Source organism: Lathamus discolor, chromosome 23 (assembly GCF_037157495.1).
Source record: "Lathamus discolor isolate bLatDis1 chromosome 23, bLatDis1.hap1, whole genome shotgun sequence".
Taxonomy (NCBI): domain Eukaryota; kingdom Metazoa; phylum Chordata; class Aves; order Psittaciformes; family Psittacidae; genus Lathamus; species Lathamus discolor.
The window spans coordinates 2,265,216-2,402,490 of NC_088906.1; the positions used below are offsets into that span (position 1 = coordinate 2,265,216).

Here is a 137,275-nt window from a genome sequence, read left to right on the forward strand (position 1 = left end):
ACCGGAACAGGGGAAGTTCAGGTTAGATCTAAGGCAGAAGCTCTTCCCTGTGAGGGTGCTGAGGCGCTGGCACAGGGTGCCCAGAGAAGCTGTGGCTGCCCCATCCCTGGCAGTGCTCAAGGCCAGGTTGAATGGGACTTGGAGCAACCTGCTCTAGCGGAAGGATGATCTTAAGGTCCTTTCCAACCCATTCTATGATTCTATGTCCCCATCAGTAAACCTACAATGCCCAAATGCATAGGGCCAGGAGGGAAACTGAGGCATAAGAGCCCACATTCCTTTTTGCCAGCCCATCTTCTGCAAGATGCTACCAAACGTCTCCAGGAGGTGATTTGGATGGGTTATGCCTCTGTCCATGGGTCCTTGCTCATTTACATGGGTGGCTGGGGTGTCCTGGGTCCCTGAATCCTGCAGCATCCCCTTGCTCCCCCATGGCTGGAAAACCTCACGAAATCCTCTTCATTGTGCGGGTTTTATTGCACAATAAAAAGGTGTGGACCTTCCAGTCCAGCCTGGCAGAGGAGGGAGAAGAAGATAAATAACAGAGTCCCGTAAATCATGAGAGATTAATGGAGAGAGCCGAGGTAAAGCAAATAAGAGCACGTGCAGGAGCGCAGCGCCACGGCAGAGTCGCTGTGTCCTTCAGGGAAGGGTGGATGAGGCTGTTGGTGATGGGATGCTGTTGGCAATAGGAAGCCGTTGGAGGTGGGATGCTGGTGGTGATGGGATGCCATTGGTAATGGGATGCCATCCAGTGCTGCTTAAGCACTGACTGCTCTGTACCTCAGTTTCCCTTCCCCACCTCCATACCTATGGGATGCTCCGGGGGCTCTTCCTGCTTCCTCATCTCCCACTGCCACACACCAGCTCCCCATTCCCATCCATCCCTCTGCATCCCCTGGAGCCCAGATGCCATTTGGCTCCTTCAAAGCCCCAAATCCAGCTCCAGAGGCAAACCCCTGGTAACCTGGATGCTCTGACTACTGAGCCGTGCTCCCCCATGTGCTGAAAGATTTATCCCTGGGTAGTTGGCTGAGTTTCTAATGAGAGCCAAGACGGATGCTCCACTCACCAGTTAATAGGCTGGGGCTTGGATTAGTCACACTAACTGGCATCAATGCACTGATTTTCTTTTTATTGCACATTATAACTCATGCTCTGGGGAGGCGAGATAGAGAGAAACCTCGTGACACTGGGAAGATACAGCTCCAGAGGGCTATTCCACACTCACCGCCAAGGATTTGCTATGGGTGGATGGAAGGGATAGCTCAATGCCCCAGACCGGGACCCTCTCGACCCTTGGGAAGGGGGATACAGGGATAAGGAGGCGGTGGGCGGGATGCTGGGTTTGAGCATCCCATTTGGGATGCTGTACAGCGACTGCACCATGCTCTTCACCTCCTGGGGAGGAAGGATGCGGCACCGCATTCCTGCTGATGGAGCCCTCATTGCATCTCCTGCATCTTCTCCTTTTGGGTTTTGGTGTTGCGCCAAATGTTTAGAGGCTGGGGGGACCCTCCATCATCTCCCACCCTTGGGAGCAGCAGGATCCAGGTGACCATGGAGCTAGGACAAGCCCTGGACCACAAATCAATGGCACTGGACATGCTGGGATGAAGCTCAACGGGTGCCCGTTACATCAGTGCACCCCAGCACCCATCCATCTCCAGCTCACGGCTGGAAATCCCAGTTCTGCAAGGCTGGAGTCGCTCTGGCAGCCAGGCAGGAGCAGGCAGCAGCTCCACACGCTCTTGCTAAGCTGTTATCTCCCCATCTAGTGACCACAGCACGCATAGCAAGCCGCACGATGCTGCAGATTTTTTTGGGGATGCTCCCAAATTATTTAGGAGCTGAATAAACACTGGACGGAACAAAAGCTCCTGGAAAACACCCTTCCCAAAAACCAAAACCATTTGGGTTTGGAGGTGCTTGGAGATGCCACTCGTGCAAAGCCACCCAAAACCCAAGAGCGTGTGTATGGGGCGGGGGGACTCCCATCCCTTGCATGTCCCCCAAACTGGGGACACCAGGAGCACCCCGAGCCATTCCCCCCCCACCCCGGGGAGGCTTTGAGCACGAGGCTGCTCCAACCGCAGCCGCCGCGAGGTTTTTCCTTTGCTTTTCCCACTCGGCAGCTGGTTGTGATTTATGGCTCTCGCCTAAACGCTGCCACGTGGCCGAGCTCCCATGGGCGCCCGCCCCGAGCCCCCGGAATCCCGCTGGAGGCCGATGGGATGAGCAAGGGGGATTTGGGGGCCGATTTGTTGGGTTTGGGTGGTTTTCTGGCGCCGTGCACGGGGCTTTTTTTGGCTTGAAAAGGCAAATAAGAGGGAAAAAAAAAAAAAAAGAGAAAGGCGAAATATGCGCTTGCATTGCCAGGATTGCTTCCGTCTGGAGGGTGCAGCGGGGCTGGGAATGGGCTGGGCACCCTGGGTTTAGGTTCTTTCACCCCAATTTTTCCCCTTTTAAAGTGCTATGGGGATTGCGGGAGTGTTGTTTTTTTCTCCGACCTGATTCATTCCAACCCACAACGGTGATGCTTGGGCCTGGCTTCACCATCGCCCATCCCATCATAGGGCATCAGGACACTTATTTCCCCCCCCCCCCCCCCCCCCGAAAACCAATCCTTGACTCTGTCTCCAGACAAACCCCATCCTCCCCCTTCCCTCTCTGACCTCATGGGATGTTTCAAGCTTTCCACCCCAAGACACAAAGGCTCCAGCTCTTCCCATACACAACGCAGCTACCCATGCCGGTGATTCACGAATCCCTTCTTTATTCCAGACATTTCCATAACTTTCCCAACCTTTCCAGAGGCAAAACGCGGCCGATAATTGTGTTCATGCAAATTCGAGCCAATTAAACCGAGATAGAGGAAGGCGAGACGGACTTTCCACCGAGCGAAACCTGTTCGCGTTTCATCAGGGCAGTAATTACAGGTTAACACGGGGGTGATTGCGCGGTCGCTGCTCGGGTGCACGTTTGGCTCCTGGCAGGTTTGGTTTCCTCCTTTTTAAAGGCTTCTCTTGGTTTTCATGCTAAAAGCAAAGCCAAGGGACTTCCTCTGCCTGGCCTATGCGAGGGGGCTCCATCCCGCCTGGAAACGGGAAGGAGATGGAAGAAGGATCCAACCCCGCTTGGGGCAGGCAGGGAAATTTGGGGCTGGTTTTGTCAGGAATGCTGAAATCCTCGCGGGAGCGAGGAAGGGGGTAATTGCTCTGCAGAACCTCTGGAGCCTCGCAGAGCCCCAAAGGGAGGCAGAACCTCCCCGACGCATCCGTAAACTCCGCATGCAGGGAACAAGCCACAACAGGCTCCAGCCGCCCAGGCTCCAGCCGCCCGCTGCGCCTGGCTCCGCTCGGGATGGAGCACAAGGAGAAACGTGTTCTCCCCACATGTTTTCCTCGATTTTTTTCTCTTCCCCTTTGGCATCCCCATGTCATTCTGGCAAAGAATCACCCGGTGGAGCTCGCGGAGAGGTTGGTGCAAAGTGGGTGCAGGAACGGGGTGAGGTCTTTGCTTGGTTTTGCTTGGATGGTTGGGTGCTCCTGCAGTGTGAAAGCAAAGCCAAGGTGGGGATGTCCAGTGGTGCAAGAGCATATCCAAGGTGGGGATGTTCAATGATGCAAAAGCAAAGCCAAGGTGGGCACGTCCAGTGGTGCAAAAGCAAAGGCAACGTGAGGATGCTCCCCTGGTGCAAGAGCAAGGCCAAGCTAAGGAGGATCCTAAGTGCAAATGCAAAACCAAGGCTGGGAGGTTCCTCCAGTGCAAAAATCAAGTTGAGGTGGGCTTGCTCGTGCAGTGCAAGAGCCAAATCAAGGTGGGGATGTTCCTGTGGTGCAAAACCAAGATAGAGATGGGGCACAAGCAAAACCCAGGTGAGGATGTTTCCCCATACAAAAGCAAACCCAGAAAGGTCCCACACCAGCTCTGTGGTCCCTCTGCACCCCCAACCCTGCACAAATTCCCCCAAGCACCCACATTTCCACACAGGGACTCATCCCGTGCGCCCGTTTTCCCTCATCCCGCCTGCTTTGGAAGGGGGACAAAGGAGCCCAACCCGCTGCAGAGCCCAAAACGCCGGCGAAGCAACAAGCTGGGACAAGCAGAGCCCAGACAGGAGGTGGCTGCCCAGAAAATGCACCCTGGAGAGGTAAAACCCTCTTGGATTATGCAAACCTTCAGACGCCGCCTTTGCCATCGAACGCCCTTCCAAAGCCCGCTCCCTCCTTGCCTGCAGCGAGCTGTTTCCCTTTTGATCAGCAAATAAAATAGAGTTAGTCAGGGCTTTTTTGGTTTTCCTGCCTTTTTGGGTTTTTTTTTTCCACTGTCAGCACAGACCAAAAGGGGGATTTCAATCGTTTTTCTTTTCTATTTCCACCTTTTCTGGGCTTTTCTCCACCCAGAATCACCGGGTCCTGGATCCGTGGTGATGCTTCTCGGCCAACAGCAGAGGATTTTGCAGGATTTGGCCTTTTGGAGAGCACTTACAGCAGCATTTGACCAAGCTGCAACGTACTATCAGTTGGGATTGCCTCCCCCGGGGGGCTCACTGCCTTCTGCTTGGCTTCTCTAGTGTCTAATACGAGGTTGTGCCCTCTGCAGAGGACATTGGTGCCGCGTCTCCCCTTTTCCCAGCTGCCTCATTGAGGGTAATTTAGAGGTTTTCTCCCTGAATTGGCCACGTTCAGCTCGATTTTGACAAGAGGATTAAGAAATAAGAGCTGGGAGAGGGGAATGGGGGGGGATCAGGAGCATCCCAGGGCGCTGTGAGGGTGCCATGGGCTGTGCGATGCTCGGTGCTGCGAGCAAGGACACGCAGGGCTGCGGATGCGCGGACACAACGCTCCCCCTGTCGAAGGCGGGCTGGAAAACCGAGATCCATTCACGCTGCCGCAGAGCCGGGGCTGCCTCTTCCAGCCGGGATAAAACAGGGATGGGGAGGGATGCGAGTCCCAGGGGAATGGGTGTCCTACAGCTCCCATTTCTCCCCCCCACTTCCCCTTATCTCCAAGAAGAAGCCTCATTGCCTGTTGAATCCATATTCTCCACGATGCTGGAGAAGAGCATCTTGTTTCCTCCTTGGATTTATTTACCTGCAGCTCCCCAGACTGATGGAAGCGCCCTGGGCTAACAGCTCCTTTCTCCCCGTGCAGCTATTTATAGACAAGGATATTTATAAACAAGCCAGAAATGCTCCAAACGGATCGAACATCCCATAAAAAGAAGGAGATTTGCAAGGTGGACACAGCCAGGCTGGAGGGGGGGGGGGGGAAGCCCACCGAGGCCTGAAGCATCACGAAGCATCCCCAAGCCATGGAGCATTGGGAAGCATTGGGAGATAGGGGTTTGCTCCTTCCCCACCCCCCCCCCCCCCCCCCGGAATCTGGCTTTTCAGGCTAGAAAATGTTGGTTTTCCACCCAAAAATGCCCATAAAGGTCTCAGTGGCTCTTAGATATGGGTGTCCTGCAGGGTGGCTACTGAAAGCAGAGTGGTGGCCACCGAAAGGTCCCTTTGTTTCATCTTCCCATCCCTAAAAAAGCAAGTTTCATCCCAAACGACACCACAGGAAGAGCAGGAAAAGGAGCACAAAATGGAAAATGGGGCAATTCTCAGGGATTTTGAGTCATTCGTGACCAGGGGGGTGGGAAAGGGGTGCTTTGGATATCAGGAATGTCTGCCCAAGCTTGGTACCAACTGGATGGATGCGGATGGGTTTCTGCGTTGATTAACCCCCCTCAATTAAATCAGGTGCACAAAACCCCACCTATTTCCATAAAATGGGGCAAAAAACGTGGATCTAGGGAAAACAATTGCCATGGAGGAGCATTGTGAGGAGCCTGGAGCCCATCTTTGGCTGGGCAGGAGCCATCTGAGGATTTCAGACCAGAAACCTCCCCCTAAAAGCCCCTCTTTTATTTTTCTCATCTCATTTTAATGTTATTAACGGGATATTTTCCCCAAAAGCAGCGGATTTTCAAGCGGAATGAGCCAACGCTGGTGTTCTCAAGGGGCAGATAAAGCAAGCGGTGGGGAAGGAGCAGCGCCTGACCTTTCCAAAGACAATTAGAATCCTGATGGAAACGGTGGTTTAAGGGGAAGAATCCAAGCTTTGCATAGCAAAAAATCATCAAATCAGGGCTTTTGAATCCCAAGGAGGGTGTTTTTTAGGAACGACGCTGGTTTATGGGGAAATAAGTGGGATTCGGGCTGTGTTTGCACCTGATGATGGCAATTGGGCACAGCGAAAATCCCCCCAGTGGTTTTGGGGAGGTGATAACAGGTTTGAAGGGGAAAAGGGGGGGTGTGGGGAGAGAGAATTTAATCCTTGTTGCTTTTTATCCCCCCTCCTTCGCTATCCCTGCAGCCTTGCTGTGGTTTATAGAGCATCTCTGCGGTGCTCATTACCAGCGGCTCTGGTCTTTTGGACTATTTTAACTTTCTTTTTGATTTTATTATGGGATTTTATGACCTTTTTTTTTTTTTTTGTTCTTTTTTTCCCCCTTTTTTCCTAGGTAATACCAAAAAAAAAAAAAAAAAAAGAAAAAAAAAAGCGCACCTCCCGCAGCCCCTTTGCCTGGAGGGATCCGAGATAAAATACGGAACAATTTGTCAGTTACAACAGGAAATAAAAATGATCTATTAGAGGGACAGAGCCAACCTCCACCCCGCTCCCATCGGCAAAGCTTTCACCTCCTCTTGTCGCAAGGAGCAGAAATGCCGGCTCAAAAGCACAAGAAAGGTGGAGGAAAGATGCTTTGGGGTGGATGGTTGGGATTTGGGGTGATTTTTCCATGATGGGCAATGGAAAGCTGGTTGCAATGGGGATTTTTAAGCGTAGGAAAAGAAGGTGAACAAGTGGAGCTGGATCCTGAGAGGCTTCAAAAGAGGTGAAATGCAGGATCCCAAAATGTCTAGGAATTCTCTTTCCATCAATTTCAATAGAAATGGAATCAATTTCCATTGTTCTCAATAGAAAATGTAGATTTTTTTGGGGGTAAAAATGCACCGCAAGGGTCAAAACTGCTGTAACCAGAGCTGGACCTGCAGACAACTGCTCTTAAGTGTTCACCTTGAGGTTGGAAGTGGCCAGATTTGGGATTTCTTCACCAAAAATGAGTCTTTCCCTGCAGGAAACGAAACATCCATGTTAAAAAGTGAGATGTAGGTAAAAAAATGGTTGGAAAATGATGGGGAAAAAGCTATTTTGCCATCATCCTCTTGGTGTTTTTTAATCTTGGCATCTTTTGGGGAGTGCTGCTGCAGGAGATGCTGGAGACGAGTTGGTGTAAGGGAAGAAGGTTGTTTTATTGGGGGATGAAAATGGAGCATCCCATTGTGGAGGAGGGAGGATCTCAGTGGAAAGCCCCGATCCTTGGCAATGGAGCTGGGAATCCTGCCCCAAACCCGTCTTGCCTCCTCCAGGCCTCACCCACGCCTTGGGATCACCCATAGGAGAGGGTGGGTTGGGGGAAAGATGCCTCTTGAGGAGCTGCTGCATCCTGGTTTGGGCAAAACGGGGTTAAATCCAAAGCTTCAGGAGGAATTGGGGTGTCTCAGCCCTCACCTCCTTGTCACACATCCCATGGGGCCTGGCTGGGGTGTAGGGGCTGCTCCAGGAGCATTTTGGCCAAGCAGCCATGAAGAAACTCTTCTCTGCTGCATTTTGGGCTGTTTCTAACGCAAATGAATCCTACTGGGTATTTGCTTGGGAAGGAGAGACGTGAATTTGCGGGTGGAGGTGGCTGCATCCCTCAGCATCCCAATCCTTAAACCCAAGGTGAAATCCTGACCACAGTGTTTCACGCCGCCGTGTTCCTGTTGTTCCCTGTCTCCGTTTTCCCTGCAAAGCTGTGGGAAAAGGGGGGAAAAAAAAAAAGGCAGAATTCCCCGTTTTGGGAAAGCGGCGCGGACAAAGGACTGCAGCGCCCGCGTGGAACAAAGCCCTGACAGGAGGCAGATGCCTCCCGAGGAGCTGCCGGTACTAAATCACGGCCGTGCCGGTGCTTTTCCGGATCCCCGGAGCTGGAAGCACAAGGGGACATCTGGGAATGCCACGGCTCGGTGTCACCCCCCTGCAAAGCACCCCGGGGTGTGTGTGTGTGGGGGGGGGTTGTGGTGTCGCTCACCCCAGGGTGGGGTTTGGTCCCTGTCCCGCTATCACTGGGGATGGAGGGATTAATACAGGTGCTGGTGTCCAGGGCTGGCCTGTCCGGCCCCCTTCTCAGCCCCTCTGCTGGCCAGTTCGGGTCACTGAACATGCAGGAAACTGGTTGGAAACGGGGCTGGGGCAAATCCGTTGGGATAAGGATGGGGCTGAGAGGCTCAAACCCATCAGGATAAGGATGGGGGGACTGGGAGGTTCAGCCCCATTGGGGTAAGGATGGGGGGGACAAGGACTGTCTGACAGGAAAGACAGGTGGAGGGGAAGGATGGAGAAGTGGATAGAAAGGACAGAGGGGTGAATAGGAAGGATAGACAGGAAAGATCAATAAATGAATGGAAAGGACAGACAGATGGCTGCGTGGGCTGGATGGATGGAGAGGATGGATGGAGGGAAGGAACAAGCAGACAGATGAAAAGGATAGAAGGACAGGAAGGATAAATAGGATAAATAGACAGGAAGGATAGAAAGGATGGATAGAAAGGATGGATGGATGGATGGATGGATGGATAGATAGATAGATAGATAGATAGATAGATAGATGGATAGATAGATGGATAGATAGATAGGAAGGGGAAATGGATGGGTAGGAAGGACAGATGGATAGAAGAGACAGACAGATGGATCAAATGGATGGACATGGTCAGGAAGGATGGGGGATACAGGGATATGAAGGCTGTATAGACAAGGACAGAGAGAAAGGAGAGAAAGGGTAGGTAGATGGGTAGGTAGACAAACAGGCATACAGGCAGACAGGAAAGAGACATAGGCAGTAAGGACAGATGGACAGGAAGGACAGATGGACAGAAGGATTTCTCTCTCCCTGGGCACCTCCTTGGACATCTCCTTCCACCTCAGCACCCCTCTCCTTCACCTTGGCCTCCACTGCTCCCACGCCAGCCTGGCTACAGCACCTCAACCCCCTCACATGTCCCCGCTGCCCTTGTCCTCATCCCTGTCCCCATCCCAATCCCTGTCCCCATCCTGTCCACATTGTGTCCCCATCCCCTTTCCTGTGCCCTATCCCCATCCCTGTTCCCATCCTTGTCCCCATCCTGTCCCCATTCTAGCCCCATCCCTGTCCTCATCCTGTCCCCATCCCCATCTCATTCATCCTGTTCCCACTGTGTCTCCATCGTGTCCCCGTCTCTGTCTTCATCCCCCTTATCATATCCCCATCCCCGTCTCACTCCCCATCCCCAACTTGTCCCCACTGTATCCCTATCCCTGTTTCATTCCCCATCCACATCCTATCCCCATCCTGTCCCCATCCTGTCCCCCTCCCTGTCCCCTGGCCTGGCACTCACTAACGTGGTGGGGGGGCCGCTCTGCCCCCTGCCACCTTCCCCCCCCGCAGCCCTTCTCCTGCCTTCGCCTGTTTCATTCTCTGCTCGGGTTTCGCGGCGCGGCGCCTGCATACAAATGACACCTTTTCCCCCCAAACGGAGGAGCGGAGAGGGGGGTTTTTTGGCTGTTGCCATGGAAACCTTCCCTCGGCTGCTCTTCAACTTCCCGAGCATCCCTGGCCAACGTGGCGGCCGTTCAGCTGGAAAGTGGTCCCTGTGGTCCCCCCCCGCAAGGACTCGCAGGGGACAAGACGAGGACGTGCGATGCACAGGGGATGGACAGGGACCAGGGTCCCCAACGACCTTGGGTGTCCCCCACACTGCGGGTGTAGAAACGGGGCTCCGGGTGGAGCGGATCCTCGCAGCATCCCTGCAGGATGAACCCCTTCCCCACAAGGAAGAGTGAGATGGCTGTGGGCAACGCTCCCTATTTCACCTGGTTTTCACCCCAAAATGGGTCTCTCCGGCCATTTTGCAGCTCTGCTCACGTTGGCTTTACAACCTGCCTGTGTTATCCGAATTCCTGATGTTTGGCACTATAAAAGCAGCCATGGAGCCGGTAGTACCAGGGGGAGCTTCGGTTTTATGGGGTTTGGGGTTCAGGCAGCGCCTCATGGCCTCGATGTTATCAGGGGTTTAGGGAGCTCTTTCCAACCCCCAAATCCAGCTCCCAACCCCGACGTAGCTTCGAGGGGCCATTCCCAGCCCCACTATCCAGCTCCTGACCACCTCCGGGTGGGCAAACAGGGAGGGATGGAGGGAGCCGGGGGTCCTCCCCTGGGTTTGCACATAGGGAAACTGAGGCACGGGAGGGCAGGAGGTGCTGGAGGGGCTGCAGGTCTCCCTGTGGAAGAGCTGGTGGCTGAGTACGTGTCCCCCCTCTCCCCCCTCCGCAGCCGCCCTGCCTCTGCCTGCCCCGGCATTGATTTAATGGGCTGTAATGGGAATAAAAATGAAGCCGTTTTAATGGGTTTCCTTCGCTTTTAAATATTCATTTTCCAGCCGCTTCGCCGGCTCCTTTTTCACCTCCTTTTGTTGCCGGCGCTGGTGGAACGAATCCCATTTCCCACCGGCGGCTTTCACAGGCAGCACCGGGGTGGCCGCAGCACCCAGGACCCCACCGCTCCCCCCAAAACCCTCCCATAACGGGGGGGCAAAGCCTCTGCCCTGGCTTTGGGGTATCCCAGTTTGAACCAGGGGCTGGGTGTGTGTGTGTGTGTGTGTGTCAGAGTGTGGCCACGCTGAAACCCCCTGACCCAACCTCAGCCTTCCCCTCCCCCCCCATAACTTTTACCCTTTTTCTCGGCTTTTTTCAACCAAATTTGGGGGAGAGGGAGTAAAAAATGCAGAGTTCATGGATTTGGCTAAATTTTGGGGTAGAAGGTTGGGGATTAGGCAAAGAGCCGGAGTGAGCCTGTAGGGAACAGCCAGGCCAGCACAACCTTTATTAGACACCAGAGAGTCCACCGCAGATGGGTGCTGGGGGGGGGGGGGGGGGGGCTGTTGTGCTATGCTTGGGGTCTCTGGGGGTTTGGGGGGTGGGAGGACGTTGGGGAGCCCCACTGAGCCCTCGGTCCCCCGTGGACTTCCCCCTATGGGGGGTGACAGCTCCGGCTGGTCCCATGGGTGGGGGGCGGGCGCGTCGCTGCGTTCCTGGGCGAGCCCGGAGGGGGGAGCAAGTGTCCCGAGAATGGGAATTGCGGGATCTTTCTGCCCCCTCCCCACTCAAGGTACAGACCCGAGCCCGGGCTTCCAGAGACCTGGAATCTTGGGTGCCATCACAGCACCCCGGGTCCCACAGTGCATCCCAGCCTGTGATGCAGCTCCATCCCGTGACCCGCTGCACTGGGATGTGGTTCTTCCCAGGTTGGAATGCTGCACCCCACTCTGTCGCATCCCAACCTGCATCACCCCATCCCATCCCATGGCTTTCCATATGTCCCGTCCCATCACCTATTTTCCCACTCCGTGATCCATCACCCCACCCTACCTACAACCACCCCATTCCATGGCTCCAAACCCATCCCAAACCCCACCTCTCTGTCCCATCACTTCATCCCACAACCATTCCATCCCATGACCCACAACCCCACCACAAGACCCACCACTTCATCCCGTGACCGACCACCCTCTCCCATGTCCTACCACCTCCTCCTGTATCCCACCCCCCCATCCCTGAGCTCATCAACTCCCATCTTCTCCCCACTCATCCCATTGCTTGGGATGAGGCTCCAGAGAGGAGATAACAAGAAGAATATCCGGGTTTAGGTGGAAATCCCAAAGGAGAAGGGGAAAACACGGGAATGGTGGGAGAAGAGGAAGCCCTTGGAGGCGGGCGCTGCTCCTCTGCAGTGCTGCTCGTGTCAAAGCTTCCCGAGGAGAACAAAGGAACAGCAGAAAATATTGGGAGAAAAGACTCGGGATTGATCCATGGCCTCCCCCTCAGCCAGGCTTTTGTTGCAGGTTCCGGCGGGGGGGGCAGGGGGATAGAGGTTTGTGCCTATAAATCACTGCTCTTCACTCAGCTGCTGTAATTGAGGGCCTTAATGAAGCTGCTCCTGTGTCAGCATCCTAATACCTGGTTGTGGGCAATCCATGGCACCCAAAACTGGGATACTGGGATGTAGGCATCTAAAACTGGGATGCTTGGGACATGGGTACCCTATAGCACCTAAAACTGGGGTGCTGGGCCATGGGAATCCCATGGCATCTAAACCCAGGGTACCAGGCTGTGGGCAAGCCCCCAAAACCAGGATCCAGAGACATGGGCATCCTGTGGCATCCAAAACTGGGACACTGGGATATGGGCACCCCATGGCACAGAGATGTGTGCACACACTCACATGCACACGCTCACACATGTATGTAAGCATGTGTCGGGGTGGGGGGCTGTCCACTTATTCCCACCTCCTCTCAGCTCTCCTGGCCTTGCGTGCACAGGATCCAGCAGGATCAGAGTGAGGAGCTGGGGCTGGGTTGACCCAGAAGCCTTCTTAGGGCTGGTCCAGGTGTGTGTGTGTGGCATCATTGGCTTACTAAGAGAACTGATGACATCGCAGATGCAAGCAGTGATGTCACAGGTGCAAGCAGTGACATCACCTCTTCCATCCCAGTGGCTGCAGCTCTGGACCAGACATCTCGGTGAGGGGCATTTGCTGCCTGGGGGGCATTGGCAGAAGGGGAAAGGGCTGATCTACCCCTGGCTCTGCAGCACCACGGACCCACCAACCCATCATACGTTCCCACATGCAGCAGGTAAAGACATGGCCCCGGGTCCAAGGCACTGTCACTTGACCCCAGACATGGCCCCAGGTCCTAGATACTGTCTCCAGCCCGAGGCACATCCCTAGGGAGGAGATGCTGGGGAGCAGGAAAGGGGGAAAGCAACAGGAAGGAGTTGAGGATGACATGGAAAAGCCAAGCCTCCTCATTTCAAACACCAAAACCCCTCCAGAAAGCAGCATCATCATGCCAGCACAACATTATACGTGCCACTAGAGAATCCCCACGGGCTCAGTTGGGTTCTACCAACCCTTGTCTTCTAAAGCAAGCCCCAAGCCCCCAATAAATCGTTGTCCTTTGCCTGTGGCGCATCCCATGGCTCCAGCATCCCGCCCGGACAGAGACGGTATCGCTAATCCTGCCGTGCTGTCGGAGTAAATCTCGCAGCTCTCCTGGCATCAGCGAGACCCCAATAAATATCTCCATTTCCTGCTGTCCTGCAGGGGAGATCTGATCAGCTTTTAAATGTCAAATGTAAAGGAAAGTTTGTCATAAAAGAGCATATAAAAAGGAAAAATAGAAAATAGGAAATACCCCATGGAAGTGGAGGAGCCGGCGCGGAGCACGAAGCATCCGAAGGTGCTGAGGGATGGTCGGATACCCCATTCCCATCAGTGTGGGTTGGGAGGATGGGATACCCAAACCCCTTACACCCCAAAATTACACCCCGTGTTCCGGATGAGAGGCGCTGGGGGCCCAGTGGTGGGGTTAAGGGTGCTCTTGCAGCAGGGGTTGCTCAGCACCCAAAATCCCAGTGGATAAATTGAGGTGCAGCATCACCAGGGAGGCCAAAAATCCCTGAATCCCCCCCAAAACTCCCCCCTCCATCCCTGTTTTTCCTCACCCGCCGCCGATCCCCTTCCATTTAATGCCTCCCATGACGCCATCCCCATTTGGGCTCTTCTGAATCATCTCGTTTCATGGACTAATTAAGCAATAAGAGCCACCCGGGCCGGGATTTATGGAGCTGTATTTCACATGGAGGTGTGCGATGGCACCGTGTGGCCGCCAGCGCTTCCCCGTGGCCACCGCAGCACCCTCTGTGTGGGGCTGTGGCACCCAAGGGTCCCACTGACACCCAAGGGTCGTGGGGGCCACCCTACGGGTCCTGGTTTCCAACCCAGGGGTTCTGGTTGCCATACCTGGGGGTCCCAGCTGCCAACTTGGCATCCTGGCTGCCACCATAGAGGTCCTCATTGCCACTATGGAAGTCCTGGTTGCCACCCTGAGGGTCCTGGTTGCCCCCAAGGGGGTCCTGGCTGCCATTGTCTTGTTGTGGGTGCAATGGTGACCCCCATAATCCAGCTGTGGATGTGATAAAGCCCCCCAGGATCCAGCTGCGGGTGTAAAACTGACCCCCATCATCACTGGGAGCCAGCTGTGGACCCCACGATCCAGCTGTGCAGGGGGACCGGGGCCGATGCTCACAAGCAGGGGGGTGCGCGGTTGTACCCCCCGGGTCCTCCCCACCCTTCCACCCCCGACGCCAGGGGGGTTCTGTCGGCGCAGCCGGGCCCCATCCCGGTCCTATCCCGGTCCCTATCCCGGTCCTATCCAGGTCCCCATCCCGGTCCCCATCCCGGTCCCATCCCGGTCCCTATCCCGGTCCTATCCAGGTCCCCATCCCGGTCCCCATCCCGGTCCCATCCCGGTCCCTATCCCGGTCCTATCCAGGTCCCCATCCCGGTCCCTATCCCGGTCCCATCCCGGTCCCTATCCCGGTCCTATCCCGGTCCCTATCCCGGTCCCTATCCCGGTCCTATCCCGGTCCCTATCCCGGTCCCCATCCCGGTCCCTATCCCGGTCCTATCCCGGTCCTATCCCGGTCCCATCCCGGTGTTTCGGGGTCTATTCGAGCCTGGTCCCTCTCCCGCTGCCGCCTCATTAGGATGCAGCGCGGGCGGCGACTGCGCCAGCGCCGGGATCGGGAGCGGAGACAGTGACCGGGAGCGGGGACAGGGATCGGGACGGGAACAGGGACCGGTAACCCCCACTCAGGGGCACCCGTTCCCCCTTGTCCCCCCCCATCCCCGCCCGCCCCATCCCCCTGAACCCCCTCGTGAGCCCCCCATCTGCTCCACTGCCCCCCCCCCCCCCCACCATCCACCCCCTTTCCCCACCGCGCACCCCACAGCAGCCCCCCTGACCCCAGAGACACCCCCCCCACACCATTCACACGCGTGTGTCCCCCTTGAAATTCCCCATCACCCCCCCAATACCCCCTCCATCACCTCCCCATTCATTCCCCCCCCCCCCCCAGCCCCCCTTTCAATCCTCAGCATCCCCCAATCCCCCCCCATTCCCCACCCCTCCCTCAGTTTCCCCACCCAGCACCAACCCCCCTCTCACTCCAACTCTCCCCCCCCCCAAAGTGGGACTCCCCCAAAACACCCCCCCCCCCAAAACCCCCAATCCCCCCCCCCCCGTACGGCGGCCGCCGTCACGCCGCGGCGGCTTCGCACCCCCCGCTATTAATCGCAAGGTCAAAGCCATTACGGTGAGATTAAAACCATCAGAGCCCATGCGGGGGGTGAAGAGGAGAAGGGGGGGGGGGGGGGGAGATGAGCGTGTGCCCCCCCCATCTCCGCGCACATAGAACATTGCTTTTTAATTTAAGCCGTTAAGGTCAGTGGCAGCGAATGGAGCCGCCGCTTCCATCAGGGAATAAAAGGGAATAAAAAGTGGGGAAAGGAGGAAAAATAAAGGAGAAAGGGGAGGAAACGGGGGTGGTGGTCGAGGTTTGGGGGGGGGGGGGAGTTTAAGGGGGTAAAAGGGGGTTTGGGGTGATGGGGCAGGTTGAGGGGTGCGGGTAAGTGCCTTGCACACGTGCACACGCGTGTGTGTCCGTGTAAAGCCTGTGCGTGCATCCTAAGTGCACACATACAGGCACACAGGCGTGCTCACAGCCGTGTGCACCCCCGTGCACACACATGTACACACACATGCACGCGCATGCACCCCGATGTGCGCGCACACACATGTACACAAGCATGTACACACACATGCACACACATGTACACAAGCATGTACACACACATGCACACACATGTACACACACATGCACACGCACGCACCCCAATGCGCGCGCACACACATGCACACAAGCGTGTACACACACATGCACACACGCGCACCCCAATGCGCGCGCACACACATGCACACAAGCGTGTACACACACATGCACACACGCGCACCCCAATGTGCGCCCACACACATGTACACAAGCGTGTACACACACATGCACACACATGCACCCCGATGTGCGTGCACACACATGTATACAAGCGTGTACACACACATGCACACACACGCACCCCAATGTGCGCGCACATACATGCACACAGGCGTGCTCACAGCCATGGGCATGTACAACCCACATCCATGCGTGTGCACACTCACACAACCGTGCACATACACTGACATCCATGCGCACACGCGCCCCTCGGTCCCGTCCCATCCCATTCCCCCCCCCCTTCAGCCCCGTCTCCTCGTTATTGATTTTCCTTTAATGAAAGTTAATTATCGCGATGATTTAATTAATGGTGGCTCCCGCATTAAGGCCGCTCGTAAATCCGCTGCCTGACAGCGCGGCCCCGCACCCACCCGCTCACAACCCCCCCCTCCGTGGGCAAGGGGAGGTTCCGCTGTGCTCCAGCACCCACCGGGGGTCCCCCCCAGCACCCTGGGGTGACACGGTGCCCCCCTCAGCTTCACACACACGCTTCTTGCACACACATGTGCAGACGCTCTCATGCTCAAGCATAGGGACCGCAGCCACGCACATGCCACTGTGCACACGCCTGTGCAACAGGTACACACATGTGGGAATGCACACGCGTCACATGTACACACATGGACACGCATGTATGTACGTATGTGTGCATGTATGTACGTATGTGTGCCTGTATGTACATGCGTGTATGCTCACGTGTGAGCAAGTGTGTTTACATGTGTGTGTGCACACGTGCGCACACACACGTGCACAGGCATATACACACACTAGCATGCGCACGTGCACACGCATAAACGTGTGTGCCCACACGTGTGCACACACACATGTAGACACACTTGCTCACACGTGAGCACACACGTATGTACATACATGCGCACGTACGTACATACATGCGCACGTACGTACATACATGCGCACGTACGTACATACAGGCGCACATACGTACATACATGCACACGTACGTACATACAGGCACACGTACGTACATACATGCACACGTACGTACATACATGCACACGTACATACATACATGCACACGTACGTACATACAGGCACACGTACGTACATACATGCGCACATACGTACATACATGCACACGTACGTACATACATGCACACGTACGTACATACATGCACACACGTGCCCCTCCAATAGAGCCCGCAGCGCCCCTCTTGGCCGCCAGAGGGCGCAGTGCATGCCCCCCCCCCCCCCCCCCCCTTTGGCGCTATCCCCCCGCCTCCCAGCAGAGGGCGCACCGCCCGCGGCTCCTCCACCTCCCATCCGACAGGCGGCGCGGCGTGGCGAACTACGCTGCGAGCGGCTTCTCAGTGATACTTCCGGGCTGCTTTTCCGGTCGCGCTTGCGCACTCGCTGCCTCCGCGACCTGCCCGCCGCCGGTGCGCCAGGTGAGGGCCGCGGCCGGGCCCGGGGGGAGCCCCTCGGTGGGGACACGGGGAGAGGGGACCCGCGGGTGGGCACGGGGATAGGGACCCCCCCCCCCCATCCCCGGGCCTTGGGGGGGGGACAGGGCCGCGCCACCCCCCCCCCAATGGGGGTCTGGTTGGGGCTGGGGCATCCCCTCGCACACTGCCTTGCGGGGAGCGCCCCGAGCAGGGGCGGGCCTGTTTTGGGGTGCCCACCCCTGCTTTGGAATGGATGCTCCCCCTTTTGGGGTGACCCGGCCCTATTTTAGGGTGCACACCCCCCCATTTTGGGCGACTAGCCGCTATTTTGGGGTAATAACCCCTTGTTTTGGGGTGATCTTCTCTTCTGGAGTGTCGTCCCCCCCGTTTTGGTGTGAGAACCCCCTGTTTTAGTCCTCCTCCCTCGTTTTGGGTTGACAGCCCCCTGTTTTGGGGTGGACACCCCCTGTTTTGGGGTGGACACCCCCTGTTTTGGGTTGCCCCCTCATTTGGGATGGCCGCCCCCTGCTTTAAGCTCCCCCCTGGTTTGGGGGACCATCCCCTCACTCTACCTTTTGGGGTGCCCCCCCCCCCCCCCCATGCTCTGTCTTCTCCAGCCCCCATGTGCCCTGCAAGGGCTGGGGGTCCCCAGGCCATCCCCCCCTCCCCTACCCCGTGGGTGCCTCAGGCTGCACCATTCTCTGCCTCAGATGGGGACCAGGGGCCTTCTGGTGCCCCCCCAGGACAGGTGAACCCCCCCCCCAACCCTGAACCCCAAATTCCTGTCCCCCAAAGTGGTGGCGCTGAGCCCCAGGAGCTGTCACTTGAGTGACCAAGGCATGTCCTGCCCTGCATGGCTCATGTCCCCTATGTCCCCATGTCCCCTGCCTGTGCCAGCACCCATGAGGCCAGGTCCCATGTACAGCAGCTCCTCACACCCCATGTCTGTGTCTCTTCCAGCCGTCCCCTCCACGCACGTGTCCCTCCGTCCCTCACCATGTACGCCTGTGCAAAGTTCCTCTGCACTCCTGCACTAGTGAGTAGTGACAAACCCTCCTTCACTCTCCCTTCTTTAGGTGGGGGGAGAGGGGGGTATGTGTGATGTGTGACCCCCTTAGGGACAGGAGGTAAGGTGTGGGGACACTTCTTGCTGGTTTAGGGCCACCCTGGAAGGTGAATGGAGCAGCGCTCTGGTTAAAGACCATTTGTCATCACTCCAGGGTTACTAATTACCCACGTGGACGTGGATGCGGTGCTGGGAGTTAAGCACCTTTGGGTGCTGGCCCCAGTGGCACACAGGACCCATACACCTGCTGTGGAGCATCCTTGTGGTGGTGGGCACCAGTTCAGGCTCTCCCATCTGGGTGCTGCTGGCTCATGGGGCTGAGCATATTTGGGGGGAGGACAGCAGAGGTGACAGCAGTGGCCTCAGAGGACTCTTGGGTGCTGAGGAGGATGGGGTGGGACGTCCCACCCCAGTCTGATGGTGAATGTGCCTTGCAGGTGAGGAGGAGCCCACGGGTGCTGTGCCAGCCCCTCTCTGCCTCTGTGCTGAGCAGCCCTGAGGCCCGGACGGAGCAGGTAATGTGGTCAGCTTGGACTGGGGGACAGTGGGGAGCCACAGGGGTGCTGAGCACCAGCCTTGGGAGGGGTGTGGGGTGGAAATTGAGGCTGGGGTGAGGTTAATCCTCGCCACCCACTTGCCCACCTTCCTGTCACATCCCCAGGCACCGGCGGGCACCCACCGGGCCATCCAGACGAGCGCAGCCCACCGGGACATCGACACGGCCGCCAAGTTCATCGGTGCCGGCGCTGCCACGGTGGGGGTGGCCGGTTCCGGCGCTGGCATCGGCACCGTCTTTGGCAGCCTCATCATTGGCTATGCCAGGTCAGGGTGGGGAACCGGGGTGTGAATGGGGGGCTCAGGGCTGGGTGTGCTTTGCTGACCTGCCTCTCCTCCTCCTCTCCCCACAGGAACCCCTCGCTCAAACAGCAGCTCTTCTCTTATGCCATCTTGGGCTTCGCCCTCTCCGAGGCCATGGGGCTCTTCTGCCTCATGGTGGCCTTCCTTATCCTCTTTGCCATGTGATGGAGATGGTGACGGTGACAGTGGCAGAGCCCTGCTGTGCCCGGTGCCCTGGCAGGGGAGACCCCCGACCCTGGCCTTGCAGCAGGTGGGAGGGGAATAAAGACGGTTTGATAACGGGACCCAGCTCCTCGTGTCTCTTTGGCTTCTCCTGTGTCACTTGGCCATGGTTGGCATGGGCAGACCACGCTGTGGGGAGGTGGCAGTGTTCCCGGAGGGCACACAAAGTGCCTGCAGCCACCCTGAACCCCAAGGGGACAGGGACATCATTGACCCTCAGGGACAGTGGGGAGCTGCTGGGACCGCGACCTGGGCTGTCACCTCCCCTCGTCCCTGCCCAGGGGCACCACCCGCTGGGGGACACCTCACCCGGGCCCTGGGTTCCGGGGTGCCCCGGTGCCGGGGTGTCCCCGGCTCGCTGTGCCCGCTGCAAGGCGGGTCCCGTCTGTCGGAGGCGTGGTTAGCCCCGCCCCTTAGTGGTGAAGCCCCGCCCCATTTGCATCGAGGCTCCGCCCCCGAGCCCCCCTTATTGGTCCGGCACTGTCACCTCCCCTCTGGTCTCGCGAGAGTCTCGCTCTGTGGGGAGGGGCGGTGAGGAAGGGGGGGGGCCCCAGCGCGAAGAGGCAGGCAGCGCGAGGCCCCGGCGGCGGCGCGGCCCGGCCCGGCGCTCACCTCAGGTAACCGGCGGGGCACCGGGCTCGGTGGGGCCGCCCCGGGACGGGGATGGCGGCGGCAGTGGAACTCCCGGGGGCCGGTGGAGGAGCCGCGGGCGGCCCTTCCCCCCCACAACTCTCCCCGAGTTTTGGTGAGGCGGCAGCTCTGCCTTGCCCTTCCCCTTCGTTGATTGACAGCTCCCTCCAGCCAATCGGCTCGCTGCCAGGCCTGGAGTGAGGAGCGCCGCAGCCAATAGCGGCTGAGGGGGCGCCGCGATGGGGCAAGCCCCGCCCCTAGTGGGAGGGGCTGCTGGAGGCAGCGAGGGGCCCGGGCGGTGCCGGAGGGGGGGAACCGGAGGCCCCGGGGCGGGGGGGAGAATGCGGAAAATGGGGGGGTTTCCGGGGCTGGGGGTGGAGGTGTGGGGGGATCAGCGGGATATGGGGTGTCTGGAGTGGGGGGGGGCAGGAGGGAAGGGGGCTGGCGGGGGTCTCTGTGGTGGGGGGCTTGGGGGGCAGTGCCGGGGGATATGAGAGGGCTGGAGGGGTGCAAATAAGGGGGGCATTGACTGGGGGGGGGGGGGGTCTTGTATGGAATTCTGGGGGTGAACCCTGCAGAGGTATTGGGGGTCTGTGGATGGGGAGGGACTTGAGGGGTGAGAGAGCTCTGGAAGATGAGAGAGAACTGAGGGGGGGCTCTGGAGGTTGCAGGTAATGGGACACCCCTCGGTGTGCAGGTCCTGGGGGACCCGGAAGAGACGTGGGGTGTCCTGAAGGGGTGATAGATATGGAGACCTAAGGGTTAGAGGAGCCTTGGGGTGGATCCTGTTGGGGACCCCCTGAGGAGCAGGGGAGACCCCTTTAATTGGGCTCTGCCCTCCTGGGTGAGGAGGGGTTTGGGTTCAGTGACTCTTTTGGGGCAGGTGGGGGAGGATCCAGGCCTATGTGTGCGGGCTCCCAGTGGCAAGCAGCTGTAGAGAGGTTGTAGGGTGAGCTGGGGGTGTAGACAGGGTGTAGAGAGGTTGTAGGGTGAGGTGGGGGTGTAGACAGGGTGTAGAGAGGTTGTAGGGTGAGGTGGGGGTGTAGACAGGGTGTAGAGAGGTTGTAAGGTGTAGGCTGGGGCCTGGCTGTGGGTCTGCAGGGTGTTGGGGTGGGGGACTCTCAGCAGGTCACTGACTCCTGTGGTACTGTTCAGTAAGATGCAAACAGCAGGAATCGGAGTATGAAGTAGTTGCTTTCCTAGTGCAAATCAATGGTTACTGGGGTACTTGGAGAACTCAGACTTCTCAGAGCTTGCTGGAGTGATGAGGTTTCACCATGCATTTGCTCACCTGCTGCTGGCACAGTGAAATCTGCCTCTCGGTAGCTCCAGCTCTGTGAGTGCAGCTGGATCACAGCTCAAAGCTGGGTTGTGCCTACTGCCAGAAGTGCTGGTTTGGAGTCCCTCAGCTAAGGCAAAGAGATCAGCTGGTTCAGGTGTGTGCTGAAGTGTGTGTGACAACAAAACCTCCTTGTTCTGCTCTGCTTTGCCTATTTGCTGCCTCTTTACTGAGCCCCATCATTACCTTTCCTTCTGAAGTTATCACTTTTTCCCCGGCTCAGGTCCCTCTAAAGCCAACATTTCAGGTTAGCATTGAAAAGTACGACAGGAAAGTGTCCCTAACGCTTCATTGGGCTTCCCAGTTTATTTTGCCTCACTTGTGCTTATGGGGCAGGAACTTTCTTCCACCTGGAGTGGTCTGAAGGACTTGGCTGGTTCTTTGCAAACTGCTTTTAAAACAGTGATGCCTAAAGCGGAGTTGGTTCTGGAGAGGAATGCAGCAGTTCTCAACCACGAGCTTTGTTGGATGCTTTTGGATTGGGGGTTTTCTCAGCAGAGCCTAAGAATAACTTCGCTGTTTGAATGTGGAGGAGAAGCTTGTGGGAGGTGGATTGAGCAGCCAGATTCCCGTTTGGAAAGCAAGGAGGGTTAACATCCTTACTCCTCATTTCCTTAAAGTAAGAGATCATGTTCACCTTTGGTGACAGGAGTGGGGTTGTGACTGTTGCCAACTACAGTCCCTCTGTGGGCTGGGCTTCTTGTTTGCTCTTGGTGTTAAAAACTAACAGCAAAGGTGTGGGGTCAGGGAGGAAGCAGTGTGTTGGGAATCAGCTTGGGAGGCTTGTAGGGATTCCTGGGCTTCTCTCAGTGTGTTCTTTCTGCTCCTAGAAGCTGCTTGGGAAGTGAGAAGTGGGAGGCTATTTTAGTACCCGATAGACCTCACTGCTTTGAGAGCTTGAATGCCGCCATGAGTTGCCTTAGATACCTGCCAGTGCTTTGGTTCTACCTAAGTGTGGGACGTTCAACACTTCCTCTGCTTTTTGGTACTTGCCTGTCAACTAACTGTAAAACATCATCATGGCCACCTCAGTTACTGCTTAGCCAAGCCAGGCCTCCAGTTATTTTAATCTTTCCTTGTAAATCAATCCCTCCAGCTGCTTCACTGGATTTTCCTGAATGCCTTCCAATTTGCCAATATCCTTCTGATACCCAAGAGCTTGGAGCTGGCTGTGCTTTGCAGCAGGACTTCCCCTCCCTGCTCTCCGTCTGCTCGGATTAGGAGGAGGAAAAGCTTTACACAAACTTGGTGAACACATTCAACCTCCCACTTGCCATTTGTCTTTTGCTGTAGCTTAACTCTTCCCTGTTGAGGGGGACTTCTAACATTAATCTCTGTTTATTGCTTCCATTTCTGTTGCCCAAGGTTCCTTAGTTCCCACTTTTCTCCGGCAGTTCCCACCGTGTGTATTTTGTGCTCTGATTTCTTTCCCTCTCTTTGTGATTTATGGAGGTGTCAGGTGAAAACGAACTTGCTCTTGAGCCTTGCTGAGCCCACCTTGCTATGTTGTGAGTGGTGTTACTCATTTTAAGGTGGTTGCTGGTTCCTAGTCTGGCCTAACTTGGAAGCGCTGTTCTCAAAGGGAGTTTTTGGATGTGGCATTGGGCTGGCAGAAGATTCCCCTCTCCCGTTTGGAAAGATAGGGAAGTTTGAGAGAGGAAGTGGATGGGTGATGGTTGGGAGGAAGAAACCAGATCCTCCTTCTGTGCTCTTTGGGCTGGTTTCATGTAGTGAGGCAGCCAGGAGGAACTGGCACATCCTTACCCGGAACCAGCTGCTGCCTCTTAATAATGGAACCATTTTAAACTGGTTTAGTAAAAGGCTCAGTTGTGGCAGCCTCATCGTTCTGGGGTTTGTAGCATGTGGTAGCAGAGGATCTCTGGGATGGGTTTGGTTCTGGACTCACATTCTGCTGCATCATGTGTGGGGCTTTCTCACATTCTGTTTGGGTTTTTTTATCCTTATCTTATCCCCTTCTTAGGGCCTTTTTTGACTTTCCCTTCTTTCTTCAACATTCCCAGCACCAAGAATTGAGGCCAGATCCCCAGGATTGCTCTTCCCTCATTTAGCAGCCAACTACGAGGCGTTTTGAGAGGAAGTGTTGGGAGAAGATAGACCTGGGGACCTGTTGCTTCCTGGAACTTCATTAAATATTTCCCCCCACCTTTTAATCTAGTTTCTCGGTTTTGGTTTCAAGGAAGTTGTAATACAGAGGGCGAACGCTGTGTAGGCTGAGCAAGGATGTAAGCCAGGGGCTGGGTTTCCCTGGGGAGCTGGAAAAGGCCTTTGTTTTGTGCAGAGGTGTGTAGGAAGCTGCCTATAAAGACTGAAACAAAAGCACATTTGTAGCCTGGCTTCCTTTGGAATGTAAACCTGAGGGTTTAATCAGCCTTTGCATCACAATAACTGTCACATCTTTCTGTCTGGCTGATGAATTCCTACATAGGAATTCCTGGTGAGTTCCGCTTGAAGTCACAGAATCCCAGACTGGTTTGTGTTGAAGGGAGCTTAAAGCTCATCCAGTTTCAACCCCCTGCCATGGGCATGAACGCGTCCCACTAGAGCAGGTTACTCCAAGCCCCTGTGTCCAACCTGGCCTTGAGCACTGCCAGGGATGGGGCAGCCACAGCTTCTCCATTCAGCCTATTCCAGTGTCCCACCACCCTCATAAGGAAGAACTTCTGCCTAAAAGCTCATCTCAGTCTCCCCTCTGGCAGGTTAAAGCCATTCTCCTTGTCCTGTCCCTTTAGACCCTTGTCCAAAGCCCCTCTCCAGGTTTCTTATAGCCCCCTTAGACACTGGAGCTGCTCTAAGGTCTCCCCTTAAGGAGCCTTCTCCAGGCTGAACACCCCCAGCTCTCAGCCTGTCTTCATAGTGTTTAGCAAATCTTTTGATTCTGCTCCGTCTCTGCTTCTTTGAATCCAAAAAGTCAGGATTTAACCAGCATGTGGCCTTAATTCTGTCAGCAGAAGCACTGGGACAGGAGCCTGAGGCTATCTCCATGTCCTCAGCCCTCCTCCAAGCCGTGCACACACAGGTGGATAAGCTGCAGGACCTATGGAGCACAGCAATGCTGAAGGACACCAGGATTTCCTTATTTACAGCCCTTGGAGGTGCTGGTGTCCACAGAGGTTCCTCTCCAAGCCAGTGGTTAATGTTCACGCACTCGGGTTTGTTCTCCCTCCTCAGAGCTGGTATTTACGGCGTGTTTTGCTGCAATTAGTCTTGGCTCGTGGGAGTTTGGCTTAATTCCTTCTCTGCAGTTCAATTTCACAATCTTCCAAGAGGCTTCTTGCCTTTTTCTTCCCCACACACACCTGGTGGGGCACGTGCTGCTGCACAAGTCAGGCCTTCAGTAGCCTTTGTAGGGCTTTGTTTGACATTTGCTTTTGAAACGTGATGAATTCAGCGCCTAAACCAGCTCCAGCACAGTGCGGTTTCACCCAGGAGGAACCGGATTTTAATGCAGGTTAATGCTTTAGCAGAGTGGGATTTTTCTGGCTTGCACCTCTTCCCTCTTAAGTTCTTTGCCAGTGAGAGGCCAAGTTGGCTGGGGTGGATTTCCCTACCTCCACATCACCCTTTTGCTGCTGTAGGTGAGCAGGAGCTGCTGGGCCATACTGGGACAAGCACAGATCTGAGCTCCCGGGCAACAGCAGCCACGTATCGAAGTTCCTTGCTGAAAGCAATGCATTTTACACCTCAGAGCAGCTTCCAGTGTCTGAAGGGGGCTACAACGATGGTGGAGAGGGACCTGCATGAAGGACTGGAGCGATAGGAAAAGGGGTGATGGGTTCACACTGAAACAAGGGAAGTTCCGGTTGGAGATAAGAAATTCTTCCCTGTGAGGGTGCTGAGGCGCTAGCACAGGGTGCCCAGAGAAGCTGTGGCTGCCCCATCCCTGGCAGTGTTCAAGGCCAGGTTGGATGGGGCTCAGAGCAGCCTGCTCTAGTGGAAGGTGTCCCTGCCTGTGGCAGGGGGTTGGAGCTGGATGAGCTTAAGGTCCTTTGGAACCCAAAGCATTCCATGACTTGGCTCCTGGGGAGCAGCATGGGGATTGGAATCGATTGCTGCTCTTGCAGGAGCTTTCGCATGGGGAGCCTGCAGCAGTCTGGAATGCTGCTCCCATGTCCCACCCTGGTGTGAGGGAAGAAAGCAGCGGTAGAGATGCGGTGCCAGCCTTTGCAAGCTGGTTCATGAATAAACAAAGCTCCTCTGCCAGCAACGGGCCGTGCTACCCACTGCTGCTCTGCAGAGCTCTGAGCTCTCTTTGTGAGCCCCAGCCACTGAAAATCCACTGCAAGAGGAGCTCTGCAAAGACATTTCCTTCCCATTCTCCCATAGGGAAAGGATGTTTCAACTCCTTAAGGATGAAATACAAGTTGGTTGTGGGGCAGTGCCACAGGGTTCCCCGAGAAGCTGTGGCTGCTCCATCCCTGGCAGTGTTCAAAGCCAGGTTGGACAGGGCTTGGAGCAAGCTGCTCTAGTGGAAGGTGTCCCTGCTTTAAGGCCCCTTCCAACCCAGACCACTCTGGGATTCTGTGCCTGGAGTTCCAGAGAGAATAAAGCTGCAGAGTTCCCTTTTCCCTGCCCTTTGGGGATGTGCTGCTGTTAGCAGAGCTCTTGCACAGCTTTTTGTGTGCTTTAGGAATGTTTTCGGCCCTGGTCGGTAGAGATCTTGCTCTGGATGCCATTGTTACTGTGTAAAATAATAAGAATAATCATTAAAAGCAGTTTTTCAGACTTCAGTGTATTAAAGACTTGGCTAAATGCACTTGGCAGGGAATAAGCAATGCCCAGAGGAGTGTATTTCTACCTGTTAAAGTGACTGTACCGAGCTGTCTTATGCCCTTTAACTGTTTCCAAAGTGAGTAAAGCAGGCTTGGAGGAGAACCCAGCTTTTGGGGTTTTGTGCCAAAAAGCCCTTGTTGGTGCTGAGTGTGCTATGAGGAAGGGAACAAATGTTCAGCTCACGAAGCAGTTAATGCTTGCCATCATTTAAAGCAGGCAGTGTTTAAAATAGACCTGTTTCTGGTCGTGTCCAGGGCTGAAGATGCTGGAAAATCCTTCAGAGCTCTGAAAGGGAGGTTGAACTGCAGCTGCAGAAGTTGAAGGAGGTTGTGTGCAGGGAGGGAAAGCTTTGCCAATTGAATCCTGCAGTGAAATGTGGAGTTTTCCTTTACCTTTTGCTGTTCTCATTGCAGTGGGATCTGAAGGGAGGCTCTGGCAGCCCCAGCTCCTTCTGCTCTTTAAGTGGTAGGAATAGTGCCTTTACTTCTGTGTTCGAAGTGTTGATAAAGCCGAGCTGGATGAGGAGATGAGAACCAAAGGCACGTTGTCACCAGGGCTGACAGCACCTGGGTGCCAGGGCTCAAGGAATTAACTGTTGGCTCCTGAAAACTGAAAGCAGAGTAGAGCATCCCCCAGCACAGGGAAGATTTACTGTATAGAAACAGGGCTGAGGAAGTTTATCTATAACCTCAATGGGATTAGAAGTTTCTACATGGCAGAGACACTGCTACAAACCTGGAGAGTTTATATAAAAGTAAGCGTTACTCATCCAAATCCACGCTCTGACCCAGCCACGTGCACAGTGAACATGACAAAATGTGATTGTTTGAGGCTTTTGGAGCATGAGCCTGTGCGTGTTGGCAGAGCTTTAGTGAGTAAGTATGTTTTCATGGAATCCCAGACTGGTTTGTGTTGGAAGGGACCTTAAAGCTCATCCAGTTCCAACCCCCTGCCATGGGCAGGGATACCGTCCACTAGTCCAAGTTGGGCCAAGCCCCATTCATGTGGATGTTCTTCACATTTCTACCCCACATTGCTTTCTTTTCCTTTGCTTTTGGGAAAGCTCCATCTTTTCAATGCACACAGAGTGCCTGTGTGTATGATCCACCTTTAGGCTGCTGTATCCTTCATCTGTGCGAGATTTCAGGTTGAATTATGTCAGTTATCCAGGAAATCATTGCTGTGTTCAGTGCTAAACCACAATCATTCCAAGGCGGAATGCAGCTTGAGTTAAACAACTCACAATAATGTCCCACATTTCTAGACATTGCTTAGATTTGGAATATTTCTTGCTCCCTTCTGATTTTAGGGCTCACATATCAAGTAATGACACCGTAAAACGTGTGTGCCTTGGAATGCTAAATAAATAGAAATGGCCAAATAGGATGTAAATAATAACAAGGTGGGACAAAATATTTCTACTTTATGGGCATGCACACGTACAGGAGCTTCAGGTCTTACTGGCTCCTCTCCCTCTGGTGCTATTTTGGTTACTTTAATTCATTGGTAAGAGCTTTATCCATAGGTAGTCGCTTACAGAAGAGTCTCTTCTGTGCTGAACTCTACACAGCCTTGACTTTGCTCTTCCCCTCACACCCCATTGTGGGGAAAATATGCCTAAGCTTGACTTGGGTTCTTCTGTTTTCAGCAAGTTTTTACCCCTCGCTTTCATTGGAACAAGGGCTCTGAAGAGGCTGAATGATTCCAGGCAATGGGGCTCTGGTTTCTAGGGCATTTCTGAGCTAAAATAGTGCATTCTCTATGGCTTGTCATGGCTCTCATTATCTCTCCTCAGGAAGAGGCAGTGAGTCTCTTAGGCTTTTCCTTCCTTCCTTAAACTTGAATTATTCCTCTCTCCTGTAGCAGCTCTCTTGCAATATGTTGGCCCCGCTGTGAAGAAGCACAGAGCTGAAGATGTATCACCACTAATGAAAGAGTGACCCAAGAGCTGTAGTGCCAAGATCCAGAGGCTGCCTGCGTGTGTCTTGGAGTGTCTCTTTGCTCTGTGTTGTGCTGCAGACTCAAACCTGCTGGAAACAGTTCTGGAAGCATTTCCTACCCAGTGATCTCTGCTTGGAGCCTCTGTGGGCTGCAAGGGTTTGGTTGGTTGTGGGTTAAAAGAGGAGAAAAAAGCTTTTTGCTTGGGGCTGCTCCATCTAAGTGCTATTCTGTCTCTGTCAGGGTCTTGCAGGTTGGTCTCACCTTGTCCCTTAGTGTAAATACCTTAGAGACATCTGTAGAGCCCATCTTTCCTTCCCAGAAGCTAAGAGAGGAAGAACTTCGGCATATGAGGGATTGGGTGATGATTTAGAGATGGTCTTTCTCCATCTTCTTGCCTGGGGAAGTTGCTGACTTGCTGGTTTATGTTGGATTGTGTCTCATGTGCATCAAAGGCTTCACAACCTTTTGGATGGATGCCTTTTCCTAGCAGAAATCTGATACTTGGCACCTAAGGAGAAACCTTGCCTGTGTTAAAGCATGTTTTGCCAAGCTACGGCTGCTTCGGTGGTGTTTGGCACAGGTAACTTGAAGGAGGTATTTGGAGAGCAGCAGCTACTTCTCTCTCAGGAATCTGGCTATGAAAGGAGGAGCAGGAGGATGTGTACCGGTAGGGCAATGAGATCTGGCCTTCTCCCACCCTAAAACCCCATGAAGTGCTCACAAGGCACCTGAATAGTGTCCCTCAGGTCAATGTCCCTGAGCAGAAGGAGCTTCTGAAGATGGTTCTGCATTGTTGAAGCTACTTGTGCTTGGTCTTGCTTGTTCTTTCTTCTGTTCTGCGCAGATGTCTCAGGTTAGATATAAAGAAGAAGTTCTTTACTGTGAGGGTGCTGAGGTGCTGGCACAGGGTGCCCAGAGAAGTGGTGAATGCTCCATCCCTGGCAGTGTTCAAGGCCAGGTTGGGTAGAGCCTTGAGTGACATGGTCTATGATCATCCCTCTCCATGGCAGGGGGTTGGAACTGGATGATCTCAAGATCCTTTCCAACCCAAACCATTCTGTGATTCCATTTTCCTTCTTTCTGTGCTGCCTGTGATGTAGAGGCAGTCCCGTGGCTCAGCTGGGGCCCAGCTGTGCTGAGATGACATGAGACTCTTCAACACCTTGCTCTGAAGTCCAAGCAGGAGGCCAGATCTGATCTGGAGGCTGGCCAGCGCGAGGAGGCTCTCGGACAATGGAGCTTCTATGATGGTTTTTATCCTCCTCATGGCATTTTTTGTTATGGTAACAGTCAGCTCCTTACTGTTTATAAGAGGCTTATAAACAGTGGAAGTCGTGTGGTTGGGAGGACTGGTGGGAGCTGGGCTGGGAGAAGCCTTCTGCTGGCTGGAGCTCTTAGGCAAGGGGGGTTGTTGCTCTCACTCCAGGGGAAAAGCTTTTCTGGCCTCACTGAAGTCACTCATAGCTGATGTGCTGCTTTGGGGCCAGGTTTTAAGGCCCTCGCAAGGGAGAATGAGGGTGTAGCACATCTCTGATACATTCCATCTCTTTAGGGATGCTCTTGTGGAAAGGGGATCCTCCCCAAGCTTGGGAGCAGTGCTGAACACCCAGAAAGGTACAGTCAGATGGTAAAGGGTTGGACTTCGCTTTCACCCTGTGCTGTAGGTTAACTTGTAATGACTTGTTAAATACTGTCTGTCTGTTGGAGATTTACTTCCAGCCGGTTCCTTGCCAATATTCCAGTTTATACAGTTGGGTTTGCTTTATCAAGCTTATAAAGCAGAAGGGTGTTATGCCTCTAAAGCAGATTTTATAGCACTGGCTTTTGGCTCTCTTTCCCAGATGACAATTTTAAGCTCTCTTGTAGCTTTCTGGTTACAAAGCAAACATTCTCCCTCCTTCTTTCACACCCCAAAATAACTTTAAAGGCAAAGCCCTAGGACTAACAGCAGCCTGCACTAAGCTCCGTGGTGGCCTCTCCCTGTAAAACTTAACACCTTTTGCAATGGCTTTGGGTGTATAATAGCTGCTGGTAGTCAGATGGAGCTCTGGGCACCCAAAGGTGCAGAACAGGCTCTGTTCCTAACTCCCTGCAGGCACCTAATTTAGATGGGAGAGTCACCAGTGGAAATTAGGTACCAATTGACTTCACAAAACATCTAGAAGCAGGTTGGGCACCGAGCCCTGTGTCTTGGAGAACAAACCCTGCCATAAGGAAGCCTGAATGTTCAAGTGACTTGTGGTTTTGGGTGGTTTTTTTAAGGAAGAACTTGCCATGTTTGTTTTTATCCCACTTTCTGATGGATTCTGATGCTCTGAATCATCACTGCAGCGTCCCACATTAATCCAGGGTAGCGCAGGCAGCTCCTTCACTAAACCCCAGCCTGATGCTGGGTTCCCTTCCTGCCTTTTCTGGGTGCTGCTCCCAGCTTATTCAGAGCACTGTGTGCTGAATATTCATGTGGCTGGGCAGGAAGCTGGAGGCAGAGCTGTTAATGGCTGCACTTAGACAAATAATAAAGAGCCTTTCCTGGAACACTCTCAAAGCAACATGTTTCCTTCCTTGCATTTTAGTGGCAAATCTCGGACTATTTTTGCAAGCTTGGGGCAGTGCCTTGTGCTTCCTTCTCTTTTTTTGGCTAGCAGAGTGGAAATGGCTCTCAGCCTGACTGCTTTTCCCTTGGCCTTCCCAAAAAGCAGTTTGGGGTTTGATTGAATCCAACCTCTCTTCCCATTCCAGCTCCCAGTGGTAATTCCACGTTCTGCCTGGAGTCTGCCTGCTCTCCTGCATCTTCTCCTGCAGTCAGATGTGTTTCACAGCACAGATTCTGTGCAGCCATCTATAATGATCTAATTTATTGTGGGTTTATCTCCTCTTCCCAGTAGCAGTGTCCTTGGGGCTTGGGCTGGTGTCTTGAGCACTATTTGTGTGTGAATAGGCTTGTTTGTATTGCGGCTTGGGTTGTTAATGCTCCTGGCATGGCTCCCAGGTCTCACCCAAGTTATCCAAATGGAGCTGGGATGGCCTTGCCACTCATTAGTCTCCCGGAATGAATCCCATGGAGCTCAGGCTCATCAAAAGTTAACTCCTAGCTCTGTTTTACCTTCTTTTTTGCATGAAAGTGCTGAAGTAGAAGTAGTGAGGAGCACAGTGAATGGATCAAGAAGGAGCTCTGCCTGCCATTGGTGTAGCAGTACCCAGGTGACAAAGACCTCTCTCTTTTGGAGGATCATTATAAGAACACCATTTGTGATCCAGTTCTGCCTCTCCTTCTGCTGCCTGCTGAGCACTGGAGTTTCCCTATGGAAGTCACAGCCCTCCCTGCATCCTCCACTCTTTACCCTACTCAATATCCCGGAAAAATTGCAAACAGGTTCTCTATTGCCTGTTGCTTGAAAGACATCTTAGATTTAGCTGCACCTTGGCTTGGACTTGCTCCTGCAGGCCTGAGGCTTGTGTCTGTGATGGGTTTTACACCTGATTGTGAAGGTACTTTGTAAACCAGTTGTAATCTATGGCAGTACATGTCCTGCAGTGAGACAGGACAGGGCAGAGGCACTGAACCATCCGGGTGTCCTCTTTTTGCCTGCAGGTGTTGCCCATCTGGTTCCTTCCTGCTGTAACTCAGGCATATAAAACTGAGGCTGAAATTCCCTAAAATGCCCCTTTTCACAATGGGTTGTTCTTTTGGAGGCTGAAAATCAGGAGGGGGAAATGAGGAGCCCTTTTGTTTCTGCCTCTTTCACTGACACTCTTAACTTGCAGTCAGTTCCCAGGGCAAGTCCTTTCTCTTTATGTCCCCATCTATAGCACTTTCCTTTCTTCTAACCCGTCCTGCAGCTCATCCTTCACTCAGGTCCTCCCAGGCGAGTAAATCTTAGCAAAAGAGAGATGTCAGTCAGCAGAGCATGCTTTGGTTTTCTGTTCTTTAAGCCTATTTTTAGGAGGTTGCTCTGCAGCTCTCTTGGGTTTGTCTCATGGTTGGTGCAACCTCGAGCTTTAATTTTGTGGTTGCATTAATGTAAAGTTATGGTTTATTCCTATAAATCCTAAGGCTAGCATGTGCTTGTGCTGGTGTATCAGTAAGCGTGCTCATGCTGGAGGCTGGACCTGCTCCGGCAACATGAAGCAGAACTATTTTAGCTTCTGCCCAAGTGTTCAGTGGGATGTGAAGTATTTCAGCTTCTCCTGCAAGGCACAGGGACAGGAGTGTCAGGCACCAGCATTCCTGCAGGAACAACAGTCACATGCAAGTACAATAGAGCCTTATTTTTAGAGCATTTTTCATACCAGCTCTATCCCCCAACGTTCAGCAGAGCTAATGGCTCGGGAGTGTCACAGACCCACAGCTGGGTTTGGCATGAAGGGACCTTAAAGCTCATCCATTTCCAACCTGCTGCCATGGGCAGGGACACCTTCCACTAGAGCAGGGTGCTCCAAGCCCCTGTGTCCAACCTGGCCTTGAGCACTGCCAGGGATGGGGCAGCCACAGCTTCTCTGGGCACCCTGTGCCAGCGCCTCAGCACCCTCACTGGGAAGAGCTTGTGCCTAAGAGCTCATCTCAGTCTCCCCTCTGGCAGGTTAAAGCCATTCCCCTCATCCTGTCCCTACAGGCCCTTGTCCAGAGCCCCCCTCCAGGCTTTTTTGTAGCCCCTTTTCGCCACCATCGTCTGGATGTAGGAGGGTAAGGGCCCCAACAGCATCCTCAGAGGGGATGAGGTGCCAGTTGCTTGTGACTTTGGCAGAGCAGGAGAGGCCTGACTCAGAGTTACACATTGTGGCTTGAGGCTGCTCCAGACCTCAGCTACTTGTCAGGAATTCAGCTGGAACAGTCTGTAAGAGCTTCAGCGGCACAAACCCCACACTTCTTGTACCTGGATCCCGGTGTTAGTGAACCTACACTGGGGTGTAGGATACTTGTAACATGGAAGTGTTGCTGTAGGTAACTTCCTAAAGACAATGAAGAGTCTGACTGTGGCCTTTCCTGTGGCATCAAGCTGCCAGCCATACGCATGACTTGTCTTTTGACTATGGGCATGTCTCAGAAGCCAAACTAGTGCATTTGGAAGGATAAGGAGCATCTTGGATTGAAAAGATCCCTAAACGTGCTTTCAAAAACACATTTCCTGCTTCTCTTTTCTCTTCCTAAACTGTTTCCAAATTGAAGTTTGTCAAATGGGTTCCATGAGGTGCCAACACACTTCCTGGGGGAAATCCTGTTCAGGAAGGCTGCTCTTTCATTGCTGCTGTTGATGCATGTAATATGTCTAATTCCTTTTAAGGGACTTAAAATATTACCCCTAGGTGTCTGTCTAGACTGGGATAATGGGCTTAGTTTTTTCTTAATGGCTTAGTTAACATGCTTTGGGACCACTTCAGTTTATGGACTGATGTACCAGGGGGACAGTAGCATATGGGCTGGCTTGAATAGCTGCAGGAAGAATGAAACATGGAAAAAAGGGGAAATTTTGGGTTTTGAGGTAAGTAAAATCACTTCTCCCCAGCTCAGGGCCCAGGCAAGTTCTTCATTGCAAACAGAGCTCATCTCAGTCTGCCCTCTGGCAGGTTAAAGCCATTCCCCTTGTCTTGTCCCTACAGGCCCTTGTCCAAAGCCCCTCTCCAGGTTTCTTGTAGCCCCTTCAGGCACTGGAGCTGCTCTCAGGTCTCCCCTTCAGGAGCCTTCTCTTCTCCAGGCGGCCCCAGCCCAGCTCTCTCAGCCTGGCTCCAGAGCAGAGCTGCTCCAGCCCTCGCAGCATCTCCGTGGCCTCCTGTGGCCTTGTTCCAACAGCTCCATGCCCCTCTTGCATTGATGCCCCAGAGCTGGATCAGGACTGCAGGGGGGGTCTCACAGAGCGCCGTAAAGGGGCAGGATCCCTTCCCTGAGCTGTTGCTCATGCTCTGCGGGTGCAGCCCAGCACACGGGGTGGGGGGTTCTGGGCTCAAGCCCGCACTGAAGCCAGGTCATGAGAACAGCCCCTCATCTCCTGGACGCTATCACAACACGTGCCTCCTGGGTCAGCTCAGTGTCAGCCCAGCATCCTGGCATGCGCTGAACTGCTCCACAGAACATTTCTCATTTATCTCCATGCTAGCAGTAGGAAGAGGCGATGTCCCAACAAATCAAGGAGGAGATTAACTTCAGGAAGATGCTGTCATAGCTCTGTTAGCGCTGACACTCTGGATTAGCAGTGCTGCATGACTGGTCAAGTGTGGCCTTTGGCTGGGCTCTGCCTGTCCCTCTTCACAACCATCCCCTTGTGATGCTGCAGTTGCTTTGATGAGGAGTTAAAGCTGCGGTTGAAGGTGGGACTGAGATCCACAGCGGAGCAGATGCTCTCTTGGATGCAAAGCTCATGTTTATTCTGTTTTCCCCCATGCTGTGCCTGCTCCAGAGGAGTTGCTCCCGTTGAGAGCACTGCTCTATACAAGTAGGCTTCGGGAAATCTGTACTCTTAAGTACCCTGTGCAAGCTCCAAGGGGTGCCTGATTATCAGCACAACACACGCTGGAGACTGCTGTGAAGTGTGGCTTCAGCTTTCCTTCTTTTACAGCCAGCCTAGAGGTTTACATGAGTTAATAAGGCAAAAGAGACAGAAAACACACACGGGCTCTTGGAGCACAGTGTATTTGGGTTGAAAATGGCTTTTCAGCTCTCCCTGAGACAGCAGCAGCTTGTCAGGGCCGTGCTGACAGAACTTGGAAGCACGCTTCAGTAATCTGTCTGCATTTCTTCCCTTCACCTTGCTGTTCCCAACATGCTGAAACTCATCAAAGCAGTGAAATACTGTCCCGCCGCTGCAGGAAGAGGAATGGGAACGTGCTCCCAGTATCCAATCAGCTGCTTATTCTGCCTGTTCTTCAGAATAGAATTTATTGAAGCAATTTATCCTGCCTAAATGTGACATAAATCTGAGCACATGTATGTACATACCAGGCATAGGCGGTAGTGAATGAGCAGCTAAATCTTGCTTTAAGGAATGAGTGAATCCTCCTGATGCTTTGCAAGATCAAGTAAACTGAGGGCTTTGCAATGGGTTGCTCTTGGGTTTTAATAGAGCTGCTTGTTAGGACCTCAGAAGTCGCATGCAGGCAGCCCTGGTTGGTTTTCCTGCTCTCTGTTTTTAGTAGTGTTATCAGAGCATGGGGACTGACAGCTCATCTGGTTCTTTAATTTGTCTACTAGCTTTTGTATGCATTGGAAGCACAGAATAGAATAGGATCAATGAGGTTGGAAAAGACCTTTAAGCTCATCCAGTCCAACCATTCCCAGCACTGTCAAGGCCACCACTAACCCATGGCACTGAGGCCTCGTCTCCACAGTGTGTGAGCACTTGCAGGGATGGTGACTGCAGCCCTGCCCTGGGCAGCCTGTTCCAATGCCTGAGCAGCCTTTGGGGAAGGAATTGCTCCCCATCTCCATCTAAACCTCCCCTGGTGCAGCTTGAGGCCATTTCCTCTTGTCCCATCCTTTGGGAGCAGAGAGCAGCCCTCTCCTGGCTCCATTGTCCTGTCAGGCAGTAGAGATCGATAAGGTCCCCGCTGAATAGGATGTAGAGAGACCCTGAGGTTCTTCATGCTGGGGAAGGCTTGGACTGCTCGGGTAAGGGCAGATCCCTGACCTGTGTAATTAAGCCAGCACAGGGTTGGCTGCTCTCTGAGATCCAGCACCCTCCCTCCATCATAATTACTCTGCTTGTTTAACAGTAAGATTTGTTTGTTGCTGGAATAAGCGCATCCTCAACCTCATCCCACACACCCGAGTTTAAATGTAGGAGGGTGATTTAAGCACTCTTCAAACACTTCCAGAACTGGCCTCACTTTGACAGCAAGAGGCATTGTAACTGTCCTTTAAATCTGGTGACTTTGCTGCTCTCAGCACCACAGCGCTTAACTGGAGCTGCTTCATCACAGAATCCCAGACTGGTTTGAGTTGAAAGGGATCTTAAAGCTCCTCCAGTTCCAGCCCCTTGCCACGGGCAGGGACACCACACACTAGAGCAGGTTGCTTCAAGCTCCATCCAACCTGGCTTTATTCTTCCCTATGAAGGTGCTGAGGCACTGGCACAGAGTGCCCAGGGAAGCTGTGGCTGCCCCATCCCTGGCAGTGTTCAAGGCCAGGTTGGAGCAACCTGCTCTAGTGGAAGCTATCCCTGCCCATGGCAGGGAGCTGGAACTGGATGAGCTTTACGGTCCCTTCCAACCCGACCCATTCTATGATTCTATATTCCTGGCCACCTTTATCCTTACACTTGTCCTGTACAAGGGAGTGTTTTGGCCGCTCGCCCGTTCCATTTGCGAGTGGGCTCTTCTTTGGGAGCTCGTGTTTGTATAGGCTCTGGAGTTTTGCTTAGTAAATCCAAACATAGGCCAGGGTTGTGAAGATCTCTTCTCTTCTTGCAGGAGAAGACCTGGCAGCTACTGACTCACAGCTTTTGGTTGTTGCTTTGTGTGCTGCGGCCAAGCCAGCGCTCGGAGAGGGGAATTTCCCCCCTTGTAGCCACCCATTTTCGCTGCTTTAGCACATGGTAATACAAGAATAATCTTGTTTTCATATTAAGCACTGATGGCTGTGCCTCTTCAATCCAAGCAGAAGGGGAGTATTTGCTGTCCCTCAGCATTCCCCCTCCGCTGTTCCGTCGCATTCTTGGAGCACTTTCTCATATAGCTCCTAAAAATAACAACCCTCCCCACCCTCTCGCGCTGCTCGGTGCGTGTGTGAGTGGTTAGAAAGGCAAAAAGGGCCCTCAAAAGAGCTCGTGTCTCCGTGGCCGCGTTCGGGTTTCAGTTCTGCTCTTGCCTGCAGCGAGCTGACATGTGTCACCGAAGCCAAGTGCCGAGGAAGGGATGCTGGAAGCAATATGAAGAGCCGGAACGTCTTTGCAGAGTCAACCCCCTGAAGAGAAAGCATTTGCTTTGTTATGGCTTTTTAAAATCCTGCTATAAAGAGAGCAGTGGGGGGGTGGGAGGGGGGCAGCAGCATTTCTGGAGGTGGAGGTGGGGGGGTGACTTTATTTACTCTTGATTTCTTATTAATAAGGACAGCTTCACTTGTAGCATAATAGGAGTGAGTGTTTTGTTATCCTTGGCTATAAGCTGTGATAAACTACCCCTGCCATCAGCCTTGTAGTTTACCCACTAGGGAGCCAGATTATTGCCTTGTAAACCAGAGCACCACTCCTATAATCCCTTAATTAATTAAATGACAAATTTTAGTTCTCTCCCATTGAAAATATAACTTGTACATAGAGAGGACTTGGATTTATTTCATCGCTTCAAGCTCACACTTTTTTTTTTTCCCTCTCTGTAGATTGTCTTTGCTTCTGTGTCTGTGCTTTCCTCAATGCCTCCATCTGGGGGGTGTTCCAGAGGTCTTTGCTATGCAGGGCGGTCCTGTGCTGCAGCAGAGCAGCTTCCAGTGTCTGAAGGGGACTGCAAGGATGCTGGAGAGGGACGTTTGTCAGGGAGTGGAGCAATAGGACAAGGGGTGATGGGCTCAGACTGGAACAGGGGAAGTTCAGGTTGGAGATAAGGAGGTTCTTCCCTGTGAGGGTGGTGAGGTGCTGGAATGGTTTGAATGGAGAAGGTTTGAATGAACCATCCCTGGCAGTGTTCAAGGCCAGGTTGGATGGGGCTTGGAGCAACCTGCGCTAGTGGAAGGTGTCCCTGCCCATGGCAGGGGGTTGGAACTGGATGATCTTAAGGTCCTTTCCAACCCAAATCATTCTATGAGCATCATCCCCAAGTTGCAGATGGTGCCACTGAAATGCACAAAAGTCCTTTGGCCCTCTCAGAATCAATGCTGGGCCTCAGTGGGAGCCCAGGCATGGAAAACTTCGGCTCGTTTCTCCAACTGGGCTCTTCAAAGTCTTATTTAAACTTGGCTTGGATTAATCCCTCTTCCTCAACTGTGCACAAAGAATTCTCCTTCCCTGCAGCATTCATCAATGCCCACCCTGCAAAGGGCAGCATCTACTCTTGGCATTTGAATTTTGGGAGCTTGTTTAACAATTTCCTCTTCTTTTTTCTCTCCACAGCTTGACTCAGCTGCATGAAATATGGGTGACGACAGGCCGTTTGTGTGCAATGCCCCTGGCTGCGGACAGGTATGCTTCCAAGGTGCTTTATTGGGAACGTGGTGGTGTGAATCAAAGTGGCTGTTTTATCACTCAGGCAAAGAGTTTAAAGCCGGTGTTTTACGTGAGCACTGGAGGTAATCAGATCAGAGGATTTGCAGTGTGTAAATCCAGGTTATGAGCAAGTGCACTCCAAAGTAATGAAACCTTCCTTGCTTTGTGGGGTATTGGTATTCCACTGGTGTTTCCCCGCACAGCCCAGAGAGAACCCTCATCTCCTGTTAATGTTTGCTGGGAGTGTTCCTCAGCTTCTCTCAAGGCTGTCGAAGCAAAGGACAGAATCAGCTCTGTCGGGATGCGTTTGCTGCTGTCGCATATTCCTTAAAGCAGCTGAGAATGTGACACTTGATGGTTTGTGTTATGTGAACCCCAAACTGCTGGAGTCTATTTTGGGCTTGCAGGGAAAAAGAAGAGGCCCATTGTGAATTTGTCCTCCATGGACAAAGTGCTAGAGTTGGGTATGACCTTGCTTTTCTAGGGCAAAGCTTGGTGCTTTGAATGAGCCACATTGCCTTTTCCATCACACCACCAGGAAGGCACCTCTCCATCCTGTTTGGTTTTCCATTCCCAAAGCTGAGGTTAGGGTCTCCCTGGTGCTTGGTGGCAGCTCACACACTGTGTTAATGGGAGGAACAGGGGGTTGTGCAATTGGGAGCTGTTAGAACATGGAGCTTCTGTGGCAGGACAGCCCTGTATGGAGCACAGCAAGAACTGGGTTTGTCTCTTCTGGAGCAGTGAACATCCAAGTGCCAGGATGCCTTTGGTGGGGGGGGATTGTAGCTTTTAATTAGGTATTAAGTGATGTGCACACACTTTGTTTTCTTGGCTGCAGCCATGGGATGTCAGCTTGCCAAGTGATTATGCTGGGATGCATTTGGGAGCTCTAACCCATCCCAGGGTACTCGCCCGTCGTCGTCCCTGCTTAGTTCTTTGGTGTATTTAATATCTTAATACCTCTTGTGGGGCTCTCAATTGAGATGAAAGAGAATTCTGCATCCCCAGGGCACATCCTTTTGAGCCTGCATGTGGATTCTGTGCCATGTTTATTCTTAGAGCACAGAAATGGGGCCAAAATCTCATCTGGTAACTCTTGGAGATTGGGGCTTTATAAGAATAGATTGTTGTAACTCAGCTTTTTGGCCATTGTAACTCCGGTCTCATCCGGAGCCATTTCCATTCACTTGCAGGTGATCTTCCTCTTTCTTTCTTTTTTTTTTTTTTTTTTGGGAGGCTGCTTTTTATCTTGTACCTCTTTGGCTGTGAAATTGTGCAAGTCATTTCTAAAATGTATGAGCTGTATTTGAGCACTTAATGGTGTGAGCACTTCAATCATACAACCTTCAGCTCGGATTCAAACACGCAATTAAGGCAAACAACAATGTATTTAAATTTAATCTCCCCCAATCTCCCACAAATGACAGATAAAGGTGGTTGCTTCCTCCTTGTGCTGTTCCAGACTGCTGCTTATGGGTAATTCTGCCAATTCTTCATGTTAATATTGAAATGTTAGAATCGGGGTAATTCAGAGCACGATGATTCATGGGGATCCAAGCTGACCTCGTGCACAGCTTCCTAGAACGTCCTTCACTACCTGCTCGAAGCAGAGCATTAAATAGTGATGATCCAAACTTGATGGAAAAGATTTCCAGCGATGGGAAATTCACCACAGCCCTTGGTTAAGTTGCTCTCATAGTTAATTCCTCTTGCTGGTAAGGAAAAATGCTGCCTTATTCCCAGTCTAAACCTATTCAGCTACAGCTTCCAGGTTGTGGGTCTGGTTCAGTTTGGTTTGTTAGACAGAAGATCCTTCCTATTGAATTTGTGATGCCCGTAGGTATGCACTGACTGATCAAATCATCCATAACACTCCTTTGGACTAAATACACCCAGCTCCAAGCCTCTCCCTGTAAGTCCTAGTGTCTTCTATGCATAATTTCATCCTCTCTTCTGTGCACAGCTTCACACTGGAGGTTTTTAAGAGCCTTCCGAAATCCTGCTCACTGCTAACTTGCAGCAGTACCTCTGGAGGAGCACGGTGGTACCCAAACCTGTCATCGACTAAAATTAACACTGGATGAGCTGGGCTTTCTGGGGCACGTGGAGTAAGATTGGGTGGTTGTGCTGAGCTGAGCACAAGGGGAATGCAATGGGTAGCTTCGGATCTTAAAATGAATGTGAATTTGAAGCTGGGGGGCTGATGGTGCCCAGCAGCTGCCTGCAGGGCTCAGCCTCCAAAGCACGTGCTGCATTGTTTCCCCAGCAGCTTGTGCTGCCTTTTGGCACTAAACCCTGGCCCCTTAGCAAGCCCCGTCAGAAACAGGTTCTCTGTGGGGGTTCGTGTTAAAGTGAAGCCTTAACAGGGGTCAGAGGGGGCTGCAGCTCTCTCTGCTCATTCCCTCATTCCCAAAGATCCAGACCTTTGGCTTTAAACATCACTCTGTGTGATATGCCACAGAAACATCCTGACTTCCCACAGGTGCTGGTACCCGTGGCTCCTGTCAGACTCTGGATAATCCAGAGTTTTGCGCTTTCTGAAGGGAATCTGGATTTGTTTCACCCAGGCGCACAAATGCACGCCCAAGCATCCCATGTTCCTGCTTTTTCCCAGCTCAACACCCAGGCAGGCTGTGGCTGGCACTGGAGATGGTGAAACTTCCTGCAGGATTCAGCCTTTTTTCCTGGTTCTTTAAGGCCTTTGTGTGCTTTTTCCTTAGGAAAGACACCACTGGAATGGGATGGCTGTTGAGCCTCTTGGGTTATCACAGGGTAGCGCTTGGCTCACCAGGCCCTTTCACCACATGGCTCCAGCATCTTTGTTTCTTCCATTTCCAAACCTTTGATCCCATGCCCAGTCCGTTGGCATGTTTTTATCCCTGCAGATTCCTCTTCTTTTGGCTATTCCTCTGCTTGAGGGGTGCACTCTGGTTTTGGTGGGCTGCTGCCATGGGAACAGGCGGCTTTGGCCCTGGGTAAATGGAAATGAGCTTCTGGATTCCATTGTGGTAGGGGACAAATCCCCCTTGTCCTTTTCTACTCACTACAATTCGGGATCTGCCTCTTGCAATCACTGCAATGTGCAGCAGCCATGGGAGAAGGATAAGGGAGAACTGATTTGAACGGGAGACTGGAGACACTGGGAAGCCAGAGGTGACTTTCCCTCTTTAAAGGAAGAAAAGCCCCTGTTTTGCTTCCCAGTGTAGTGTCTTTGAACCATGAGCTGCTGCTTTCCCTCTGGAGCTGGTACCAGCCCTGTCTCTTATGGTATATGTCCTTTTTCCTCCCTTTTCTTCCCTGTTTCTATGCAGAGAAAGGCTGTCAAGCTTTTCAGGGAGGTGAGGATGGGGAAGAGGGAATAGCCACCAAAAATAGACGAGCAGATCTCGCTGTACCCCCCGTATCATCGCAGCTAGTGGGCTTTCAGTGGGGCTGTAAACATGTTTTGGTTGCTAGGTCTTGAATGGTGGCTATTTTTGGAGCCTGGACTCGAGATCGCTTCCCAACAGCGAGGCTGCTGTGCCACAGCTGACACCTCAATGTGCTGCAGATCCTGCTTTTAAACCAGATTCTTCTCAAGGTCATTTATGTGGTTTCTCTTCAAAGAGGACAGATGACACTGTCCTCTTCCCTTACCCTCTTTCCCATGTCCTTTATGTGTGGAGGAAGAATTATCCTACAACAGGGACATGCCCCTTTGTGCTGCTGCCTGAGGATGAGGTGGGAGGTAGAATACTCAGAGCAGAAGCCACAGAGCAATGCCTCAAGTGAGGCTTTCACTGACTCTCTTAAGTAAAACTAAGCTGGGCTGATGTGTGCGCACTCTGCAGCCGGGTCATGGGGGGCTTCTCATTGACCAGCACCCCCAGGGCCTTCTCCTCAGGCTGCTCTTCTGCTCCTCTCCTGAAGCCTTTGGATACTTGAGGCTTTATGAAGTGTCATAAAGGAGAAACATCTTTATTAATAAGACTGTTTGGGCCACTCCTGTTGCCCAACCTAATGGAGGGGCCATAATATTGAGTATCTTCTGCTAGGAGCAGGACTTTCCCTAGCCCTGCCTCCCCTCTCCACACCATTTCCCTGTTCATAAGTAACATGAATCATCACTGGGGTCCTAATTCCAATGCTCCAGTTACACATTGAGGCCATTTCCTCAAACAACCATTTGCTTTTGAAACCTCCCCTTAATTTACCAGTTTATTCCCTTTAAACTTGTGGCACTGAGGTGATGCTCAGGCAGCGTCCGAGAAACGCAGAGCCCACAACTTCCATGAGGCCAGAAGATGATTTTTCTTCTTTGTGGTTTATTGTATCCTCTTATCTTGTCATATAATAGAAATAATGTTTATGGCATTGAGGCCTCAGCATCACTTGGCATTTAACCAACCTCAAAAGCAGTTTATTGCTTTGTATACTCTGCTACCATGACCATTATCCCTTAAATCTCTATTGCCTTGTAATATACGAGGCAACAAATGGCTTCTGAGATTGGTTAAATGTGGAACTGAAGCTGAGGTGGGTTTTGTAGCTTGTATAATCCAAACGAATATAGATTATTCCTTTTATATGAGTCCTGGTATGGGGTGGGGGGGAAATGGCTCTTCTCTTGCTGAGAGGCTGTGAGCTCTCCTCATCACAGCTTAAGCTTTGGGATAGTCCTGGATGTGCGTGGTGCTGTGGTCACTCCATGGGATTTCCAGCCATGGAGTCATAACTGTTGGAAGTCTGAGCTATGATTTACACCCATGTATCTTCATCCCACATTCAGGAAGGGACCAGCTCCACTGGTGTGAGGAATGAGGCTTGTCCCTGTCCCTGCAGGTACATCAGTTGCAGAGTAACAGACTGAAGCAGGTAGGCAGGCACAGAGGAAGAAGTGCTCATGGCCCTTTGCTTTCAACAAAGCATCTTTAGTGTGATTTCAAAGGTTTGCTTTGTTCCCATCCTTCTCTCGTCCCTTTGTAAAGCAAAAGGGGAGGAAATACTCCCTGATGGAAGCTGCTAGGAGCCCCCTTTACTATTGGGATGTCTCAGCCCTGCTGGGACTTGCTGCCAGCCCTGGTCAGGACCACGCAGGACTCAACTGTGTTTGGTTTGAGTATGAGCATGTATGTAAAGAAATGGCTGTGCATTGATTTAACAGCCTCTGGAGATGTTGTTCCTGGAGCTGAGGAAGGGAAGCCAGAAAAACTGCCTAAGAAATTCCGGGTTCAACTTGAATCCTTGAGGAGCTCCAGCCTAACTGGCTGCCTGCTGTTAGAGCAGGCAGGAATGAAAATGGTTATTAAGCACAGTTATGATACCCTGGCCTCCAGTAGGAACTGTTACTGTCCTGGCACAGGAAATGAGTGGGACTGGACTTGGACACAGGCCTTTGTCCTAAAAAATTCAGGCTTCTAACATCCAATGATTCAATGAGGTAGGAAAGCTACTTCCCTGGAAAGCTGAGCCTTCTGTGGAGCAAGATGGGGAATGTCAGGCCCCAAAGCTGCATGTGAGGGTGCCAGGCCAAGAGCAGGACTCACAACTGCCCCTTCCAGGCTCACATGGATTGATGTTGAGTCTCAGCTCCAGGTGACACGACAACACAGTGGGGTTGGATGCTGCACCTCACCAGAGACCCAAGCTCAGGGCTGGCTCGCACCGGTGGCGCTTCCCATCTCATCTGATCTTGGAAGCTGAGCAGGCTCTATAATTCTGTGATCTCCAAGCGCATGCAGGTGGCTCCAGGCAGTGCCAAGACTTCCCAACATGCCCCAAAGCGTCGCTCCCTGTTGGGTTCGAGCTGTGGTGGATGCTTCCTCTCTCAATATTAAAATGAGAAATGGTGGATGTTAAGGATGGAGCAGGAATAAAACCCTGCCCTGAGCTTTGTATCAGCTCGGACACTGCGAGCACTTGTCTGTGTTAGCAATAGCATCATGTATGTGCCGTGTCCCTACTGCACCCGGATGATTTGAAGAGCTGAGCCATAAACTCCAGTTTCTTTTCAGGGTGTGAAATGGAAAGGAAAAGGCTGCAGCTCCGTGGTGAGGAATTCTGAGCTGTGTGCTCCTGCTTGCTTCACATCTGCAGCCTTTTTATAGGAAGCTGGAATGAAATCCTGCAGAGAACCATGTTGGGGAAAGGTCTGTCTATGGTTTTACAGGGAGGCAGGTTTCCAGAGTTCATTCTGGATTTCAAATGAAGGCCTCCCCAGCTGCAGTACCTGCACATCAAGCCCACAATGGCAGATGCTCCACAAATCTCAGTGCAGTTACAGGCTGTAATGGGTCCACATACAAGTAGTGTTTGGCTATAGTAACTCTTGAGGTTGTTAGCATGAAAAGAAGTGGATTAATCGGAATTGTAACTCATGTATTGTCAGCAGAGTGAAATGAGCTCTCCCACCTCTTGTTTGAAGGTAGGTTTTGGAGGCGGGGAGGGGGAAAGCTAATTTGGAATACTGAGAAGCTTGGGAAGGCATCTGAAAGCAGGAAACGTTTATTTTTTACACTCCTATAACTTAAAAACGGCCAAACCAATTTAAACCAAATTGGATAATAAAAAATATTGCTCCTGGGCTGAGCCCCTCTATGCCAAGTTCCAGCCTGGAATGAATTTTTATGGCCAAATTATAAAGCCCCTCGAAATGAAGGTTTAAAATGGAAATGTTGACAGACCTTTAACTACAAAAGCACTGTCATAGAAGTTCTTTTTTTTTTCCAAAATGGCTGTTTTAAAATATAATTAAGACTTAAATATTATTTAATAGCAGCATTTCCTGTAAGTTAAAAATCTTTATCATTCCACTGCCTGGGATTCATTGCCACTTCGGAGCGTGCCAGCTCTGCTTTGCATTTGGAGCACGTGTGTGAGCGCTGAACCCACACAGACACTTGTCTGTCAGATGGAAATGGCTCTGGACAACATTCCAGATTCCCCTCTTCTAAATAAGAGCCTGGATGCCAAAAGGACTCGCTGGACCCCTGCTCCGATCCCCTGACTCCGGGAAGGAGCAGCCACGTGAGGCTCTGCCAAAGCTCAGCTCCTGCTAACATGAAACTTCAGTGGGTTCATTCCTCATAGGAAAACCCATTTTCATCCCCTGGCTGCTGTGCTTTTAGCCTGATGGCTGCTTTGGTGTCCTCCCTGCACACTGAGGGCGCTTTGGAAAGCTGGAAACCAGCAGCCATGAGGAACTTGGGAGCTGCTTCCTTGCAGGAATAAAGGGAAAGGCTTCTCTTTTGCAAGGGCTTCCCACAAATTGCTGTCACAATTCCCGATGCCAGGCGATGGCTTTGTGCCATGGGGCAGGATGATGCTGAGAAGTTGTCATTCCCCCCTCATCATGAGGCTTGGTTTTCATCCCTGCTCCTTGGTTGCACTGCTGATTCCTCTATTATGCTGCCTTCCCTTCCACTCCCTCCCCATGTTTAAAAATACCCCTTGGTTGCTGCAGCATAGACGCAGGGTTGTTGCAACACCCTCTTCCTGCTCTGGCACATGGAAGTGGAACTGGGAACAGTGTCCTCTCCTTTCCTGCTGGATTTCTTGCGCTCTCCTTCCTGGCAGGTGAATAAGCTTTAACCCTGCTGCCAGATGCCTTCTTTGGGCAGCCTTTGGTATGGGATGCTGAGAGCAGGGTGCAGAAACCCCTGAGATCTTCACCTAAATGGTTGGGTGCTCCTCTTCTTCCTCACCCTTCTGCAGCCACATGTGAAGGGCTGGGGGTGTGAAAGCAGCTTTTCCCTTCTAGCAGGGTCCCAGCCACAAGCTGGGACATCCAGCCCTAAGGCTGTTCTATTTTAAAGAGCAAGATTTACCCAGGAATCGTTATTCCATGTATTTCAAGCTGTTGGTGTGTTGTCCTTCTGTGTGTCCTTCTGCTTCATGGATAGCACTAGGATTTGACTGGGAAAAGGTCTCTGGACATGCTTGAGAAGGCTCTGCTGTGTGTTTGATGAGAAACCTCCCAGGTTTGGTGGTCAAAATGGATCTGTGGGTTTTCTGTGTGTGAAGTAACTGCTTTGAGCACAAACTGGTTTAAGGTGTAGAGATCAATAACTTCAACTCATGTTAGTTCCCCCCTAGTCTGGATTTTCTTAGGAGCATCTGGGCTGTGACTTTAGCTTCCTACTCTGGAGGTACAGTGAGGTTTGGTGATGGCCTTTACATTCCTGCCCCAGGGCTGCTCTAGACCAAGCCCCCATTAGGATTTGTGAGCCAGATTGGCCACTGCAGCAATGAAAATGAAGAAATAGCACCTTTGGATTTGACGAAACAGCTGCATTGTTTCCCCTCCTTTATCATCTGAGACATGCTGTGCCAAGGCTGCAGAATACCTGAATAACACCTTCAAATCTGCAGGAAGCAGCATTAATGCAGGGCTTGTCAGAGAAGATGTAACCGGAGGATGCTCTGTGCATGCCGGCCACCGCATCCGCACGCTCTGCAGTCGTTCATTAGCATCCTTGTTCATTTTGGCATAAAACTGGAGTATATGAAGCGGCACACAACTAGTAAACCTATTTCATGGGGCAATAGAAGAGCCAGTAATGGATCTAATTGCCCTTTTGGAGCCCCTCTATAGTCCCAAAGGATTCTTCAAGCCCTCACAAATCACAGCAGAAACGCAGCTCTTGCTGAGCTGCGGTGCTGGGGAAGGGGTGTTGGGGGGGTCCTGGGTGAAGGGACCCATCCTGCCCTCAGAGCAGCAGCCCTGTTCTCTTCAGAGCTGCTTAAAAACTGCCTTTTAACCTTCCTTGTTTTGGAGGAAGGGCGCTGAGGAGCATTGCGCCTGATTTCCAGGGAAAGCTGGGCTGTTAAACCATCTGCTCTTTGATAGGTGGCTTGCAGACTCAGCAGCTATAAATGTATATTTAGGGAGAGAGTGCACACTAGGATATGTTCTTATATAGTCTCATATGTGCATCTACATATATATTTATATGAATATGAACATATTATATGAATATTAGCCATTAGAATCATGGAATGGTTTGGGTTGAAGGGCCTTGAACACTTCCAGGGATGGGGCAGCCACAGCTCCTCTGGGCAACCCATTCCAGTGTCCCACCACCATCATAGTAAAGAATTTCTTCCATATATCTAATCTCAATCTCCACCTTTTCAGTTTAAAGCCATTCCCTCTTGTCCTGTCGCTATGTGCCCATATTAGAAGTCCCTCTCCACTATTAGGAATAAGTTATTCACAATGAGGGTTTCGCTTTTCCTGGGAACATGATCAGGGCTGCAAAAATACCCCCAAATGAACCCGTGCGCTCACATGGAATGGTTCCTTCCCTTTTTGCTTTAAGGGAGTTCCCCAATCACAGTTTCTGCTGGGACCGAACTAATCTCAGCCCTTATCTACAGCTCTTGCTCTATATCAGTATCAGTAATGCAAACTGCATGTGCTGCTAGCACAGAGCCGTAAATTAAGCCAGGCTTTTATTAACTTGCAGTTAGACTGATCTCAAAGCTTGCTTGTGGTCCTGAGCTTAACAGGAGCAGAGGGCTGTCGGTGGCTGCTTTCTCCTATAGCTGGCACCATCATGCTGACTGTGGCTTGGGAGTTTAACCTCGTGTGAGCTGATCCTGATCCATCCATACTAGAGGGCAGGAACCATCCCTCATCAAGCAGATGAGAGCAGGGCACTGGATTTGGAGGTGGTAGAGGGAGGAGGGCTGATTGGGAAAGGAGGGAGGTCTTAAGATACAATCGAAACCTGTCTTACCCTCAGGAATGGGCTTTTCTTCCTCTTTTGAGCTCTGATTTGCTTTCTTGGCCAGTAAAATATTTCCTTATTTAAAAGCAGTCTTTTAAACATAAGGCTGTTTGGTTTTGTGGGGGTTTTAGTTGTCATTCAAAGCCTCACTTACTACCTGTCAGCTTTGTGTGGTACTGCATGAATTACTCCCCAAGCATGGCTGCAGCACGGAGCTTTAACATCATGCCAGAGAATCACAGAATGCTTTGGGTTGGAAAAGACCTTAAGATCATCTGTTTCCAACCCCTGCCACGGGCAGGGATACCTCTCACTATCACGCATACACTTGGTTTTCAAAGAGGTGCAGGAGTTTTCAGCGTGTTGTTATTTGATTCTTGCACAAAATCCAATCAAGTGGCTGCTTGAGGATTAAAAAAGCAAGTATGGCGACCCTTCCATCTCCTTCCCAGCAAAACCGATGCTGAGGAGGATGCTTTAGGTTGCAAGGAGAAGGGGCAGGAGTGTTTTCCTCCTGCTGCTGAGCCCCTGCATGGAGATAGATGTTAGTAACCAACACCATGACCTGGTTCTATTTCACTACCTAAATAACCAGTGGGTTTCTCTTTTCCTGAGCCCACTTCCCCTGTTCCACCCTCTCATCCTAGAAGGACACAACCGAGCTTTGCAGAGGCACCGGGGGGCGGGCCGAGCCGGCTCTTGCCCGTTGGAAAGGCAGCTCAAATCCTCTCTTTTTGTCCCAGGGATGCTCTCGTTGGGCTGGGAACGGGCTTTGTTGGCTGGAAGAGGCCGCTCCGCCCCTCTGCGGCAGCGGGCGGGCGATCCATGCGGCTCTTCCCGGCCGCCGCGGTGCTGCCAGAGAGCGGGCAAACGGGAGATGCGGTGTCCTTAGACGCTAGGTAGGGAGAAAACACCCCCCTGAGCATCTCATTGCTGAAGAGCAGGGTGGAAAAACGTCTTTAACCTGAAATTTCAAGTCGTTTGTAGAGATTTCAGGTGAGAGCTGAGCTCAAAAGCGGAGCTGCTCATAGAGGGGTTTCTAATAGTGCCTTTTTGAAGCATTTGGTGGGGGATTTGGACTGACATTTCCCTCCGTGGTTGCTGCTTTGCATGAGAACCTTCCTTAAAGAGTCAGCTCTTGGGTTGAGGTGTAAAAGCTCACAATAAATACGTTTATTTGTGGATTATATATATATATATATATTATAATATATACTATATAATAATATAATATATATATACATAGAGAGAGAAAGGGTGGATTCGCCAGGCAGCCACTGTGTTATCCTGCTGCCGTGGGGGTTGTGATGCTGTAGCCACACAAAGGGCTGGTGTTTGCATGTCAAAAAGAGAATAAACCCCCACTTTTGGGGCTTTTCCTTCTCTGTGGATAAAGAACGAGGCACGAGGGTGATCTGCATCAGTCCCTTTGTGTGCAGGAGGCAGCAAGCAGGGACTTGCTCATTGCCACCCTTGTGTGAGTGGAGCCGGGCTGGAGGAATTGAGGCTAAAGCAGGGCCTGGGTGGGAGAGGAAAGGGCTGAGCTCTTGGTACCAGCCCTACAAATCTCCTGCCGTAATACATCTGAGGAGGAGCATCGTGTTTAGTTAACACCTGCTTAATGCTAGGAGCAGAGAAACAGCTCCACCACTTCCAAGCACTCGGAGCAGCTGTTTTCCTCAAATAATTTCTTTTATATATGCTGGATTAAAACAATAAAACCATTAAAGTCCTCAAATTCCCCCTGAGAGTAAACATGTAGACAATAAAGAGCTGTGTGTGTATAGAGGGGATGGGGTGGGAGAGTTCTGCAGCGCAGCAAAACAAGCTGTCAATTCATCTCGGCACTAAAGGCTGCAAATGAAACCGGTCCATCAAGTGAAGTTCTTGCAGAAGGTTGAGCAGGGCAGGGCAGAGATTTGGGGGCTGCTGAACTAGTTCAGGTTGTTGGTAAATGGGAAATGCATCTTATGTAGCAGTTAGGCAGAAAGGGGGGGCTTCCTTTGGGGGTCAGTCAAATAGCTGACAGCAATTCAAAGCATCGCTTCTGTTTATCTGCTTAAAGCTCCTTAATGTGGCTTCAGCTGCACTAAAACTCAGTTATAAGAATAGATATTACAAGGACTGGATTTAAAGCCATCTAAGCTAGGCTTAAAGAGCAGATCATGCCTCTGCTGCCTTGCTTGTGTGTGTCTTGCTGGCTCATTGCTATAGTACCTTTATGCTTCTACCTTCCCCACCGCTTCAGCTACCCTAGACATCTGCAGAGCCAGTGCTGAGGATACAGTGCGAGTGCCTCATGGCACAGCATCGCTTTGACGTCTTCATTCTGGCTTCTGCCCTTAGAAAAAGCTGCTAACTCACCTCCTCACTGGGGTCTTAATCCAGGCTTTTGTTCCTGAGGCTGGGGGAGGTGTTTCCTGCACACGTTTTTGGTATTAAACCCACTTTGTGCTTGCTGGGGTAGCTGGGCTCCTTTTTAAGAGGCTTACGTGCTGCTTGCTATAAACCTCCAGCCATTTGTGAGCTTTAGAAGAGAATTTCAATGCCCTTTGCTTTGCCTGCACGTGAAATTTTATGTCCTGCAGCCCGGAATGGGGGGCAGCAAAATGGGAAGGACCCAAAAGATGCGAATCCAGTGATTTTTGGTGACCTCAGCTGTGTATTTCCACATCGCTGAATCATCACCCCGTTGGCGCGGGGCGGGGGGGGGGGATCTGTGCCTGCGAGGCTGTAGATCAAACACAGTGGGGAAAAGCTGATGGCAAAGCTGCTTGTATTACATTGCTTCTATCTCATCTTCATTTTGCTTGCACTTTAAGGGTTTATCCACTTTATTAAGGGCTGCAGGTGGAAAGGGATGTTAAAAGGGTATATACAGGAGGCAATTAGAAGTGAGGGAGAGCCCTCGGCTGGTGTGAAACGGAGCTGGGCGCTCAATCCAGGCACAGAAAGGCTTTTGCTGGGGGTTTGGTTGGGTCTGGAGGGCTGGGAGTGGGTTAATGCACTCCTGGATATAATCCTGGGGTGTAGATGGCCCTGTTGTGAGCTCTGTCATCGCAGGGGTTGTGAGATGTGTGGAAATGAATGTGAGAAGAGCAGGACTTCCCTATGAGGATAGTGGGCCACTGGAATGGGTTCAATAGAGAAGCTGCGCCTGTCCCATCCCTGGCAGTGTTGAAGGCCAGGTTGGACAGGGCTTGGAGCAAGCTGCTCTAGTGTGTGGTGTCCCTGCCCATGGCAGAGGGCTGGAACTGAATGAGCTTTAAGGTCCCTTCCAAACCAAACCATTCCATGATTCTATATATCTAATCTAAATCTCGCCTCTATGTTCATATAATGATGAACTAGATAAGCTTTAAGGTCTCTTCCCAGCCTAACAGGTCTGTGATTCCCCATGAACCTGATGTGACTTGCTGGGGCAAACCTGGCACTGCTTGAAGGTCGGTGCTGTTGCCTAATGATTGCAGCTGATTTGGGGTGGGAAAAACAGGCTCCAGAGCCTGAGTGCAGGAGATGCTCCTGGTGGAGGCTGGAGTCAGGCAAAGAGCTTGGAGTTAGAGCCCTCTGCAATAGAAACCAATAAATCCTGAGCGAGAAGAGGGTCACTGAGAACCTCATCAGGGTGGGAGCAGCAGCGCCGCGTTAATATGCCCATAAATCTACCTGTTACGATAAACCAGGTGGCTCTTCCAAGAGGCAAAAAGAGTCAAGCGCCAGGAATTGAAGGGGTTTTTTTGCTGCCTATCTGCTTTTAAAAGCTTAATTATGGTGCTGAGCTGACACCTGACAACTTATCATGGGCCTTATAAAAGACAGGGCTGGGGTTTGTGGCTGTATCTGGGAAGCAGGGGCAGAAAAAAGAGGGAAGGAGCTGTGTGCATTGACCAAAAGCGCCATGTGGGGAGGCACAAAGAAAGGATGCATGGCCTTGGGGAGATGGTTGTGGGAAGCTGGTTGTGCTTTAAAGGCTGCTTGGAATAAAGAAGGTGAAGGGAGGTAGAGAATGGAAATTGTGCCTTAGGATAAGATGTGGAGCTCTGTGAATAAGGGTGGATGGGAAGGGATGCGAGGGCAGGAATGGCTTTAGCCTGGTGGGAATCACTGCAGGGGTTTGGTGGATTCCTCGGTTTCTCATTTCACATCTTGTACTGGGATAGATGTGGAGACAGGAGCTGGTCAAAGCCATCCCCACTGAGCACTTGTGCCTCTCACTGTAGACAGAGCAACCTGCTCTAGTGGAAGGTGTCCCTGCCATGGCAGGGGTTGGAATTGGATGAGCTTTAAGGTCCCTTCATCCCAAACTATTCCACGATTCTATGGCTAAGTCAGTTATGTGGGTCTGCACTTCCTTACACCGTGTTCTTTCCAACTAACAAATGCCACCTTTAAAGGGGGGAAAACCCCCAAACCACTTGAATTCTGTCTTCATTTAACATGCTGCTCTCACCAGACTTGCTGTTGGAGAGGTGCACGCTCAGGCCCACAAAACCCACCCCTGTTTTCAGGTGGTGGAGCCTCGCACACCATGAATGGGTGGGCACATACCCAATATCACAAATGAATTGAAGGAAATCAACCTTCCAGTGCATTAAAAACCTGAATGGGGACCGTGGCATCCTTTTCCTAATTGTAGTGGTGTTCAGGGGTCAAGGCTGAGTCACGGAGGCACTTCCAAGCTTCAGCACAATGAGAGCTTCCAAGTACTGGCACAATGAGAGCTATTTCCCATTGGAACTAACTTTTCCTTTAGGGTCAGCTTTCTCGTACCCCTGAAACAATAGTGCAGCAGCGAGAAGATCCTCTTAGCCTGGTGCAGGCATCTTCTGAGCGGACAACCCTCAAACCTCTCAGATGAGACCAAATTTAACCTCCCTTCTCCTTAACCCCTGAGAATTAGCTTTGGGAATGATAGTAAAGGGCTTGGATTGGAGTTGAGGCTGTTTGGAGCAGAATCCACTGCTGGAATCCTGCTTTCCCAGCACTGCTTTCTCTTCCTGGGTAAGTACAGAAAGGGAGATTTCACCATCCCGTGCATGGGCACAGCAGATCCCTGCAGCTCTGCTGTGCTGCTTGAGGACCCAGCCACACACCCTTGCTCCCACAGAGCTGCATTGGGTACCTAAGACCCAAGTGAGATTCGGATCTTGCTTTAGGCTCAGTCCTGCTGGCTCCAACCCCTCCGTTGCTCTGTACCTCCATTTTCAAGCTCACTGATAGCACTGGGGCAGCATCCCCAGGCTGCTTCCATGACTTGGCAGGGAGCAGGGGAGCGGGAATAGCCCATACCATGGAGTTGCCAAAGCCTCTCCTTGCCCGTGCGGCACTGACAGGCTTGGCCACCATCCAGAGGCGGTTTAAGATCCCGGTGCAGCCTCCCCCAGCACAAACCCACAGCCCTGCAGGCAAATCCATCCACTCCAGGTTGGGGTTGAATGAGTTTTACACGTTACATTCTTGTTTCTAAGGGTATGCGGGGAAGGAGGCTCCTGTTCTGCTGCTCTTTGCACTCTGAATCCTCTCGCATGCAGCCGCGTGCGGGGCTAATGCTGTTTGCAGAGAAGGAGGGTTTTTGCTCCCACATTCTTCATTCAGGAGCTGTGGAGTGTTCAGGGCAGGAAGAGTGACTCATTTGGTAAACAGCAGAGCCACACAGGGGGAGGCAGGAGCCCAGATTGGGTTTCTGTGGTAGATCTGAAGCCTTTTGGGGGGGGAATTCTTTGTTTGGTTTCCCTTCTTTTTTCCCCCTTCCTTCTCTACCACCACCCCAGGGGCTCAGGATCCTTGCTCTGCATCACACCCACGAATAACCCAGCTGCATAATTCACCCTTTTCTTCCCTCAATGCCACACAACTTCCTAACCCAGCTCAGCCCCAGCTGAGCAGTAGGGCAGGGCAGGAATTCCCCTTAGCCCCAGCTCCCGTGCCTCTGCCTGCTTTCCTTAGGCTCTATCCCCCAGCTCCTGTGATGGGAAGAGACGCTGAGCTCCTAATGAATCACTGAGCTCCCACACTTGAAATACTCTCAGGGCAACGCAGCTGTAATTGCCTTTGTTAATGTATATTCTTTATTTTCCTGCAGTGCTTCTCACATGGCTCCTGGTACTTGTGTGCGCAGTCGGCTCCCTCTTCCCTAACGCCCTCATGAAGGATTGTGCCTTTTTTCCCCCCTTTTATTTGCTCTGTCTGGTAGGTAGGGGAAGAATTGATGGCTTGCCCAAGGTCACACTGCAAACCTGCGCTGCTGCTGCTGGGATTCGAGCCGGGGATGTAATAATGATTCACATCCACATTGGAGCGATCTGGGGGTTCCCATGGGGCCGGCGCGAATCCATCGGCACAAGCTGTGGAGTCGCTGACGTTGTGCAGCTCCACCTCCTCACTCACCTCCCTTAATTACCGCTGTGCCTCTCCTCTTAACTTATGTGGCAGCAGTAATTAATACATGGGTTTTAATAACCTTCACTTGCCTCCAAACAAGCCTAAAAACCGCTCCACCGTGTGGAAGGAAATAATTACAACAACGGCTCTAAGCGAGCGCTGCCGGCGCGTGTGACCTCGGGCAGCTCCCTGCATCCATGCTCTGAGTCTGGCTGCAGAGAGCTGCTGCTGCCACGATGGAGCTGCCCACGGAGAGCTCAGGAGGAGCAGACTTGGCTCCTCGAGGTGTCCATCCCCTTCGAGCATCGCTCGAGCACTGCAGGAGGATAGCGGTGTCTTAGCAAACCCTGCTTGCTCTCCCGTTGAGATTTAGGAGCTTGATGTTCCCAGCTCAGGTTTGAATCCTGGGGTTTGGGCTGTAATTCCTGATGGAGTGGTGCCTCTGAGGCACTGAGGGCTCTTTGTCTATGGGACCAGGTGTACTTAGGACAAAATCAGGGGCTGCCTTCTCCCTGGGTGCTCCATAAACCGCCTCAGCCATCTGCTGTTTGCCTACATATGCCCCTTTAAAGAGGAGAGAAGGTTGGTTCACGGTCCTTTGGTGCACTGCAGCGGAATTCCTCAGTAGCTGGAGATGGCTTTGATGGGAAAAGCACTTGGTGTCCAACCCGTGTTAAATCCCAGTGGGATAAATGCCTTCCTGGCCAAGCAGGTTGGCTGCTGGCTGCCCCAGAGGGATGGTGCTTGGTTTTGCCTGCACTCAGACGTGCTGATGCTCAGCTCGGGCTGAAGGAGAAATGCTGTCTACCATATAGGACTTTATTAAAATCACCATCAAGAGAAGAAGTAAAGTTGAGCAGAGAGTTTATTAAAGACTTTGCCCCGCGTGTCCTTGGCTTCCCTCCTCGCTGCTATATGGTGTGCTGTAGGCCAGATGGTTGCTGCCTTCCCCCCTGCTGAAACACCTGCATTTCAGTGGAGGGGCATGTGTATGAGAAGCCCTCTGGGATATGGGGAGCTATAGAAATGTAAATTAAATTATTTACCTACTCGGAGTTAAATGCTCTGCCCTTCTGGCCAAGGAGGAACGGGGATGGGACGGGCTCCAGAACCTGCTTAACTCTTTGTTTAAATTGCAGGGAAGTTTTGGGGAGCAACCTCCGCATCGCAGCGCTCATTGCCAGTGATTTGGTAGGAGCCACTCAGCCCATAAAATATCCTCTCCCTCTGGTTGTTGCTGCCTTATAAAAAATACAGCTTGTCTGTCACCTCCCAGGCACTGAGCTCAGGGAAACTGGAGTGTCCTGTGGCATGCTTTGGCGTCTTAACCCTGCTGCTGCTCTCCCCTCGGCTCACTAGAGAGGATGGGAGAAGCCCGACGTGGAGCCGCCTGCATTAGGAGGGCAGATGATGTGACACAAAGATGCTGCTGTGCAGCGCCAATCTGTGATAACCAAACACCCAGCCCCTCAGAAAAACAACATCCAAAGGCAGATGGTTCTCTGTAAGGAGAAAAAAAAAAAGCCAAATTCTTGTGGTTTGCACAATGTGCCTCCCAAAAGTAGTGTTTGTTAAAGCGCTTTTTGGCTCTTTGAACGTGGCTTTGCAATGCCAGCACCCTGTGCTGCCTGTAAACAGGCTGAAGTTTCTGCTGCCTGTTCTGTCTTCCTTTATGCCCTTTTAAATCAAGGAAAGGAAAGTGAATTCATCACAGGATGTAAGCAGGTTTGTAAAGAAAAAGGCACAGCCACATCGGACCCTGGTGTTGCCTGGGCCAAAAATGACATCTCAAGGTTTAATCTTGATGCAGTTTGGGTGGGGGGGTGGGAATTGTACAAATGTGCTGCTTACACATGGAGCTGGCTGTGGCCCCTCTGATAGTCACAGGACCTTAGTGAGTAGAAATAAGCTTTTCCTGCTGCCTGCGGGAAGGGCACCGGGTGCTGGAAGCCCAAACGCTTTGCAGAGCAGCATCCTGCCGCAGTGCAAGAAGCGGCCCCGCTGCGGCAGCGCTGGAGCCAAGCGCTGCTGCGGGCTCTGAGCCGGTGGCCGCGGCTCCTGCACAATTCCCTCTCATCCCTCTTTCTGCTTTTCTTCCCCCCCTCAACTCACACAGGCTGGAGTGAAACGACCTTGACTCCGGGGCGTTCTCAATGTAAAGCCTGCGCTGAGCTCGCAGCCCACCAGCAGCCTCTCCCCCTCCTGCAAAGGGCTTTTGTGCTCGAGGAGAGGCAGAGCTCCCTTTGAATGCGCTACGTGCCATAAATGATGTGGGGTTTTTTATTCTGGAGCTGATCGCTCGTAAACCTTCACTCTTCCTCTCATTTATCCTGTTCAGGCTCACGGAGGTGTCGGCTCGTCCCTCCTCTAGCAGAAGGATGCTGCCACTGAAACCAGCTTTCCAGAAGCGCTCAGTAACCGGAGCTGCCGCTGCCACCTTCGAGCTGCACCGACTCGGTGCCTCGGCTGCTTCCAGAGACTCAGTGGGAGCAACTGGGCTCTGAGCTCTTCTGAAACCTGGCCTGGCGAGCCCTGCCATAGGGGGAACCTTTCAAGAGGAAACAGGTCCAAAATCTGTGTGTGTCATCTCTTGTAAGTGTAAAAATAAGACAATTTAGCTGTGCCCTGGGTGCATTCTTTCAAACCAACAAGTCTTCGCGGCGTTCCCTCCTCGTCGTCTCCTTTCCCGTTGAAATGGGCCCATTTGGGGATTCACGTGGTCCCGGGTAGATAATTGTAATGGTCCCCCCGGCCTTTAAAATCTATGAATCACTCCAGTATCTGGGCACTTTATGCACATTAGTGAATTAATCCTTACAGCCTCTATGCAAGGGAGGGAATTATCGTTGTCATTGCTCAGATGGGAAATGGGTGAGATGGAGCCCAGATCTGCGCAAGAACTGGGGGGTCACATCACTCACCAGCAGTAACAGCTATAACCTTTGGGCACCCAGCCCTTGGGGGCACCCGTGACCCCGCATTAGTTACCTCTGCCGTTGTGCTGAGCGAACGGGGAATATCTCTCCAGCCTGCCAAGCGGCTGGAAATCCATCTGAGCCCTGTCAGCAGTGAGATGGATGGCTGGGGCGTAGGCAGCAGGTCTGCCGCAGCCGGGAAGAGCGGCGAGGACGTGCTGCTCGGCTGCTGGGTGGGCTGGGATGAGTGCAGGAGGTCCAGCATCTCCCCATGGCCTTGGCCTTGCTCTCCCATGTCCTTCCCAGCAGGAGGTTCCCCAAGTGAAGGAGGTGGGTACCCCTCGCCCATGGAGGTGATAGGAGAGCAAGGCAAAGCCCTGCAGTCCTGCATCCAGCTCTGGGGCATCAACACAAGAGGGATGTGGAGCTGCTGGAGTGAGGCCACAAAGATGCTGTGAGGGCTGGAGCAGCTCTGCTCTGGAACCAGGCTGGCAGAGCTGGGCTGGTTCAGCCAGGAGAAGAGAAGGCTCCTTAAGGGGAGACCTTAGAGCAGCTCCAGTGCCTAAAGGGGCTCCAGGAAGCCTGGAGAGGGGCTTTGGACAAGGGCCTGTAGGGACAGGCCAAGGGGAATGGCTTGAACCTGCCCGAGGGGAGACTGAGATGAGCTCTTAGGCAGAAGCTCTTCCCTGTGAGGGTGCTGAGGCGCTGGCACAGGGTGCCCAGAGAAGCTGTGGCTGCCCCATCCCTGGCAGTGCTCAAGGCCAGGTTGGACACAGGGGCTTGGAGCAAGCTGTTCTAGTGGAAGGTGTCCCTGCCCGTGCAGGGGTTGGAACTGGATGAGCTTTAAGGTCCCTTCCTCCCAAACCATTCCATGATTCTCTGACACCCCCATCCCCTCACCCCTGGCTGATCACATCAGAGTCATTGCTTTAGGGCATTACCACAACCGGATGGACTTTGGAAGTCAAACCTGTTGTGACTCCTTTTAAAATGAGTGACTTTGAGCTCAGCTCATCCACACTGGAGCTCTAAGTGCACTCACTCCCCTCCCGTGCCGCAGTTGCAGACATGTGCCCTTTCCTTTTGTTTCCCCCGTTTTCCAGGTGTTTCAACTGTGTCAGGCAGCTCCGTGGTATCCGTGGCCAGACTAACACCCCCTGTGCTGGGTTTAAGGTTGGAGCAGCGTCTGTGTTAATGACAGCTGATTAATTCAGCTGTGTAATGAGCTTGATGGAGACAGATTTGGCTCCTCGCCCCTTTCAGTCCTGCTCTGTACCACAGCTTGTGCTTTCGGTGTGGTAAAGTCTTCTTTTTTACAACCAGGCACCCGTGGAACAGCGTGTGCTGTTGTAGCCTACACCCGGTCTGTATTAAAACCGTCTTTTGGCTGCATGACTGGCCCAGGGTGTTTATGTGCTCTGCAAATGACTGTCAAGGTTAAAAAATAGCTGTGCTGGAGCTGCCGAAAGAGGCAGTGAGCGCAGGGGCTCCGCGTGGCCGTGGGCTTGGATGCGATGGCTTCGGCGCTCGCCCGACCCTCCTTCTGCAGCAGAGCCGGTTGTAAGCTGTGCAAAAAGCAAGGCAAAACCCCGAGCAAGCCCTGGTTCCTCCCGTTGTGCTTATTAAAGGCATGGAAAAAAATCTCAGTCTGAACTAAACGCGTCAGCCTCCTGCGTTTCTTTTCTGGCTCTTGCTCTAATGGCGATGGTGCGTTGGTCCAGCTGGAAGGATTGTGTCCTATTAAATAAAGCTTTTGAACAGCGCACGTTTATTGATGGAGCTGTCACAGCCTGTTTGAGTGAAGAATGTGGAGTGGCCAGCTTTAGGCTGCCTCGAATCTCTTTTCTCCCAAAAGCTGTTACAGTCTCTGGGATAAATAAACCCAACCCTGTGCTTTCCAAAACCCCCAGGTGCCATCCGAAGGGAGAGAAAAGCAGGAATCGGGGCGGTGGGTGGTGTTGAAACTCAGGTTTTACTCAGCCCTTGGTGTGAAGCCCTTTGATTTTTCGTTATCCCAAAGAGTTCATAGTCTACATCTTCCTTTTAATTCCGACACCCGCAGAATAGCGGGCTGAAATAACACTGCTGGATGGCAGCTGCTGATGGAAGGAGATTAAATATTAAAGCCAATGCTGTGGCTTTAACTCATTCCATTTTTTCCCCCCCTCTCCCTCCTCTTCCCCCTTTTCTCCCCCCGCTTTCGTTCTCTGTGTAAAATGACATGATTTAGAACTGAAGTGCCAGACTCAGCCTCTAGGTTTCGGCGTTTGGAAATGTATGTGGAAAGATATATTGTGTCTGTGAGCATTTCTGTGCAGGGAAAAAGAGAGCTCCCCAGCCTGTGAGACCACATAAAGATGTTAAATAGAGCTGTAACACGCACCGAAAGCAGGGAAAGTGCCCTAGAAAAAATAAAAAGAGGGGGGAGAAAAAAAAAAGGATAAAAAAAAAAAGCCAGCGATGGAGCAAAATGAAAGATTAAAATAAATTCAGTTATAGCAAAGCTGGGCTGAACCCTGCCCGTGGTGGAGCTGGGGAGGGAAATGAGACTCTGTTCTCTACCTTATCCTTGTGCCGCTTCCCTCATTGCCCTAGGAATCTTTGGTATAAACCAGAAGTGGGGATTTTCTTCCTTTTCCTTGTTCCCCTGGCTCGGGGTGCTCGGTGTTCATCTGGAACCGGCTGCTCCTTGCTCCTCACCAAAACCCTGATTTATCTTTCTCTGCTTGCTGTAACCCACCTATTCTCTTGTCACCGTGGCTCGAGGGCGAGCGAGGATGGCAGCTGAGCCCCTTAAAAACCTGGGGTGCTTTTGGGGCCAGAAACATGACCAAGTGTCAGTTCCCCCCCCTTTTCCCTCTCTGTGTCCCCCCTTCTCCTTTTCCCCAAGAGTGATGCAAAAACGATGCTGCAGATTTGGTCTTTTCCCAAAAGGATGGCGGCGCTTTGCTCGCTTCTCCTTTGTTTGGGGATGCTTTGGCATCGCCGGGATTTGTAGCGCTGGTTGGAATGGAGGCTGTGTTTGGAGCAGAGCTGAGGGGTTTGGGAAGCTGCAGGGAATAAAGAAACGCAGGGCACATGCGTCTTTAACAAAACCATTAATAAATTGTAGTTAAGGTTTAGTTATGGACCAGATCCGGGAGCAGCAGCAGGAAAGCTGCAGCGTGCCCACCCGGAATTACACAGCCAAAACCTCTTTGCTTTTCTCCCTGCAACACCATTAGGACCCACGAGCTCTGAATTTGTGTTAACTTGAGCCCCGGTGACGAGTCATCACCAAAAGCACCTTCTCCTAGAGCGTGTTTGAAGGACGCTTTGATAGCACCCTTATTGCACCGAAGGGGAAGATGGATGGGATGTGTACGGATGCGCCCGTTATCTCGGCATTGCTGTTCCTTCCCTCCACTAACATTCCCCCTATGTCACACAGCTCCCAGGAAGGCACCGTGGCAGCTTCCAAGCCTGGAAAACAGGGATTTGCTTAATAAAGGCAAATAAATCTGAGTTGTAAATAAGCATCAGCGAGAGCGAGCGCACCCGGGGCATGATGCTCGAGCCGATTCACCGATGCAGGTGGCTTTGGGTTGGGGTTGTTTGTTGGATGCTTTAAAGAGACTCACGCAATCATGAGGGTTGGAAAGGAACTTAAAGATCATCTGAGAGACAAAAGGAAGGGGGAAAAGGGCAGGAATGTTTCACTGCAGCAGCAGCAGCTCTTTCTAGAAACGAGCCTGATGCCGCGCGGCTCCGGGATGCATAAAAATCCTGCGGTACGGCCCGAGCTGTGCCCTCAGCTCCCGCTTTGTCGCAGTCTATTAGGAGAGGTGCAATCCATCCTCGGGTCTTTATGATGATTTGCTTTAACCCCATCCCTGCCTCACCCGTTCCCCTGCCCTTTCCTTGATCCCAACGCTTGGGGCTGGTGCAGCCGTTCAAAGCAGCCCCGCAACGGGTGATGCTGCCCTTTTGTCTGGGTTTCAGCCCCACACACTCGGCTCCCTGACCCAGCGCATCCCTAAAGCTGTCACGGGTGGGTTTTTATCCTGCAATTCAGGTGGAATTTCAGATGGAGTCTTTATGCTGCATCCCCCCTCTCCGTGTTCCACAGTGGCCGTGCATCAGCTGCGCCGTCGGCAAGCTGCACGGCGGGCATCTTGCTCCATCCTGCTCCATAAAGCCACAGCCTGGATGAGCGGGCAGGTGCCAGCTTTGCCACATACGATCCCAAAACCATTCCTTAATAGCCCCTAATTCATCCCTCCATTAGCCAGCAATAAAGGGGAGCATCTCACCGAGTGAGCAGGGCAGGTTTACATCTCTGACTTCAGTTGCAATGCTTAGCAAAACGTATTATCATCATCATCATTACTATTATTATTAACAACAATATTTGTCCCTCATCCCCCAGAAGCCCCATGGAATGGCATTTTCCTTCCACACCCCACTTCTCACACAACATGTCCCACTCTGGTTTGGCTTTAACACTCGGCAGTGATTGCGTTACCGTTGCTCTCCGGGCGACTTTCTCTTCCTCCCCCTTCCCCATCCTCCTGCAGGATGTACCCGTAAAACCCCAGTGCATTTCTTCACCACTCTCTCAATGGTTTCATTGCAGAGGTTTACAAACGAAGACCACCTGGCTGTTCATAAACACAAGCATGAGATGACATTGAAATTCGGCCCCGCTCGAACCGACTCAGTCATCATCGCAGGTATGCGGCGCTCCGAGCCAGGCCAGCGCGGGAAATGGGGCACATTAATACAGCATGACTGCAAGATTAATACCAGGGACCAGATGCACTGCAAAACGGCTCTACCTCCCATAAAACCCTCTTGTGATCTGCATTTAATCAGGAGGAAAGGAAAGCCAGAGGCTTCCAAGTTGCTATTTTTTTCCTTTTTTTATGGCAGTATCAGGTTTTGTGGGGTTTGGGCTCTTTTTTTTTTTTCCCCTCCTCCTCTTTTTTTTTTTTTAGCTCTCACCCTTTTTATTAAGACTGGAAGATTTATGGCCAAAAGGGCTTTCACGTTCCTGCGTGTGCTTTGAGGACGAGGAGCACAAGCTGACAAACTCAGCTTCCTCTCCTCAGCCCAGGTGTCAATTTTTGTGAGCTTTTAGGCTAGCAGTTAATAAATTAAAGCACCATTGAACACACCAGTTTGTGCCTTTGCAGAGCCCAAACGAGGAGCTCCTGCAGCACGGGGTCAATGCAGCCTTTATAAGATTGGGAGAACAAAAGCTCCCCCCCTGTATATCGCTGTCTGGCAGCAGATCATTGCTAGTTACAGATACCCGCCTGCCTTGTCAGGCCCTGTTCAGTCAGGCTGCTTAAAAGGTCTGTGTTACCCCTGGCTGGAAAGGCTGTTGCTGAGAACAAGAAGAGAGGAGGAAATGCTTTGTGCAGCCTTCAGAGTTCAGAAGGGGAAATGGAGCTGGAAGAGCCTGGCATCCTTTCCCTATCTCTGGCCCCACTTTGGTGTTGGAGCAGGAAACAGCAATTCAGTTGGTTCCGTAAAGCCTTCAGATTAATTGTAGATGCAGATAGGATCATAGGAGAGCTGCTGCAGCCTTTGCTGGAGGGGCACAAGGCTTCCCGATGGAGAGGCAGAACAGGGTCCCGGAGAGAGATTTGATTACAAATGGGATCAGGCTCATGGGAGTCGATGGTGAAGAATCTGGAGCAGGGGCTGAAAGAACCCTAACATTCCTAAAGGTGCTTTTAGCTTCAGTTCTCCCCCTTTCTAAGCAGGGTTCGCAGCTTTTGCTTGCTCAATGCAGGGTGTAGCTTGGGCAGGTGGTGATGGGGGAGCAGGAACAGGGGATGGTCGCATCTCCAGCCAAAATCCCACGTGCTCCAACAGGGAGACAGCATTAAAATGATAGAATGGGTTGGGTTGGAAGGGACCTTAAAGCTTATCCGGTTCCAACCCCCTGCCAGGGGCAGGGGCACCTTCCACTAGAGCAGCTTGCTCAAAACCCTCCTCTTTGCAGCCCCCAGAGCTGTAGATTAAACCACAGAGTGATTCTATGATTCTCCCAGAGTTGTAAATTCCTCCTGTGCCCAAGCTCCGGTAGGTAAAACCATGGGTGGGATGCAGGGGTTCAGTTTTAGCACAAGGAACACGGTCCAGCCCCTCTCCCAGCCCCTCTGAGCTGATGCTCAATGGGTTGCTCAGGGGTAAACCACAAAGAACATAAAACCCCTCAACTTCTTTAGCTGTGGGCAGTGCAGGACCAGCCTATTTAATGCTGCCTTTCCCTGGCTGAGATCTTGACGCAGCCTGAGCAGCCGGGGGGTTGTGGGGGCTATAAAGCACACTGGCTTTGAGCAGCGAGATCCAGGCTGTTATTGCCCTACATTCCTAATGTCCTTTCTGGTTGGCTTTTATTAAGCCACCATTTTGTCTCTGGCTTTTCTTGTTCTCTCCCTCCCTCTTGCTTTGTGCCGAGCCCAGGGCAGCTGCCTGTGTGTGACTGTGCAGGAGGATTCAACGTGCAGCTCTCGCTGTGCTGAACCTTAAGCGAGTCCTAAGGAATTGTTCTCTCTCTGCTGGTTAGAGCTGGTAGAGATTTGGGCTCTGGGCCGGTGTGCACGGCTTGGAAGGACATTGCTAAACAGGGAATGGTCCGAAAAGAGCCCAGAGAGCTGTTAGAGCACTGGAAAAACAACCTCCTGCCGAGATCTTGAGCTGACAAAGTTTCTTGGTTTAATGAAGAGAGATGGGGGGGGGAAGCAAAGTGTGCTCGGAGGAGACCTTTGCTTTATCAACAAAGCCAAGAGATAGGGTTTGAACAGGCTGGGAATAACGTGTAGTTCTGTGACAGGGTGACAGTGAGGGGAAGGAATCACCGGAGTCACTTCCCGAAGACTCCCCACCCCTGGCTGGAAATGGAACGGGATGTTTCCCATAGCCCCTTCAGCTCGTGCACAGCTACCACGGCTCGCCCTGGGAGCATCCGTGCCAAGCAGCTGATGTTTTATGCAGGAGGTCAGGCTAAACTATCCCAGGGATCCCCTTTGTGCTTCAGAATCCATGTGCTTCTGCTGCCAGATGGATTCTTTCGGTGCAGTGTGCTCGTGCCGGGTTCCCACTGGTACCTGGACTCCTGACCTAACGTCATGCATGCAGCACGAGGCTCGCCGGGAGCGGGGCCATTGCTTCCTGCTTTATAGCCTGGGTGATGGCCAGAGAGATCATGACTCAACGTGTTAATCTGGTGGAAAACGGGCCCCAGAGGGATGGCTTTGGACAGGGTGGTAACGATCAGCACTCCCACGGAGCCGTCTGTCCGAGGATGGGATTAATGCATGGAGACAGCACGGGGAGGGAAGCGGCTCTGCCCGGCTCTGTTCCACACATTGGAGCTGCTCCGGTCAGCTGGTTCCCTTCTCATCCTTCTCTATTTGTAAGATCTGCTGTTTCAGGGAGATGAAACCTCACTGATTTCCTTCCTCACAGCAGCAATTCAGCTGAGGACAGGTGAAACCCCGGGATGGGAGGGGCAGGACACGAGCCACAGACTGGGAATTCTGCAGGAATCACTGCCTGTCTCTCGCTGCAATGGGTATTTAATACCAGAGAAGCAAAATCAATAAGAAATGAGTTCCCCTTTTCTGAATTGTCACTTAAGACACACACCTTAGCAGAAAAGCACCCAGGCTTCCGCAACACCCCATTTTCTGGGGGTCCCCAAAGGGGATTAAGGTGGTTCAGGAAGTATTTTCTCCCCTCTCTCTGACGGATGCTTGGTGTTACAACCCCAAACAGATCAGACTCCGACCCCGACTCGGTTCTTGAAGAACTGTGAAGAAGTGGGACTCTTCAATGAACTGGCCAGCTCCTTTGAGCACGAGTTCAAGAAGGCTGCAGAGGATGATGAAAAAAAGGCAAGAGGCAAAGGCCATTGTTGTGATAAAACAGAGCTTGGTGCATGTTGTGAGGGCTGGAGGGGGGACGGTGCTGCTCTGGTGAGAGGCATCAGAGGGTGTTGGAGTGTTGGAGGTGTAACAGAAGCTGTTGGAGCGTAACTTAGTGTCATCTGGGATTTAATATGGGACTTCACTATTTGAACTCAGGTGACTTTGGCTGGTTATCCTGCGATCCGAGGCCTGGTGTGATGGGATTTTGATGGTTTATTACCCCTTTGGTCTTTCACATCAACAAAAACCCCCTCAAACCTCCCCCCCAGAAACCCAAGGCAGTGGCCAACATACCTTGCACCTTGAGAAGGAGATGCAGGAAGAGAGCCAGGACTCTGCTAAGCAGCAAAAATTCACTCAGTTTCCTTTGGGATGGAGATGCTGAAGGCTGATGCCTTTAAGGTGCAATCAGCAGCGATCAGCTCAGCTGTGTGCCTTTAGCATGTGAAGGGATGCAAACAGAACATGCAAACAGAGCAGGGGCTCCATGGAGGAGGGAGGCTGCTCCTAACAAAGAGCTCCTTCCTACGCAAGGTGGTATCGATTCAGGCTGCCCCTGCCAACCTGGGGAGCGCGGGGGGCTGAAGGACAACGGGATCTCATCGGATAGCAGCTCATTAAGGCCATTTCCCCCTCCCTTTTGCAGGAGCTGAGGAGCAGCAGATGCGTGGTGGGCTCTTAGGCTGGCACATACATTTACTAAATTGATCTATGGGCGTCCATACGCTCGCAGTCAGCGGCGCTGCTCGGAAATAAACTGCAGGAGCAGAAGCCGCGTAAATCTTCCCTCCGATGGGCAACGGAGGAATTCAGAATTAAACCTGAAAACTGTCTTTCAGCCTCGCTCCTAATAACAGGGCTCTTTAAAGCAGAAATTGATCTCTCTCATTGGTATGCTGCAAGGGCCTCCTCGGCGCTGCGCAGGGCTCTGACTTCCCTGCCTTTTGTTCTCGGCTCTGTGCAGGGGAGAAGGTGGCTTTTCGCTTGTGGTTTCCCATCGAAATGGTTGAGCAGCCCACAGTCTAGCCAGCTGGTTTCTAAGTCAGACCACCCATCTCCTAAGCTGTGCTACCCAATAGCTGCAGCTAAGACCCTTGAGCTGTTCAGTGTTCCCTGGCTTTCGCTTTAGGATGACTGCAGTCTAAATAGTTCTGCCTGCAGCCAGGCAAAGGGGGTGTTGTGAAGCTTGGGGTGGTTTCAGGCATTAGGGAAGGCGTTTTGCCTCCTAGAAAATCTCTGCAGAGGCGAGGTCCCCCAGCCCAGATGGCTTGTCACTCAGCAAACCTGGCCAGAGCTGCCTGCTGCATTTCTGAGATGCTTTCAACCATTTGGCCGCATGGAGCCCTTGTTGCTGCTGCTGTTTGTGTTTTGTCCTCCCGTTCCAAGGGTGGTCTCGACACCAGCATGTTAATTAAAAACATAGACACAGCAGGAGCTTCCCTGGAGGCACTTTAAGTGGTTTGAAACTTTCCTGCATGTTAATCCCTTCTCCTTTGTGATTCCCAGTGCAAGGTCTCCGCTTAAGAGGGCAGGTAAATGGTTACTGCACCTACCGCAAGCAAAGCTCCTGCATAAATCAGTGCACCCCACTCCGAGCATCAGGCACATCCACAGATGCCTGGATTTACCCTCTTTGCTGCATTTTTCCCTCCCTGGAGAGGACTTAAAATGCAGCAAAGGAGGAGGTTTAGGTTGGATGCTCGGACGAGCTGTCAGCGGTTGGGGCGAGTGAAGGAAAGCGCTGGGATTGATTGTGGAGGGAAGGAGACCAGGTTGGACAAACAGCTGTCAGGAATGATTTAGGAAGAGTTTCTCCTGGCCCGGATGGAAGGAGGGACCGACCTGGTGATTTGTGAGGTCTGTTGGAACCCAATTAAATGCAGCATCCTGCAGTGTCTCGCTCCGGTGCGTGCTCCTCCGGTGCTCCATCTTCTCCCTGGTCTCCTCTTCCTCCAGCTCTGAGGATGGGAGAGGTGGCTGTTCCCTTTAGTTATCCCCCCACCTTATTGTCACTTCTTGCCCTTTTCCTGTCCCCAGCAAGTCATGAACTGGTTAAAATGGGGCACGTGGCACTGCTGGAACCTTGGGGGGGGGGGGGTGGCAAGTTGCCAGCTTCAGGCATATGGTTGGGTTTTATTTTAATGGGGCGCTCATAGATATTTAATAACTTGCATGGCTCTTTGTTTGCTTTTGATAATCGGGTCATAAAATAATTCAGGCTGATTTATACAATGCTTTACAGCTCTGCTGTGAATGAAAGTGCTTTCTGGAACTCGCAGGCATTTGGCTTTGTTACCTGTTCTCCTGAGCAGAGCCCTTTGAGGAGGGAAAAATAGCACCCAAAATCGAAACTATGGAAAGAATTGTGTGTGTGTTACTGAGGAACCACAGAATGGTGCCATCTGGGGCAGAGACTGTCTTCTCCAGGCCTCTGTCTCTGTTTGGATGGGGCCGGCGCGGCCGCCTCGGGCTCCCAGATGCTCTTCAGTCCAGATAAATAATAATCCTTTGGCAGAGCTGTAGCAATTCCTCTGGGAGCAGCCCAATGCTTCCCAAACAATGTGAGCTAATTGTCCTTTCAGTCTGTGGCTGCTTTCCTTTTAGAGTGCTGGAGCCCTGGACATGTCTCTGCCCTCCACTCCAGACATCAAGATAAAGGAGGAGGAGCCTGTAGAGGTGGACTCGTCCCCACCAGACAGCCCTGCCTCTAACCCACAGTCACCACAGAACAAGGAGAAGGTAGGTCTCCTCCACTGTGCCCCATGGAGATGTTGGCCTCTCCTCTGGATGAGAAGAAGCTTTTTCTCCTCGTGGGTGTCAAGGTTGGATTTGGGCTTGTGAGGTTCCACTTGCTTTAGAAAGAAAGAGTGAAGTTTGTTTGCTAAAATGCATATTTGCTGCCCTGAAGTCTCCATGTGGATTTGGCTACTGCAGAAGGTCTTGTGTTCACCCTGGGAATGCTTTGCTGGCCGGGCAAAAGTGACATACAACTAATGCATCTTCTATGAGACCAAGACCAGCTCCTTGTGTCCTGCAGGGCTGATGATTCAGAGCAGATTAGTCATGGAATCATGGAATGGTTTGGGTTGAAGGGACCTTAAAGCTCATCCAGTTCCAACCTCCTGCATGGGCGTAGATACCTTCCACTAGAGCAGGTTGCTCCAAGCCCTGTTCAACCTGACCTTGAACACTGCCAGCGATGGGGCAGCCACGGTTTCTCTGGGCACCCTGTGCCGGTGCCTCAGCACCCTCTCAGAGAGGAAATTCTGCCTAAGAGCTCATCTCAGTCTCCCCTCTGGCAGGATAAAGCCATTCCCCTTGTCCTGTCCCTGCAGGCCCTTGTCCAAAGCCCCTCTCCAATTTTCCTGGAGCCCCTTTAGGCACTGGAGCTGCTCTAAGGTGTCACATTATCCAGGTGACATTCTCCCTCTGAATAACTTCCCACCCTAGAGATGCTAGCTGGGGCTGGAGCAGTAATTCAAGGAGGGGGATTATTTCCCAGAGGCTGCTGCAGACAGCAGGATCTGAATTTCCATGTCCCACTCCCTGCTCTGCCATCAAATCCCTGTGGCTTTGGGTAAGTTGCTCCCCTCGTGCCTCAGTTTCTGTAGCAAAGGTGCCTTCCATTTGCACTAAACTGCTCTTAAGCCGCCAGAAGGAAGAGAAAACCGGGTCATTACTAAACTGATAACTCACAGCTTGTCTACTGCCTGTTGTTCCTCTTCAGGAGATCACCTCCAAGCCTGTCATCATTTCTACACCTACTCCAACCATCGTGCGGCCCGGCTCGCTGCCGCTCCACTTGGGTTACGACCCGCTCCACCCTACGCTGCCTTCCCCAACCTCTGTCATCACCCAGGCTCCCCCTTCCAACAGACAGCTCGGGTAAGTGCAGGGGAAGGACACGTGCACTGAGCTTCCTCCTGTCCCGTCAGGCTGCCTGGGCAGTAATTAGGTACCTCAATCAGTTCCTTGATGATCAGAACAACCGAGGGGCTGTGGTTCCCGCTGCGGCTGCTTGGGCATAAGGGCCTCGCTGCAGCACTTGTCTGCAGAAGCAGAATGGGGTGGAAGTGCAGGAAGCAGGAACTAATTGTCTCAGTGTAACGAAACGAGGCAAAACTCACCATGGGGAGGAATTAAACCCAGTCCCCCAACATGCTGACATGCCACTTGTTGTCTATGGTGAGAGCGGGGCTTGGCTGGGGACTCCCAAGTTGCTTTTGGAGACTGATGCGGCAGTGGTGCTAGGAAATTGGCTGCCTCTTGTAATGGCTTTGGGAATTTCTCAGGCTGCTGTTGCCTCTGAAGTGTAACCTCTGCTGCAACCTGCTGGCCTCCTCCATGGTCAGCTCCTGCCCCGGGAGCTGTTTGTTTCGGCACATCTAATGACCTGCTCCTTGTTGCTCCTTAACAATCTGGAGCCAAGGCTCCAGAGCAGTCGCTGCAGCGGTTACGAGCCCTGTCACACTGGTGGGTAGCTCCAGCCCTGCACATAAAAGGAAGGAGCCTAAAGGATGCAGGAAACACATTACAGGGAGCCCTCAGGAGACATATATTTAGCTCCACTTCTATTCTTTGGTGTCAGGATGCATCTTTTTTGCTGTGGTCCTGGCCTCTCTCTAATTACCCTTGTTTGAGGCTGGCTCCTTACATTAACCAGGCCATTTGTTCTGGCTGTCAGCTCATATTTGTGTGTGTGGTTTTTTTGCTTTGACCCTCTGGCACCATCAATCCCGTTTTCCTGATGGAAAGTTTTAAATCCTGTCTTGAGGCATTAAGGGGTTAAGTGATTGTCCGGAGGTTCTCCAAAGGGCATTAGAGTCCTTCTGTAACCCAGCCCAGGCACCGACTCCTGAGGCTGTTTGGAGTCCCCTTGTGCTTAGAGGCATGCAGAAAGCAGAACTGGAGTAAGCTGGACTTGAATATGATTTTATATTCCCTTTATAGCCTACGGGGGTCGATCCCTCCTCAGGGATGGGGTTGCAGCTTTGAGTGTCCCTTCATTGGGGCTGGTGCAGACGTGGCAGAGCTGTCAGCGTGACAGAGATGGAGGGGAGGCTGTGACCTCCCTGTAACTCGCCTTGTTAGGCTGGGATTTTCAAAAGCAGCCTGGAGGATTTGGGATGCCCAATAGAAATGAATGAGAGGCGAGCGTTCACATTCCCAAGGCAGCCTTAAAAATTCCAGCCTGAGTTATTGGCACCATGAACTCCCCCCTCCTCTGACCCACAGCTCCTGCTGCTCCCCACCCTGCCGTTACTCCATGCCAGCACAGCTTCCTCTCAGGAGTCAGCCCAACCTCCTCCATCCCCTTTTCATCCTTCCCCCAAAGTCCTGCTCCCAGCAGCTCTGCTCTGCTCTTCCTGGCTCATCCCTGCCTCCATTCGGTTCCCTGCTGCGCTGCTAGGAATGGAGGAGGAGCAGGACATCAGCCCTTGCTGGCAGAGGGGTGGTTTCCTTCCTCTCCCTGTCGTCTGGAGCACATCAGCTCCAGCTTTTCCTCTGTTCTCCTGGAAAGGCTGAGTCGCGAGGGTTTGTGGTGCTCTGAAGTGGAGGCAGGGGGTGTGTGCCTGTTGCCACAGGCAGGAGCATTGCATTTCACTGCAGAACAATCTGCAAGGGGAGAACTCTAAGGAATTGTAATCTGTCACAGTTAGGCTACAGTGGGATCTTCTCCTCCCCCAGGGAGCAGGGCTGTTCCTATCTCCCAGAGCAGACACAGACCAGCTCTCTCCAACCCACTCTGGGTTTGGGAGGTTTTCACTGGAATCGGATTCAGAAGGGGTTGTTAATGGAAACTAAATCAAAGAATCATGGAATGGGTTGTGTCGGAAGGGACCTTAAAGCTTTTCCAACCCCTGCCACTTGCAGGGCCACCTTCCACTCGAGCAGCTTGCTCCAACCTGGCCTTGAGCACTGCCAGGGATGGGGCAGCCACAGCTTCTCTGGGCACCCTGTGCCAGTGCCTCAGCACCCTCACAGGGAAGAGCTTCTGCCTAAGAGCTCATCTCAGTCTCCCCTCTGGCAGGTTAAAGCCATTCCCCTTGTCCTGTCCCTACAGGCCCTTGTCCAAAGCCCCTCTCCAGGTTTCTTGTCACCCCTTCAGGCACTGGAGCTGGTCTAAGGTCTCCCCTTAAGGAGCCTTCTCTTCTCCAGGCTGAACCAGCCCAGCTCTCTCAGCCATAGGAGTTGAATCCCTTGCAAACCCTCTCATGGGTGCTCAGCAGACGTGGCTCACAGGACCAGAAGTTACTGGTAGGCAGAAGCAGCCCAGATCCCCCATCTGCTTGGTGCAAGGCTCAGCCCATGAGGGTACTTCTCATCTCTCCAAGGAGGAGCTGCAGCAGCCCATGGTTGTGCTTTTCTATCTGTTCAGGTGGACATTGTGCCTCAGCCACCATATTTTACCCATGTACACCCAGGAATTAACTGGGGCACATCATATCCCAGGGCCATCCACATCACTGCCAGCCCCGAGTGAGGAGTGAGGAGCAGCAGCCGGGATCACCCCAGGGAAGGGAAATGGGAAAAGGAGCCCAGATCCGCTAACCAGAATGAACTTGTGCTTGTGCCCTTGAGCTCGTGGGGCTGCTGGGACAGCATAAACTTGAAACCATCCATGTGAACTCCAACTGTTGTTTCTGCAGGTCTCCCACAGGTTCCCTTCCCCTTGTCGTGCAGCTTGCAAACGGACAGACCATGCCCGTGCTCCCAGGCCCTCCCGTGCAGATGCCTTCTGTTATATCGGTGAGAGAAGCTTCCAGCACAGCCCTGCATGGCAGAGGAGGGGAGTGCTTTGCTCCTGCCAAATATATGCAGCCACTTCCCATTTTGTCAACGTTAAAATATATCTCCCCCTCTGTGCAAGATAAGACTTGGAAGAGGAGGAGGGGGGCAGCTCTGGCAAGGCAGTAATAGCACGTCCATCACACTAGAGGGCAATAAGTCTGGAATAAAACAAAGCTTTGCCTGGACAGATGGCTCATGCCATTGATCCAGAGCTGGGAACTGCAGGATCCCTGATTAGCTGCTTCCATTTGGAACAGCGTACTTCAATTGAAGGCATTGGAGCTTGCAGAGAACATGTTGGTTTTGCAGGCCAGGAAAGCCACCCTAGCTTTGCCAGTGGGCTAAAGAGCTGTTGGAATATCAGCCTTGCCGGGTGTGCTTTTCCATACGGAGAATTTTCCGTGTTGCAGAGCTCAGGAGCAGATTTGCCTGGTGGGTGGGTGCCTTGTCCATCTTCTGAGTGCTTCAGCTCCTGACCAGGCAGCCCATGTGGATCCTGCCTGTCCTGCTGGGCATGTAACGGCCCAAACCTCCTGCCTCAGGTAACAGGAATGTTGACGTCAAAGCAGGCAGATGCACAGGCATCTCAGCTCAGCTTGTGGGCATGGAAATATCTTCAAACCTTCCTGTTTGTTTGAAACACACCTTGTGTTTTGTAGTAGCACAGTCGTGGAATGGTTGGGTTGGAAAGGATCTTAAGATCATCCAGTTCCACCCCCTGCCAGGGGCATAGACACCTTCCACTAGAGCAGCTTGCTCCAAGCCCCTGTGTCCAACCTGGCCTTGAGCACTGCCAGGGATGGGGCAGCCACAGCTTCTCTGGGCACCCTGTGCCAGCGCCTCAGCACCCTCACAGGGAAGAGCTTGTGCCTAAGAGCTCATCTCAGTCTCCCCTCTGGCAGGTTAAAGCCATTCCCCTTGTTCTGTCCTTACATGTAGTGCTTTACAACAGCACACCTGAGTGGCTCATAAAAGCAAGTGCATACTCTGTTTTTTCCCCTCTTTGTGAAGAGAGAAAGCTTTGTGTAGGGATGCTCTGCCTTACCCTCTATGTTGTGGCCGCTTTGCAGTAGAGCTGTGCAGAGATCTGAAGGGGATCTAATACCCTCCCACTGTATCTGCTCTCCTGTGCTGGTGGGGAAAAGCCCTCTGGGAGGGAAGGGAAAGGAAGGGAAGGAAAGGAGGCTTTATAGCTGCCCTCCTCCTGTCCTCAGTGGTTGGTATGGCTGGGTGATTCTGAAACAGGCACCATGGCCACCAAAGGAGTGGCTGCTGGCCTTCAGTGACAGCAGCAGGAATTGATGGCAGCAGTTAAAGGCTGAGCGTTTGTCAGGCTTTATAAATGTGCTCAGTTGGGGAATTATTACAGAGCTGCTTCGCAGAGCGCGGCGCGAAGCCACCTCAGCTTCCAAACCCCTTGTGTTACTTCCTCCCCGATAGCTGGCTCGGCCGATGTCCATGGTGCCAAACATTCCCGGGATTCCTGGGCCGCCCATCAACAGCAGCGGGTCCATTTCCCCATCAGGACTTCCAGTGCACTCTGAAGCCAAAATGGTAAGTGCTGAATCCGTGCTGGGGAGGGTGTCACGTCCACGGTGTTGTCCCCAAGTCTTCAGTGGCTTCTCCGCAGTCCTGCGGAGCCATCAGAGCATCTTCCCATACCAGGAGCAGGTGTTGGAAATGCCACCAGGAATATCAGGCTCATCAGCACTGCGGCTCTGGCAGGCAGAGGAGGCACGTTGTTGTCAAGGCAAACGTCAGCCCCATCCTAAACGCGGCTGTTTAGTTCTAGTTCCAAGATAACAGATGGGTTGGAGGTGGGCTTGAGGAAGGCAGAGCCAAGAGAAGAGATGTTGTGCTGTAATCCAAGGATCCTGGAAATGGCTTTCATGTAAAGCCTTTTAAAAGTTTATAAAAGAGTTTTCCTCTCTTAGCTCTTCATGACTCAAGCAAGGTGTAAGAAGAGGAGGGAGCAAACTCAGGCCAGGTTGGATGGGGCTTGGAGCAGCCTCTAGTGGAAGGTGTCCCTGCCCATGGCAGAAGGTTGGAACTGGATGAGCTTTAAGCTCCCTTCCAACCCAAACCGTTCAATGATTCTCTGATTCTGTGACCCACTCCCCTATTTTTTGGCCTGGATGGGGTGGAGCTGTTTGCAAAGCCACCTCTTAGAGCTGCTCACCATTGCTGGTGCATTGGCACTGCTCCCACTGCACCCTGTTTTGGTGTCTGCAGGATCCAGGGGCAGATCAGAGCTACAAGTGGGGTGAGACACCCTAAACACTGAGGCATAGAGGAGCCATCCTGCCCCGCTGGCCTGTATCTGGCTGCTCTGGCTGCTTTCAAGACATGGTCTCAATCATGTGTAGGTCCTTCTCCATCCCAGAAGGACCCTTCTGTGGGTGATGAAGGACAGTTGGGCTCTGCAGCCTGTTCAGTCCATGGTCTGCCTGCAGATCTGCCAGCTGGGAGTGGACTGGTGCCAGTTGCAGTAGTAATTTTGGGATGTGGACACCTGTGTGCTTGGGCCTAAGCTGATAGCTGCCTTTGGGAAGGCCAGATGGTGATGGCTTTTGGTTGGATTTGAATCAGCCGCATTCTCTGAAGAACCCAATGCCCACCAGCCTGGCTCCTCGGGTGATAGAGGAGCTGGTTAAAGCCTTCACAGCATGGACAACAGGTCCACTGATGTCCTTTTTCCTCCTTTAACAGAGGCTGAAGGCCAGCTTGGCGGCGTCTTCCTCACTGAACGGCAGCAACCTGGTGGTGGGCTCAGCCAGCACGATGGTGACCGCACGTCCGGAGCAGAGTCAGATCCTTGTCCAGCACCCTGATGCCCCTTCCCCAGCTCAACCACAGGTCTGCTGCTGCAGGGCTGGAGATGCTGGGGTGTTCCGGGGCCTTGGGGAAGGCAGGGGAAAACCTTGTAGCTTCCTGTTTTGCAGAATGGGTTAAAAAGCCTTGTTTTTCAGTGCTGCTCTCCAACACCACCAGGCAGCAAACTTCAGCAACACGTTCATTTGCTTGACAAGGTCTGGAGTTTGGAAAGAGTATTTTTGCTCTCTTCTCTCTGCTCAATTACTGGGGTTAAATGCTCCCCTCTTAGGCAATCAGCTCCAGTAGCTCCTGCCAGCTCACCAAATGCCAGCTTTCCATCAGGATTGCCACCTGCTCCGTCAGTTAGATAGGCTTCCAAAAGTTTAATATCCATATGCTGCCTGACAGCGAGTATCCGAGTGGAACTGCACTCCCTGATTGTGGTGGTGTAATTACAGGGCCCTCACAGAAGCACCAGCAAGGTTGTGCCTTTGCCCTCCCTGACTTTTCCCTTTGTTCTCCCCAAATCAAAGCAGGAAATATGTGGCTTTACTTGTGCCAGTTGCCTCTGAGAGCTTCTTTAGGTGGAGGTATCCAGGGCAAACTGAACCCAACTTCATTCTGAAAGCAGATTATCCACTCCCAAGCTGGAATTTGTTTGTGCTCTGTGGGTGGGTTACTGAACCCAAGTGAAGACGGAGCTTGGACCCGTGCGTGGTTGCGTGCGTCAGAGTGGGATTGAGTGCTCCCAGCCCTGCAGCTGCATGTCACCCTCTCTCAGCTGATCTCTGATCCCTGCCCATGTGGGAGTCTCCAAAGTGCTTTTAAACCTCTCTTTAAGTGAAATCAAAAGGAAGGTGGTTTCCTCTGTGTGGTCATTTGCCACCTTAGCTCCTTGGCGTGGAGGGGAGGAAACTCCTGCTGTTCGTTACGTGCTGTTAGCTGACTGTAGGAGTTTGGGATTTAACTAATTCCCTGACATTCACACATTCACTGGCTTCAGGATCCCAGAGAGTTCTTTTAGGAAGTTTGCAGAATCCACTGAGGAAGGGCTGCCAGAAACACCTGGAAAAGGCTCTTTAGAATCACAGAACCAACCAGGTTGGAAAAGACCTTTAAGATCATCAAGTCCAACTGTTCCCCAGCGCTCTCAAGGCCACCACTAACCCATGGCACTGAGGGTCTCATCTCCACGGTGTGTGAACGCTTGCAGGGATGGTGATTGCAGCCCTGCCCTGGGCAGCCTGTTCCAATGCCTGAGCACCCTCTGGGGCAGGAATTGTTCCTCAGCTCCATCTAAACCTCCCCTGGTGTAGCTTGAGGCCGTTTCCTCTTGTCCCATCCCTTGGAAGCAGAGAGCAGCCCTCTCCTGGCTCCATCCTCCTGTCAGGCAGTTGTAGGGAGCGATGAGGTCTCCCCTGAGCCTTCTCTTCTCCAGACTGAACCCCACAGGTCCCTCAGCCATTTCCCATCACCCTTGTGCTCCAGGCCCTGCACCAGCTCCGTTGCCCTTCTCTGGCCCCGCTCCAGCGCCTCAATGTCTCTCTTGGAGTGAGGACCCAGAACTGAGCTTTATCCCCAGCTCCCCTGTCTGCCCTGGCTCCATCACTGCACTGGGCAGCTCTGGCTGCTCTGCAAAACCAGATCTCTTTTAATGCCAGTCTCCTCTGCCAAGCCTGGTTGTGCTGCCGTGTGCCTGCCTGCCCACAGCAGACCTTTAATGTCTCTTTCACCACCAGGTTTCTCCAGCCCAGCCCACCCCCAGCACCGGCGGGCGGCGGAGGCGCACGGTGGATGAAGACCCGGATGAGCGCCGGCAGCGGTTCCTGGAGCGGAACCGGGCAGCAGCCTCCCGCTGCCGTCAGAAGCGCAAGCTTTGGGTGTCTTCCCTGGAGAAGAAAGCTGAGGAGCTCACGACCCAGAACATCCAGCTGAGCGTGAGTATGTAACTGAGGCTGAGCACAGCCCCTTGCCAGCGTTAGGACCGTCACTCCAGAGGGAGCAGCTTCCTTGTGCTGCAGAGACTACGTGCTGCTGTCTGGAGCAGGAGTGCTGCCTCTAGATTTCATAGAATCATGGAATGATTTGGGTTGGAAGGGACCTTAAGCTCATCCAGCTCCAACCGCCTGCCACAGGCAGGGACACCTTCCATTAGAGCAGCTTGCTCCAAGCCCCTGTGTCCAAGCTGGCCTTGAGCACTGCCAGGGATGGGGCATCCAAACCTTCTCCATTCAACCCATTCCAGTGCCTCACCACCCTCATGGGGAACAACTTGTGCCTTATATCTAACCTGAACTTCCCCTGTTTCAGTTTGAACCCATCACCCCTTGTCGTGTTGCTACAGTCCCTAATGAAGGTCTCTCATCAGCATCCTGAATGCAGGACTGTGGGGTGGGGCTCACCAGAGCACAGAAGAGGTGCAGGATCCCATCCCTGAGCTGTTGCTCGCACTCTGGGGGTGCAGCCCAGCACACAGAGGGAGTCTGGGCTCAAGCACACACTGAGGCCAGGTCATGGGGAGCTTCTCCTTGCCCAGCACCTTCAACAGATCTCACTCCTTGCTTTCCATCCTGATGCTCTGCCTTGAGCGGGCCACGGGGAAAGAGCTCTCCAGTGCTCTGGTTTCTCTCCCTGTCTCCTCAAATGGGCTCTGCCCATCAAGGCAGCAACACCAGCTTCAGGAGCAGGGCACGGAGGCCCCAGAAAGCAGCTTCCCTGCGTGAGGGAGAGCTCTTTGCTGGTACAGGGTCAGCAAAAGCAGCCCTGGTTCCCTTCCCTGCACAGAGGACCTGGCACCAGGGTGAGCAGGGAGGCTCTGCAGCCATACTGCTGCTTTTTCCTGGACAATGGGGTTTTCCTGGTTCTCCAGCAGCACCCTGGTGTTCCTAACAGAAGTGTAGCCCATGTAAAATACAGACTTCACTTCCATTGCTATCAGCCCCCTTGTTAATGCTAAGGATTGAAGGGTCTGCAAAGACTGAGCTGGGGTCCATTCTGGGCTTTTTCTTTCACTGGTGGCTTATGACTCATGTGCTGGGATTTTCAATAGCACTGATGGTGGCATTTTCATTCTCTTCCCAAGATAATTATAGAAATTGTTTCCTCAGGCAGTTTCGAAATACAATTGACTTCATTCCAGCTGGTTCTCCAAACATCTCAGCAGAGGAATAACACACTTGCATAAAGTCTTCAGGGCAGTAGATCTGCTTTACAAAGCCCACAGAGGTACCGAGAGCTTGGAGGAGCTCTGATGTTCCCCAGGGCTTGGCATGGCCTGAGCTGGTTTTACACTCAGCTTCTCACTCTGTTTAGTTTTCCATCAGAGCCAACAGCATTTGCAAGAGGAATCAGGCAAATGTATGTTCAGGATTAGGTGATTAACATAGTGAGGGGCTGCTGGAGGGAAATGTTTGTTCATGTCTTACACACTAGATTCCTCAATCCCAGAAACACTGTTTAGAGTTCCTGGGCTGGAGACATCTCAGATTAGACAATACATTGTAAATTGACGGGGCACATTCATTAATGTCCTGCTAGGGGCTATTGCCAAGAGCATGAGTGATGCACATGTGTGTGTTTGTTTCCCCATCCCAGAATGAAGTTACGCTACTGAGGAACGAAGTGGCTCAACTCAAGCAGCTCCTGCTGGCTCACAAGGACTGCCCCGTCACTGCACTACAGAAGAAGACACAGGGCTATCTCGGTGAGTAGTGGCTTTTGCTGGTCCTTACTGCCTTTTAAGTAGGTCTAAACAGATGAAATGTGTAGGACACAAAGGGAGTTTTCATCTTAGTCTCTGCTCCATCACCTTCCAGCTGCTGCAGGTGACAGGTCAGGATAGACCTTGGTCCTGTGTTTTCTGCTGTTTTGGCATTTAAAGCCTCAGTATTAAGGAGGATCCACCCAATGCTGGAGCTTCAGATTTTCACCAGGTTAAACTGGTTTATAAGATCTTGAAGCCAGGCAGAAAGGGCCACAGTGGTGTGGAAGCACCGTAGGAAGGAGGTAGCTCATCTCCTTCCTGTCTCTCTAGTGTGGGATACTTGACAAAGATCCTAGACAGAATCACAGCATAGTTTGGGTTGGAAGGGACATTAAAGCTCATCCAGTTCCAACCCCCTGCCACAGACAGGGACCCCTTCCACTAGAGCAGCTTGCTCCAAGCCCCCGTGTCCAACCTGGCCTTGAACACTGCCAGGGATGGGGCAGCCACAGCTTCTCTGGGCACCCTGTGCCAGCACCTCAGCACCCTCACAGGGAAGAGTTTCTGCCTAAGAGCTCATCTCAGTCTCCTCTCTGGCAGGTTAAAGCCATTCCCCTTGGCCTGTCCTTACAGGCCTTTGTCCAAAGCCCCTCTCCAGGCTTCTCGTAGCCCTTTTAGGCACTGGAAGACTGTGCTTCTCCCTGGAGTGTAGGCCAGCATCTCTCCACCCGCTCCCAGGCAGCCTGCCAAGCACTTGATATCCTCTTTGAAGTGAAAAACTATTGCTGCTCTGAAAGCAAAGCCAGAGTCAGAAAAGGCCAGACTCTATAAATGACATCATGGAGCTCTAGATCTCATTCTCTGCAATTCCCATCAAATTGGCTGAGGTTTGGGAGTAAGAAGCCTCTTTTTATCTTCTTTTCTTTCTTTCATTTTTTTATATTGCTGCCTATTTCATTATAATCAACCCGGGAGCTAAACATTATGTCTGGATTCTTATGTCATCTCTGCAATAACAATCCCACACTGTGGTATTTGCAGAAAGGCTTTGGGAGGATGCTGGGGTCCCCTAGCGTTGCCTGGATTAATGCAGGGATGGATGGAGATAGGAAAAGGAAGGAGGAGACAACAAAAGCCAGGAAAGCCGGCACTGTCCTTCCCGACTGTCTCCCGATTCCCATCTCCTGGCTCTCTGAAGCACTCTCCTGTGCAGTGAGGCACAAATACATGTTGTACAGGGCACAGCCAGTTTATTTTCCCTCATTACAGTGACTCAGAGCTTGAGTAATGTGGTCGTGAAGCTCTTTGCTGTCCCCCAGCCCTTCCAGGCAGGTGTATAATGCAGAGAGGCAACATGATTTTTCCTGTTAACTTCCCAAGTTTACAGTTCCTATTATTATTCCTCACAGTCTGTCTACTCCAATAATAGGAATCCATCACACATCTGAATAATAAAAAGGAAATTCACCCCCTCACTCCCCCCCCATCCCCGGCTGCCTTTTTTATTAGTGAGATTTGTGACTAAACAGGTCCTTAAACAAAAATGCCAGATTCCCTCGATGGAATTACAGCTGCCTCATATACAGTTGGGTTGTTTTATTTGTAATACCTTGTAAATCTGCTTTTTGGGGATGCCAAACTCTTCTATTGCTCTGCTCGACCTTCTCTCATCACTGAGTCCATTTTCAGATCTCTGCTTGGCTGGTGAAGGCCGAGCCAAGGTTGCACCAGGTAAAACCCACTTGGGAAAGGGGTCCAGTATTCTGGAAGTGTTCAAGGCCAGGTTGGACACAGGGACTTGGAGCAACCTGCACTAGTGGAAGGTGTCCCTGCCCATGGCAAGGGCTGGACCTGGATGAGCTTTAAGGTCCCGTCCAACCCAACCCATTCCATGACTGATTCAAGCACCCAGTAGAAATCCGAGCCCTAAAGAACATTTCCCAGTTCACAATAAGGTTGTAAACCTCTTCTTTGACTTTCTTTCCCCCCATGTCATGGGATTTACCATCTTGACGTGGAAGAAGTATCCCACCTCATGCCATTATTTTGCTCTTTTAAAGGAAGGTGACCGCATCTTACCTGTAATTCATCTAGCCAAGTGCACAGGAGGGAATTTCCTCCTGACATGTGTGGATAATGAGTGTATACCCCTAAAGAGAGAGGTCTGATTGCTCTCGCCTTGGCATTTGATAGGTCACAAATTATCCTTTGTGTTAGAAGCTCTGCACAGGGACGCAAGGGGCTGTTTGTGGGAGGGAATCCAAAGTGTTGCAAACCGACCCACATCGCTCGGAATAGAGCGCAGGAGAAGGTCTCTGCCTCCCATCTCTTCGACTGCTTCAGGTTAGGAAAAGAAATGGAGCAAGGAAACAGTTTGTGATGGGCTCTAATTGATTTTAATGTTCTAGAGGACAATAAAGAGCAAACCAGGTAATTTTTATTAAAAACGGGCAAAAAAGCCCTGCCTTACAGAAGGGTTTCAGTGCACGTTTACCCATGTGCTCACCAACAGATGGCAAAGACTCTGAAGGAACTATTGAGTCTCTGGGCTAAATGGCCTTGAACCAAGTACCATGCCAGGAAACAACATGTAGGAAAGTTCATTTCTTCTAATGAGGAAACAGATTTATTACACTAAAGGTTATGCAGGGTCTGCTTGTCCTCGGTGTGCAGCTTTATGCCTTCCTGGCCTCAATTCAGGAAGATTTGCTGGTGGTTCACCAAGGGATGGGGCCAGCAGGACCCGCTGAGTCGTTATGTCCCAACTCTAATCAGTTTTATTTCCAGCCCTCACTTGCTTTTGCCAAACAGCTGCTTGAGGAGGGGCCCGGCTTGGTGGGAGGAGCTGGGATTCCTGCAGGGATCAGCCTCTCTGCTCCAGGCTGCTTTGGCTGGGAATTTCAAGGCCAGGTTTAGATGGGGCTTGGAGCAAGCTGCTCTAGTGGAAGGTGTCCCTGGCTGTGGCAGGGGGTTGGAACTGGATGAACTTTAAGGTCCCTTCCAACCCAAAGCATTCCGTGATTCTATGATTCAGTGAAAGGTGAGTGTTGAGTTAATCCCTGACTGATTTCTGCACACGCTTTGAAGCGGAAGCAATCTCCCATCCCACCGCCTTGCTGCTACCACCCCGTAGCAACACACGCAACGTCTCTGTAACCTGATTGTCTTCTCTTTTCCTTCCATCCCTTTCTCCTTCTCTGGCCAAACAGAAAGCCCAAAGGAGAGCTCGGAGCCCACGGGCTCCCCTGCTCCCGTGATCCAGCACAGCTCCGTGACGGCCTCTCCCAACGGGCTCAGCGTGCGCTCGGCAGCAGAAGCAGTTGCCACCTCGGTGCTCACGCAGATGGCGAGTCAAAGGACAGAACTGAACATGCCGGTACCGTCACACGTCATCATGGCTCCACAGTCCCAGTCTGCTGGCAGATGATGTCCCAGCCTGGGCGTGTGACACGGAGCTCCCCGCCCCTCGCAGCCGCAGAGACTGAGCGTACCCGTGGCCCTGGGGAATGAGGAGGATTTGTATTTCTTTTCTTCTTTTGAGTCTTTTCAAGTGAGTGGAGGGCAGCTGTGGCGCTTCTCACACTGCATAGCCTGTACAGACCCTGCCCGGCCACTGCCTGTCCCCACGGGACGGCCGCACCTCTTGGGGTTGGCAACCTGTCAACTCGCAGAGTGACCCGAACACGCAGAGCTCACTTGGAAAAGCACCTTGAAAGGTTCGCTTTCAGGTCTCAGTTACATTAACACTAAACCTCCATGCTCAGTGCATCCCCTTGGCGCTTTCACTCTTCCAAGTCCCCCCCCTTTCTCCCTCCTCCTCCTCACTCCCAGCAAAGGAAAACAGCTCTTGGGAGGCTGTGACATTTAGTCGTGCTGTCAATGTATTTTATTTTTAACAGCATGCTGCTTCCAGGCATCTGCTCCCCCCTCTGCTCTCGCTACCTGAAACATTGCACCTTCGCACAAGAAGCCTCCCTGAGCTCTGAGGTTAAAGGGATCGAGGTTTGTTTCCTCGCACGCTCACTCCCAAGATGCCAGCAACAGGTTTTTTGGACACGTTGGGAATGGAATTGCCATAAATCAGTTTGTGCCCAGTGACTGGGAGAGGGGGGACACGGGGCTGGGGACACACACACACGTGTTCCCGGTTGCTTATGCTGCACTGGGAGCTGCAGACGTTCATGGATGCTCTCATACTGGGATGCTGTGGTTGCTGGAGTAAAGGTACCGGCTGGTTTAGCAGCAGAGGGGCTGCTCTCAGTCTTCCCTACAGGAATTGGTGCTGCTCTGTGCCTGCTGGGACCAGTGCAAAGGTGCTCTGGGAGGTACATGCAAGGATGAGCCGTCCCAGCAGGCAGGAATAACCCAAGTCCCAGAATTCATCATCTGGTCCCAACTCCACTACAAAGAAATCCCTCCATTTCCAAGGATCATCTCCTCTACATGTAAACTCCATGACCTTAACAATGGTGGCCTTAACTCATGAATTAGTTGCCTGTTCCAAGGGAGGGAGCACGATGCAGTGTTTCTGTTTGCCTGGGCTTTTACCTCTTCTTCACGATTCTCTTCCGCTCTTGGTGACGGAGCATCCGTTGCTTCCCAGCCGGAGCAAAGGAAGAGCAGAGCTTCCAGTTTCATGGGCTGGGTTAAAACCCCACCCTGGATGTTGAAAGACGCTTGGAATCGGGTCGGGTTTGTCGTGTGTGTGTGTCTGTGTGCGCTTCCCGAGGCGGCAAGCGACTGGAATCAGGAGTTTGGAAGCGGGAAGGGGTGCTCCGTGCGCTCGGGCTCGTGGAAGGAACCTCGCCAAAGTCCGTGGAGCTGCAACAGTCCTTGGTCTTCCTCTCCTCCTCGGGAGGTCCCTCCTCACCTGAGCTCTCGCCCACCTCAGGTTGCACTCGCCACTTTTGAGCCAAGTTGGTGGTCAAAGTGATTGCGTTTGGCTTCTCCACACTTGGAAGGTTCCCAGGGACAGCAAAACCCAAAGCATGGTCTGAGCAAGAAACCAGATCCCATTGGGGATGGGGGCAGCTCAGCCGTTGGTGTTTCTCATTGATGGGATCTGTCTTCCTACCCCTTCTTCCCTCTTCTTCAGGTTCTCCTCACCTTGGCAGTGTTGGCCACGGCGGGTCTGGGTTTGGTTGCTTGATGCTGCTCTCGTGCTCCTTTGGCTCCTCTTGCTTCCAAAGTTGTCTCATGCGGAATCGGGGTCGCTTCTGGCCTTGGTAGTTCTCATTCCCGGTTCAGATCCTTCACAGCTCCCCCCCTGGACCCTCCTTTTGTTTCTGGAAAGCTGCTTCTGCACAGTGGGTACCCCGTACTTCAGCTCTTCTATCCCAGCGTTGTTGTGTTGCTGCAGTGGGGGCTTCAGGATGTCTTAGCACCGTGAGAGCTGGGCAGAAAGAGGTTTCAGCCAGGCCGGGGATCAGGAGCTGTTTGGGATGGGCAGGATGTAAAGCCAGAGGGTTTTGCAGGACTTAGATCCAGCCTGGCTCTGGCTCCTCTCTTGGAGCTGCTGCTGGATGCGGGTTGTGGAGCTGTGACAGGGAACAGGAGAAAACCCTATCTATAACCCGCTTTGGTCTTGAGATCTGCCCAGTTTGCTTGGGGGGGAGACGAGGGGGGCTTTGGGACAAGCGCCTTTATTTCCCTGGAAATAGCAGGAATGACAAAAATGTGTTCTAAACATATTTGCTTCCTTGAATCCCTGTTCTTGGTGCGCAGTGCTCCGGGCGCAGCGGCTGGGTCCCACAGCAGCTCACCAGCTCCTCCTAGGCTCCGCAGGCGTTCGGCTCTGCAGGGAAACCCCATCTGGCCAGGGATAAGGGTGATGGAAGGAAGGGAAGAAGCAGGAATTGGGCTTTGGGCTCATCCTGCCGCTGGTGCCTTGTTTGCTTCGTGGTGTTGGGGTCGGCTGGATGAAGCAGAGGTGAGGGGATGGTTAGGGAAGAGGCAGCAGATGGTGTCAGGGCCACACACAGCAGCACTGGCATTGAATGCAGCAGCTTCCCTGGCCCTTAATGGTGCCTTTAGGGACTAAAAGTGACCCGGTTTCCTCTGGTGGGAGAGCAGAGATCTCAGGCACTGCTGGTGATGAATGGGGACTCTTCCCCCCGTCCCCCTGTCGCCCGTGCTCCCGATGCCATCGGTGCTCCCTTGTCCCTCTGTGCTCCCCTGCTTAGTGAATTGGAAAACCCCCAAATCCATGAAAACACCATTGTAAAGCTCCAAACCTGGGCAGGGAACAAGTGTCTGAGCAAACCTTACTGGTTTCCTTCATTTCATCGACAGGGTTCCGGCTTTCTGTGTCCTTTTTGGGGATGTTTTAACCCCAAAGCATCCGATACCTGAACCACTGCTGTGGAGCAGGTCCTGGAGCAGGGTTTGGGTCTTGCCAACAGCATCCCAGCAGTGGGGAAGGCAACCGAAAGCCCAGCCTGACCCTTTGCTGACGCATCTCCCCCCAGCCAGCAACTGGATGGAATCATCTGATCCCATCCCGGTGTGATGGATGGACTTCCCAAGCCATAAATGCCACATAAATGTGCACGGGATGAGGTTCATCCTTCTTGTGGTCGCAGAAGCTGATGCCGAGCCAGACCCAAACCTCAGGAGCTGAGTGTCACTGGTGGCTGTTGCTTTGCCAGTGGGATGGACATGTTTGGGTGCCTCTTTCCAGGCTCTCCACTGTGTTCTCCTCTCCTGGATCATGCCTGTGCTGATCCCAAGGAGCCGATGGGCTCCGAGCGCTTCCAACAGCTCCAAAGAGCCTAATGGCTGCTGGGTTCTTGCCCTGCATCATCCTCTCCTTCCTCATCACGTCTCTGTGAGGTTGCTTCTCCAGGCTGTAGGTGGAGAGGGCAGGATTTGGCTTTGGGGGGTGGTTTTGGGTGTAAAGTGTCCTTTCCAGCCACTTTGGTGATGCAGGTTCCCCCTGGACCCATGGCGATGGGAGAGGGTGAAGGCAGCGTTTTCCTCTCCTCCTGGTTCAGCTCATGCTTTAAGACGTTCAGGGCAAGAAGCCCCACTGGTCTCTTGCTTTGTGCTTCAGGGTGATTTCTTCTGCTCTTCACATGCTCCCAAGGGATGGAGCACCCCAGACCCTGCTTAGGTTCCCCCAGCATCATCCATCCCTCCTCCATGGCCCATTTAACATGGTCCTGGGGCTCCTCCAGGAGTTTGAAGGTCACGTTCTGGTGGTGATGGAGGTAGGGAGACCCCCAAGGGTGGCACCAGCCACTGGGGTTCATTGTCCTGGTGCATGGAAGTGGCTGAGCCCCACATCCCAGGGTGGTTGTTCCCCAGCTGAATCCCGGGAATGCTCCTTCCTTGGCCTCCCCATCCCTCAGGATTAGGGAGGTTTTGGGATCGGTGCCGCCTTTTCCTCCCCAAAGTAGCTCCTTGGTTCCGGATTCTGATGGCTCAGCAGATGTGGTCAGTGTTGGACTTTATGGATCCCTTTCGCTCTGGTTCCCCCCCCCCCCGACTTCCATGCCCTGAAACAAGCCCAGGAGGTGACACAGGGACACGACGGTCCCTGGGGAGGCAGGAGGAGGGTCTGGGGTGTCCCTTTGTCGTCCCCCCCCCCTGCTTCCTATGCCGAGCTTCCATGGGAGAAGCCAAGAAATAGGACACCCCCCACCCCCGAGGATGTACTATCTATTAAACCCCACGTATCTATTGAGTATATACAGCCCTATATAGACGTATAAGCAACTTCCCAAGCGGATGCGCAGCTCCTTATGGTTGTTCCAGCTGTAACCCCCTTCCCGCGGTGTCTCCCCACCCTGTGAGCGGGTCCTCACAGCCCCCTGGGGACACGGGGACACACGGGGGGGCCACGTCTCGTACCAAACATGTAACGTGCCTTTTATTTATGCTGCAAATATAACATTAAATATTACCCAGGAGCCGGTGCCTGCTGCCCTTTGCTTCAGGGGAGGTGACCTGGGTGAGTGGCACCCATCTGAGGTGGTTGTCACCCACTTGGGTGATGCTCTCAGCCCTCCTTCGGGGCACCATGGGGTTGTCGCCTGTCTGGGTGACACCATCCAGCCATAACTTGGGGTACCTCGGGGTGGCAGCCGGTGACCAGGCCTGGGACACACACACGGTGGTCCGGGCCCCCCACGGGCTGATTTGGGGCGATTTCCGCTTGTTTTGAGGCAAAAGGAGCGGGGGAAACGCGATCTGTGTGTGCCGTCGGGGCTGCAATAGCGCGGCGCCGCCACACGGTGGCGGACATGAGCCGCGGCGGAGAAGAGGGGGACCGAGAGGGGACCGGGATGGGGGGGGCTTGGGGGGGGTGCAGGGGGGGGTCCCTGGTCTGGGATAGGGGACAACGAGGCGGGAGGGCTCTGACTTTGAGGAGTCCCGGTCCGAGGGGGGGGTCCCGGGACTGGTGGGGTCTCTCGGTCCGAGCAGCCCCGGTGGTGCCGGTTGAGGGTCCCAGGTGGGGGATGCGGAGGGGGCCCCCATCCATTTGCCATCATCCGCCCATCACCCGTCCGTATCCGTCCATCCCCGGGGGCCGTCGCGGCTCGTAAATGGGTTCCATTAGGGGCGGGGGGGCCGGGATTGATTTAACCCCCGGCCTTTTCCCCCGGGACCCGCCGCTCCGGCCCGGCTATAAGAAGAGGCGCCAGCGGCAGCGGGCGGTGGGGGCGATGGACGGGCGGATGCTGCTGCTGCTGCTGCTGCTGCTGCTGGGGGGGGCCCTGTGCACGCCCCGCTCCTGCCCGGTGGACCCCGGCCTGGCCCCGGTGAGCGGCCTGAGGGGTTGGGGGGGGGGGGGGGCTGAGGACGGGCTCTTCTGTTGTGGTGTGCATTGGGTGCTACGGGGATGGAGTGGGTGCTATGGGGTGGGCTGGGTGCTGTGGGGTGCGTTGGGTGCTATGGGGATGGATTGGGTGCTATGGGGTGCGTTGGGTGCTATGGGGCTCTATTGGGTGCTATAGGGTGCATTGGGTGCTATGGGGTGCGTTGGGTGCTATGGGATGGATTGGGTGCTATGGGGTGTGTTGGGTGCTATGGGGATGGATTGGGTGCTATGGGGTGCGTTGGGTGCTATGGGGATGGATTGGGTGCTATGGGGTGCGTTGGGTGCTATGGGGCTCTATTGGGTGCTATAGGGTGCATTGGGTGCTATGGGGTGCGTTGGGTGCTATGGGATGGATTGGGTGCTATGGGGTGCGTTGGGTGCTATGGGGATGGATTGGGTGCTGTGGGGTGCGTTGGGTGCTATGGGGATGGATTGGGTGCTATGGGGTGTGTTGGGTGCTATGGGGCTCTATTGGGTGCTATGGGGCAGAACCCTCCGGGTCCGGTGCTGCCGTAACCCCCCCTCCCGACCTCCCCGTCCGACCCCTCCCCACAGGCCGCCGCCGTCTCACCGGGGCCGCCGCTTCCCTCCGCCTTCCTGGGCGCGATGCTCCGGTCTCTGCAGCGGCCCGGCCGCAGCCCCGGACCCCCCGTCCAGCCGCAGAGGTGAGCGGGACCCGAGGGGGTCCGGGGACAACGGGGGGGGGGGGGGGGTCCTAAGGGTCTAGGGGCGAGCCGAGAGTTTGGGGGCACCCAGAGCGGGACAAGGAGGGGGCCTGGATGGTGCCGGGTCCCGTTAGGGTCTGTCTGTGCGTGGATATCCCATGTCCGTGTCCCTCAGTCTGCTTCCATCTGTCCCATCCCCTTCTGTCCGCACTGTACCTGTCCTTGTCCATCTGTCCATCCTCTTGCATCCCTCTGTCCCCTTCGGTCCCTCTGTCCCTGTCCCTCTGTCCTTGTCCATCTGTCCATCCTCTTGCATCCCTCTGTCCCCTTCAGTCCCTCTGTCCCTGTCCCTCTGTACCAGTCTGTTCTTGTCCATCTGTCCCTCCTCTTGCATCCCTCTGTCCCCTTTGGTCCCTCTGTCCCTGTCCGCCTGTACCAGTCTGTCCTTGTCCATCCTCTTGCATCCCTCTGTCCCCTTCGGTCCCTCTGTCCCCTTCGGTCCCTCTGTCCCTGTCCCTCTGTACCAGTCTGTCCTTGTCCATCTGTCCCTCCTCTTGCATCCCTCTGTCCCCTTCGGTCCCTCTGTCCCCTTCGGTCCCTCTGTCCCTGTCCCTCTGTACCAGTCTGTCCTTGCCCATCTGTCCATCCTCTTGCATCCCTCTGTCCCCTTTGGTCCCTCTGTCCCCTTCGGTCCCTCTGTCCCTGTCCCTCTGTCCCAGTCTGTCCTTGTCCATCTGTCCCTCCCCTTGCATCCCTCTGTCCCCTTCGGTCCCTCTGTCCCCTTCGGTCCCTCTGTCCCTGTATCCCCTTGTCCATACATCCACCCTACCCAGTCCATGCGTCTGCCCCATCACAGGGTGAGGGGCCAGCCCCAGCTCAGCCCTCGCAGTTGGGACCCTCCGGCCGCCCCCTTCTGGACCATGGCGACGCCGCAGCGCTTCGGCCGCCGCCGCTGAGCCCGCATCCGCTGACTCCGTCCCAGTGTCCGTCCCTCGTCATCCGGCCCGCAATAAACTGATGCCACCCCCTGAACTGTGACTGTTCATTGGTTTGGGCTTTAAAATGTGGGGGTTTCTGCATTGCTTATTTTAATTTTTAGTTTGAAACATTTATTTCGTGTATTTTTATATTTTTTAACCTTTCTTGCTTGTTTTCTGCCAGGAATCGCAGTGGGCTCCGTGCTGAAGGGGACAGGGGGTGGCAATGTCACACAAGGCACCTCAGACAGAGCAGGGATGTGTGCAGGGGGATCCGGAATGGGACTGGGTGGGATGAAGGTCCTGGCACAAGGTAGGAATCCCCCCTCAGAGCATCATCCATTAGAATTCAATCCAAATTAAATCCAATGGGATCCCAGCTACCCTTCATATTGGGGTGGGGTATTTAGTCCTAAATCCCACTGGCACAGGTCTGTGGGCTCAGTATGTGCATCCCAATTGTCCTTTTCCCTAAAACTCCAGGAACTGAGGGAAAAACAAGGCACCGGAATCAAGCTGGGGGCAGAGGCCGGTGCTTTGATATCCGGCAGGACCAGCGGCCATGGGATCCCCATGGGATGCTCGGGAAGGTTGGAGACATCAGGAGCCAGCAGCAGGATTTAGGGAAGGTTTTATTACACTTTAGGGAAAAGGAAGTGGGGAACTGTGGGTCTGAAGGGAAGGGAGCAGGTTCAGGAGGAGGAGGCTGGAAAACCCCGGATGGGTGAACGCGGCTGCATGTAACGGATGGATCCTTCCCTCGGAGCATCCAATGGCTGCCGGCCGTGGAGGGTCCAACATCCCCGTGCTGATGGTGCTGGAAAGCTGATGCCTTGGTTTGCCATTTAATTGTACCTTAAAAATCAAACCCAAACCGATACGGAACGGCTTCAACTCCCCCTGCAATCAGAGTCGGAGCTTTGGAACAGCAACAGGGATTTAACGCATTGGCAAAGGAGCAGCCACTTTGCTTCAGCAAGACCAAACCATGATAAGGTACCCGATAAATGCTGATCCCACCACGTTCATCATAGAATCATGGAATGGTTTGGCTTGGAAAGGACCTTAAGATCCAGTTCCAACCCCCTCCCATGGGCAGGGGCGCCTTCCACTAGGCTGAGTTGCTGAAATGAGGTGCAGAACATCAGAACGAAAGCATGGGGAGAGCAAACCAACCTCTTCCCATTGGAAGTTACTGAATCCCCCACCCCATCCAGCTTCATTTCCTTCATCTTACTACAAATGAATAGCAGAGAATCCCCATGAGTTTTCCAATGACTCATTTTGAGCCTTGGCTGTTGGGGATGACTTACGCCAGCAGCGGGGACGCAGCGGGGAAGGGGATGCTGCGCGGCTCCTCCTTTAGGTACCTCTTTGTGGAGCTGCCGAACAGGAGAGCAAAGGTGGGGATAAACCACCCCAAAGTGGGGTTTCGCTTGGGATAGGGCTCATGGAGCGGTGCTGGGTCATTGCCCAGTGTGTTCCCCTCTTCCCTTCTCACCTGAACCGCTTGGTGTTGATGAGCCAGTGCACGAAGTCCTTGGCCTTCATCTGGTCCAGGTAACGGGTGAAGTCGCTGGTGAAGGTTCCTTCTGAGTGTCGCTTCCTGTTGGACACCAAGGTCTGGGCGCTCTGTGCCTCGTACGAGCTCCATCTGCTCGGGCTGGGGCAGACAACGTGGCTTTAATGCACATGGTGCCATCCTGCACCCTTCCGGGCACAGAATCCTCTCAAGCATTGACCGTGTGGAGCATCCCCCAGGAAAGCTCTAAGAATCCATGCACATCATTCCCAAGGGGGTCAGCCCAGCCTGGCCAGGTTTATTCCTGATGTTACATGGGATATCTCATCCCATATTGTTTGCCCTATGTCTTGCTTGGCTATGGTGGGTTTGTGCCTCCAATCTGCTGCTCCTGGAAAGGAGTGCAGTGCTGCCCGAGGCTCCTATCAACCCCTCCAGGATGGAGAGATGATGTTGGGATCCCTCCTATCCCAAATTCACCCCAGCAGAGGGTTCCCGATGGATTTTCCTCTCGGTGGAGTGAGGCTCAGCATCCTGCCCAAAGCATCCTGCCCAAGCATCCTGCCCAAAGCATCCTGCCCAAAGCATCCCACCCAAAGCATCCTGCCCAGCACATTGTGCCCAAAACATCCTGCCCAAACCTCTGCTCTGCTCTGCTACCTCCCACTGCATCCCGTCACTGGTTTGACACATCCAAGAATTCCAGGGGATTGGAATGTCCCCGCATGGGCTCCAGGAAGGAGCATGTCTGGAGCAAGGAGAGCAGGAACGCTGCAGTAGTGAAGCAGCGACAGCAATGGTTGAGCTGCTCCAACAGCCCCTTCCTATGGCAGCATCTCCTGGACCACCTCCACCAGCATTCCCTACCTGGATGTGTTATCCAGGTCCTTGGTGCCCATCGGCCACCCTGTGGGGATCAGCACGGCCAGCACCAGCCCGCAGAGGTTCAGCCACTGCACGACCCGCATCGGTCCTCCTGGAGAAGGCAAAAGTCACGATAGAGGCATCCATATCACGACAGGGAAAACCATCACCGCTCCCCGACCCCGGCCCTGCAGCGTGGCACGGGACAGGTCCAGCCTGGGACAGCCTCCATCCTGGGGGTCCTGGCAGCGTTTGCATGGGTGCAATGGGAAGTGCAGCCTCACAATTCCCTATTGGCACCTCTGCCATTGCTTAGGAGCAGGTGCAGAGCCCCAAGGAGGGGTTTGGCCAATCTAAAGGTAGAATTCATTGCAAGAAACCTCATCACAACCTCTATGTAGGAGCGCTGTATCTATCCAGGAGCCCTATTTCTATGTAGGAGCCCTATTTCTATCTAGGAGCCCTATTTCTATCCAGGAGCACTACATCTATCTAGGAGCATTGTTTCTGGAGCTTATCCCTAAGGTACTGGGGAACTTCCCTGTCCATTCACTGCTCAGAAAAGCACTTCCAGAAGAGCTGAGTGTTTAGCCTGACATTCCTGATCCTCACTGGATGCCTTCAGCCATTCAGGAGCAGTAACATTCCAGCCCCGACCCCTTATTTCCTGAGAAGCAGACTGCGGGATGCCCATCACCAACCGCTTGCATGACTCAGGTTTGATTTCTTCCAATATAGGTAGGAAAGAAGGGAGGAAAAGGGTTTAATCCCAAGATTGGTGGGAGAGGAGGGAGGAAAAGGCTCTTACCTTTGCACAGCCCCGTTCCCCTCCAAGCAGGATCTCCTGTTCCTCCTTCCAGCAGGTTGTGGCGATGCTCTTCCCCTTCGCAGCTCTTTTAAGCTTGTCAGGAGGATGCTGCGAGCTGACGGGGAGGTCACTGCTGCTCCTGGTTGTAGCTGGATGGGTCACCCTGCATCATTAGAGCAGTCTGGAAGTGGGGCTGCCGCAGGAAAGGCTGTTGCCATGTTTGCAGCTGACGCCTTCAGCAGGGGATGGGGCTTTCGCTGTTGCCCTGCTCTGGTTTGGGCACATCTTGGCCCAAAGGGGTGACCTGTGGGTTTCCTCCTTTCAGGTGACTTGGCCCCTCACTGCCACCGCAGGTCCTGCAGGGAGAGGAGATTTCTCTGCCCTTTCACCCGCCTCTGGGTTGAGTTAAAACACACAAAAGGAATAAAGCAGGAGTGAAAGTGTCAAAGAAGCCTTCGGGTACCCGAATGCTGCTGCTTCCTGCAGGGCGAAACCCGGCTCGGATGCACGGACACCCTTAGATCCAAGCCTGGCTTTGTCCCCCAAGGGCGGATGTGAACCTGGGGCTGTTCAGCATCATCTGGTGGTGGCCGTGCCCCAGCAAAAGGAGCGTGAGCAGCCGGGCATGGATGTGATCCTGCCCCTCTGCTCTGCTTGGTGAGACCCCACTTGCAGCACCGGGTGCAGCGCTGGGGTCCTCAGCATGAGAAGGCCATGGAGCTGCTGGAGAAAAGGCAGAGGAGGCCATGAGGATGCTCAGGGGCTGGTGCAGCTCCCATAGGAGCCAGGCTGAGGACATCGGGGCTGGAGCAGAGGAGCTGCATGGGGACCTCAGAGCAGCTCCAGTGCCTGAAGGGGGGTACAGGGATGCTGGGGAGGGACCTGCAGCAGGGGCTGGAGCGATGGGACAAGGGGTGATGGGTTCAGGCTGGAACAGGGGGAGTTCGGGTTGGAGATAAGGAAGCTCTTCCCTGTGAGGGTGCTGGGACACTGGGATGGGTTGAATGGAGAAGGTTTGGATGCCCCATCCCTGGCAGTGGAGCAAACCCCTCAGCTCCTTGAAGCTGCAGGAGCTCAATGAACCTCTGAGGGCTGCTGCTGCTGGCAGCTACCTCTCTGGGGCAGTTTGGAGCTCTTGGCTATGGAACATCCACGGTTCAGTGCTCAGGGGACTAAAGGTGCCCCTTGTCACCCTGTGCACTGTCAATGGGCAGAGAAAAGCTGGACCCCGCTTCCCCTTCATCCAACACCAGCCCCAGAGGAGATGAGGGCTTCAGGTCCCCATCTTTTTGTGCTCTGCCCCCCCCCGGGACCTTTCTGCCTGGGGCTGGGTAATTATTGCGCTACCAAAGAGCTCCCTGCAGCTCCCATCACTGTCAGAACGGGGCTGGTGCTCAGCAGGCGCTCGTCTCGAGGAGCCTCTTAATGAGGGCCAGCGGTGGCCTCACCAAGGAGCCCGTCATCGGTGGTGGGGGGGGATTAATGAGCTCAGCCTCCCAGGAGCGCCCCGGGTCTCGCACCCATCACTCGCGTGGAGGTTTCTGAATGCCACCAAATGAGCTCACGCTGCCTCTGGTTGTGATGTCCCCCCCTCCCCGGCCCAGGGAGGCACACGGGGAGCCTGCAGTGCTCAGCTCAGCCAGCGCAGAGCGTGCCGTGGTGCTGCTTGGTCTTCCTAATGAGGTCTCCGTTGTCAAGAGTGGGTTGGAGAAGGGTCCTTACAGGAGCTTTCCCCGCTGATGGTGGGCTCCTGGTGTCAAGCATCCTCTGTGGTCCTTCCCTTTCCACCTGCTTGAGTTGCTGGTGGATCTGCCACCCGAAAGGACTGCACCATAGGGGCATGAACCTGTCTTATAAGATCATAGGATCATGGAATAGCTTGTGTTGGATTGGACCTTCAAAACCATCCGGTCCAATCTCCTTGAGATGAGCAGGGGCATCTTCAATTAGATGAGGTTGCCCAGAACCACATCCAGCCTGGCCTGGATTGCGGCCAGGGATGGGGCATCCACCACCCTCTCTGGGCAACCTGAGGTGCCGGAAGATCCGGATTTTGGCCCATTTTGGCCCATTTTCTGTGTGTATGGACAGCAGGTGGCAGCCTTCCTCTGTCAGAGAGGAACTGAGAGCATCAATCAGGCTGGAAAAGAGCTTTAAGCTCATCCAGTCCAACCATTCCAAGGCCACCGCTAACCCATGGCACTGAGGGGGTGTGAGCACTTTTAGGGATGGTGCCTGCAGCCCTGCCCTGGGCAGCCTGTTCCAATGCCTGAGCACCCTTTGGGGCAGGAATTGGTCCTCAGCTCCATCTAAACATGCCCTGGGGCAGCTTGAGGCCGGTTCCTCTTGTCCCATCCCTTGTTCCTTGGGAGCAGAGCCCAGCCCCTCCTTGCTCCATCCTCCTGTCAGGCACTTGTAGGGAGCCATCAGGTCCCCCCTGAGCCTTCTCTTCTCCATCTGAACCCCCCAGGTCCCTCAGCCGTTCCCCATCACCCTTGTGCTCCAGGCCCTGCACCAGCCCCATTGCCCTTCTCTGGCCCTGCTCCAGCCCCTCAATGTCTCTCTCGGAGTGAGGGGCCCAGACCTGTCCCTCCTTCCTCTCTCCATCCTTGCCTTCCCTCACAGCATCCTCTCATTGCTCCACAGCTTCCCCACCTGAGCTGATGGTGACTGGGGTCAGATCAGAGGCTCTGTCCTTTCACCTGGGTCAATCAGTGCATTTTACTCCCTAAACCCCAGCAATCAGCATCACCTGGTTGAGCTCCTGCTGCCTACAAAGCCTGGTGCTGAGCCCATCTATGGTCTTTAGCTCTGTGTTTTTGCCATCCTTCCTCCTCCCTGGATATCCTTCCTGGTCCTCTTTGGCAGTCCCTTGCTCCCTGCGCTCTCAGCATGATGCTCTGCACTGAAAGGTGGGTGCTCCCCTTCCAGACGAAGGGATGCTAAGGGCTGTGCTGGGTGCTATGAGGTGCTTTGGAGCAGGCTCAGCCCCTTGGGGCACCCTGGCCCAGCACCAAGCCATTGCTGGGTCATGCTGGGGCCCAGCGGGAGCTGCACTGGGGCAGCTCTGGGCAAGCGAAGCTGTGAGTGTGTGAGGAGCATCTGTGGCGATGCCCATGGGGTTGGGTTTGTCTCACATGGGTTTAGTGCTGATGTGCTTGAAGCCTGCCAAAGCCCTCACGTAGGGGTAGGGTTGGGTTGGTTTTATCCCCCCCTTTAGCTGAGACAAAGGGAGATGGTGGGGAAGGGTTTGTTCCTGCTCAGTGGCCCCTCTTTAACGGGGTTCATTTCTGCTCCGTGCCCCCTTGGCTTTGAAATATGGAGAGCTCTGCCAGGTTTGTTTCCTCACCTGCCCGTGATGCTCTCGAGGTCTTGTGGGCCCTCATGAGATGGATTATCATTGTCCATGGGCTGAAACAGCCTCAAATAGAGCCTGGAGCTAAGGTGGCCGAGGTTTGCACTTCAGCCTCTTGATTTCAATGGGCCCTCAGCAGGTTTGTGTGTGATTCACCAATCCTGCGCTCCTCAGCGCTGCAAAAGCTCCCTCTCTGAGCCCTTCTTTGGCTGTTTGCGATGGCTTTTACCTTGGCAGTGATTGCTGGCAATGGGCTGCTGAAACCTGAGTGTGCCATAAATAAAACCTGCTTTGCATCCAAATGCACCAATTAATCCTGGGTGTGTTGCTGCAATTAGATGACAAATTATGCCTCCAGATTCACTTGCCTGTTTAGATAGAGAAGCTGTGTTTGCTCAGCCGGGGACGGCTGCCCATGGCTTTCCATCTACCCCAGGGGATGTGCAATGATAAACAGGGGAGCTGCACCCTGCTGCAGCGGCAGAATTGGGACCCTATGGCCTCAGCTCCTTTCCCTGCAGAGTGGAAGCCGGTCTGCTGCCCGCGCCGGGCTTTTGAGCCCTCTCTTATTGCGAGATGTTAGTGCAGAATTCACTCTTGCAGGGTTCAAGCCTTGTAGAGGAGCTGTGTGCAGTGCTGGGGTCCTCAGCATGGACGTGGAGCTGTTGGAGCAAGGCCAGAGGAGGCCATGAGGATGCTCAGGGGCTGGAGCAGCTCCCATAGGAGCCAGGCTGAGGACATCGGGGCTGGAGCAGAGAAGCTGCGTGGGGACCTCAGAGCAGCTTCCAGTGCCTGAAGGGGGGTACAGGGATGCTGGAGAGGGACCTGCAGCAGGGGCTGGAGCGATGGGACAAGGGGTGATGGGTTCAGGCTGGAGCAGGGGGAGTTCAGGTTGGAGATAAGGAAGCTCTTCCCTGTGAGGGTGCTGGGACACTGGGATGGGTTGGATGGAGAAGGTTTGGATGCTCCATCCCTGGCAGCGTCCAAGGCCAGGTTGGAGCAAGCTGCTGTAGTGGAAGATGTCCCTGCCCATGGCAGGGGACTGGAGCTGGATGAGCTTTAAGGTCCCTTCCAACACAAACCATTCTATGAATTAAACCCCCTCAGACTGGGACAGGGGTTGCCTTCGGACCTGCAGCTCCTGTGCCCTCCTCCTAGCAATTGTGGGTACCTGATTTGACCCCCCTGCTCTAGCTCTGAGGCTCTGGGGCTGGGGCTAAATAGCACACACCGATGTGCTGCTGGATGCTGCGTCCTGATCACCCCGGTGCTGCAGAATGCCCCGTTTACAGGTTGATTTGGAGCATGTCTTGATGTGGATGGAAGCTCTTTGTGGTGGGGAAGAGCCCTGTGAACGCCCCAAGACATTGAAGCACTGAAAAGCTGGGGTTGCTGCTAGAGAAAGGTGTTTTCTTCACATGCTGTTTCCATGGAAAAATGCATATCTGGGGGTTGAATTATAAAGGATGAGTAAACCCAAGGCAGGGATGAGTAAAGCAAAGGCAGGGATGAGTAAACCCAAGCCCAGGCTCTTGATCTCGCAGCGATGCTGCCTGTGCAGAGCAGAGCTGGTTCCTGATGCTCAGCTTCAGTGCTGAGCTCCGAATCTAAAGCAAACCGCAGGACAAAGGCACAGAGATAAGGAGCCTCTTGATGTCACTCTTTACACACCCGACTTAAATCAAAGCTTTACCTCCCGATTAACTGCTCTTGCAGGATTTCATTGTGAAAGAGCCACAGAGGTTTTCTTATCTGGTCGGAACAAAATAAGCTGATAGCGGTTTATATCCCTTTCCCTTTTGATGCGGATCGATGCTGATAGCAGCTATCATAATTCCTATGGACTCTGGCCCTTTAAAGGAGGAGGGGGGAATGGCTCCCTGTTGGAAAGCAATCGGTTGGGTGGGTGAGTAGCTTGAAAAGTAAGGAATTTCCTTCAAGAGAGGAGAAAGGGTTCATTTTCTCCTGCTGGAACTGCTTGGGCAGGGAAAGAGCTGCTCCATCACAGGATAAATGCACTTGTTGGGAATGAGAGAGGGAAATCCCAACAGTTGAGAGAATCCCTGGGGAAGGGGAATTGGTTTCTCTCTCTTTGAGGCCCTTTGACAAGAAAAGGCAAACTGCATAGGGCATCTTGAGCTTGTTTTGATCCTGTTCTTCCCCTCCCCAGCTGCACAAGAGGGCATTATATCAACCTGCAGCTGTACCTGGCTTGTCGGCAGGAGAGCTCTTGCTGTCTTGCCAAGCAGGATTAATGTCAAGCCGGGAGCCAAGGGCCGTATCCTGGAGGATGCTTGCCAGATGCTCTGTTGTGTTTTGTTTGGTGGTGGTTATGGTTTTAGGGGTTGTTTCTGAGCTGGATTGGATCCTGGATCTCCAGGACCCTTTCCATGCAGCAAGGCTGGGCATGAAGACTCGTCCTCCTGTGCATCCTGATGCTGGTTGGAAGCCACGAGCTTGGGAATCTCTTGTTTTGGAGGAAACCAGCCCAAATGCTGAGTGTGCATCAACCCCGGGGTGGGAGCTCAGCCAGTTCAGAGGCCTCTTACTGGGCTGGGGCTTAAAGCTGCTTAATCCCTTCTTTGCTTGCTAAGTCCTTGTATTCTCCTTGCTCTCAGCGGCTGTGCCTGGAAAACCCTCCTGGCTCCGGAGCTGCCCTTTCCCAACAAAGCACCTTTGTCAGGCAGACCTTAGGGTTGCTTCTTTGTTTTCCCTTCTCTACTTTATGACTCTCTTTTATTGATGTCACCACCCCGCAGCACAAGGAGCCATTATTGGAGCCGCTCTTGGACTTTGCCTGTTTGCAGGAGGGAGGTGAAGAACAAACGGGCTGTATCCTGGAAAGGGGAGGTAAAACCTTGGAGCAAGAGGAAACTTGGCAGCAGAAACACAGCCCGGAGCCAGCAGCTTGGAGCCTGTGGTCCAGGCAGGGAGAGAACCTTGTTTTCATGTGGGATGCTGAGGCTGCTCTTTGGAGAAGAGTGGCTGGAAGCAGGAGTGGGGTTTTCTCCCCCTTTTACTCTGAGGGACCTCCCTCTGATGAGGATTTTCCTGGTCTCCTGCTTGTTCTCCATGGAGCATCCCAGCAGAGGGCAGCAAGAGATGTCCCAAGCACCCATTGCTCTCCCATGGGTGCTGCTCCATGCTTACTGCAGCACCAGCCCAATCACTGTCCCCTTCTGGTCCCCAGCCTTGGGGCATCTGTTAATAACTCCCAGTTATTATATCTATTATAACTCAAATAACTCAAAGTCTTTAGATGCTTTAAAGAAGCATTTTTAGGGCTCTAGGGGGGTGTTGAGGTGGGAACAGATACTCTTGTCCTCCCTGGGCTCTGGACATCTTCTGCCCTTCATCTCTTGAATTGCAGGTTTATTTGGGGGCAACGCTGCTCCTGTATTCCCATGTATTATGGTGCTGCATCTCCCCATGCACTCAGCAGGGTCTTGGTGCACCTCACCGATGCTGAAGCGAGGACCAAAGCAGAGCACTGGTGGTTTCACACTCATCTGAGCAGTGGTGCCCATTGCTGCTGGGTGCTGAAGCCTGACCCGATGTGCTGCTGCATTCAACCCAAGTCATACCCATGTGCAGTGCTGGGGTCCTCAGCATTTAAGAAGGACATGGAGCTGATGGAGAAAAGCCAGAGGAGGCCATGAGGATGCTCAGGGGCTGGAGCAGCTCCCATAGGAGCCAGGCTGAGAACACCAGGGCTGGAGCAGAGAAGCTGCGTGGGGACCTCAGAGCAGCTTCCAGTGCCTGAAGGGGGGTACAGGGATGCTGGAGAGGGACCTGCAGCAGGGATTGGAGCGATGGGACAAGGGGTGATGGGACAAGGGGTGATGGGTTCAGGCTGGAGCAGGGGGAATTCAGGTTGGAGATAAGGAAGCTCTTCCCTGTGAGGGTGCTGGGACACTGGGATGGGTTCAATGGAGAAGGTTTGGATGCTCCATCCCATTGGACACATGGGCTTGGAGCAAGCCGCTCTAGTGGAAGGTGTCCCTGCCTGTAGCAGGGGGGTTGGAACCGGATGGGCTTTAAGGTCTCTTCCAACCCAATCCATTCAATGCTAGAAGCCCTTGAGCACAGACGAAGGCGGCGGATGCTGAGGTGGAGGCTGCTCCCGGTGCCAACAGGAAGGGTGGCTGTCGGCCCTCGCTGCTCCCGGCTCACAGAACCGGGACCGCAGGAGCCCTAGGCTGGGCAGAGGCTGAGTAGGAGGGGGAAGCTCGGTGCATGCGCTCGAGAGGAGGTGGGTGCTGGCACAGGCTGGAGCGTGACTAACGCCAACATCCTGCCGGGCTCTGCCGTGCCTCCGTGCAGAGGCTTCTCCTCTGCCCTGGATGATGCACAGGAAGCATCTCAAGAGCCTCTCGCATCTCCCGGCGCGCTGCGGAGCTGCAGCAGAGGGAGGACATCCATAGGGTGGCTTCTTTATGCTGCTTGGGGCTCTCCAGCAAAGCTGCTCCTGGAGGGGTCATTGCTTTCCTGCACCACTTGGCTTTTGCAGCAGCACTTGGTGGGCTGCAGTCCCCCTCTGCGATGCTTTCCCATCTGCCCTGGTATCTCCCTCATCTCTCATCACCTTGTTCTCAACAAGCAGGACTTTTTGCTTTGTTCTCCAGGTGCTTTTCATGGGAAGTTAAGCTCCAGCTTGAAGCAGAGCATTTGGGCTTGCAAAGCCCAGTGCTGGTGGCAGGGATGCGCTCCCAGGTTGCGCAGCGTTATCCCTTCTCGCTCAGCGGCAGAGTGATGGAGGGAGCTGGGCTGACCCTTTGCCAAGGGCTGGAGCAAAGAGGCACCCGCAACCCATTGGAAATACCCTTGTTTAATGGGGATATTGACACAGGATCCTGTTTCTCCTCAAGCACTTGGTTCCCTCCCCTATGTCTACAATGGCCCAGCAAGCTTGTGTTTCAGGGACTTTAGATGCTGCACAAAGAGCCCTTCCTTAAACAGATTGAAAGCTCTTTGACGCGTTAGGAGATATAAAGTTTCAAGGTTGCTACAACATGGGAAAAGTTGGGGGTTTCCTCCCTGCCAGAACAAAACCGGACCTTTTTAAAGCTGTGCTAATGGAGAAGATGCTCCAGAGTGAGGAAATAGTCTGTGAAATGCTCTTGGTGAAAAGCAGCTGCTGGTAGGGGTGTTTAGGGGGTAACTGCGCCTCATTATGGCACATAGGGACAAGAAGGATGTGCTGCAGTGCCGTAGTTTCACCTGATTTACCTCTAAACCAGGGGATGTGCGAGGGACCGGTGGTACAAAACACTGATTTAATTCACTTCCTTATAACCCTACCGGTGCCGGATCCCTGTGGCCGTAGGGAGGGTGGGTGATGGTGTGGATGGGGTTGTGCTGAGATGCTGCTGCTGGAATGGTAGCTCCTGTTTCAGGGAGAAGCAGGGAAAAGGGCTGTGACTGTGCTGTTGTGCACTGCAGGTAAAGCTGGTTTGAATGGCCAGGGATTATATGAGACCTTGTTTTGTCTGCTGGAGTAAAGGTGGTGTTTCCCTATGAAATGGCCACTTCTGTGAGGCTGGTGCTCAGCAGTAACAACCCCGCTCAAAACAGGGCTTGAAGGCTTAAAAAGACCCAAATTTCTCCGGGTTTAAGCACTGCTGTTCCCATCCGCGGGCAGGCAGGAACAGGCAGAAGGACCTTGGGGCTCCCCAGCCATGACCTGGGCTCTGCCCTGGCAGAGGTGAGGTCACATCCCTTGCAGGATGCCAGGCTTTGGGCTGGTTTAAATGCAGCCTCTCTGCCATGGATTGCATCTAACAGGGACCAGCACGAAGCTGGGTGGGGAAGATGTGACACGAGCACCAGGAGCTCTGCACCGGGCAGGATGCTGCCGGCATCCAGCCTGCGCTCACTCCGGTTGAGGGTCTACCCCTGCCCATGCAATGGGGAAGGGGGTTCATTGCTTGTACCCCCTCCCCGCTGTCCCCAGCCCTGCCTGGGTCCATCCTGTGTTTTCGAGCCAGGTGCTGGCTGCCTTTTGTGCTGACGCAGAGCTGCTGTGGCAGATGCTCTGATTCATCCCATGGAGGGCTCACACCCTGCCTGTCTTTCTGCTGCTTGCTGGGCACACTGGAAGTGCTGCTGTGGGCTGGGCCCCTCCATGGGTGCTCTGGGGGTCCCCGAGTCCCTTTATGGGGTGTGGGGTTTGCCAGGACTCCTGGATGCTGGGGTGGATGGGGTTTAGATCAGCAAAGCGAAGGGGATGCTCGGGGTGCCCTGCTCTCAATGTACCTCTGGGTGCATCCTCAGGGTCCAGGGATGCAGTGGAAGGAGGTTGTTGGATGCAGCTTTTGGGATGCTGACCTGCCCCAGCCCCATGCTTTGCTGTGGGGTGCTTTGAGAGGGGTGTCTCTTGGTTCTGGAGGTGCTTGAGTGTTCCCCTGGAGCTTGTGTCTGGAGAGCATCATCATTCCATGTGCAATTGTGCTGCCCTTTCCCAATGGGAAAAGGGCTTACTATTCTCCACCCTTAAGAAAGGGGAAACTGAGGCACAGAGGGGTTGTTGCCTCAGCCCGTCCCTGAGGAGGGGTGGGATGGGAGGGTTAAGGCAGGGTACAGGGTTGTGGCTTTAGCTCCCTAGCTCTGTGTGACCCAAACCAGGGGCTTTTCCACCTCCTTTTCTCCTCTTGCTCGTCACCCACCTCTTGTGTTGAGTGTCAGAGCACAGAGGACAAAGGAAAATGAGGGGCAAGGGTGGGCTCAGCCTGGCTTGCAAAGCTGCTTCAAACAGGGGTGATGCTGCCCATCTCCCATGCAAAGGGGGCATGACCCATGTAGTGGACACTGCATCAGTGAGCTCCTGATGAGCATCTCCCACCTTCACTGGGGTCTGTGCGCAGTAGAAGCTTCATCCCCGCAGCACAAACTGGGGCTGGGATGGGGCTTCGTCTGGGGCTGGATTTGGGAAGCCAGAGGGGAGGGATGGAGCCGGTGTCCCCACGGCCAGGCTGGCGCGAGGCGCTTTGGCAGAGGGTGGTGGCAGAACTGGAAGAGCAGGGCTCCAGCAGGAGGTCAGGGCGAAGGTGTGGGTTTGGCACCGGGCGAGGGGCTGGGAGCGTTGTGGGTCAGCTTTTGAGGGCACCAGTGGGAGAACTGGTATGGCAGAAAGCCTGAGTCAAACTGGAGCGTGAAGGATTGCTGCTGGCTCCTCCCTGCTCGTGCCAGCCCTGCCGATGGGCTTCACACTGCCCTGGACCTGGGTCCTGCTTGTGAGGCATCTCCTGCACGGGTTCATCCTCACCACTATCGCCTCCCAAACCACCCCATAGTGCCAGTTCCCCCGGGGTTTGGGGTCCAGGAGCTGCTCTTTGGGATGGCTCCTGCTCTTTGGGATGGCTCTTGCCCTTTGGGATGTCTCTGCAGCCAGCTTCATCCATTCTTTACTCCTACAATCTGATGCCCGTGGCTTGTTTAAAATTCCCTTTATTCACAATAAATAATATCCTATATTACAAAGATCTCGACACAAAATGCACAAATCATGGTTCTTTCCGTAGCCATGAATAAATAGGACTCACCAGCACCAGCTAATGCATGACAAAGAGCATCTACGAGTAGCGTTGGCCCTGTGGCAGGGAGGAAGCGGGGGGATTGGGCTGCACCCACCTTGCCCAAAGCGGTCGTTCTTCTCTGCTGGGGCCTACATGGCGTTTCCATCCCCTGGGCCATCAGATGCAGGGGTGAAATCCTGTGTGCACCAGCACATGCGGGCTCAGGCCTCTGCCAACGGTGCAGAACTGGCACCGGGGAGGGCAGGGATGCAGCCCAGTGGGTGCGAAGGTGCAGTTGAGGCTGCCCTAGGCTGAGATGCCTTCGCTGGCTGCAGTTAAGCTTAGGAGAGGTTCTAGCGCTCACACTCATGTAGAGGGGTTATATACAGACACTGCAATGCTCCTTTCTTAGCCGCAGGTGGTCTTTGAGTTACAAGGCTTTTGCTTAAGAGTCTGCTGTAGCTGGATGTGTTCATCGGTGCACACATGAGCCCATGTGTGGAGCTTCCTCCCTTCCTTCTGCTTGCTCTTTCCCAACTCTTCCTATGGTGGGGTCAACTCCATGGATTTCTTCCTCTCCTCTCTCTGCTCTTCCCACTCCTCCTCGGACTCGTAGGTGCCCTTGATGATGGCAACCCTATCTGACAGGTTCATGCAGTAGGGGACCAGGATGTAGAAGTAGAGCAGTGAGGCCAAGCAAGCCCCAAGGATGGGTCCAACCCAGAACACCTAGAAAGCAAACAATGGAAGAGGGTGAAAGCAGGTCCTGGAGGATGGTGCACCACATCCAGCCATTGCACCAGCATCCCTCACTGTTCCACATCTCCCATCCCATGCAGAGATGCAAATACCCATCCCAATAGACTTCTTGGGCTGAAATCCCTTCAACCTTTGCTTCCTGAAGACATCAAGCTCTTTATGAGTGCAGAGATGTGGTGTGCTGGAAAGGAAGCGCCAAGCCTGCTCTGAAAGGCTTGGGTCTGAGCTTGCAGATTCAGTAGGTGAGTGGAAAGCCAAAGCTGGGCTTCTCTATGGACTTTATGGACATCAGATGATGCCCTGGCTCATTGTGCACCATTGCATGGGGGCTATGCTGGCTCTATGCCATGGGGATAACCTGTTCCCCATCCATTCATCAAGTGTTCTCCAGTCCCTTTTATCCTTTCAGGCTTTAAAACATCCACCCCTGCGGCAATCACTGCCCTCTCCCTTGCCCTGCATCTCATCCAGCCTGGTCCCAAGCACTGATGCTCACCCAATGTGCTGAGCTGAACCTCCTCACGACGACCGCGGGCCCAAAGGACCGCGCTGGGTTCATGGAGCAGCCAGTGAAGTAGATCTGTTGGTGTTGAAAGGGGACCAGGTTAGGATGCAGCATCTTAACTTGGCCTCCTCATCTTAACCTCTGGCTTAGCAGATAGGGACAACTTCCCAGAAGCAGGGACAGAAGCGGTCCCTGGTGCTGTCTCTCTTGCAGAGAGGCTGGCATGGACATCATCCTTCCCCACATCACCATGGACAAGCAGCCCCACCGTGTCCCGTTGGCTCTCCCAATGCAGCTCCCTCTGGGACCAACCCCATGGGGGTATTTTGGGGAGCTCTGTCCTAGCAGGACCCTCTGCCTGGACACTCACCCCCACCAAGTGGCCCACGGCAACGGAGAGGCCGATGGACAGCGCTGGGGCACCCACGTTGCCGCTCCTCCGGTTGTCCGTGGATGCGAAGATGCAGGCGGCCAGCTGGAAGGTGAGGATGATCTCCACCACGAGGGCCTGCCCGGGGGTCGTGTTGTTGTTGAGCTGCCAACCAGCAAAAGCAACAGTCATCACCTGTCCCCAGGGCTCAGCAATGCCTCTTGAGCGCTTTGCTGGTGGGTTTGGGCTTGCAAAGCCATGCAAGAGAAGCCACCCAGGTCCCCAGCCCAGCCTTTGGGCACAAGGTGCTGTGCTGCTACGGCTTCTTTCCCTGAAAAGGAAGAAATTACCTTTCTTGGCCCAAAATCCGCCTCTCTCCTGTTCTCCCCCTTTCCAGCATCTCCAATCTCTTTCCACTTGCTTGTCTCCACTACACTGGCGTTTTCCCACCAAATCCCACATGGATTTGTCCCTTTTCCCCTCTGTTTCTTTCCCCCTTGATCCTTGCAAGCTGTTGTACCCTGATTCATCTCCCCTCTGCTTTATGGAGCACCTCCCCAGGAGGCTGAGGGGCACAGGATGAAGGGAGAGGGTTGGGGTGAAGGCTGGGGTGTTGTCCCGCAGCCTTTGTGCTCACCACTGGGATCTGCCAGATGGACTGGACCCCGTTGGGCTTGGGAAGGACAAAGTGCCCCAAGACCCTTGTTTTTTAGCTAAAGCTGACTGGTTTGGGACCGGGATAATGTGGGAACGAGATGCACGCAGCATCCCACCCTAGTGACTGAACCCTCTGCCGCAAGCCTGTGCTGATGCCAGGGGTCCAGACTTGATGTGGTTGGAGCAGTAGCTCCGCTGCTCCCATTTCAGGTGGTTTCCCAGCTCTTCCCAAGGGTTCGAGACAAGCTCCTCACCCCCACTTATCTCACCGAGTGCCAGTGTCCCCCCTTCTCCTCCAAGAGCAGCCGCTCGCTGCCTCCCCATGATTGATCCTTCGGCTCTTCTCCATCCTCCTCCCATCCATCTCCCCCAGTGCAGCAGTGCCAGCGGGCTCTGCTCCCCCTGCCCGTGCTGGCTCTGCTCCCCCTGCCCATGCTGGCTTTGCTCCCTGCCCTCCAGCCTCTGTCCTGGCACGGCTCCTATCCCAGCACTAATCTCCAGGTGGAGAGGCTGCAGTCAAGAACATCTCAATGGTGCTGGTGACTCACTCGGGCCCTTAGGATAAAGGAAGCACTTATTAAAGAAGGGGAAAAAAACATGCCATTTATTACCCCGCACAATGAATCTGTCATGTCAATCCTCTGTTGGCTATGCCGGGGTTTGCTCCTAGCCCATTCCCATCCCTCTATGCAATGCGCTGAGATGGACCCTCCGCGTGGATTTGGCTCTCCGAGCTGGCGCTGGCACCAGCTACCCACTCAAAGGGAAGGGGAACCCGCACAGCAAGGTAGGGATCTTCAGGTAAGGGATACTTACAGCGTTGATGGCCAGGTTACCACGGGTATTGGCCGGCGTCACCCCATAGAGGATGCCAGCCCCAGCGATGGCCCCAACCAGTTGGGCAATCACGTAGAAGAGCGTCCGGAGGAAGGAGATCTGGTTCCCTACGAAGAAGGCGATGGTCACGGCCGGGTTGATGTGGGCGCCGCTGATGTGGCCAAACGCCTGCACCAACGTGCCGATGGCCAGGCCGAAGGCCAACGAGATCTGGAGGATGCTGGGCAGGGCTGATGGCCACTTGAGGGCTGAGCCGAGGCCGATGAAGACGAAGATGAGCGTGGAGAGGAACTCGACGAAGACGGCTCGAGCAAAGGCCAGGGTCAGTATTTCCTTCTTCATGGTGGGAGAGGGTAGAGGGCAGCTGGGAAAGAAGAAAGTCCGGGTTTCCTCTGTCTCCAGGCTCTGTTGTCTGCACCCAGTTGTAGGGCCATACCTATCTATATATGCAAGAGCAGCAGGGAGCTGTGTTACAAGGCGGTGGGCGGAGCCAGGGAATTAGCCAGTCCTCCCAAATTATCATGTGAAACTGGAAAAGTTTCCATCTGAAAATAGCTCCGGAGCCTCTTGGTGAACCAGTGACTCAGATATTGGTGGTATTTCTTTATCCTGCCCTCCGCAAACAAAGAGCCCCTATAGGGTGTCTCTGTGGTCGTTAGATAACGCGGTTGCATAACGAAGCCCTGCTCCCTCCTCTGCTTTTCCCTCTTACCACCTCTCACCAGGCTTTGGGTGGTTCGTTAGCAGAGGTGCAGCTCACGTTCCCCTTCTCCGTGGGCTTGCGGGCCGGAGAGGGCTGTAGTTCTGTCTGGGAAGTCTTGTTCCTGGCGTTAGGCTGGAGGAGCGTTCCTGGAATCAGGAATTCTCATTCCCAGTGTGTCCGGTTGAGACGGGATGTTGGGACATAAAGCAAAGTGCAGCACCTGGAGCTGCTGCCAGGCTGCCAAGGCAGCTCAGCCATAGCAGAGAAGTGGGTTGGTGCTGGAGCTTGGCTGGGTTTGGGGGATGCTTTGCCTACCTGGGGAGCCACAGACAAGCTGGAGGTGCCTGCATGGGGCGGTGGAGCTCGGGTAAAGGCAGCTGCTCACTGCAGAGCCTGACTGTGGACCCCTCTGCTGCCTTGCTGCTCCTTCCAGGGCATTGAGCGAGGGCTTTGCCAGCACCTGGGCCGGCAGTCAAGGGGTGCTCGCTGCTCGTAGCCAGGCAGGGTGGATCCTACCCCTGTCATCTCGGGCCCTTTCCTTTTCTTTTGGCCTTTCAAGCTGTTGCTCAACGAGGGCAGTGATTTCGCTCTTGGGAATGCCAGTAGAAAGCCACAGGCTTTGCATGGACGCAGGCCATGGGTCCACATCTCCTTCCATGCTCCCGTGGGGTTGCCCTCCATCCCTTGGCTGGCAGGGATTGCAACAGGGAGCTGTTGGGGACTGAGGTTGAGGGTTTGGGGATGGAAGAAGGGCCTAGTGACACTGAACAGTGAATTGTTGGCTCCTCTATGGTCCTTGTGCCAGGATTTGATTTCATGTTTTTAAATGGGTTTGGGTGAATCAGAGAATCACAAACGGGTTTGGGTTGGAAAGAACCTCAAGGTCATGCAGTTCCAACCCCCTGCTATGGGAAAGATCTTCTCTCTTTGCATCTTGCCTTCCTCAAGTGATAGCATCTCTGTGCCTTATGGAGCGCTGGGGTTATCCATGGCTGCCTCTGAAGGAGCAGTCATAGAATCATGGAATGGTTTGGGTTTGGAAGGGACCTTAAAGCTCATCCAGCTCCAACCCCTGCCATGGGCAGGGACCCCTTCCACTGGAGCAGCTTGCTCCAAGCCCCTGTGTCCAACCTGGCCTTGGACACTGCCAGCGCTGGTTCATCCAAACCTTCTCCATTCAAGCCATTCCAGCACCTCACCACCCTCACAGGGAAGAGCTTCCTTACATCCAACCTGAACTCCCCTTGTTTCACTGTAAACCCATCACCCCTTGTCCTATCGCTCCAGCACAGGGTGAGCAAAGCCCTGCATGCAGATGGGTAAAACCACTTCAAAACCCTCTTTACATCCCCAAAGCACTAAAACAGTTCCCTTCACTGCTGCCTTCTGCTGGCTGCAGCCAGACCTGCACACATCCCATGGGATCAGCACGGAGGAGGGATTCCTCCCCACAGCCAGACAAAGGGACTGCAAAGAAATGAGCCTTTCACCTCCAGCCTTACCCAGAGTCCCGAGCTCAGCAAACCGACCCGGAGCATCCCGAGGGACCCGGGCTCTGTTACAGCCTTAATTCCTGCTAATGGTTATCCCTGGTGCTGCTGCTGCCGGGGCAGTTGCAGAGGGAAAAGTCGGATCTGTTATCCTAGAAACACCCGCTCCGTTGGCGTGTTTTGGTGAAAGTTTTGCAAGCTGGTATTTCAAGACACCCTGGCCACATTCCAGCCCAGGTAATGACTTGCCACTTCCCTTCAGCCCTGCCTGTGGCTCCAGCTGGATCGAACGCGCCTTGTGCCCATCCTCCAAACCCTTTCCTCCCTCTCCCACTGGCTGATCCCTCTCGGAAGTGGATGCGTTTTGCTGGCGGCTGCTTTGCCCACGGGACTTTATGGCTTCAGCTCAAAGGCAGCGTTAAAGATGCTCTCCCGGGCTCCCAATGGGTGCATAATGACCCAGCAAAATCCTCCCGACGGGGAGATACAGTCCAAGAAGGCTGGAAATGATGGGGAAGGCTCCCAAAGGGAAACAAGGTGTTTCTCTAACCACATGCCATGCAAAGCCCTCTTTTCCTGAGGCTGTTTGCTAGGCTTTCCTCACTGGGGCATTCCTGCGTGGCTTCTCTGATGTCGAACCGTGTCGAGCAGGCGTTGGGAAGGCTCCTTTTCCTCTTTCCTGGCCGCGTGCCCTCCGAGGAGCTTGTATGAACTGAAAAGTGCCTTTGATGTGTCAAACGGAATGGCATTGGGCAAGATGTTGAGGAGGCATTACGCAGGGACCTGCTGACAGACGGACACCTACGTGGTGGGGTCACGCACGCCTTGTTTCACCCCTGGGCTTTTGGAGGAAAGAAGACGAGGAGGCTTTTTGCAAGGACAGGTTTAGCTGTGTCCTTCCTCCTCCTCCTCCTCCTCCTCCTCCCTTATATCAGCACACACCACAATTGCCCACATCGACCGTCCATGGCCTGGGGGCAATGTATTGGATGGGGATAGCACACTGAGCCCACTGCGGGGCTGGGGTGCAGCGTGCCCGGGTGGGAGGAAGGCAACTGGTGCCTCATCCTCGCCTGGGGCCCTCCCAGGGCTCTGCCTCACCCGCGGAGGCGTGTGTGTTATTAAGTGGCTGCGTGTGTCGGCCCCTGTCGTCCCCACGTCGCTGATTCCATTTGCTCCATTAATTTGCTCTATTAATTTGTCATTTCCGTGTCATTTCAGCCCAAATTCCTCAGTTCAGCCTCAAAGCCTGGCAAATTCGGGTTACAAATGCTGCTGAGACCCAGCCCAGCTTGGGTTTTGCTTTTTGCCCCTCTCTGGCTCTATGTCTCAAGCAAGGACCTGAAAACTGGCACAATAATACAAGCAGGAGTAATAATACCAACAGGAGACAACTATTTCTGCTGGAATCTGGGGTTTTTTGGGATTAGATGGCCAGAGGGGAAAGTCTGGGTTAGTTTCTTGCCGGCTGAGCTTTGGGGGGCTGCAGCAAGCCACTGATGGGGATAAAAATGGGATGCCCTGGGAATTAAAAGTAGAGCAAGGAGCAGCCCATTTTGCCCTCCTCATCCTCAGTTCCTGGGGCTGCTTCTTGCCTCAGTGGTAGGAAAGAAGTGGGATTAATGGGATGTCTCTGTAGGATTTCTCTTATCTAACCCTCCATCTGCTTGCGCTCCCTATAAGAGGGATTACTCTGATGGCCTGAGGGTGATGATGAAGGTGACCTTCTCTGGCCCTGGAACAACAGGGCTTTTGCCTTCTCCTAGTAACCTGGGTGAGCTTTGGAGCTCAAACCCAGCGAGGCTGTTTGGGCTTGGGTGAGATGGTTTAGTGAGAGGTGCCCCTGCCCATGGCAGTGGGGTTGGAAGTGGATGATCTTAAGGTCCTTTCCAACCCGAACTATTCTATGTGCCCATGTCCCTTGCTGCCGTGCCTCCACTTTGGCTTGAAGCTGGTCCTGAAGCTGTCCCCAGACTTTGGTGGCTTCTGTGCCGAGCACGGTGGTCACAGTGACCTCGTAACCTGTGAGGCTGTCAATAGGGATAATGTTGAAGTGCTGAGTGGTGTTAATGCTTAATAACAGCATTGCTCTGCTCCGTGCTTCGAAATGACTGGATGGTCTCTGAGGTGTAGCAGTGGATGGAAGTGCTTTGGGGCTGGTGTGCAATGGAAGCACCAGCATCCTTAATAATTAACTTGCACTGAAATCATCATTAAATCGTCACATGGGGATAATAATGTGTATCAGGGAAAGCAAAGGGCCGGGTAGGAAGAAGCCCTGGACGAGATCACGCAGTAGAAAGCTTGGCTGCGAACCCTGCTCCTGATTTTCAGGTCTAGCCCTTTGCAGTGATGCCACCCGCATCGGGGACATTAAGAGGCTGCGGTTCTGCCCATCTAAAGATATACTTTGAGTTCTTATGGGCCAGCAGCTGGTTATGGGTGTCCTCGGGGTTCTTAGAGCTGTGGCAGTAGCAGGGATCATTAAGGTCCCTTCCAACCCAAACCAGTCTGTGATTTTTCACCCCATTCTGCCTCTGAGACCCAAAGCAAATGGATCAAGAAATTTCTCAACCTCCATATTTAGGTAGTATGGAATGATCGGGATTCAAAGAAACCCATGGCGATGGCATCCCTCGTTGCACCAGATCTGGAGCTGAAAGTCCTTGTGCTGAGCTGTCTCTGAATGAACTTCTGACTTGGGTTCTTTGTATTCCTGGAAAACCAGGCTGAAAATCCAAGCAGAGCCCACGGAAACCACCCAGGCGTGGCTGGATGGCCTCAAATCCTGTCTCCCTGTTGAGGGCTAAGGCACGGTGTTATCAGTTCAGCCAGGTCTTAGGCTGGTCTGTGGCAGCTCGGATTTCCGGGGTGCTAATCCTGCCCTCTCATTCGAGTTGCACTGTGTAGATCTGGAATGACTGGCTTGGTTTCCTGACCATGCAAGTTTTGGAAGTGTCATTGAAGTCAATGACAACAGCTCCGCAGAGAAGGTAAAGTCGTGTTTCTCATTGACTCAAGAAGACTCAGGCTGCTTTAGCCATCTGAAAAGCTGGTTTAGTGAGATGGGTTGGTGTGCCAAGAGCAGAAGCCAGGCAGGGCAGGAATCAGCATCCCAGCGGTGTTGAAGTGGGGATGGTCTTTGTTTTGTGGGTCCTATTTTTAAGATAAAAGAGCATAAAACCTTCTTTTTATGTCACTTTTGCCCGTCAACAGGCTGTTGGCCCAAGGCAACACTCAAAGCTGGACTGGGTTGCACTGGTGGCTGTTGGACTTCAGGTCTGGGAGGTCACTTTGTGTGACTGTCTCTACGTTACGTGACCATAAATGCGTCGTTATTCGAGTAAAAGTGAATTTAAAGCTCTTTATTTAGAGAGTGCAGTAAATATCAAACATTTAAACCCATTTTTGGGCCCTGTGCTGCTTATGTGAGTCTGAAACATTGTCAGGGTAAATAAGAAATGAAAGGCTTTGATCTGAAGGCAAAGAGATGGGTAAATAGCTTGAACATTGCCAAATCCCCCCCAAAAGATTCAGCTGGGTGGCATTTTATAGAGCAGGTCATTGACAGGGTACCTCCTGGGTAAGTTACTTTGGGTTATCCTGCCATATACAGGGGTTGTTTTCCCTTTGAATAGTAAAAAAACTACATTTAAAACTGAATATTCAGTGATTTAAATACAATTTTATACCCTGATTTGAGACATTATTTTAATTCCTATTGTTGAGAAGAGATAGAATGGAAAGCCTTTTCCAAAATGCCATTCAAATGTTCCTTTGCCATCGAAGGAATAAACTGAAGGACCAGAATCAACATCTTTGCTGTGGCAGAGCATGAGTTAAAGCAGCACTGAACCTGCCGCACCTCAATAGCAGCCTTCTGGGGGTAGTTACATTAGTCCTACATGACTGGAGGTGTAAAATGGATCCTTGGCTACAGCAAATAGAGCTTGTGATGGCATTTCTCCCTTTGCTTTGCAGTGTGGCATCAGGGACAGCAGATGACAGCCAGACGAGGGGATGCAGGAGCTCCCATGCTCTCAGCTTCACTTGGTGTGGTGAAATGAAGACGATGAGGATGCCGTGTCTGGGTCAGAGCAGAGCTTTATTTACTCCTTATCCCTCCAACTACAGCCTTTAGTAGATGGATGAGCAAAAACACAGTGAGGAATAGAGGAAATTATGAATCTAATACAAGGAGACTGGTATAAGGAGAGCACAGTGGACAGACAGGAAGAGAAGAGCATCTTTTGGTGGTGGTTCATGTCCAACCAGAAAATGGTCACTAATGTTCCTTATGATCTGCAATTGGGGCCAGTCTTACTGAATGTTTTCCATTAACAGCCTCAGCAGAAGAAGCCTGAACGTGGTGATGATGTTTTGTGATGGTGCAATGCTGGGGAGACATCACCAACGGAAGAAAGCAGTAGGATGTCCTGCTGGAAACCAGGCTTTCAGGCTAAGTCATAGAAACCGGATTAAATGAACGGTTGAAAGAGCAAAGCTGCATCCCAAAGACTAACCCAAATTCTTTGACTCTGCTGGTGGCCATAATAGCAGAAGAAAGGGGTTGGGATGGTTATGAGGCTTCGGTGTGATGGAGCCATGGAAAGGGTCTGGGCTGTAGGAAACAAGTGATGGAGAGGATCATACTTGAAATGCTTTGTGTTACGCATCTGAGAATTGGGATGGAACAGGAACAGAGGAAAGAAAGCACAAAGCAGAGAGAGATGAAGCGTCAATGCTAAAGGTTAACACAGGTCCATGAACAAATGAGCCATGGATGTATTTGGGTTGAAAATCAGGAGGTCCCAGGAGAGACCCAGCAGTAGCTCCCCAATGGGGTCAGCATGAACTCAAGGACATGCTTCCAGTCCCATCTTCTCAGGAAAGCCTCCATGTGAACAAAAGGCATCTCTGGGGTGATAAATGGCAATGTGGTTCCTTGCAGCAGCCAGACTTAGAGCTTCTGAGATACTTATGGCCCAGAGTGAGCCCTGCGGGGTGTGTGTGTGTGTGCGAACAGCCACGCAGGGAGAAGACACAGGAGAGAGGTGAGTTGAGTTCAACAGCAATGAGGCATCGGGTGGCAACCTCCACACCCAGCAAATGGCTGTAATAACAACTCCCCACAGCACCTCGGAGCCCTTCGTGAAGGGCACCAAGCTCCACCGAGCGCTACCTCCTACCAGGGAGACGTGGAAGGAGCTGGAGGAGCGTTGGATCGCGGTGTCCTTGCTCCTGGCGGCTTTGATTTAATGGCATTTCCCCCCAGCATCAGACAACTGTTGGCCGTGGGGAGAGCTGGACAGTACAAGATGGGTTGGACCATCCCAGTGCATCTCCCCAGGAGCTTGAGTTCCTCGAATGAAGAAGCAGAAGTGAAGGGGGAGAGGGGAGAGGCGAGGCACTGAGCATCACCGGCTCTGGGACAGAGGCAGAGTTCCCCGGCTCCTCTCTCATCCTGGAGGGATGTTTGGGCTAAACCTTCTCGGACATCCCCCTGGGGAGGCTCTGTGGGGAGTGCAGCTCCACCGATTGCCGCCGGCGGACCTCGCGCTCTGCCCAGTCCTCCTCGGGCTCGAAGCCCTTGAAGATGGCGAGTCTCTCCGAGAAGGTCTTGGCTTGCGGGCACAGGATGTAGTTGTAGATGATGGAGGCTGCGGCTGCCCCAGCCAGGGGGCCCACCCAGAAGACCTAAGGGAAAGGTAAGAGTTGGGTGAGTAAAACCCAGCCTGAGTGTGGAGGACAGGGAGAAATCAGCATCTCTGAAGGGCATCGCGGGGGGGTTATGTTCCTTCCTGCCCTGTGTGCACTGGGAGTGCTTTGGCCATCCCTGTAGACCTGAACTCCCATCCATCGCTGTTGCGCCTGAGTATACCCAACCAGCCTCTTCTGTTGAGAGCTGTGTGATCTTCACTAATGATTGCCCACCATGAGCATGGGTTCCTCTGCAAAAGCATCTTCCTACCCCTTTACACACTGCTACAAAGAGGAGGCTCCCAGCTGGAGCTGGACACCTCTGAGCACATCAGCCTGAGCCACCCCAGCTCTAGCTCTGAAATGGAAGCGCCTGGCAGTGTTCCTAAAGGAACTGGTGGAAAATGTATGCCCAGATCCGAGTGGAACCAGGAAAGGTCTCCAGGACCAGCAAGAAGAGCTCCACTTTCCATTTGTTCTGCTTCTTTGGCTAAGTCACGGTCAACAAACCACACACCCTTCTGCTGTTGCAATGCCCTCAGATAAGCCAGTTAAGCACCCAGCAGCCCCACCTCGTTTTGCTAATCTCTACATCTCTTCCCAAGCCGGAGCTGGTGAGGAAATGCCAGGAATGTGCCTGGCTCTGTGGGTTTCGAGGAACAGTGCTCATCCGGAGGGGCTCATCCCACCGGAACAAGGCAAAAACCCTTCTCTTACCCAGTGGTCACTGAAGTCTCCAACTATCACAGCAGGGGCGAAAGATCTGGCTGGATTCATGGAGCAGCCAGTGTAACGGATCTGCAGAGGAACACCAGTTTGTTGTTAGCATTAACCCTTTAGCGTGATCCTGGTGTGGTTTGGATTCATTCCCTGAGCTGCTGCTTCACCCCCCCACCCCATTCCAGGAAAAGGGATGCTCCTGCAGCTTCCACCACCTGAGTCAACACGGTTGCATCTTCTGTGCAAGCACGAGCATGGTGCAAGCCGGCTGTAGGCTGGGTGACGTGCCCTGCAGCGTGACAAGAGGCGTGGGGACACGCTCCTGCTGTGCCTAGTCCTGGAGCAAGCTGCTGCTCCTTGCCACTGAGGACAGGAGAAGAGTCCCATGGACACATGGGTTGCAGAGTGCTAAGGGTGGAAGATGCAGTGTAAGCATTGCTCAAAGGAGTGGTGAATGCTCCATCCCTGGCAGTGTTCAAGGCAAGGTTGGATGGGGCTTGGAGCGAGCTGCTCTAGTGGAAGGTGTCCTTGCCCATGGATGATGGAACTGGATGATCTGAAGGTCCTTTCCAACCCAAACCGGTCTATGATTCCATGATTCTCATTCCTACATGTACTGAGAGGCTGGGAGTGGTCTCATCCAAGAGGGATTTCCGTGGGTGCTCATATCAAATACTTCCCAGTCTTATCATGAGTGCCTGTTTCTAACACATTCACTCTGGGGCAGAAGACCCCACTGATCCCTTGTTGCTCCCTGTAGGACTCAAGGAGCAGCAAACCCAGCAGGGTCAGTGTTTTCCTGCCCCATAAAAGCAGAGCTCAGGCTATGGCTCTGCTACAGCTTTGGTGTGGTTTTCCTCCCCTGTCCACCGGAAAGCCATGGGCACCACATGAGTTACAGCTCCCCATCCAACCCGGAGCAAGCAGCCGAGCAGGCTTTGGGCATAAACACAAAGATAACCCAAAACCATTGAGTTTTAGCCCATTTTAGCCCATTCTACCCACCCCAAGGAGATGTCCCACAGCAACGGAGAGGCCAATGGAGAGGGCAGGAGAGCCCAGGTTGTCCTCCCGGCGTTCATCCGTGGAAGCAAAGATGCACAGGACGAGCTGGAAGGTGAGGAAGAGCTCGACGGTCACTGCCTGCCCCGTCGTCGTCTCATTGTGCAGCTGAAGGGGAGGAAAAAGGTGTCTCAGGGTCAAGCATTTGGTGACTGGGTTAGGAACATGTGTGGGGAAAACCCAAGAGGGACCAAATAGAGCCAGGGGATAGGGGGGTTTTGGCATCAATATGAAAAGGAGGAAAAAATTCCTAGCTAAAAGGAAAAGAGGGTCCATGGGTGGCAGTTGATTGACCAGGAAATGGTTTATTTACTGGCATTCCTTTGGGGTACTTTTTCCCTGTTCTTTTTTTCCCTCTAGGAATTATTTATTCCTTTTTCTCATATTTAAAGTGCAAAATGCCTCTTGGGAAAGTTTAGAAGTTGCAAAATGTCAAAAAGAAGGGGTTTGGCATCAAAACCCCATTCCCGTCCCCCCCTTCCCATACTTTTTGAACAGGCAGGATTTGAGCTGAAGCTGGGCCCGGCTGCACCCCCTCTCCTCCAGCTCTGCTTTCTGGCACTTTCTTGCTCTTTGGTGGTTCTGCAGCCACATCTGGATGGATCTGACATCTGGATGTGCACATCTGGAGCTGGCAGCACTGCTTCCCTCTGCCTCCCTTCGCTTCCCCAGCCTATGGCACATCCCACCCCTTTCTTTGCTCAGTGGTGGCTCGAGGTGGCAATTGCCCTCCTGGCCAAGATCCAGGTCTTTCTTGCTCTCCTCTCCAATATTCCCCCTTTGTATTAAGGATAATCTGTGCAGGCAGCTACACGATGAGCAGCCCACAGGGGGAAGAAGGAAAATCCCTATTCCCTCTTCCAGGTGATTTAAGCTGTAAACCAAGTAAGCTGGGCACTTTGAAAGCCTCTCTTAAAAGCCCTTCTTGCTTTATTGGGTTTATTAAGCCTCAGCTATTATCAGTCTAAATCATCTTGCTCAGATTAATCCCCAATCCCTTTTTCAACCCTCTTAATCTCTTTGGCAGCGAAGCTGGGCCCTGGCACTGCCTCCCTACTGCAAGAAAGGGGATGTCGGGGTGCTGCTTCCTGAAGCACATCCAAAGCTGCCTGCCTCCTCCCGCATGGCTCAGCTCGGGTTTAGGTGATGCTGGTCCATGGGCATCTCTATAGGAGACAGAGGTGCCCGAGGAGTGATGGGGCATGGAGAGGCGATACAAACCCTGTGACATCTTAATTCCTTTCCTACCATCCCCTTCCTTTTAAGTGCATCAGTGAGGAAGGGGGATGCTGGAGGTTGAGGTACCACTGGGGAGCCCCCTTAAGGCTTCCTAAAGTTCCCTGGTTTCTTTTCCCCTCTGCAGGGATCCAGACTGGGATCCTCACGGTGCTGCTGGCATTGGGCACCTGTGTGCAGGTTTTGGGATCAGCCGGGATCTGGTGTTGGCCATTCCTTCACAGCTGGAAGCAATTTAATGAGCAGTGCTAGCTAATGAAAACCTGGGATTTAGACCTAACGCACGACATTCCCACTGCTGGGAATCTGGCAGCGCAGCCTGTCAACAGTGGCATTGCTGATAGAGGAGAAAAGGCTGCCTACACCCACACGAAGACTGGAAAGTGGGATGAGCTCAGGGCAAGAGGAATGGAGAGGTGATACTTTAGGTTATGTCTGTCCCTAATCATATGGTTTCATCCCAATCCAGCTCCTCCGCCCTAGACAAAACTGAGATAAGGGTGGCTTTGTCTTTTAAGGAAGGTGCCTATGTGGGCAGCTGGATCATACCTCTGGTTTTAGTCCTAAAAAGCAGATGGAGCATCCTGCAATCCTGCCCTTCATCCCTGCTCCTGGGTGGACCCTTGCTGCATGGTGCTGGGCTATAGCTGACAGAGGCTTTCTACCTGATGCTGAATAAAGAGGGTTTTGCTGGCCACAAACCCCTTCCCCACACCCTTCAGCCTTCCCCAAAGCCCATCCCAACGTTTCCTGCTCCCTTCCAAGCCCATCTATGGGCTGAGCTCTTACCTTGTTGATGGCCAAGCCTTCCCGGGAGTCTGCTGGGGTGATCTCGTGTAGGATTGCAGCCCCCACCACGGCCCCCAGGAGCTGGGCCACCACGTAGAACACTGCACGGAGGAAGGAGACCTGGGAGCCGATGAGACAAGCCACGGTCACGGCTGGGTTGATGTGGGCTCCGCTGACGTGCCCCAAGGCTTGGACCAGCGTGCCGATGGCCAAGCCGAAAGCCAGCGCGATCTGCAGGATGCTCGGGGAGGAAGCTGAGGGCCAGTTGAGAGCGGAGCCCAGGCCGAAGAGGATGAAGACCAACGTGGCCAGGAATTCTGCAAAGACAGCCCGGGTGAAGGCTATGGATCGCAATTCCCACATCATGGAGCTGGAGGCTGCAAGGACTGACCCTGCCTGTGGGATCTTCAGGCAAGTGCTACCGGAGCGGCTGCGTCTGTAGGGGATGCTGAGGGACAGTGTATATATATGGATGCAGGGGGTGAAGGATCCCGAGTGGAAGGAGATGGGAATGTGGTCCTAGGAAACCTGAGGCTTTTTCTCATGTGTGTTCCAGCTGAGGGAACATCAGACCCTGCCCCTTCTATTAAAGCCGGGGAATGCAGCGTTGGCCACCCTTGGGAGGTCATAAATCAGCCTTGAGCAATGCCATGAAACACTTCCCTTTCTCCTTTGCTTTCTTACTAGGGGACCTATCCCTACAGGTACTTGGTGCTCCTCTCTTTTCCAACCTCTACCGCCTGCAGCACAGAGAGGAGAGAAAGCAAAGGAGTTTCTATAAAGCTAGAGCTGGATGCTGAAACACAGGACCTGGGCTGTGATTTACCCAGGCAAATGGGCTACAGAAGGGATGCACAGAACTCCAAGTGACTTACTACAGCTCCATTCCTCAGAGTACCAGGCTTTAACAGCCTGGGCACAGGTTTCCAACCCAGAGAAATGGGATCCAGCCCCAAGAAATGCCTGTCAGGAAGGAAATGCTGGTGTGAAGCTGTGACATGAGCTGCAGAACCGGCTGCTTACCGATGGCCCACTCAGCTCCTCAGAAATGTCTCTTGACTTCTTGGTGTTAATCCCTGGAACAGGAATGATGTTTTCTTTCCTGGAGCATCATTATTCACCTCAAATCATGCAGTAACTGCCCAACAAGTCTGTTTTCCCTATTCTTTAGTTGCTTACAGCACATTTACCCATTACACATTTTGCCCACTCCTGGGTGATTCTCAGCGTAAGGACATGGAGCTGAGAAGACCATGAGGATGCTCAGGGGCTGGTGCAGCTCCCATAGGAGCCACTGGGGCTGGAGCAGAGAAGCTGCGTGGGGACCTCAGAGCAGCTTCCAGTGCCTGAAGAGGGGTACAGGGATGCTGGAGAGGGACCTGCAGCAGGGGCTGGAGCGATGGGACAAGGGGTGATGGGTTCAGACTGGAACAGGGGGAGTTCAGGTCGGAGATAAGGGAGTTCTTCCCTGTGAGGGTGCTGGGGCACTGGGATGGGTTGAATGGAGAAGGTTTGGATGCCCCATCCCTGGCAGTGCTCAAGGCCAGGTTGGACAGGGCTTGGGGCAAACTGCTCCAGTGGAAGGTGTCCCTGCCCATGGCAGGGGCTGGAACTGGATGAGCTTTAAGGTCCGTTCAGCCCAAACCATTCCACGATCCTATGCCTGTAAAGCCTTTTCCTCCCTGTGCCGTTGGGGTCGGTGGCTTTGCTGGAAAGGCAGCACTTGTTTCTTCTTCTCTTTCATTAGCAGCCTCTGTAGCTATTTAAAGCCGAAGGAGCACTGCCCTAGGGTAGAGCTGGAGCTGGAAAGGCCATTTCATTCCAGAGGGATGCAGAGCACCCGAACTGAGAGTCCTTTCTTTGGCTCTGACAAAGGCTGCCACTGTCCAACAACCAAGTTCCCCTGCAAGTGCCACCGAACTGACGCGTAAGGTTGGCGTCAAGTTTTCCATGTTGCCCGAATTTTATCACGGAATCATGGAATATCGCAAGTTGGAAGGGATCCATAAGGATGTGTGAAGGCCTCTTCTTCCTCCCAGTGCAGATGGGTGACAATTACACTAAATGATGGCTGCAGGTCCCTTCTAACTGAACTATTCTCATTGACTCACAGGGAATGGGAAGGGACCTCAGCGATCATCTGGTCCAGCCTTTAAACTTCTGTTTTATCCTATCCTATTCTATCCTATCCCATTCCATTCTATTCTTGTCTTCCCTTTTAAAAGATGCTTATGGGAATACTGCTCTTAAAGAGGGAGAGATCATGGGGAGAACAAGTCAGCTCCATAGGTGAGTCTGAAGGAGATGGGATATGGTCCTTAGAAACCTGTTCTCTGAGAATCCTCTTGGGCTTCCTCAGGGCCTTTGGCTCATCAGAGCACTGCTCTGGCCTCTGGCTTGCCAGCAGCGAAGCCAACCTCACGGAAGAGGTTGTGAGGCTGAATTTGGGGTGCTGATGGGCGACAAACTCATGGTCACCTCCAGTCTGCACGCTCCTGAGTGCCTGGTACAGACTGGCGAGCTCAGTGTTACTCAAGGCGTAGTTGTGCCAGGTTACCAACGCAGGCTGTTATTAGTGCAGGGAATGACAGAGAGCAAATACGGGCAATTAAGTAGAGCTGATATCCTATTTGATTAATAGCTATTCACGGCGAGGGAATTATGATGTAGCAGTGCTTAATGGAGGCTAATTAAAAGGAAAGAGAAGTAAGCAGGGTTAGCGCTGAGCTAATCTTCATCTTAAGCCAGACTTAAAAGTCTAATGCAGCCTCATGGGCCTCGCTTGTACCCAGCAAAAATTCATTGCAGCTCTTTGACATGGGCTTTGAGGTGTTTGTGGTGTGGATGTGGGTTTCTGCTATGTACCACGATGAAAGGATTGGTGCTGCATTGGGTCTTGCTAAGCAGGATCTCTCTTAGTGTGGTCTTCACTGTGGGGCAGAGCAAACTGCCGTGAGATGCTGCTTCCCAGCAGGAATAACACATGGCAGCTCTCACCCAGGCACCTCTAGCACTGCAGTGGCTGTAATCCTGCTGGTTTGACAGGGATCCGCAGCACGGAGCCAGATGCTGCTGATGTTAACGCCAAGCATTGGCAGAGCCAAGGTTTCCTGCCTGGCTGCACAGTGCCGTGGCCACGCATCCTGCCATGTGCTTGGAGAAACAGGAGACCAGAGCTTGGTACTGGCTTGCTGAAGCTCTGCTTGTGTCTAAGAGGGGTTCCTGGACCTGCTGGTGCTGCCACATGTGGCTTTACCCCTTACACCAACTACGCTGCAGCGCTGGGAGCATCAAAGAGCATCCTTCACAGCGAAGCCGAGTGGGTTGGGGCCGTGCATTATTTCACCTTTAAATCCACAGCCTTTGGAGTGGAGCAGCGTTATTGGCTCTCCCCTGGGACCAAATGCAAATGCACATTCAGAGTGTTGGTGGAAGCATCCGGCTTCCTCCCCATGGCAGAAAACGGCCTGGTAACCGGCTCTTGAAGAACGTTTTGTAAGCAAGGGAGCCGAGCTTGCACAACACCTCGCTTCTCGAGTGCCTTAGATGGCTCCGATATCTCTGCTTCCCTGGCTTTCAGGAAAGCATAAACTCCTCGCAGGTATCTCCATTCCATCGAAAATACCTCCGAGCCACAGGGAAGAAAAGATTTATTGCATAAACACCAGCGAGTTTTCCTGCTTGGATCCGATCCGCAGCAGGAGGTGCTTGTGCTGCCCAGACCTCAGCGAAAGCTCCGGTTCTTGCTCTTTTCTGTGTGTTAGGGAACTCCTCAGACAACTGCCTTGTCCCCTCCGAGAGCCAAACGGACAACCTGTACCCATGGCAGCAAGCGCCCTTTGTATTAGACACTGGAGAATCCACAGCGGGACGAAGTGTTGGGGTAAACCTTTCCCCAAACCTGGCTCTTCATCAAAATACACGTTTTGTGGCGAAGAAAGGAGACGTAAAGCTGAAAATGCTGCTTCTAAGAGTTCTCTCAGAGAAGCCTTTAAAGGAAGTCAAAGAAGGAATAAATCCTACTTCTAGTATCAGGACTAATCCTGTTGCTCAGTTGAGGTTTTCTGCTCGCTGCCTGGATAAATGGATGTCTCAGTGCTTTTGCCCTCAACCATGGGGGCCGCAGGCTGCCAGGACACTTGGAGAAGCAGAGCAGCTGGGGATGAGGATACAGATGCTTTGGGGATGGGATCAGCAGGGACAACCACACCTCAGCTGGGAATCAGAGCACCCGCAGCATTAGCTTGGCTCTGGGACCTTCCTACCCTGGATGTCCTGACCCTCACAGACTATAGGACCAGGCAGGTCCCTTGTCCTCCTATACCTGAGTGTGTAAAGCACTGCAGGATGGTGTTAGAGATTCCTGCTCCGGGGAGCTGCGGGGCACTGAGGGAGAGGATTAAGCTCCCCTTTAGCTCCAGGCTGGTTTGTGGTGGGAGGCAGCGCAAAGCTCTTGCTGCGGTGTAACCAGAGGCACAGTTTAAATTGCACATCCCTGATGCCCCCGGGAAGTCTTACCTCTGTCCCCCCTCCTGGTTGCAGAACAGGCAGAGCAGAGGATAATGCATTCCCAAAAGCCAGGTGACCACCGGGAGAAGTTCTATTCTCCCTTTATCACCTTGCACCAAAAGGACGTTCACCCAGAGCACCAAGTGCGAAAATTCAGCACCTTTTCCGGCATTTCAGGCCAAATCCTCAATCCTTCGTCAAGCAGAACTTCTGGCTCTTGCCGTGTTTATTGTTCTTGTCTTAGTTGAAGCAAAAGGATTAAAGCAGCCTTGATTTCCTTCACTGACTTCAATGAATTGAGCTTGAGCGCGGGCCAGGAACTGGGTCTGGTGTTAGGAGAAGGACCTGCAAGTTCAGTCCTGTTTGCCCAGGGTCTTAGTCAAGGTAGACTCTGCTTGGTGGAGCCGGCTGATGGGAACAGGACCTGTTTCTGGTGGCCACGTGAAGACAATGAAGCTCACCATGGTCTCTGCGCAGCACCAAGGCAGGGGTTAATTCTTTCTCCCTGTGATTTGCTATGGAAGTACATATAGATATATAGGAAAGAATCCCTTTTCTTTGCCCAACAACATGTCAGTGAGACCCAGGCTGTCCACAGCCAGGAGCCATGGTTTCTGCCTCTGCAGAGAGGCTTGGTAAGATATGGACAATCCCATCATACTACGAGGTCAGAGACAGGGCTGAGTTAGGTGATGACCTCCCTTCAATCATGCCTTAAGGGGTGAGGAAAGGAGAGCGTTCTTTCCTTGTTTGAGTGCTGAAGTTCAAGGCCAGGGCACGGAATATTTTGCAGCAACCTTTATGGGAAAACAACTCATGTTTCTTCTCTTGGATCCATAAAAAGACGTTGGAACTGGATGACCTTAAGGTCCTTTCCAACCCAAACCATTCCATGATCCTAACCAAACAAAGCCAGACACCAGGATATCCAGAGAAGCGAAATAGACCCCGTGGCCTTACCAGGTCTTGGAAGCTCTTTGCTACTTACCCAGGCGTGAATATTACCTTGGTTAAAACCAACCCGATTGCACCATTACCCTCAGGTGATGGAGCTGAGCAGGAGACCTCAGCTTCACCCTTGCTGGATGCCCAGTGCTATGTTTGCCAAACAAATCACATCTAATGAGCCAAACTTCCCAGCGGGTGTGAAGTGGGGACATGGCTTTGACATCAGTGCGGTGGCATTGATGGAGAGCATCCAGTGGCCTTCCCACCGGGTTCCTCATTCTTATGCAAATCAGAAGTAATGGAGCTGAAGGCCAGGAAGAAAAAGGGATTCGAGCATCTTTCTTGACTTAATCCTCCTGGATTTAGGAATTTAAAAGCCAGGTTAGATACTACCAGGGATTGGTCCTGCCAGTGGCTCTAGAAACATCCCCTGTCCCCTCCTGCCCTGTCTTCTGCAGCCCCATGGATCTGAGATGTTCATCACATAAGCGACTGCAGAGCTGTTGCAATACCCTTGTTATCTCCCCATCAGCGCTGTGGGTACCAGTTTATTGACTGCTCACCGGGGCTGCAGGACTTCTTTGGCTGCTATCTCCTGATCTTGGCTGGCAAGGAGGCAGGAGTGTGCCCGGTAACCTTACCTTTGAGAAGAGGCTGTTATCCCAGTGTAGACGAGGCCCTGAGTGCCATGGGTGGCCTTGGCAGTGCTGGGGAGTGGTTGGGCTGGATGAGCTTGAAGGTCTTTTCCAACCCAGTTGATTCTATGATTGTTCCTGGGGAGATACTGGTGCGTGTGATGAGGAGGTGTGTGAGGATGCACGGTCAGCGCCATGGTCCTTGTACAGCCAGATAAGGGGAGCAGTGCAAGAAACTCTGTGGTCCATAGAGAGGGAAGAAAGGCTTGGTTAAGGCTGCAGTGCAGCGGGCACACAGAAAGCCAGGAGAGATGTCAGATCCCTCCCAGCCATTAAACCAAACAGGCAGTTTGAAGTCAAGAAGCTGCTCCTGTCTCTGGTTTGGTGGATTTTGGAGCTGGGATCTGAGCATGGAGCTGGGATTTGAGGATGGAGCTGGGATCTGAGGATGGAGCTGGGATCTGAGGATGGAGCTGGGGACTGAGGATGGAGCTGGGATCTGAGGATGGAGCTGGGATCTGAGCATGGAGCTGGGGACTGAGCATGGAGCTGGGATCTGAGGATGGAGCTGGGGACTGAGGATGGAGCTGGGATCTGAGGATGGAGCTGGGATCTGAGCATGGAGCTGGGGACTGAGCATGGAGCTGGGATCTGAGGATGGAGCTGGGGACTGAGGATGGAGCTGGGGACTGAGCATGGAGCTGGGATCTGAGGATGGAGCTGGGGACTGAGCATGGAGCTGGGATCTGAGCATGGAGATGGGATTTGAGGATGGAGCTGGGATCTGAGGATGGAGCTGGGGACTGAGCATGGAGCTGGGGACTGAGCATGGAGCTGGGGACTGAGGATGGAGCTGGGATCTGAACACGGAGGCTCAGAGATGGCTTCAGCTCAAGACTCAGCTTCATCCCGATCCTACAGACATGATCTTGGCAAGTGCAATGTCACCATCAGACAGATATCGCGTGGCCATGAGGAGGTGCTGCCTGCCCCATAGCTCTTGGTGTCACTGGGCACTCCCAGCCAGTGCCCAAAGGCCTCCAGCCTCTGCTCATCCTCATGGCCTCCTCTGGCCTTGCTCCAACAGCTCCATGGCCTTACATTGGGGACCCCAGCACCGCACACAGGGCTGCAAGAGGGGTCTCATTGGAGCAGAGCAGAGGGGCAGGATCTCCTCCCTGAGCTGCTGCTCCTGCTCTAGGGATGCAGCCCAGCACACACACAGGAAAGCTCTTTCTCTGCATCTTATATAGACCTTAGACGATCTCAAGGTCCTTTCCATCCCTAACCATCCTACGACGACTGCCTGGGTGCTGGTGTCGGCTGCAGCAGCACCACCAGGCTCCCTCCTTGGAGGGGAGGCTCATGAGGATTCTTCACATTCCCGTGTGCATCCCTGGCTTGCGTTACATCAAATTCCTTCCTAAGAGCTTAAAGAAGCAGCTGCACAGTGGCATGAAGGTGTCACTCCAAGTGTCACCGAAACCTGTTCTGTGCCCCCCCCACCCCGTCCCTGTGGGGCAGGTTTGCATACTTATGCAATTCCTCTCGTTTCACAGCACCCCGTGCGCACGCCGGTGCCGAGAACCCGTTCTTCTGGCAGCGAGGAGCGAAACGCGCTCCTGAGCAGCGTCATCCCGGGGAGTGCCTCCTCGCCGCGGTTATCGGCTCGCCTGGTTGGAGCAGACACGCGTGGGGTGGTTGATCCCTGCTGCGTTCCGTGGGCATCGCGCGTTTCGCTTCTGGTTAGGTTTAAACCTCAGCGCTGGGCCCCTGGTCCCTGAGATCCACCAGAATCACAGCTCCGCAGTCCCTGAACCCAACCAGGGTGAATTCCTCCAAGAACCCAAATCCTGGGACTTTCTCAGCACATGGGCAAAGAGCTCAAGAGACTCATTGAATGGTCCCCAACATCTGCCCATCGCTGGGGTTTGAGCCCTCGCTGGTTAAAATGCCTTTCTGAGGCTTAAAGAGAACTCAGCTGGGTACAGGTTGCAGGAGCTTCTTCAGGCAATGGAGCACTGAGGGTCTAAAGGGGGTGATGGAGGCTTGGGGTTTGGTTTGGGCTGGTTTTAGCTCGGGCAACAGTGTTAGCTCTCGAGGCTTGAGTTAAAGACTAACACTGCAGAGGCCACTAAAAGCATCCCACCCCAAATGGTTCTGCCTTGTCCAGCTCCTCATATTGCGTGTTAAGGGCTTGGAGCAAGCTGCTCTAGCAAAGGTGTCCCTGCCCATGGCAGGGCTTGGAACTGGATGAGCTTTAAGGTCCTTTCCGACCCAACCTGGGGCTGTTGGCAGGATGGAGACAAGGGTTGGGCTTTGCTCCTCTAGGAATGCCCATGGAATAAGGGCATTTTTATTGCTTTTATCCTTAACACCTCCTCATGCACGCCCTGATGTTCGCAGCTTTCATCTTAATCTCCAGCCCAGGGACCAGGCCTGGTGGCAGGATTTGCCATGAATAATCCATGGATAATTCAGCAGCCTGGGAGCCTGGGGTAAATTCCTCCCTTTTCACATGGAGTTTGGATTTCGAGCCCATGGCAGAGCATTGGGTGCCAGTGGGGGGGTTGAGACACAGGACATCCCCCTGAGGCTGCAGGAAAGCAGCTTTACACAGGGCTCCTGGGTGTGCCACCGTGTCTGTTGATGCAGCAGATCCCTTAATTATCCCATCAGGTTTCCTTTACCTCGGTTTTGACGTGATTGAGTGCTCAGCAAAGTTGCTTTAATCCCTGTGAAATCCCGGCTGGATTTGGCAGGGTGCAGCCTTCAAAGAGGTTTTCACTATTGGTTTTGCAGGGGATTGAAGGTGGTTGTGTACAGGAGGATGGGGCTGCTCCATCCCGGTGCTGAGCTGGACCACGTGGATGGTCAGGGAGCAGGAAGGGGGATGCTGAATGGTTGTTGTGTGCGAACATCGCAGCCTGGGCTCTCCTCTTGCGTGCATTTATCCTCCTATTGCATCTGTCAGGTGATGCCATCATCACTAAGGGGAGACCTCAGAGCAGCTCCAGTGCCTAAAGGGGCTACAGGAAACCTGGAGAGGGGCTTGGAACAAGGGCCTCTAGGGACAGGACAAGGGGGAATGGCTTTAACCTGCCAGAGGGGATGAACTGGGTGAGCTTTAAGGTCCGTTCAACCCAAACCATGCTGTGATTCTGTGATTTCATTGCATTCTTGGCACATTTAAGAGCTTCCAGCTCAAACAAGAAAGCAAAGAACCAGGCCTGGAGCAGTTTCTTTGGTGAACGATGGTCCCTGCATGGCCTGAAGGGTTCTGCTTTTCAGTGCTGTCAGCTGGGCAGCATCATCCTTGTCTTCTCCATGGCAGAGGTGAGACTCACGCCAAGCCTTGCAGCCCCCAGGCTCTCCCAGCTCATCTTCAGTGATGGTTTCTCAGAGCCCCTGGGCACATTCCCTGTTGGTGTTGGATTTGTCTGGGGTGAGGGAAGACTGAGATACTCTGAGAGCCCACGGGGTGGGAATGGGCCTTGTGGACCACAGGGTGGTGGAGGGGTTGTGCTGGGCAATGCCATCTGCTCCTCTTGGCTGAGGGTTTTTCCTCTTCCAGACCCAGCACTTCAGCTCTTTGCTGCATCTTCACCTGGGGATGGAGCACGTGGGGTCCTGCATTGTCCCACCAAAGAACCTGGCGTCCCTTTGCTCTTCTTCCCTTGGAGATGCTCAGGGCTGGATGCTGGGCTCCCCCTTTCGCCTCCTTCGTGGGCTTGAAGGGATAACGCTGCTTCGGTGCTGGGGCCTCATGATGCTCGTGGTCCCTTTAGCCCCTCTTCATGGGCTGCAGGCGATGAGTTAAGGCCATGGGTGTCTCCTCTCACCCGAATGCCTTGTGTCAGCTGCAGTTTCAGTTCCCAAGCCCTTGAGCCCTCTGCTCATGCGGTGCTTGAAGGGGCACCACGAGCCCAGCCCAGCTTCCTCAGCTTCAGTTTCTGTCCCTGGCTGGGGACCTGCCCAGTTTGACGCCTCTGCTCAGCCTGGAGTGGAACGAAAGCCCTTGAGGAGCTTGCGGTTCCCTTCACTGGTTCTGAATAACCCTGACAAGTTTTTGCAGCCCCTGTGCACTTGAATGGCTGGGGCTGGGCTCTGCCGCTGCCAGCGCTGCATTGCCTGGCTGCATTCCTTCATTTCCAGCTCATGCTTCCCTCTTAACCTGTCCATTGCCTCTGCTCTGCGGGAGCTGAGCATGGGGATGGGCTTTTCAACCTCCTTCCCTTGCAGGCTCTTCTTAGGGGGCCTGAAGTGCAGCCAGGCCCTTTTTCATGCTGCAGTGCAGGGGCTTCATGATGCCTGTGGTCCCTTTAGCCCCTTCTGCATGGGCTTGAGTTGATAGCACTGCTGCAGTGCAGGGGCTTCATGATGCCTGTGGTCCCTTTAGCCCCTTCTGCATGGGCTTGAATTGATAGCACTGCTGCAGTGCAGGGGCTTCATGATGCTCGTGGTCCCTTTAGCCCCTTCTGTATGGGCTTGAATTGACAACACTGCTGCAGTGCAGGGGCTTCATGATGCCTGTGGTCCCTTTAGCCCCTTCTGCATGGGCTTGAATTGATAGCACTGCTGCAGTGCAGGGGCTTCATGATGCTCATGGTCCCTTTAGCCCCTTCTGCATGGGCTTGAATTGATAGCACTGCTGCAGTGCAGGGGCTTCATGATGCTCATGGTCCCTTTAGCCCCTTCTGCATGGGCTTGAATTGATAGCACTGCTGCAGTGCAGGGGCTTCATGATGCCTGTGGTCCCTTTAGCCCCTTCTGCATGGGCTTGAATTGATAGCACTGCTGCAGTGCAGGGGCTTCATGATGCCTGTGGTCCCTTTAGCCCCTTCTGCATGGGCTTGAATTGATAGCACTGCTGCAGTGCAGGGGCTTCATGATGCTCGTGGTCCCTTTAGCCCCTTCTGCATGGGCTTGAATTGATAGCACTGCTGCAGTGCAGGGGCTTCATGATGCCTGTGGTCCCTTTAGCCCCTTCTGCATGGGCTTGAACTGATGCGAGTGAGCGGATAAGCTGATTTAATTCTTGTACCTGTATCACAGACCTGGGAAGCTCATTTGAGGTGTGATGTTTATGGCATGACAAGCACTAAAGGACTTGGAGGGGCTAGGGCAGGAGCAGAGGGAGGGTATGGAGAGCTGGGATACAGGGGCACAGCTCCCAGCCGGAATGTGGTCCCAGAACAGTGCTTTCATTGGTGGGAACCCAGCACAAGGCTCTGCTGACGGCTCTCATCCATCACGAGCCTGTCTCTCCATGTGTTTGGGTAGAGGGTGTGCTGTGTTTGTACTGTCTCTTCCTCCGTCCTGGGCAGGTTTTCTGCCCATAGGAAGCAGTTCACTGTGTAAAGAGACATTTTTCCCCCTCCTGCCTGCTACCTGTGGTGCAAGAGGAGATGTCTCCATCTCCCTGTGCCCTTGAGGCTCCAATCCCTGCCCTAGACCCTGTCATGGGAGGCAAAGCCTCATTCACGTTGTGCTTCTTCCTTTGGAGATGCTCTGGGCTGGACGTCGGGCTCCCCCTTTAGCCTCTTTCATGGGCTTGAATTGATAACGCTGCTTCAGTGCCGGTGCTTATGGTCTGCTGGGTGCTCTGGGACCCCTCCAAACCCTCCTTATGCCCCCAGCTGTGGCTGCATCACTCCAGAGAGGACAAGGCATATGGGGCAAACGAGCCTTATCCTCTCTATCCCCCTCCATGCAAAGCCTGGGAAGGGATCCGGTGCTTTGTGCAGTTTCTCCCTCCTGCTCTCATGTGATGGAGTTGAGCTCAGGCCTTTCCCCTGCCCCACAGGAGCCTCCAGCCCCCCCAGGACAGCCCACGTCCTGTGCCCAGCTCACGCAGCAGCACAGGGATGCTGCAGCAAAGCATCCTTCCCATCTCCTTCTCTTTTGCCATCCCAGCCCCGAGTCCAGCATCCCCCGTACTGCTGCTTCCCACACCGTGTCCCTGCATCCTCCACATCGCTCCTGCTGGCCGCTCGCTCCCGTTTTAGCCGTTTCTATCCCGGCTTCCCCTGTGCTGCCGGCTGGGAATGGTACAGTCCCTCCCTCCGTGGATGTTGCTAGAAGGTGAAGGCATCAGCGCAGGCTGCGGAGGCTGCGGCGGCTGCGGCAGCCCCGAGACATCCCTGGAGAGGGGTGGAAGGGACCCGACGAGGAGGCTCAAGCTCAGCCCCGGCCCTTTCCCAGCTCCTGCTGCTCCGGCAGCATCACCAGTGAGGAGCCATGACCCAGGGGAAGGTAGGTGGGAGGCCAGTGCTGGGTGATGGGTCCTGCTCGCGTGTTGAGAGGGGAAAAGTGGGTTGAAGGGAGGGGGTAAAGGGATAGAACCACTGTGGGGAGGGGAGCTGGGTACCAGAGCCCAGCTCGGTGCCATGGGGGGGCAGTTCCCAGCGGGGGGGGGCTGTATTGTTATGGGGCTGGGGGCTGCTTGTCTTAGTGCTGCATGTGCAGCTCAGCTCCTGCTGTTGGACCTGTGGCCTTTCACCCATCCCGATGTCAGGGAGCTCGTGGGGTGCTTGTTTCCCACCCATGCCCCCCAGCAGCCAGCACTTGGCACTTGCCCTCAGCACCTCATCCCTGGTCCAGGGAGCTCTGATTCTGGGGTTCTCCAATGCCCTGAACCCAAGGGAGGGCAGGGGGGTTCGTGCATCCAGCACAGTGCATCGTTGCCATGGCAACGGTGGCTGGAGGCTGCCTGGATGCAGCAGCACCACCATCCCTCCTGCATCTGCTTGGGTACCTCTGAGGGGGGGTCTTGTATGATGCTGGCCACCCTGTACACAAGGGTATGTAATGAAGGATGGGGTGAGGATGGTCCCTATGGGCTGGCAGACGAGGCAGCACCGTTATCCCTACGCAGCCTGATCTGCTCCTGGTGCATATCCCTGTGCCTGGCACACCTTTGGTTTAAGCCCTTCTCACAGGGACTGTGCCCCCTGTTGCAGTGCTGGTCAGTCTGCCGCCTTCATTTTGGGCTTCTCCTGGTTCCAGCCCCACATCCCTGTGATCCGTGGGGATGCTGACACTGAGCTGGCACCCCCATTGGCAGCAAGGGTGGGAAACAGGCTCAGGTCTGACAAAGATCTCGAAGGTTAAAGGGGTAACGCTGCCAAGGAGAAGCAGGTTCTCAGGTAGCCTGAGGATGCTCTTTGCTTGGGTTACATGGTCTGAGGGATGCCAAGGTCCCTTGGCGAGCAGCAAGGCTGAGCCTCCGGATGGACAGAGAGGAACGAGCTAGAAGGAGATGCTGAGGGCACCAAACCAGAGCAGTTGTGGGGGCTGTGAGTGGAGATGAAGGAGTTCAGGGGGTTCTACCCAGCAACTGAAGGGGAGATTTCGACAGAAGGAGGCTGAAAAGCAGAGAATTCTCTGGATGTTTCCCAGCATCACACATGAGCCGGAGGCACCAAGAGGACCCAGGGCAGGGCTGCGTCTGCCTCAGACCTGGGGGCTTGTATTTTCCATCCCCTTTAACATGTCCCTTCCTTTCCCCATCTCTTCTCTCGATCGCATTTGAAGCTGCTCCTTCCTGGGGGTGCAGGATGGGTCCATTGAGTTGCTGAGGGGCCTTCCAGTGGAGGGCCCCCAAACCTCCATCCGTGCCCCATTGGGTCCCCATTGCAGGGTGGTTCCTGTGCTGGTTTGATGCCCTAACCCCCCCTTTCCTCCCGTGCAGCTCTCGGTGAATAGCAAACCCCCCAGCTCCGAGGGGCAGGGGGAGAAGAAGGAAAATGCCTCAGCTCCACCAGCACCTCCGAGCTACGAAGAGGCGACAGCGGGAGAAGGGATGAAGTCGGGTGCTTACCCTCCTCCTCCATCAGTCCCATTGCACCCCAGCTGGGCTTACGTGGACCCCAGTAAGTCTTTGTGTGTCTGTACTCAGGGGTGCAGAGATTCCCCCTATGGGCTTGTAGAGAAGAGGGGATGCAGGGATGCAGGGATGCGGTGCCTGGGTTGGTCCATGGTAGAGCTCACCCTAGAGCTGCAGCTCTAAGCCGTGTATGTCTCTATCTATACGTAGTTTCATCCAGCCACTAGACCACACTGAGGTGGGACTAAGCTCCAGCGCTCTGCTCTCCTTCCCAGTGCTGGAATGGGAATAATCCCCTCTCCCAGCCTGTTCCTAGGGCTTGGAGCCACACTCCTGGCTCTGCAGGCAGCAGCTCCCCCCCCGACTCCATCTCTTGCTCCAACCCAGCTTTGAGAGAAGCTGCTGAGCTGGCAGGATCAGTGTGGTCCATCAGTGATGTCCGGCCGCTCCGAGGCTGAAGCAGCGCCACTCGAGGGCTCAATTGTTCCAGTGTGAGGCCGATTCCTCAGCAAACAAGCAGCTTTTCTTCCTTGGGTGCTCTCTGCAGCTCCTGCTTGGTCGCGACACGGGGACAAAGGCTCCACTGTGCCCTGTGCAGGGGAAGGGTTAGGTAGCTCCAATGGGATGATGCAGGAGCCATGGCCAGCAAGTGGTCAAGTGGTGGGGGGGTGGCCAAGTGCTTGGTCAGCACAGCTGGAGCTGGAGGGACTGGGTTTAATGTCGCTTGAGTCCAATATCCCTGCTCCACCCTCTTCCTCTTCCGTGCCTTGCCTGCCTGTTCCATCCAGTGCGGATGGAGATGCTTAGGGAAGGGGACAGAGCGAGTGAGACCCCTCTGAGCGACGTGCATTTGCACAGTGATGGTTTCACAGGCTTCTTATCCCTGTCTGCTTTCAGGAGGCAGAAACAGAGGGATAAAGAACCTCCCAGCTTGCTCCAGCAACCCTCTGGGTCTTCCTTACTGATGGATTAGGATGGGTAAAGCCCAAATGGTTTAAGGATGCTGGGATTTGAGCTATCCCAGGGACCTGTTTAGGTGACAAGCCTGGCCGGATTCCCTGATCCCTGCTGGTGTTCTCCTCTGATTCCGTGTTCTTCCCCCCTTTCCTCGGCCATGCTACAAGCCCCTATCCCGGGGTCGGCAGGGACACAAGCCATGGTGCTGTGTCTAACAGCTTGTATGGGACTGGGAGCAACTGGAAAGAACTGGTGTGTGTTTTGGGAGCTCAGGACAAGCTGCGTTGCTGCCGTGGCTGTGGCCGCGGATGGGAGGTGATGGGTGCCAGGGAGACGGGCACCTTCCATTCCTCCGAGGCACTTAGGTGTCTAATACGGTGTTTAGATGCCTTGATGGCTCTGACAAAGGAGGCATTGAGGTGTCGTGGGGATATGGCCCTGGGGTGCTCTCAGCCCTGCGTGGTGATGACAGCTCTCACAATGACGAAGGGAGGATGCACTGCCTGAGATTCATCTCCACTGGGGCATAGAAGGAGGCACATGAGGCTGATTAAGCACAAGAAGAGCACAAGGGCTTTGTTTCCTGATGCATGATGAGGCTTTTGCAATGAGAGCAGCCAACTTGGGCTGCTAAAACAGGGCGAATCCAGGAGCAAAGACCTTGAGTTTCCTGGTGCCTGCAGCCTGTATCCTGAGGCTGAGGGGGTCCTTCCTCCTCCTGCCTGGAGGATGCGAGCATCACTGAGCTACAGAGCTTTGGGAAGGAGGGGAGGCATCTGTCAAACATGAACTTAGAGCTGGTGCGATCGCCTAAGCCTGTGTTCTATAGGAACCCAGGTGGGGAGAGCACTGATAACACTGAAGGGGATGTTTGCAGGAGAAGCAAATAGCACAGGGGGTGATGCACTGAGCCGGTGGTGGCTCTGTATTTGCTTTAGGGTTTCTTGAGCCTGAGGTTCAGGAGATGGAAAAGGCCAATTCGTATCGTTTGAACCTCTGATCTCAGCAGGGAGAAGCTGCTGCTTTGGGTTTCTCTTGCAGCCCCTGCCCTGCAGCATCCTCACTGCTGCCTTCATCCAGCAGCAGAGGTTTCCCGGTGTTCCCTTCCATCTCCCTTCAGGCAAAGTGATGCTCCATGGTCCAGCCTTTCTCCTTGCCCACCTGCAGGGCACCTCCAGCAACAGGAGCTTGTATTGCAGAGCCTTCATTCAGCAGGATAGGGTTGTGGGGGGTGATGATTTGGGCTCAGGCCCAAACTGGTGTTGTTTCCCCCTCATTTGGGCTCACTGTTAACTGGTTCCCTGCATGGAAATGGGATCAAGGGATGGATCTTACGGAGAAGCCGGTTGTAAGGAGCTTCTCTTTGAGGTGAGGGCACAAGATGCAGACAGAGTCTGAGCACCAGCAGGGAGGGAATCCTCAGCATGGGAGGTGCTGAGTCACAGCTCCGCTGGGAGATGCTTTAACATTCAGTGAAAGCTGAGCAAGGATCCGACAGGAGCTCTCGAATTCCCATTGGAGATCCGGTGTCACCATAGGCAGGAGTTAACCCTCTCATCCTCACCGTACACAGCGTGGTATTCCCTAGAGATGGTCCTAATAGGATGCAGGGATGAGGTGGGAGCAGGGGTATCCCAGCAAGGCAAAGAGAAAACCTTGGAATGCGGGTACCCAAGCACTCCCTGGGGCCAGGTTATGGCAGCCAAGGAGGGAGCTGAGAGATGGGACCTGCCCTCTCTGGCTTCTGCTCCAGGCACGAGCCCGAGCTACGGCAGCGGTGGGTACCCAGGGGACACGGAGATGCTCACCACCTTCAGCTGGGATGACAGGAGCGTGCGCAGGGTCTTCATCAGGAAGGTAAGGGGCTGGAATCCCACTTTTCCCTATGGAAGCAGGACCCCAGGAGGGAGCCGGCTGCAGTAGTTTGGCTGGCTGGGAAGCAGAGAGCCCGTGGGTCACCTGTGGGCTTCCTCTCGTTGCAGGTTTATGCCATCCTGATGGTCCAGCTCTTGGTCACTGTTGTTATCGTGGCTTTCTTCACCTTCTGGTAGGTCTCTTGTGATGCTTTGTCCCGTGTGTGACCTGCTCCTCATTGCTTGGGGTGAGGGGGGGGTTCCATGTGTGTTCCAATGGGAAACCGAGCCTGGGGGACCCCTGAGAGGTCTTTTCCCTATGTCCGGCCCATCCTGGGTGCTCTCCCCAGCCAAAAGGCCTCGAGTGTGAGGTCCTGGGTTCTTCCTTAGGGCAGTTCTCCCAGATGGGCTTTGGGCTGGGGTTACCTCCCATTGCAGGAGCAGATCCCCCCACGCTGGGGCGAGGAGCACCTTGGCTCACGTTGCCTGCAGGATAAATCATGACTCGTTGCCGGCTCCTTGGTCTCCTCTCAGAGAAGGCAGTGGCCGTTCCTAAGCTCAAGGGTGCAGTTGCTAACAGTGGGGCCACTTCGTGACCTGGCAGCTTGAGTTTCCTTCCAGTTGGGAAGATCCATGTGTCTGGGGGGGGGTGGTGGTGGTGGTTTGTGGGTGTTTTCCTTCCACATCCCCTGTGCTGCATGCCCCCGTGTGTGTTCCCAGCTTGAATTCAGCAGCCCCGGGTGCAGTGCTTGGCTTTTCTAATGCTTCCTGCTCAGCACCCGTTCCCTCTTGCCTTGCAGCGAGCCCGTCAAGGGGTACATCCAGACCCACTCTGCCTGGTACTGGGCTTCCTAGTGAGTATCTCTGCCTTCTCCTATGGCCACATGGCCTCCACACAGCTCTGGATGGGGCTGCGGTGATGGGGATGTATCTTGCATGTGAAGAATTGCTCTGATGTGTGTGCAGGGTAGGGGGGAGCTGGGGAAGTTCATGGATAACGGAGGTGAGAAGAGGAAAATCCCACTGGAATGAGTGCGAGCCGCGGGCGATGCTGCTCCAAAAGCTTCCAGAAAGGAGGCCCTACAAAGCAAGCGCCAAGTAAAGACAGGAGTGGTTCCTGCAGAGCAAACTGGGGAGCTTATAGGGAACCAGTGCAGAAACCCAGCTCTGAGACCCGAGCGGTACCCTGCAGGCTTCATTTTGGGATTATCCCTTTGAAAGCAAGGAGATTACCTGCTTTTACATCACACGCCTTGATGCACATCCGAAGTGAAGGAGGGTGCAGGCACTGAAGGGGGTTGTGTGTGTGTTTGGAGGCATCAGGGTATCTCTGGCTGCGTTTGGGTGGGATTGGGTCTCATCATGGAGCCGCTCTCTTTAGGATGCTCTTCCTTAGGCAAGCGTGGTCCCAGAGCTCAGCTCAGAGGTGGTGCTGGCCTGTGCGCAGTTGCGCTGGTTTCCTGGATGCCACTTGTGCTGCTGCCGCTCATGAAGCATCAGGGATGGGATTGCCTGAACTTGGTTTAATGTGTTCACACCCAAAGCATGAAGCGTGGCCAGAGCCGGAGATGAGACACCGCTTACATAAGTGAGAAGAGACCCAGAATAGCAGCAATAGAAGGGAACAGGCACCAACACGCCTCTTTGCCCTCAAGGGAAACAGTGTGCTCCTCCTTGGCCACTTGGTAGATGGGAGAAGCAGGGTTACCTTATAGGGAGACCAGCCTGAGCTCCGCTTCGACCTTTGAGTTCATCTCTTGCAGCTTCCTGGGCAGTAGCGTTTGCCTCTTCCTGTATTTCAACAGAATCATAGGGTCACGACCATGGAATGGGTTGGGTTGAAGGGACCTTAAAGCTCATCCAGTTCCAATGACCTGCCATGGGCAGGGACACCTTCCACTGGAGCAGGGTGCTCTGAGCCCCATCCAACCTGGCCTTGAGCACTGCCAGGGATGGAGCATCCAAACCTTCTCCATTCAACCCATCCCAGTGTCCCAGCACCCTCACAGGGAAGAGCTTCCTTATCTCCAACCTGAACTCCCCCTGTTCCAGCCTGAACCCATCACCCCTTGTCCCATCGCTCCAGCCCCTGCTGCAGGTCCCTCTCCAGCATCCTTGTAGCCCCTTGCACCAACAGCTCCATGTCCTTATGCTGAGGGCCCCAGCCCCGCACCCAGTGCTGCAAGTAAGGAGCAAACTTGTCTTGGGCCAGGCTCTGTACTGAGGGACTTTTGTCTGTCCCTTCACCTCGCAGTGAGACAACCCTTCCCTCCATCCGTATCTCCATCATGGGCCTGCATCTCCCTCATCCACAAAGATCCCAACCCTATGGACACCTCTAATACAAAAATGGGTGCTGTGGCGTGTTTCTGCTACTGGTGTGATGGAAGAGCAAGATGCCACAGGGCTTGCGCTGGAGATGCACAACCGCAGGGGCTCCCTTTGCTCCCTTTGTGCTTCCTTTCCATCTCCTGAGCCGCGTCCACTCCAGCTTTCCTGGTTTCCCAGTGGGAGAGCAGCGCTCGGCTTTATCTCTGCCGCGTTTACCATGG

General features: G+C 53.5%; 7 protein-coding genes across 10 annotated transcripts in view; 4 read left to right on the plus strand and 3 right to left on the minus strand.

Annotated features, from left to right (window-relative positions):
• Window positions 1–17,332: 17,332 nt before the first annotated feature.
• On the plus strand, window positions 17,333–19,636 carry LOC136003835 (ATP synthase F(0) complex subunit C3, mitochondrial-like). The gene is made up of 5 exons (XM_065659811.1): window positions 17,333–17,431; window positions 18,389–18,464; window positions 18,932–19,009; window positions 19,156–19,316; window positions 19,403–19,636. The coding sequence occupies exons 2-5, from the start codon at window positions 18,426–18,428 to the stop codon at window positions 19,515–19,517; spliced, it is 393 nt and encodes a 130-aa protein (XP_065515883.1). The 5' UTR covers window positions 17,333–17,431; window positions 18,389–18,425; the 3' UTR covers window positions 19,518–19,636.
• A 447-nt stretch (window positions 19,637–20,083) lies between these two features.
• LOC136003834 (cyclic AMP-dependent transcription factor ATF-7) lies at window positions 20,084–86,549 on the plus strand. 4 transcript variants are annotated; one of them, XM_065659807.1, is made up of 12 exons: window positions 20,084–20,191; window positions 38,310–38,378; window positions 62,024–62,120; window positions 65,179–65,297; window positions 67,935–68,069; window positions 69,058–69,215; window positions 71,981–72,080; window positions 73,563–73,676; window positions 74,832–74,978; window positions 76,676–76,873; window positions 78,531–78,639; window positions 81,849–86,549. In XM_065659807.1, exons 2-12 carry the CDS (start codon window positions 38,331–38,333, stop codon window positions 82,064–82,066), a joined length of 1,443 nt encoding a protein of 480 aa, XP_065515879.1. In that variant the 5' UTR covers window positions 20,084–20,191; window positions 38,310–38,330; the 3' UTR covers window positions 82,067–86,549. The 4 variants fall into 4 exon arrangements, with proteins under 4 accessions (XP_065515879.1, XP_065515880.1, XP_065515881.1 ...); XM_065659808.1 differs by lacking the exon at window positions 20,084–20,191 and adding an exon at window positions 21,328–21,640; XM_065659809.1 differs by lacking the exon at window positions 20,084–20,191 and adding an exon at window positions 56,832–57,085 and having other exon boundaries at window positions 38,314–38,378.
• Window positions 86,550–87,092: 543 nt separating this feature from the next.
• On the plus strand, window positions 87,093–89,146 carry NPFF (neuropeptide FF-amide peptide precursor). The gene is made up of 3 exons (XM_065659603.1): window positions 87,093–87,401; window positions 88,016–88,125; window positions 88,982–89,146. Exons 1-3 carry the CDS (start codon window positions 87,186–87,188, stop codon window positions 89,079–89,081), a joined length of 426 nt encoding a protein of 141 aa, XP_065515675.1. The 5' UTR covers window positions 87,093–87,185; the 3' UTR covers window positions 89,082–89,146.
• A 1,265-nt stretch (window positions 89,147–90,411) lies between these two features.
• On the minus strand, window positions 90,412–91,592 carry LOC136003649 (exendin-3-like). The gene is made up of 3 exons (XM_065659456.1): window positions 91,492–91,592; window positions 90,604–90,756; window positions 90,412–90,484 (listed from the first exon to the last, which is right to left on the minus strand). Exons 1-3 carry the CDS (start codon window positions 91,590–91,592, stop codon window positions 90,412–90,414), a joined length of 327 nt encoding a protein of 108 aa, XP_065515528.1.
• Window positions 91,593–103,426: 11,834 nt separating this feature from the next.
• AQP5 (aquaporin 5) lies at window positions 103,427–106,635 on the minus strand. Its single transcript, XM_065659552.1, has 4 exons — window positions 106,273–106,635; window positions 104,800–104,964; window positions 104,421–104,504; window positions 103,427–103,894 (listed from the first exon to the last, which is right to left on the minus strand). Exons 1-4 carry the CDS (start codon window positions 106,633–106,635, stop codon window positions 103,709–103,711), a joined length of 798 nt encoding a protein of 265 aa, XP_065515624.1. The 3' UTR covers window positions 103,427–103,708.
• A 5,937-nt stretch (window positions 106,636–112,572) lies between these two features.
• On the minus strand, window positions 112,573–118,518 carry AQP2 (aquaporin 2). The gene is made up of 4 exons (XM_065659660.1): window positions 117,994–118,518; window positions 115,912–116,076; window positions 114,904–114,984; window positions 112,573–114,183 (listed from the first exon to the last, which is right to left on the minus strand). The coding sequence occupies exons 1-4, from the start codon at window positions 118,357–118,359 to the stop codon at window positions 113,968–113,970; spliced, it is 828 nt and encodes a 275-aa protein (XP_065515732.1). The 5' UTR covers window positions 118,360–118,518; the 3' UTR covers window positions 112,573–113,967.
• An 11,650-nt stretch (window positions 118,519–130,168) lies between these two features.
• FAIM2 (Fas apoptotic inhibitory molecule 2) overlaps window positions 130,169–137,275 on the plus strand; it is a 17,329-nt gene continuing 10,222 nt past the window's right edge. Inside the window, exons 1-5 of the mRNA XM_065659533.1 lie at window positions 130,169–130,340; window positions 131,779–131,959; window positions 134,624–134,727; window positions 134,853–134,917; window positions 135,524–135,577. Coding sequence (XP_065515605.1) covers window positions 130,326–130,340; window positions 131,779–131,959; window positions 134,624–134,727; window positions 134,853–134,917; window positions 135,524–135,577 — 419 coding nt within the window. The 5' untranslated portion in view covers window positions 130,169–130,325. The remainder of the gene's footprint in view (window positions 130,341–131,778; window positions 131,960–134,623; window positions 134,728–134,852; window positions 134,918–135,523; window positions 135,578–137,275) is intronic.

Bases quoted from the DNA above. Each gene is read 5' to 3' on its own strand.
- NPFF (XM_065659603.1), top strand. From the start codon at position 87,186: ATGGGTTCCATTAGGGGCGGGGGGGCCGGGATTGATTTAACCCCCGGC. The intron at 87,402-88,015 runs GTGAGCGGCCTG...CCCTCCCCACAG, and splicing joins TGGACCCCGGCCTGGCCCCG to GCCGCCGCCGTCTCACCGGG. The intron at 88,126-88,981 runs GTGAGCGGGACC...GCCCCATCACAG, and splicing joins CCCCCCGTCCAGCCGCAGAG to GGTGAGGGGCCAGCCCCAGC.
- LOC136003835 (XM_065659811.1), top strand. From the start codon at position 18,426: ATGTACGCCTGTGCAAAGTTCCTCTGCACTCCTGCACTA. The intron at 19,010-19,155 runs GTAATGTGGTCA...TCACATCCCCAG, and splicing joins CTGAGGCCCGGACGGAGCAG to GCACCGGCGGGCACCCACCG. The intron at 19,317-19,402 runs GTCAGGGTGGGG...CTCTCCCCACAG, and splicing joins CTCATCATTGGCTATGCCAG to GAACCCCTCGCTCAAACAGC.
- AQP2 (XM_065659660.1), bottom strand. From the start codon at position 118,359: ATGATGTGGGAATTGCGATCCATAGCCTTCACCCGGGCTGTCTTTGCA. The intron at 116,077-117,993 runs GTAAGAGCTCAG...CCTCCCCTTCAG, and splicing joins AAGGCTTGGCCATCAACAAG to CTGCACAATGAGACGACGAC. The intron at 114,184-114,903 runs GTAAGAGAAGGG...CCTTTCCCTTAG, and splicing joins GAGACTTCAGTGACCACTGG to GTCTTCTGGGTGGGCCCCCT.
- LOC136003834 (XM_065659807.1), top strand. From the start codon at position 38,331: ATGGGTGACGACAGGCCGTTTGTGTGCAATGCCCCTGGCTGCGGACAG. The intron at 73,677-74,831 runs GTAAGTGCTGAA...CTCCTTTAACAG, and splicing joins TGCACTCTGAAGCCAAAATG to AGGCTGAAGGCCAGCTTGGC. The intron at 78,640-81,848 runs GTGAGTAGTGGC...CTGGCCAAACAG, and splicing joins GAAGACACAGGGCTATCTCG to AAAGCCCAAAGGAGAGCTCG.
- LOC136003649 (XM_065659456.1), bottom strand. From the start codon at position 91,592: ATGCGGGTCGTGCAGTGGCTGAACCTCTGCGGGCTGGTGCTGGCCGTG. The intron at 90,757-91,491 runs GTAGGGAATGCT...CAGCCCGAGCAG, and splicing joins GACCTGGATAACACATCCAG to ATGGAGCTCGTACGAGGCAC. The intron at 90,485-90,603 runs GTGAGAAGGGAA...CCTGTTCGGCAG, and splicing joins ATCAACACCAAGCGGTTCAG to CTCCACAAAGAGGTACCTAA.
- AQP5 (XM_065659552.1), bottom strand. From the start codon at position 106,635: ATGAAGAAGGAAATACTGACCCTGGCCTTTGCTCGAGCCGTCTTCGTC. The intron at 104,965-106,272 runs GTAAGTATCCCT...GCTGGTTGGCAG, and splicing joins GTAACCTGGCCATCAACGCT to CTCAACAACAACACGACCCC. The intron at 104,505-104,799 runs GTGAGTGTCCAG...CAACACCAACAG, and splicing joins CCGTGGGCCACTTGGTGGGG to ATCTACTTCACTGGCTGCTC.